Source organism: Anopheles moucheti, chromosome 2 (genome assembly GCF_943734755.1).
Source record: "Anopheles moucheti chromosome 2, idAnoMoucSN_F20_07, whole genome shotgun sequence".
NCBI lineage: Eukaryota > Metazoa > Arthropoda > Insecta > Diptera > Culicidae > Anopheles > Anopheles moucheti.
This window is the reverse complement of record NC_069140.1, coordinates 16,775,534-16,896,595: the sequence shown is the minus strand read 5'-3', so window position 1 is coordinate 16,896,595 and position 121,062 is coordinate 16,775,534. Positions and strand designations below refer to the sequence as shown.

The following is a 121,062-nucleotide window of genomic DNA, read 5'->3' as shown; positions in this document are numbered from 1 at the left end:
ATTCGAGGAGCATTGGAGTACGTTTGTGGATTAAATTTTCATGCAAACCAGTACGTTTCCTTTCGACGGTGAAAGCAGCAACGAGTCCAGCAAGATAAAGGATATCGTGCGTGTATCAGGCAGCAGCAGGTGTATCAAATGTATGGTTTTTAATGTGATGATGGAATTCTTCTCACAGATTGATTTTGTTGCTATAAATTGCAGAAATTCGTTATAATAAAGAGAAGGTGAGTGAAATGGAAATGTTAATAGTGCCAGTATAAATCCAACTTGTTAACCAAAACCTTGTTAATAATCACTTATACAGTTTTGTCTACTGCGACCTGTGCGTTGATATTGATTTTGCACCTCACGTATAGATGGCGCTCCGCAGTGTCACAAGCTGCGAAGGGTGTCCGACGTCGATTTGCTTCATGAATAAAACGCTGTAGAAAATACCACAGTAGACCGATTCTTTTCAAACTTGCGGTAAACGAAATACTTCCTATCGGTAAGCTTTTGGCGTATTTAATTCGTTCATATTCAATACCATAACCGTATCGTGTTCTGTACAGTTTGCTACTTCTTCATGTCCTTCAACTACTCGAAGATCCTAGCCAAAAAATCACAACGTCCCCGTGTTTCTTAGACAGCGGCAACAAACGTTTCTGTTAACACTCCATTAGAAAGATCTTTCCGTTTACAGCAGTGGCGGTGGATCAAGCGGTAGGCGGAGTAGGCGGTCGCCTAGGGCCTCGCCGTGTTGGGGGCCCCAAGAAATGTGTGTAGTAGTTGTATACATAGGCCCAGTTTCCTTATGCTAGAGGGGGCCCCGAAGGGTACCACAAGAGGCCCCTGGCGAAATTTGAAGTTGGGACAAAATAATAGTTACGGTTCACTTGCTTAAAGCAAAATGCATACAGCAATCGCAAGCGCGAGCCAAGCACTGCAATAATCGATCAGTATCCCTAAAAGAAAACCAACTGGTGATCGTCAAAGAAGACAACATGCATCCTACCTTGTGGCCAATGGGGCTCGTATTATTTCGGTTCATCCTGGCAAGGACGAAATAGTTCGCGTAGTGACGCTGCGCACTGCATCCGGTAAACACGTCGTACCGATTGGCAATGTTACCCAATCCAAATTTGGATTTTGCTCAGCAATTTGGATAGGAAGATTGGCGCTGGCACTGAATAGCATGCAGCAACAAACCATGTTTTCATTTATTTACTTTTATAGTTGTAAGTGATAACAAGGCAAAGCACATACCCATAAATTCAATTTTTTTCGTGACCGGAATGTGAGAATTAAGGTTTATAAAAGAACATTCCTCTCACATTCGTATCAAACGCATTAGAGTGAAGGGGGAAAAGGCAAAACGGATCCTGCATCTCTTTCGTATTTTGCGCCGATCCGTCCGTCAAAAACGCTCAGAAACGATGGAATTTTTGGTTTCCGACACCAAGAGAGCATGATCAACGAAGCGGTAGCACAAATTTCCGTACCACGTGGTATCATTTCATTTAGCTGTACCCTTCCCTCCAGTGATCATAGCGCTTGATCCGTCGACTGATCTTCCATCTCTTTCCGTTCGTCCAAACAGTACAGTGCGTACCATAACTGTACCCAAGTTTACTTTTTATGCAAATAACAATGTGGAATATTTATGGAACATATTTATGAATGGAATCCTTCTAAACCCCCGGACATGCCATGACGACAAGAATTATTGCGAAAAAACCGAACAATAAACAATGAATAATGTCTTCGGAAATAGTGGGACTGCACATTTCCTACTGCTAATAATTAAAAAACTGAACTGCTGTTCAGTTTTGACACGCACTGTAGGCACCGGATGGGTGAAACGAGACGGAGGATTCTCCCCACAGTACCTGAGCTATTTACTCTATGGATCGCTCTCCCTTGTTTGATAGTATGTGTAACTAATAGCCAATCGTAGAAGATCTCTCATTCTGATACCATCAAAGCGAATGATAACGTGAGTATGCGATATCAATATGTTATGTACAAACATGGTGGAGCCTTGAGCGGATCGGATTGATGTTATCTCCTTTCGTGGATGCTCTCTTGGTGTCAGAAATCACAAAACCGGTCGCTTTTTGGTGGCTCCGATCGCGCATGCGCGGAGAGACTTCGACGAAAGGAAAAGCGCTTCAAAATAATATGCAATGACGACTGAGATGATCGTGTGCTCCTCTAGCTTTTGTGAGGTGAACATTAAATACTTACGGTGATTAAATACATTACAATAGGTATTTTATTAAATACTTAAATACACGTAATTCTTTCCATTTTGCTCTCTGTTGTCCCCTAACAAATATTGTCATCAAGAAGAAGAATAACCATGTGGGAATGTGGGAGGCAAACAGTACCGCGAGTCAATCTGCTGATATATGTGATATGTTGTGATATGTGATATTAACATCTATTGTACTGCTCTTTATCCATATCGTCGTATGCTGAGCGGTGTCCACATCCTTCGGGCACCGGTACAGCTCAGCTCGTCGGTATATTCATGCAAACTATTTACTCAGTATAAAACCGCATGCAATCAGCATCTGCTGGTGGCGATGCTTTCTTCTAAACGCTTTTACGTACATACGTGTTTATATGAAGTATTTTGTGGACATTGTTTTTGTGTGTTTATTTAAAGTTTATTTAATAGTTTGATTTTCGGATTCTTGGTTGAGTTGAGAAAAGGGATCAACGGCGGATTAAACGGTAGACGGAGTAGGGTGATCGTCTAGGGCCTCACCGTGTTGAAGGGGTCCTAAATAATGTGTGTAGTAGTAAATGGTGTATACATAGGTCCCCTCTCCTTATGCTAGAGGGGCTCCTTATGCCCCGAAGCTTTCAACACTTGTGGTCCTGATCGCTAATAAAACATCTATTCTGAACGCATTTTTCCTCTACCGTTCGATGCTGCAAGTTTCGTAGTCATATTTCATGCCATTTTCCGAAATCCCGATGTAAGCAAAGGTGCTGAAATCATATGCAATTCCTGGAACGTTTGCAAACTGCATTCGATGCTGCTCAAAGCTTATTCAACTGACAACACTCTGTCACTCTTATGCTTAGCTGAGATGAGAATATTATGACGTGTGCAGTTTAATCGTATTCCTGCTTCACAAAGCACAGTTGGGTTGGGGCTCGTGGCTGCGGTGTGGAATAAAAATGGAAAATGTGTGTACACAGCACGGATTGCAGGAAAATGCTAGACGACAATCGAAGTTGGCAATGGAATTTTTTTTTTCGTTCAAGGTTATAAGGTTCCGTTTTTGACGAAAACATCCTGCAAATCAGACTCGAAATAGAAATTCGTTTATTGGTTTTGATTGTTTGTTCGGTATTTCTATGTGCTTCCTAAACATAGTACTACGCAATTCTTTGCGCTTGTTCTGGCACCGTGAAGCGTTGGTGAATTTTTCTCTTTATGTGTTGTATATGAGAGTGTATTTTACCGATGCCGATGTCTGGTCTGGCACCTGTGTTTACCCGGACACGTTATTTGACGATTAACTGTCTGTTAAATTCAAGGACAATCAGCTAAGCCAGACAGACCGATAGAATCATATATAAACGGAACCGAAAATAATCAATCTTCACTTTAGTCAGAAGGCTTCAAACAAAACAATCAAAATGAATCTATCTTACATCATCTTCTTCTTTGTAGGAATCTTCGTCCTGCTGGTAAGCAAACGATTTTCTGCGGCGCTTTGGGTTACGCTTGAGATTAAATTGATTTTTCCCCTTTCTAGAATGTTGCCGAGGCAGCCCGTGGTTCCGGAAAGGGAAATGGAAAGGCACACCCAAAACATCCATTGGGAAAGACCCGTCGCCCGAAAACCACCGCTGCCCCAACTGTTGCCCCCTAGGCAAGTGCGGTTAAATTGCAGCTTTAGTAGCCTCGCAATAACACCCGTTATTGCGACTACCTGAAATGTTAAAATGAAATGTTAACACAATAAAATAGTTGACGTTCAATCAAATAACTTTCGGAAGGGGTTTTTTTTTATCAAAACTTAACGGGAAAAATCTTGAGAACATCCTTTAACTTTGTCTGTTGAATACTGTGCGGTAAGATTGTATGCGCACCTGACGTATAGATGGCGCTTTACAGTGTCACAAACTGTTTGCGAATTGTAATACTGTTCTACCGAAAGCGAAACAGGCGGCGAGCCGTTGATCCTTTCTCGTATCTTAAGCTTCTCTACTGACTTACGCAATCTAAACTTAAAACATAAATATTGGCTCTTGTTTTCAACGACCTTGGCAAGCGATTGTTCCTTCGTATTGGTCTGAAAATCATTGGATAAAATCCTTCGACTATGGTTTGATCATCATGGAAGCTCTCTCCGCCGTCTTATTATTTAGTGTCCTTAGCTACCCTAACCGGTGCAGACTAGTGAGAATTGAGAGAGCATCATGCTGGTTCCAACCAAGTTCCAATAACTAAGAAAACCTCAAAAGTATCGCTAAACTGGTCCTTATTGATGATTGATGTTCAGATGCGACTGGCCGCAGCAAATGATATTTTCGTATGACATCCTTCATCCATCCAGGGTCGATATCTCCGACGGAGCCTCTTTTAACTCGATCTTCATCGTCAGACTCTGCAGCACCTTCCCGAACGATCACGGGATCCCGTACCCGATAGACCACTTGGATGACTCCTCGAATAAAATGTTAAAATAATAAATCGTTTAAATAAATCAGTGTTTAATGCGTATGTTATACACGAATCAAAACCATGTTTCAACACTCTTCCATCAATGAATGGCCGGACATTAAAAGTGCATTACGGACACGACGAACATTTCTCGCATAACTTGACTCAACGGTCCAGCAGTTTGCAATGAAACGGTCAAGAGGACACAACACGGTGGCTAGTGTGGCCATCATCATTATACTGCTGATCGAGTCATCATGGACGTCGCTGCTGTACACCAACCTGCACTACTCATCACGGTGGGTGATGCAGCATCAGCAGTACCGCTGGAATGTTCTAGCACGCTGGTACCCGTGGATGGTCGGGAAGGACTTATTCGCACCGAGCACTAGCTGCACCGGCAACGAAACGTTCGCACAGTACGGTCGACCATGCGGCAAATCCTGTGGCACATACGGCCAAATATGTCCGTTCGTGCGGCTAAACAGTTGCGTTTGTGCGCGTGGCCATGTGCGGAACGAAAACGGGCAGTGTGTGCACTACACGGACTGTAGAAAAACGCTCGATGACGTGGAGTTTTTACATTAAGCGCGACTTAGCCGAAAACGACTCCACCCATCCACAGTTCATGCCATTAACGTTAGTGAATGTTGTGTAGTGTAAGCTTTTTTAGTTTGATTCCTAAATATAGCACAACGCGGTTTTGGCAATTCTAATACTGTGCGGCGTAGTAAAATGTTTAGTGCTTCGTGTGGGTGTGTTTCCATCTTGCCCATGCAGGTTCTGCATGGCAGCGGTCCGTTTTTTTTTTCTGCCAGGCGATAACGATACCGATGTCTGTTCTTGCACTTGTGTCTACCCGTACATCTTGTTTACCGATCGGCGACTTCAGCCAAGGACAGTTGAATGAAATTGTGCACGGTCATTTCGACGAGACGGCAGCTTCACAGAACCATATATAAACTGAACCCGAAGAGCCCGTATCTTCAGTTTGGTCGGAAGGTTTCTAAACAAAACAGGCAACATGAATCTATCTTACATCTTCTTCTTCTTCGTAGGAATTGTTCTTATGCTGGTAAGATAGCGTTGCGATCGGATTTCGACGGCGCCCAGGCAGGTGACTGACTCAAATGTTTTGCTCCCTCCCTTTTCCAGAACGTTGCTGACGCAGCCACTGGTGACGGCAAAGGTGCCCCAGCCAGCCCACGACCAACCAGGGGACGCCCAACCCGTGCATGGAACAAGAAGACCCGCCGCCCGAAACCCACAGCTGCTCCGACTGCTGCTCCCACAAGCGGTTAAATTGCAGGTTAATAACCCCGCAATCACATCCTTGCAAAATGGCAAATGAAATGAATCGATAATCCAATAAAGCAGTTGACGGTGCAAAAACCATTCCTGGTATTCGTTCAAATTCTTCCAGAAGAGTTCTCTCAATTCTACAACGATATATACGAGATATAGAAGCTACGACATCTTCCTAAGAGATTTAAGATTATTGTATAAACCTTGATTTTGAAGATCCACAAAAGCCTGAAAGCGTGCAAGTAGTACCTTACGGGTGCTAAATGATCAATTGGATCGATCCGATCATTGATCAGCTCTTTCGAAATTTGGCCGTTCCTGTATTATTTTTTGGATCGTTTTACTGCTCCAGCTCCAACCAGACGCCGGTGGTCTTGGTCGACAGGATTGGTCCATCCCATAGCCCCGGTGTGTTGGCCTTGGCGGTGCAAAATGTTTGCCTGTCTCAGATGATGTGTTTGCACAAATGTTTTCAAGGTGATACAGGGTTTCCATTGCACCATGTAATGGAAGTGGAATTTTCCTTGCTTCCTGTACTGTGGGAATATTTCCATAAAGTCCGCAAGCATGAGGAGCTTGATGGTGACGCTATTTTCTTCCATTGTAAGGACCTTATTAAGCGCAGGCAAGTTAAAAAGTGGAAATTAAAAAACAATTTATGTAACCGGAGGTGGAAGAGCTACAAATACCGGCCGGAAATATGAACCTCCTACACCTTAAAGCACCACAACATCTAGAAGAACTGCCACGCGTCGTCCTTTTAGTTCCGCACCCAGCCATACAGGCAATACGTTTGAAAACCCAGTTACGGCTTCTCCTTCTATGATCACAGCCACATCTTCTACAAAGACACTCCCAGGAGGTTTACTGAAATGAAAAACCTGATAATTCCAAACCGTACTTGAAGTCTGCTGCTACCAAATCGACGGGAGAAACTTACTCGCGAGCCTTGTTCTTGTAGCACTCAGCGGTCATGCCTTCCAACAGAGATTATCGCAAGTCTTCCCGAGAGGTAGCTCATCGCTTCTTGTTTGCTGGTATATTTCGAAATCACGTAATATAAAACCAGTGAAAAAAATTTCTTAATCCACACGACTTTGAATGATGCGTTCTAACGCCACGTCAATGATTCCGTGATTTTCGTCGAGCAGAGGACGGCACACCTTTCACAAATAGAGCCAAATAGTAACAACAATTCTGAAGCTGCGGGCCAAACACACCAATCGAAGCAACCATAGCTTAGCAAGCAACCACAGCAACATACGACAACAAAAAAATCGTCAGGAAAAGACGACTAAATAAAATTAGTTGGAAATGGTGGACAAATGTGACACAGTTGATGTGTCGATGATGTTCGACAGCTATGATTTGTTAGTATCATGGCGGTGGCATCTTGCAATGTTTGTCTTTTAAATTAGTCTATCGGAGCAAGTAAAATGTTTTGGAGGGCCGTGTTTTGCCGGCCCCTGAGATGGAGCAGTAAATCAGAAGCGTTGAACGTGATGCAATAAGCATTCATATCGCAAAAATATTAGCAAACCTCAAAAACATTTGCACAAATGTTCTGAAGGTGGTACGGTTTGGGCTATATAATACACCTAGAACTCATGTCATGAGCAGTACGATTCTGTGCGAATAATAATCAAGAGCGTAACCATGAAGAGCTTCCTGCTAATTCTCAGTGTAATTTTAACGATTTGTCTACCCATGGTAAGCATCGAAAGGGAAGCAGCAAGTTAGGAAAGCACGATATAACATTCTAAACTTGTTTCATTTGGCAGATATTGGCACAAACAACCGGTAGTGGGAAACCCATTACGGAAGCAACTAAAGCAACTACGAAGCAACCTACAAAAGAACCTGTTACGGAAAGTACTAAGGAACCTACGAAGCCGCCGCTAACAACTACAACTCCGAAACCTACAAAAGAGGCTGTTACGGAAAGTACTAAGGAACCTACGAAGCCGCCTCTAACAAATACAACTCCCACACCTACAAAGCAGACTGTTACAGAAAGCACTAAACCAACCACGAAGCAACCTACAAAGGAGCCCATTACGAATAGTACTAAGGAAGCTACGAAGCCGCCTCTAACAAATACAACTCCCACACCTACAAAAATGACTGTTACCGAGGAAACTAAACCAACTACGAAGCAACCCACAAAGGAGCCCATTACGGAAAGTACTAAGGAACCTACGAAACCAGTCACGAAGCAACCTCCAACACCTACCCCGACCAGGCCTTCGCCAGTGACTAGAGCACCATAAATTTCTAGTACCGTAGCCATGCCACCTTCGAAGTAACCTCCAACAGGTAGAGGAACTTTCGAGACCTCTGCAAACAGATCATACCTGAAAACGAGTTCACGCTTGTGGAATTGCTCTTAGATTCATTGTGAGGTCTCTGTACCTTACAGCAGCACAGCATTTTGTATTGCAAATAACCAACAGTTCATAAAATGTTAGTTCGATCCGTCAAGCGAGTTTTTTGCATCTTTTAGCTTCGTCTAACAAGAGAACAGAAGCTTTAGTACAACGATCAGAATTGTTGAAATAAATTCAAACAGACAGTTCATTAAAACCTCCGTTTATTTGTCTCTTTATTTCTGAGAATGAAGAGTTTATCGTTTCGATATTCATCTTTATACTGTCGTCAAGCCATCCATTAAATCAGAAGAGTTGAATGTGATGCAAGAAGTATTCATATTGCAAAAAAAATTAGCAAACTTCGAAAACATTTGTACAAATGTTCCGAAGATGGTAAGATTTGGGCTATATAACACCAGTAGGATTCATGAAACGGACAGTACAGTTTTGTGCGGCAAGTGCGTAAAAATTTATTTATTTATTTATTTATGTCTAACCATGGTAAGTATCTTTAGAAATGTTGCAAGTTAGGAAGCACGATATAACATTTATTTTGAGTTTGTTACAATTGGTAGATAATGGCACAAACAACCGACAGTGGAAGACCATTAGTTACTAGAACACTTGTAACAACAACTCCGAAACCTACAAAAGAGCCTCTTACAGAAAGTACTACTACACCTACAAAGGATCCCATTACCTTAGTTACTAGAACACTTGTAACAACTACAACTCCGAAACTTACAAAAGAGCCTCTTACAGAAAGTACTACACCCAGTACTACTACACCTACAAAGGATCCCATTACCTTAGTTACTAGAACACTTCTAACAACTACAACTCCGAAACTTACAAAAGAGCCTCTTACAGAAAGTACTACAAACAGTACTACGACAACTACAAAGGATCCCATTACCTTAGTTACTAGAACACTTGTAACAACTACAACTCCGAAACTTACAAAAGAGCCTCTTACAGAAAGTACTACAAACAGTACTACGACAACTACAAAGGATCCCATTACCTTAGTTACTAGAACACTTCTAACAACTACAACTCCGAAACTTACAAAAGAGCCTCTTACAGAAAGTACTACAAACAGTACTACTACACCTACAAAGGATCCCATTACCTTAGTTACTAGAACACTTCAAACAACTACAACTCCGAAACTTACAAAAGAGCCTCTTACAGAAAGTACTACACCCAGTACTACTACACCTACAAAGGATCCCATTACATTGATTACTAGAACACTTGTAACAACTACAACTCCGAAACTTACAAAAGAGCCTCTTACAGAAAGTACTACAAACAGTACTACTACACCTACAAAGGATCCCATTACCGTAGTTACTAGAACACTTGTAACAACTACAACTCCGAAACTTACAAAAGAGCCTCTTACAGAAAGTACTACAAACAGTACTACGACAACTACAAAGGATCCCATTACCTTAGTTACTAGAACACTTCTAACAACTACAACTCCGAAACTTACAAAAGAGCCTCTTACAGAAAGTACTACAAACAGTACTACTACACCTACAAAGGATCCCATTACCTTAGTTACTAGAACACTTGTAACAACTACAACTCCGAAACTTACAAAAGAGCCTCTTACAGAAAGTACTACACCCAGTACTACTACACCTACAAAGGATCCCATTACCTTAGTTACTAGAACACTTCAAACAACTACAACTCCGAAACTTACAAAAGAGCCTCTTACAGAAAGTACTACACCCAGTACTACAACACCTACAAAGGATCCCATTACATTGATTACTAGAACACTTCTAACAACCACAACTCCGAAACTTACAAAAGAGCCTCTTACAGAAAGTACTACACCCAGTACTACAACACCTACAAAGGATCCCATTACATTGATTACTAGAACACTTCTAACAACCACAACTCCGAAACTTACAAAAGAGCCTCTTACAGAAAGTACTACACCCAGTACTACTACACCTACAAAGGATCCCATTACCTTAGTTACTAGAACACTTGTAACAACTACAACTCCGAAACTTACAAAAGAGCCTCTTACAGAAACTACTACACCCAGTACTACTACAACTACAACGGAACCCATTACGGAAATTATTGAGATACCTACGAAACCTCCTCTAACGCGTATCGCGACTAGGCCTTTACCATTGACTATCTCCTCAATCTTCTAGTACCGCAGCCATGTTATCACGATTGTCGATTTTTCGGTTCTTTTATTTTAGTACACATAGACCCAGTGTAGCACTCACAAGGTACAGAGACCCTTCTAGCAGCACCAACAAAAGTTTATTCTTTTTAATTGTAAATAACCAGCATTTCATAAAAGTTTAGAACGATCCGTCAAGCGAATTTTTTGAATCTTTTAGCTTCGTCTAACAAGAGACCAGAAGTTTTAGTACAACGATCAGAATTGTTCAAATAAATTCAGACAGACAATTCACTAAAAGCTTCGTAAATTTGTTATTTCATAACTGAGAATAATTGTTATTGTTATATACGGCAATTGGGGGCTTTCCTGGACCCAAAGCAGTAAGTATTGCCCCTAGAGGATACGTGTCTGGATGGTCAGGTGTGTTCCGCTAGCTCTATTCAGTGAAGTTCTCCGTTAAGTTATTTTTTATCGTTTCGTAAAATAATATTAGCTATGAAACAAATGTAAAAAAACTTAACAGTAATACACAGCTTCCAAATTCATACATTGGCAGAAGAAGTTTTGTTGGATACTGCAAAACATCCACATTGCAAAAATGTTTCCCAATCTTGAAAAAACCAAGAATGATTCGACTCGCAGTGTTCGTAACCTTCGAGAGTTTTTGTTATAGGAGCGGAGAATGTCGAGTTCATCGACTGTATATTAAATATTCTATCATAGCACATGGCTTGGACGAGGTTAAACAGCTCCATGATGGCGTATACATGTGCTATTAGAAACAATTGCAACCCTCGAAAACGTTTGCACAAATGTTCTCTTGGGAATACAGGTTTGGGCTATATAATGCAAGCAGAAAGATGATGCGTAACATAGACAGTTCGGTTCTGTGCGTACATCAAACAAATTCGTAAAGATGAGGTTTTTCTTTGTACTCACTATGCTAGTGACGATATTTCTAGCCGTGGTAAGAACATTTAAATATTGTAGCAAGTTAAGAAACACGTACTAATATAGCATTTTAACATCCTTCTTTAGGTATTGGCACAAACAAATCCAACCGCGGGTGGAAGACCTACAAAAGAGGTCGTTACAGATGGAACTAAAGCAGCTACAAAGAAACCTGTAACGACTTCCGCAACGCGTAAGCCAACAAGTCGCACGACTAGAAAACCTGTTACGGCTCGTCCCACTGTTACCAAAGCCACACCTTCCGCAAAGCCGCCTGTAAGAACATATAAACCTTCGCCAGCAACCGGCGCGCCTAGCAAAGCTTGAACGTGCAGTGCTGCCAACACCTAAACCATTCCACCAACAGACAAAATAGGATTCCAAACTCAAGAACTTCCACCAGTAGGCCATGCATTGCACCTACACATAAATGTTTATACCATTTGATTAGAAAACCTTGAGAGTTTAATAAAAAAGTGATATACTTCATGCGAACCTTTAGTCTTCAGACTTCCCAACCTCAGTTTTAGTGCTTTGTTTATCTCGAATACAGAGGGTTTAGTAAAGTCACGAATACTTCCAAAACCACATGACTTGCACGTTTTACTGGCAGTTGTTCAAATTAACCAAACGCTTGTACCAAACGCTACTCAACTGAGTTCTATCATGAGCCAATATTACCGTGCGAAGAGTTGGAGGGTGTAGGGCATTGCGATGGTAAAATGCAGACGTGTTCGTGACGCACTAGCCCTATATTGCAATAGCATCGCCACGGGCAGCCCATTTTCATGGGACAGATTGGTTTTATGTTGCCACAGGTTCCTTCGCATCCATTGCCGCAGCACACGAACGTCTCATTCTTGTAACAGGGTGAAACTAAAACGGAGTAGAAAGAACATTAATTGGATGTAGAACGTGAATCGAGTGTTGGAAGAGTATAATACATACATATCGTATTGCCGCTTATTTTGCATTTGGTGTTTAGCAACTCCGGGTGATGGATGTACTGCAGCACTGCTCCTAAAACTATGGGAATTGAGTCGAAACAAGCAACCGTTAGGATAACAAGAACAGCTAATCGAGTTGAAGGCATCGTTGCATGCGCATGGCGATTGCTGCATTCTTTTATAGTGTCGTTGAAGGTGATTATTATGCCATTAGCAGGATCCAATTGTGCCAAATGTGATCCACTGCGCTTCCCATTTTGCTGGACCACAATAGTTCCGTTTGGTGTTCTTTTGTTTTTGTATTCAAAATACGCTTTATTGCTCTATCACAAATGATGCTTACATTCTGTTGAATTGTGTTCACAACATTTTCTCGGTTAGAAGCTCGTCCGGTTAGAAGCCCGGCATGATGGATGAAATGAGCGATGGAGTGGAAAAGTATACGAACGAGTACGAACGGACAGAGGAAAGAACAAATCATCAGCTTACAAGCTACCATGTACTTACACCCTAAAACACTTGTCACATCCTACGGTTAATTAGTAAGTTCGATTGCGCAATGCATGCATGGGTGGCAATGTTGAAGATTCGCAATGGATACACGATCTCTAGTGATCAACCAGCGGTCCCCAGAACATGCGCGACACGTGTGCTTCCTTCTCGCTGACGAAGAAGTCTTTGCCGAGCTTGACGAATTCGTCCAGCGTAATTTGGCCGTCGCCATTTTTGTCGATCACTGCAAACGAAACGGCTGCATTCTCCTCCGTCAGACCCAGGCAGCGGAAGAACAGTTTAAACTCGTTCAGCGAGATGGATCCCGACCGATCCTTGTCAACGGCCTGTAAAAAGCATTGGAAAGGGAAACGATATAGAACAGTACAGAAGGAAACACGGAACGTCTTGCCAGCTTTGAGAGGTTAATCGTTCGCTTCCGTCTAGCACTTACCTTGTACAGGTAGGGCAGAAAGCGGTGCACCTTCTTCTTGAGATCCTTATCATTGACGACATGATGCATCTCGGTGAGGTATTGCTCCACGGTGACTAGATTATAGGGCGTAATTTCTCCCCACTGCGATTCCCAGGTAGTCTGCAAAGCAAAGCGAAAACGGTTAACGAATGTCCTCATGAATGTGCACCGTAGCACTTACTCTCATGATGTCACGGAATTCGTTCTTTGCCTTCATATCGAGATGGCCGAGCGAGGCAAACTTTTCCGCCAGCAACATAAAGTCATCGTACGAAATGACCCCATCCTTGTTGACATCCAGCACACCGTGCAGGGTGCGCATCTTACGCCGCCAGAACTCGGAATTGCCCTAAAAAGTAAAGCAGAGTGCGTATGCGTGTGGTGAGAAAATCGAAGTTCAAGGCCAGACATGTATCTATGTTAGTATACCGCGTTCCTTCTTTCCGGTGCGTGAAAGACCTGTCCAAAAGGGGAAGCATTGGAAATTCGTTACTAATTCGTATTTAATGTGTCGCTGTTTAGCCGCGATCATGGGGTGTCATTATATCAAACGACTCATTGTCGCCAGATTTTCCATTTGGGAGATATGGAACAAGCAAACTGCTACGTGTCTGTCGCACGACAGATTGCAACGCGCCTTTTGCTAGACGGTCAACGATCGGTAAAACATTTTATTTTCTGGTTTTGCAAGTGCTCGTGTTCCTGCTGCTGTTTTAACAAGTGTGTTAGTGAGTGAAGCGAAAGGCGAAACACAGGTAACATAAAAACTTGCCACTGTTCTGCGTCTATCGCGGTTTTTGTTTTCATATTGGCAACATCTGTACATACACACAACCCACCGGTTCAGCGATCTACCGCTGAATTTGTGGATGGAATGATCGTAAAAAAAAAACGCGTGCTTATCCGTGGAACGATCGCCGCGCTTTTAAGCGTGTGTTGGTGTGATGTTACGCTGTCGCTTATTTCTACTTAAGCATGATAACACGATGGGACCCATAAACGCTACAAACCAGCTGAAAATCTGGCTACCATTGTCTCATGAGGAGCTCCAAAGACGATCATAGATCGGGGTGTGCGCTGTGATTCGAGTTATTCCGCCCACAGATTATCCCCTCCATCAAAATTAAAGCTGGACGACGATACCCGCCGGAAGGCGACGATCTTCTGCTGAATATGCAATGAGGGTTGAGGTTTTGGAGTGGCGATCGTTCCCAATATTTCAAACCCGTTTGGTCAGGGCTTTAATTTAAATTCTATTCTCTCTTCACCGACGGCTATGCGACTGCCATTGTCTGTGACGCAGAGCGCTAGAAGAATTAGGTAACAACAAGCCTCATATTTGGGTCTCTGTTGTGCACCTCAAAAGATGACCTTGCAGCCTCCTCTCCGTGTGCCTCCGTGCGTCTGTGTGCAGGTTTGTACCAAACAGGTACCTTCGAATCTGCTGTGTAACTGTTCTCTGTTCAGAAGTAACGCGGTCCGTGGCTGATCGACCCCTGAGGGGCACGATCAGCTCCCGTGAAGTTGAAGAAGACCTTGAGATCAGCCGTGCCACGATCGCGACATCGATCGGTTGGTAGTACACGCGCTCGTTGTTGCTATACTTACACGCTCCTTACGCTGACGCTGCCGTGGAGTAGTTTCGCGCTCGTCATCCGAGTCCGAATCCGAATCGCTGTTGTACGCACGTTCCGGGGCGGCCGTCTTCTTCGAGTACTTGCGCACGGATGTAGAGACGAAGCTCTTGCCGGGTTGGCAATGTTGCAGGTAGGCCTTTTTCTCGGTCGTCTGCAAAGATTGATGAGCATTAGCAGTTGGAAGGTTGGAAGATTCAAGGGACTGGGGTGCAGAACAGGTAATGGAAATTGTGTTCCATCGTGTTCAATGTGTGAACAGTCACAATGATTTACCACGTGAAGCAGTCATCCCAGCAGAGAACAGTGGCAACGTGAGCGAGAACATGCTTGCCCCTGCTGCACGATGCTCTTGTACAAATAAATCATTATCAGCCTGTCAACATGCGCTACGTGTCGTCTGGAGCATAAGGCGCATAATAAGTAGGACACAGGGGTCAAAATTAGAGCACTCTGAACCGCTCGGCTGGATAAGAAGCTGACCAACTGGAGGCCTATATCTTGCCGTGCTTATCACACACAAATGAAACGCGGGCAAAGATTTCGATGCATGATTAAAAGGGAAACCTATCCCTTCGGTCAAACACACCAACACGTTGGACTGGGTTCGCGTCATGTGACGTGATATGCCATCGCAGACCTTTCTACTTATTACCGAATAATAATCCAACGAAAGAGAAACTGGAGAAAGAGAGACATGCGCTACCCAGCAACATAATCATATGGGCACCAAGGGTACGGGTTCGTCTGGGAGGGATTTTTTTGTTGTTGGTCGGGAGACCGGGTATAATAAATAAAGTGCTTGTTAGCCGTGGTGCAACATAGCACACACATGCACTAGCCCAAAATCGGTCATGACATAACAGAGCATAACCAATCACACAAAGCGCGATTGAAGCTTCTGGCGTGCGCCTCGAAGTGGTGTCGTTTTGTTTTCCAAATATTTGTCCCTGGTGGTGTCCTCTGGCGTTCCGGCGTCAACATTCGTGCGGGATGCAATGATGCGTTGCAAATGCGCCGAAGAGCAGAGTTTAGCTGAAGAAGTGCTTATTGCGCATGGCTGTGTTCTGGGGGGTTTGCTTTGTTGTGGAACAATTTCCATCAAACAAGTGTTGGGATCATGCTTACTGAAAATGGGTTACAATTATCACATGCGTTCTAAATGAGAGACTTTCATGCTTTCCACGTTGTGGAACCAATAAGAGGAGGATTTTTTTTGCTCTTCAAAGGTTTCTTCGCTGGGGGCTCGTCTAGACGTAGCTGCCCGTCCCATACAAGAGATCCTATTTACGTAGTTACATCTGTATCGCATTTTACAAACAAGAAGAGCTTACCTTTCCTGCAGTTTTAGCCGAAGAATCGGCAATTGCCAGGGTGGAACAGAGAACCCGGGCCTGTCGCTCGATCGCAGCCAGCGCTGGTCGGCTATTGCTTCGCAACAGTGCAAAAGACATGTTGATGATGCGTTTCTTCTTCACTTAACTCCGTCACAACGCGAAATGAGAAATCCACAGGCTTGACCTTTCACTGAACCACTTTTTTTGTCTATCACCACAAGCGACCGATTAGTTTTGGAAACGAGTGCCTTTGGATTCGAGTGTTTCAATTGTGCTGTATTCCGACTTTTGCAACACCAACACCGAAGGGAGGGTTTTGCCGAATTCACGACGCACTTCCTCTACACGCCGATCGCTAGCAGTCAGCAACTGGAAATGACGACGAATTTGAATTTTTTCCGTATCTCCGCACACCGTACATTCGAGTTGCAGCCCTCTCTATCGCTCCAACGGTACCGAACAAAAAAAAGCTGCGCGCTGCTGCTGCTGCCGTTGAAGTTGGAAGGTAACCCCCTATCGTCGTCTTGTCGGTGCGTGGCAGGCATCCCGCTCTGGTGCATGGATGTTTTGGTATTTTTGGTCCATCGGCGACCGGAGTTGTGGTGCCTGGTGCCTTTTTTTTTGGCCACAACACTCACACCAACACTTTGAACCCGGCTTCTTGGCAGTGGTATGTGTGTGACCGCGATGTTGGGTTTGTGTGCCCGTACGCACGCACTTCTTTGCCGACACGATGGTCTTGTTGTTCTGGAAGGGTGAATTATGTGTAAAACGGAAAACAACAGTTGCTACCACTACCGGGATGAATGTTATTAGTAAAGTAGAAAGGGTTCGTAAAATATCACAACAAACTAGAGATTTACAGGCCGTTTTGCGAAGAAACTTAATTGAAAACAAACAAATGTTGTTTTTGGATGAGGTTGGCAACTATAATCCAGAATTTATCTTAAAGATATTAGCATAATCGAAAGAAGAGCAGCTGTGAGCAGTTTAATTTTGCTTTTTGAATTATAAAAGTACTGTTCATTGCAAACATTATTTAGTCTCGCAAATACATTCTTTAGCGTTTATTTTTAAAGTGCCTGTTTTGAGGCGTAATGTTATTTCCAATTATTCGACAAATTCACAAAACTCCAGCAAAATCCTTGGGATAATTCTTTGTCAACTGCCACCTGACATTGAATTCACTTTTGACGAATAGATGTTGCTCGATGCGATTCGGACGTGTAAATGCGGCTTATTATGAAATGTTTCACTGGCCTACAGATGGCGCTGCAAAGCAGTGAAACGTTTCTCCTACAGCAAAATAGCATTGAAATTTTAAATTTACGAGTCGTGCCCGATTTGCACGCGCTCACGCGTTTATTATCGTTTAATTTGTCCTGGAACTCTTACTGGAGAAAGGGAAAGAAAATGGATAATTCAAAGATAAAACAAATGTAGCTGTTAAGGTAAATATCATAAAAAAACAGCGAGTCCTTCAGGTGAGGTTCAGAATGCCGCTCATCTTCTTCACGTCCTTCACGTTTGAATCGATTTGTGTGTACCTGTGTAAACGCAAGGAAATTAATATCATATGGAAGTTCTGACGAACTGATACAATACCGCTAATATGTTGCACAATACTTACATTTCTCCAATGATCTGCTTTATGATGTCTTCCTGCTTGACCGGCAACGTGAACGTCTTCTCCTTTGCCGTTTTCTTGTTCGTTTCCAGCTCTATCTGCTGCGTGGTAATCTTTTGTTTGGCCTGATCGACATTTTTCTGCAACAACTTAACCGACTGGTGTATCTTTTCGATCCTCTCGGTAAACTGTTTCTCGGAGAAGGATCCCTTTGGCAGTCGTAATGTCGAAAGCCGCACCACTTCCTGAGCCCTGCAATTGTTGGGGGAAGGAAAGAAACACGAGTGTGAGTGTGATGAGCAATGAGCGATAGAGGAAGGTGGGATGTATAGAGCGCGATAGCATTTAAAAAAAATGGCCGCCTTCATTCAAAGTACATAATAAACGCCGTTAGAATTCACTTTCCCGCCCGACTGTAGAAAAACAGGAGGGCGTAAAAAAGTTTATTGCTTCCTCAAATTAAAATACTAAACAGTTTGTCAAGCAGTCGAGTCAACGGGTCGGGTCAACGGTTCTCTTGTCAGACTAGAACAGATCCTTAGGCCTTTTCTTCCGAGGCTTGCGTCGCTCCCGATGCTACCGACTGTCCATCGTCAGCTGGTGCATCCTGGCACGATAGCGACGGGAACTTCTGGTACAGAGCAGCGCGGTACTTCGGATGGCTGATGCCGTACACAATCGGGTTGTAGACGGCGTTGGCCTTGGCGAACAGCGAGCCCCAGATGGTGGCCAGCGGGCTGATCGGAGCTGCCTTGAAGATTCCGGTGAAGTTGATGACCAGATACGGAGTCCAGGCCATGAACCACAGCGAGATCGTGACCAGGGCGACCTTGGCCAGCTTCATCTCGGTGCTGGTGTTCTGGGCTTCCTGCGTACGCAGCGAGGCGACGTTCATCTTCTTCGCCTGCTCGCGCATGTTCTTCTCGTGGGCGGACACAGCCTTCAGGATGAAGGTGTACGAGTAGATGATGGTCAGCAGAGGCAACCAGTACACGAAGATGGCGTAGATGATGATGTACGAGCGGCTCAGCCACGTCTGGGTCAGGTAGTCAGTTCCGCAAGCGGTCATGTTACCCTCCGGCACGTATCGGTTCCATCCGAAGAGCGGGGCCAGAGTCCAGAACAGGGCGAACGCCCACACGCCCAGGATGCGCAGCAGGGCTCCGTTGTTGGTCATCGGTTTACCCGAGAGACCCTTCACGATGACGTTGTATCGGTCAAACGCAATCATAGTCATGGTCCAGATCGAGGCACAGCCGAACAGCGATCCAAGCATGGCGTAGAGCTCGCAGGCGAACGGTCCGAACGTCCAGGTCTCGTGCCAGCAGTTGATCACCATCGGCGGTCCCATGGTAAACATCATGAAGAAATCGGAGAAGGCCAAATTGACCACCAGCAAGTTGGAGGGGGTTCGGAGTGACTTGGTATTCGTGAAGATGTACATCACACAACCGTTACCGGTCATCGAGATCATTCCGAGCACGAAGATGGCAAAGCCCAGAATCGAGTGCCACAGCGGGTTCATTGGCGGGAACTGGTTCCAGTGGGGATGCACCATGTGGAGCATCTCCGGTGGAACCTTGTCCACCACGCTCATGTTGCCGGATCCCTGCGTCCAGGCATCGAAATGCGGTTCAACAAAGGCTGCCATTGTTACAACTGTGCAACAGAATGCGAAAGACAAAACGAAAAAGGGTCAAGAACATCTATCCCGCATCAAAAGTCCCTCGGGACGACGTTTGGCGTTTGCATCTTACCACGATCGGAAGAGATCCCTTGCACTTGCTGTTGTTATTGCCGGTTAAGGTAATTGTTGCGAAACACACACACTTTTCACTTTTCACTGATGTTCCAATAAGCTGAAGAAAATCGATGTTACTCGAACTACTTCAGACTTATGGTTTAGGCTAACGTTGCAACGGCTGCAAAGAACCAAGAACGACTCAATTTGCACTGACCGCTGGGTGCACCTTTTATAGGGCGCCTTCTGCACCGATGCACCGTAATTGAGTTAAAAATTCCTCCCCGGTATCTTAAGCCTTTCCCTTTACTTGTGCGCTAAGGGGTTACTCAAGACAACGTTACAAGCGCGTTCCAGCAGAAGAAAATCGTCCACGCCCAGTAGAAGTTCAGCCGATCTATTTAACTTTATGGCTTCGTACCGTCTTCAAGTGCCGTCGTTTGGTGCATGTGCATTCTTAATATGCATTTTGCTTTACATTCCCAAAATTACAGCATTGACAAACATAAAACACATTGCTGAAGCGGGATTTCGGAACTAATTCAATGCATACATCTTTACAGATTCTTACAGCAAAAAACACGAAATCAATCCAAAAGAGTTCAGAATTATGGCGATAATTGAGTTATGCAAAAGAAAAGTGTAGAAATGGTTGAAAGGCATTTTAGGGCGTCTTGTCACCGCCGGCGCCTCGCGTCCGATTCCATTCGTAAACCCCGCACGTGTTCATGCACGTAAATGCAACTGCCTTTAAAACGATTATGACGACGACGTTCGACTTACCGCTTGTACAGGGAGTTTTGCTTGTCGCATAGATCCTCATACAGTTCCGCGAGCCGTTCAGCCGTGGCGCGAATCTTTTGCTTTTCCGCCTGCAATTCCTCAACATCGCTCTGTTGCTGCTGCTTCAGTAGCTTCAGGACGTGTTCGCGTTTTTCTATCTCTTGGCGTGCCTTGTCGTGCCGCACGAAGTAGTTCTCCCGCAGCATTCGCGTGGCCTGTGTCAGCAGCTCGAACGCTTCCTGCGGCGTTGGTTCGGTGGTTTGGTCCAGCTTCAGGATGGGTTGTGTGAGCCCCGATTTAAGAATCGATTGTATGCGTTTCTGGAATGAGTCTTTCAACATCTGCAAATAAAGAGAAGAATGCTCAAAAATTGTAACACACCGCGGAGTGTTTCTTGTCGGCGCTCACAACACGTCGACAGGCTTACATTTTTGATGGGTGATTCGCCATTGTTGGTGTTTTTGTTCGCTCCCGCTAGTGGCCACTTGCGAATCAAGCTGTGATCGGTAATCAGATCCAGCGAAACGACCTGACCGGAGGCAAGGAACAGCACCAACCCGGACGGTGACTGGAGCAGTGTGAAACCGAGCACAGCGTTCGTGTTGGCGTTCTGGAGTGCCTTCGTGCAAACGACGTATTCGGCCCGGCTGTGTGAGCTGAACAGGGGATACTTCTCCACCAGATCCTCGTCGCTCGTTTCCTGCTGGACGAACGCATGCAGCGGACGAGTGAAATCCAGCGTGACAGCGTGCAAACCAGCGTTGTGGTAGGCAAAGTAGCGGGCTTCGTTCAGCGGGTCGCGCTTGAGATGCAGCGGACACGAGTAGGACTTGGCCTCCTTCGTTTCCTCGACGCTCGGTAGCCCCAGCTCGAGTTCGACCGTTTCCAATACGTGCAGGTACCACTCGCACGGGTGCATGGTAAGATTGCTGTCCGACAGCTCGGATGCGTGGGACCGTTCGAGCGGGCAGGACTCCTCGAGGAAGAGCGCATGGTGTGTTTTGCCCGTGCTTTCGGCAATGATGACCGTCGGTGGCAGCGTCGGAATGACGATGAGCGAACAGGAATCGAGTCCATAGTTATCGTCGACCTGCGGCTGAATCGAAATCGGGCCCTGCAGCTTGGGCCGATTGGTGTCGATGCCGGCACAAAGTACATACACACTACCGTCGCCTCGCAGAATCACAATCGGCCATTCAACCTTCGTACCCGGTGCACCGGACGCCGGGGCCTTTTTATTCTTCTGCGCGATCAAAGAATCCTGCGTTTGGGGATGAGTGGACACACAGGAGCAAAATGAAAGGAAAAAAAAGGATGAATATTCAGAGAACCGAAAAGGAAGAAGCACACATGCGATATTGGCACAAGAGAGGTTGTGCAAACACCAAGATGGGACATAAATGGCATGGGCGGCACCACACCCATTCGACTGAGTGACGCGGTGAGCGGGAGACAATGCATCCGTAAATGAGTGCGCCCGAAACGAGAATGATTTCTGCTGTGGTGCATCCTGTCACGTGCTCGAACGTGGACGAACTCGTGGTGGGAGCGAATGAGCAAACAAACGGGTGCAAGAGCATCGCCCAGGTGGTGGTGGTGGTACCTACATTCATGAGGGTGCCTTCCTTCGGAGTAATGGCGGCCGGTTTCGCTGTGGTGACCGTTGACGACGTCGTTGACAGGGTCGTCGTCGGTGAGAACGTGGTATCGCCGATGGGGCCACTTCCACCGGTGGCGGAAGAAACCACACGTGGCGGTGCGATGTCAAAATCAACAGCCGTATCGCCCAGACTGTTAAGATAGGCGAGCTTCGAAGTGATACCGGCCACGTTGGACACGTTGGGCCCGGGCGATCCGGCGATTCCGGCAGTGATGACGGGTTGCGGTGTTGGTGTCGGTCCAATGCGCCACACATGACGCAGCGAGTCCACATCGTACACTCTGCAAAACACATACAGGAAGAGAGAGAGAGAGGGTGGGAATTACTTTTTTTTGTGTGTGTGTGCCGTTGTTTTCGGTTCAAGCGCAGTCGGCCCAAAACCCAATGCTTCCGAAATCGGAATCGGACCGGGGGAGCCCCCAGACGCCGCAGCCGGTTTTACTCCCGTTGGCGTAATCATGCCGGATCAACGATGATCCGGTGGCTGCACCGGAGAAATGCACCGACAGGGGCGTTTTGTGACCAAGTGTGATGACATAAATGGTGTTCGGTTTTTGAGGTTTTGGCCGAACGCATTTACGGTGTCCCGTACCTTGGGCGTAGGCGCATCTAAGTGTTTGCGGGACCGGGTTCTTTCTCGGCAAAACGGCGTTTGCTTACCTTATCGAATTGTCCGACAGCAGTGCGAGCAAGTGTGAATCGGTCGGGGATGCCGGATGCCAACGGATCTGTAGCAGCTCGAGCATTGCATTTTCGTTAAATAGATGTTCGTCCAGATTGTAGGCACTGCGTGTGAAAGATGAGAAAGAAACGGATGAGAAACATATTCTACAACAATAATTAGACTCACGGAGCGAGATGGATTTAAGCGTAAAACCGTTTTTCCGATAAATTCCGACCGTAATCCTTGACGCGTATCCTTTTGCGAAACATGCTAATTAAAAGTTTCGCCATAAGTACTGCTCATTTCGATTAATCGCAGGGAGAAAGGGAGCGAAAGATTGGTTGAAAAATGGCTTTATTTAAACATACACACACACACACCAATTGGCTGGCTGGTTGCCGGTGGGAGTCATTGAATCATAATACCTACCGCCCCCCACCCCCGAAAGGTAAAAGCGAAACTTTCGGCCCCCGTGACAAACGAACCGAACCGCGTGTAAACACATAAATATACCCGACTTATATTAATCCGCACAAACCGCGGCGCGCCGGAACAGCGTTCCTTGTAGCCTTCGTACGATGCGTTTTTGGCCAACCGACCTGACACAGAGAGAGAGAAACAGAGAGAAAGTGTAGTGTGGGTAAATCTCAGCCCAACACACACACAGCATCCCATGGGTCTACACCGCACAAAATGGGTGGTAAGTGGTGCAACGGCGTACTTCCATTTGATATCAAAGGGAAAATTATGAACCCGAAGTACCGACGACGTCGACACACAACACAAACCACACCCCAATGTCGCACTCTGTCGTAAGCCGCGCGAACAAAACGCGCGCGCCCAGGGCTTTCGGGTTTGGGGGCCAGTTTGGAACAAAGATGGCACAATACTTTCGCTCACTGGGAGAGGTGGCAGAGTGGGAGGATGGACCCTTCGCGCCCTTTAGCCCCCCTCTTCTGGGGGGTGGGTTTGGCAAACGCAAATAAATCGAAAAGTTTTCCTCCCGCATATACATACACACACACAACACCGGCCACTACTCCCGGACATGTATTTTGCATTTTCTTCGAATTAATTTATAAATTTAAATGTAAATAAAAATCTATAAACACTGTGTGTTTGCGGCATGGCACACTGTGTTTAATCCTCTTTTTTTTTTGGCCGTGAGACCGAAAGCTTTCGGCGGCATTCCGCGGTGTGGGACCACCGTGTTCGTTAAAGCTCGCTGCTCTGGTTTGGGTGCCACGTGGTACACTGGGTCGCAAACCCGCGATGGGTGTGCTAAGTGGTTCGGGAACGGAACTGCACCGTTGTCAGATGGTGGGGGGTGGGGGAGTTCCGAAAAGGGATTGTTTTGGGGCATATTTTCCGGCGGCACCCAGAGTGCACCATCAAACACGAGGTAAACATCATTTGTACATTTGCGTCCGTTCGTTTGACACTTGTGCGTTTGGAGGCCGGCGAAAGAGGTTTTTTTTTCGTTCCTTCTCCAATGTTGCTCACTGGCGCTCCGCTTTACTGCCACAGAATCATTTTAACAACAAAACCTTCTAATTGATAAAATTGTCACCGAGAAAGAAGCGATCAATGGGACATTAATTCGGCACTCAGAACTCTAAAAGTAGAATCGCTAATTAGCCACAGAAATAAAGAGGTCAGAGCGATCTAAAAAATTCGCACTGTATCCGGCCACTTTGCGATTAGCTCGTGTTAAATCCTCATTTGCATCTGGTCTAAATAGGATATATTGCTCTTTGGGAGTCCCTCCCTCCAGAAAAAAAAAACCCAAAAATGAAACTCGTCCATTCAGGACGCTTTTTTTTGTCGCTGTTTAAATCTTTACATTGTAGAATCAAATTGAACCAAAAAAAATCGCTTCCGTTATTCTGCATCGTCAGCATTGTAATTCACATATGAATAGTGGACGCCAGGATGCGGTTCTCCCATTCCGACACAGTAACAAGGAAAAAAAAAGGCGATTCAAACTCTTTCCTAGCGCGGAAGCGAAACCCGGAGTGCCGAAGGTATATTATAATTTAGTAAAATTAAAAAGTACTACCATTTCCCACAAGGCCGGCGTGCGGGAGAAAAACGATAACGGCCCGAACCTGATGAGACCCCGCGCGCTTTCGTCCTCGCCCCCCCCACACACACACACACGTGGCGCGATCCGCGCGTCCTTTCGTCGAGTTGATCTACAACCTTACATGCGCAAGGGCCAACGGCTAATCAGGGTATGGAGTCGTCAGTGCCACACCACCACCACCAGGGCACCACCAGCCCGCTTTTTGGACACGTTAATATTCATTTGTATCCCTAATTCCCCAAACTTGAGAAGTACAAGTATCACTGCCCAGTTTGTCCTCCTGGTCGCTGGTTCTGCCGTCTGGTCGGAATCGGACGAAAAGTCATCCAGTGAAAAGGGGGTTAGGAGTAACACATGAAGAAGAGAGCGACACGGATAGAAGGTGGAAAACAGGAACGGACTGCAGATTCGAGTGCTCCCCACCAGAATTGGGATGACAATAAAGCAATCTGGTTGCAGCATAACCCCTCTGCCTTTGCCATTGTGAGACCGTTTCCTAGTCTTCACTTTCCACATATAAATCGCTCGTGTTTTATGCTGATTCCTTCCAATCCTTTAGAGAGAGAAAAAAAAAGATCGGTACAGTATTGTAGCAAGTAGCAAAAAACCGTATTAGTGTAACATGTTTAAATTAATACAAAGCCTCTTACAGACCCTTGGCGTCTTCTTTTTTTTTTTCGTTTGCACTTCTCCATACACGGTCAATTTTTTTTCCGACATAACTCCAACACGATTGAAGCCAACATTGGAATCGTTTGTACACGTCTTCAATTGTCTGACCACTTGATCCATGGTATTCAGACTATCGAAGCCGTTTTGTTCAATGTTCTGCAATTGTTCCTCTGAATAGAGTACATTTAGTATCAACACATTTTCCGATTCTGCTAGTTATTTATGGTGTTTTTACTTGAATATTTAATTTTGATTTACTTTTATATTTTATATTTTTTCATTTTTATTTACTTGTATATTTTATATTTTTTTAATTTTTATTTATTTTTATTTACTTTTATATTTTATATTTGTTTTATTTTTATTTACTTTTATATTTTATATTTTTTTTATTTACTTTTATATTTTATATTTTTTTATTTACTTTTATATTTTATATTTCTTTTTATTTACTTTTTTATTTTATTTTTTTTATTTTTATTTACTTTTATATTTTATATTTTTTTATTTTTATTTACTTTTATATTTTATATTGATTTTATTTTTGTTTATTTTATACCTTGACGTGATTTTTCGTGATTAGTAAATAGTTGAGCGCTGTGTCGCGTATAGAAGACAATAAGAGTTGTCTCCCCGCAATCAATATCTCCGCTGTCCAATTTTCCCTTTTAAGACCTTTTTTTAAGGCCACATACTCGAACGGAACTCGGGGGGTTTGGGATTCTATTTTTTGAAAATGTGTCCACATTACTCATATTACCGTCTCGTATGGGTGGTGTATTTTCCCGGACAGTTGGGGGCATAAGGTAACTGGCCGATCTTTTTAACACAATCATGTGTGCCGTCGTTGGTTCGAGACTGCGAAACAGTAAAACACTGGGCGGTACGGTTCGCGGCCTGTCAATGGTGGAACCATCGGATGTCGACCCTTTCGAGCCTTAAGAACTCGGGGACATACTCCGAAGGGAGAGTGGTGTGCGATAATTCCCATTCCTTCTTTCCAGCCTCCAAACACACGCGCGGTTTGGTGGTCGGTCGCTGATTTTTCCATCCCCAAAACAAAGAAATAATTTTTCAGTTCTGGATTTTTTTTACTTCTTCCTGTGAGCAGTGCGTTCCTTGTACTTAGATTTAGGGGATTGTTTTTTTTTTGTTTTCCGTTTGTTCTGGTTTTGGTTTTGGTTCTTTGGATATAAAATAAGAAAAACCACGATCCGGGGGGACATATTTTAAAAGCGGATCACAGCGGTGAAATGAGAGAGAGACACACAGATAAATATTTTAATCTCATGATGGGAACTCAAGCCCCCGAAAATAAATAAAAACCTGCGCCCGGACAAAACGTGGCAACAAGCGCGCGCGCGACCAAACCGGTGGCTTGGTAGATAAATAATGGGAAAAAAGAGTTTCCCAACTACCCACACACTTATCCTCAATATGGGATCCCCCCGTTCTCTCTCTCTCTCTATGTCTCTCTCCTCCATGCCATCCTAATTCGGAGGTGGGTCAGTTGGTTAGCATCCTTTTCCCCGCAAAAGGACGGGGACGGGACGGACGCGGCAAAAGGGTCACCCCAAAAAAACCGGGCGGCTTTGGCACCGGAATGACTGAAACAACGTTGACGGTCATGCGATTAAGAGCATTTGTACGAAATCGTATCCGCTTAAAATATACACACATTAAAATATAGGAATTATTGTTTGAGAGGTTGCAACGACTAAAAAGTTGACTCTAACTGAAAAGCCAAACGCCGGAGACGGGGAGGAAGCGGTCAGTCAGATTGAACACGGCCGGGACACGGCCGAAACATACGGCGGCACCCCGGTAATACGGCGAAGGAAATTATGCTACGGTTTTCCTCTGCCTGCCGTGTGCGTGTGTGGCAACAACGGACAGTAACATTGCGAAACGAAGGAAGGCAAAAAAAAAAGCCCAACAGCAGGACATAATGGAAGAATATAAACCTCGAAAGGGGCGACAGCGAAGAATGGTATAATTTTTCTTGTTAACTCGATGGTATTTTTTTGTTTTCCACAAGCTGGAAAGGGTTTATCCGGCTTGTTCCAGGCTTGCCGCCCTTTTTTTTTTTTTTGCTTCCATCGCTTGATCTGGTTACGTCGCCGTACTTAGGTTTCCCCGTTTCTGCACAAATAACTATCTTGGATTGCCGGTCGGTTGGTTAATGCCGATGCCCTCTCCTCGGCACTCGCGTATGCGCCAACACCTACATCAATGGGACCCCCCCCGCCGAACGAGGACGGACTTTTCCTTATCATCCGAATAAAAACAGCTGGATATTGCCCGGTTTAGGTAAGATGTGAACTATAAAAGTATTATAGGCGTTTAGGTAACGGTGGCCGACTCGGTGGTGCTACCGCAAGCGAATCGCAGTCGAGGCACGGGGTTTTCACTTCATGTCCTTTTCCAAAAAAAAAAAAGGGATCGAGATTTTCAACTTTACTTAGCGGACGAGTTGAGAGACAAGAAATAAACAACAGACCCCAACCGAACACGGGTCCGCGTGCGTCGTTCCTCCTTCTTCTGTGGTTGGATTTAATTTATGTGGATACGCTTCTTTTCTTCGTAATAAGAAAAGCTGCTGCACCACAACTTCCCGCCTCTGGCATCGAAAGGGAAATATTCTACAAATAATAGTAATCCTTTACACGCGCGCTAGTGAGCATCTGGTAGTTGTGGTTTTGGTGTCGTTAAAACATTTCCCAAACGTAACTATCTTCTCGACAATACTACTTTATATGCTACACCAACTGTAACAATGCCGTATCGAAAAACTCACCCCCAACCCCTCCAAAAAAAGGGGGAACAATAAATCAACCCACCGAAGTCGAGAGCAACGCCGTCTTTCGCGATTTTCCACCGGCATTTTACACTCATTAGTGGAAAATGCGAATCATTAAGAAGCGGCCTGGACCGATGTTCCTGATGTCCCCTGATGCCAGGTAGCGACCATAACAATAATCGTAAAAAATTAATCAAACTCCTTTTTCGAACACCAATTCGAACACCCGGCCACCGCTTTTCAACGTTAGCACCGTCGGGAAATGGCGTTATTGCGAGTGCAATAATCGTGACCATTTTTCAGCAAAAACACCACTGTCGAACGATTATTATCTTGTGTTCGTCATTCATTCCGTGCCGCGTTCCGCTTCCGCGTGCGAAGGATAGAGGGATGGTAAAGAAGTGTCTAAGGTATACAGCAGCAGCGGGCTCGTGGGGGGGTAAATATCCGAGCGATTTTAATTCCGACGTAACACTTTCGGCATCAGAAACACACAGCCGCCAGCCAGCACTCGCTACAAGCGTGTCAGGTTCGTCGATAGTGTTCGACCATTAAAAAGTCACCTTCCGCGGGCGGTCTCCCTCCCACCACCACCACCACCCCCCCTGACGGGGGTTGTTGTTGTGGTCGATAATGGCTAACAACGACTGTTAGCTGGCGAGTGCTGCTGCGCTGGTGAAGATAAGCCAACCACCACCATCAACCAAGCCAAGCCAAAGTAATGAAACCAAATCGGTGACAATAAAAATTTAAAATTATCCCACCATCATCACCGTCAACCGAAGAGCAAACAGCAGGGGTGTGTGTGTGGGCAGGGTTTGTATTGTTACTCGAAAGGACGCGTAATGTCCTTTCCGCTTTTTCCCGCACTACCACACACCCCTTTCCTCCTCCTTTTCTCTTTCGATCCGACCGTGAAGCCTGCTGCCGATGGCTGATAATCCGCGTTTGCCCGACGATGATTATTACCGGTGCGCTTGGAGAATCCACTGTTGCAGTTTTAACACAGTTCGTGTTTGAATATCCTTTCGTATCCCCCTCCCCCCCCTCCCTCTTTTTCTTGGAGGAAAGCACGAAGCATTTTGCGAGTTCCAGTTAATTGGTCGTGCATTTTTGATTACGGCGCTACCATTCAATGGGAGGGAGATTAGAAATGGACGGAATTCTTTCCAAAAAGGGAAACTCTATTTCTCCAACGCACCTCATCAAAAGTCATCGAAGTAAGCCGGCCGCATTTGAATGACACACTTAAAGGTAAGAGATGCTGAATTAGTCTAACCCCTTTTTACACACCCAGTCTCGGGATAGAGTGGGAAGAGACGGGACGTGCGCATACTTGGGAAAAAAAACGGGAAAATTATACAAAACTGCACAATCAGCACAAACCAAGATTTCTAAGGACCTTGAAGAGGACGCTCGTAGCGCCCCCTACCGGCAAGGACAAGAGGCAAGAAGAAGTCTTAAAAACACAAGACACCAACCAACTCTTGCGATATTGATTGTCCAACACGATTCCTTGCAACGGGAACGGGAAGGTGGTGAAGAAGTGCGCCACCTATCAGCAAATCCCCTGTGGAGAGGCCACGGCCCTCCGGAGGCGCGAGCGAGAAGCTGTTAATTTCTAAAGTTTATAAAAAGTATTAAAATTCATTTCGTATCAAGATTTGCATGCGTCAGATATAAAACTTTCCAGAGATTCGCTGCTGTCGAATGCTTCGACTGCTGAAGAAGGAACGTATCATTGGAAATGGGCCCATCTTTAGGCAGCAAACACCTCGGATGCGTGTGCTTATGTTTCACACGCACACACCTTTTGCAGGCGTACGCAAACACGCAATTGAAGCGTGATTGTGAGTAAAAATAAGCCCTTAAGCGAACGAGATCTTCTCCTCGAGAGCCGGCAAGGTGGTGCACACTAACGCCCTAATGAGTGTGAAAGCCATTGGCAACTCGTTCGGTTGGTTTAAGGAGGGAGGAAGCCGCCTCTTCCCAGGGATATGCCACGCGCTTGAACACTCGCGATGTCAGCGCGAATCCGAGATTTTTATTAAAATATGTAAATTTTAATTTTTACTGTTACGATTGGATTATTTCGGGGGCCAAAACTAATTACTTTTACAGATCAAATAATCTGATGTCTTCAATTAAAAGCGAGCGGACGGATGAAGCTTTTTGATGATGCAACGCAGCGGGCGATGCAAGGCGACACCTGGAGAACTTGTAATATAACATTGACGTTTAAGCATCGAAAAGCAACACACATAATACTATAACTAGTAGATTTATATTTTAAAGATAGTCCCAATATATGTTAAATAGGGAATGCTATTCTAGTTCCTCCCCCATTGAAGCACTTCAGCATAACCATGTGGCAAAGCAATTCCTTTGTGCGGGCAGGATGTTACTGGGAGCGAGATAAACCTTATAACTACTCCCAGTTTGATCGTTTCCCGTTTGCTGGTTTGGCAGCTTTCCCCGTCGACAGGAAGAGTTTTTATCAAATATTACCTCATTTTTCTTTCCCAACGCGTTACAACAGTGTACGCGACCGACCGACCCCACCCGGTCGATGGATAGGAAATTCACCCGGAGAAGGGGTTGACTTTTTATCGCGTCAAGATCCTTCAGGGTTTTTATTTCCAAACGGGGCCGGGATGTATTCAATGGCAGTGGCAAACGCGTTGGGAAGACAGCCAGGAGGTCCTTTAGGAAAAACCACCAGAAAAAGAGTACATTCCTTCGGCCGAAACCAGACTACCATCAATCGTATGAGCCTTGGTAACCTGTGTTCCAAGGGGAAGAAAACAGACCGTGGCGGCGGACGGAACTGCTTTTCCTATCCGCATGAATATTAGCATAATTTTCCGCTTCACCATTTGTGATCGAGCCTATCGAGGTGGTAGTTAACGCGAACGGGAACGTACGCACGGTGGGGCGTGGATATCCTCGTTCGGTTTGGGTGTGGGAACTAATTCCTGATAGTGAGGGGCAGTATAATTGATGCGGCGGTTTCCAGACCGCCACCGAATTGCCGTGGAGATAAACGGAAGGTAGGTCTCGTTTATCGAAGTTCCTTCCGATTGAGCCGGAAAACTCACTGATCCTTGGGATTGTTCGACAGTGTTTCTGTTTTGCCGAGTGTCTGGCGTGTGACCTCACCGAGACCGGTCGATTTGCCAGAAAGTTTCCTTCTTTTCTTGGACGTTGCGTTGGAGAGGCGTTGGGGAGAAGGTGTGTTTTCTTCAGTACTCGCGGTACAAATTTAAGATCCTTTTTGCCGAATGGAATAATCCTTTCACTGCTAATTATAATATTCCTCTTCTCCTACAATTAACGATTGCTGGGTTCCTCTGCAAGGGCTGATATTGTGAACTGATTATTTTTATTGGTTTGCGTAAAATTATTGCATCGTAGATAACACATTTGAATGGTTCTTCCTCCAAAGACACATGACTACTACGGTGTCCTCGCCAACGTTGTACCAAAATTCCACCCTGTCGCGGTGGAGAGTTGGTGGCAAAATATCTTAGTTTTTCCAGTAAAGTGAACCGTCTCATCCTGCCTCCTGCAACGATGTAATCCTTTGATGCTTGAGTAACCTCGATGGTGCGATCGCATTGCTTTCATCAGTGGAAGAAGATGCTTTGATAAAAATGACGAATAAAGTGACGCGGACTGACTGGTTTTTGCCGTTTCGGTACGTTCGGTAGCGGAGGATTAAATGACTTGTAGAGCGAGTACTCCCCCGATGAATCGTGCAGAGAAGGGACAAGACAATGAAATCACCGCATCAAGAATCTGTTGTACTTGAGCAGCAACCAAACACTCTACACCCAGCAGCAGGAAAAATGTAGACGAAAAAAAGGAGTGATTAAAAGAATAACATAGCTGAAGTAGAGGCAGCCGGGTGAGGGATGTCCTCTGTCGATGGTGGTGTAGGGTGTATGTTTGCCTTGCCATGTGTAACGTGTAACAGGAGCATCCAAAAACATTCTCAGTGTACGTTGTTGCTCTTTGCAACGATATGCAGAAGAACAAGAGCTGAAAAAACCAACGATGCTGCCCGACGTGGATGTAATGGGAAGATATGCAATGAACGCAACATTAAGACAATCTCAATTGTTTGAAAAATTCGTCTTGTGTTATGTTAGGCATTTCATCAGCGCAAGAGCGAACGGAACAGCCAGCTGAGCAGAGAACGGAGGCAGCAGCTCTTTGGTTTTGGGTTGCAGCACTCCCCCCTTCATGGGGTTGGAAAAAGTTAACATGATACGCGCCGGTACACAAGAGAAAATGTTTGACTTTTGATAATGGGAAAAATTAGGTCCTGATCCGATACAGCAGCATAAAAACAAACATTAAACGCTTGCGGTGGTAAAAGTGCAACAAAAAAAAGGAATACCAGAGATTGAAAATCGTTGAATTAATCACTCAAATAGGCGAGAAAAAAATTGGACTAGTAAAGAAAGATGATTTAACAGGTTGGCTGATTATTGTTTGGCCTAAGACATATATCCCGCTAAAAGATTTATATCCATATCATATTACGTTTGTACCAACCTTCAAACGCGTCCTGTCAAAATTTGACAGCATTCGAACAATAAACTAGTAGGCTAGAGCAATTTGTGTGACGCAACTTTTGTGCTTTGAGTATTCATGGAAAAGAAAGAATTTCGCGTGATGATAAAGTATTGGTTTTTCGAAGGGGAAGTAGCTCAATCTTGCAAAAAACCCATTTCTCATCGGAGACAATTTAGCGCCTACTGAGGCTGTCAAATAATTACATCGACAAGCCGTTTTTTATATATGAACTTATCATCGCATTTCATCGAATAGCATTGCGAAATTTCGCACTGAGAAAAATCGCTGCATGTTTATTTGCACGGTTATAGTTGTCTAGAAGGAATATGTTGGACATATCGTTCGCGAGTATTTGCATATGAGAAAGCTCTGTGCAAAATGGCTGCCGCGTGAGCTCACATTTGACCAAAAACAACAACGATTTGATAATTCGGAGCAGTGTTTGGAGGTGTTTGAGCGAAATAAATCCGAGTTTTTGGGTCAATATGTTACGATGGATGAATCTTGGCTCCTCCTCTTCACTCCAAAGTCCTACAGACAGTCATCCGAGAGGACTGAACGCGATGAACCTGCTCCAAAACGGGGGAAAACACAACAATCAGCTGGCAAGGTTATGGCGTCAGTTTTTTGGGATTCGCAAGGAATAATCTTCATCGATTATCTTGAGAAAGAAAAGACCATTAACACTTTTTCCTTTTCTCAGCTCTCAAAAGGATGCACTCTGGGAAGAAATTGTCCTCGGATGAAGAGGTGATCGCCGAACCTGGGGCCTTTCTTGAGGAAAATGACAAACGCAACTACAAAAATGGTAACGAAAAATTAAAGGATGTATGTTGAATTAAAAAAAAAAAATTTTGCAAAACAAGTGGGTTTACTGTCTGTCAAACAATTATCAGCCCATCTGTTAGAGTTTAAGTTATTCAGCAATTAAATTGTTTTCCTACATGGTTTGGTGCAAATATCTTAAACTGCAATTATGCAATGATTGTTTTAGCTTGTGATCCTGCTTCAAGTGCCGATTCCTTCCCCAACACACTTGGAAGCTTCATACATTATTCAGTGTCTGTCGGTGTTGTGCATGTTATGATGGTGTTGTTCATACGCAATTCGTTTGATAATGATCGAATAGCAAATTACCAACAGACAGACATACAAACACAACCTGAATGCTAACGACGAGCACACATAATGCCTACATTTTTAATTGACGCACAATTGGATCCCGAATCAATCGCGCTGGTGCTCTTCTGGACGACTCCAAGGATACCTTCCAGATGTGTCCTACACCCTGCCCCTGTTTAAGGTTATCGCTAGCATGACTATGAATATTAATGGCGCTATGATGGAGCATCTGGAGTTGTCACCCATTACCTGGGGCTCTTCTGTGCAAACTCTTCATTGCATTGGGCTCTTCATTGCAGTAGAGAGAGAAAACTGCCCGACGACCAGCCACAGGAAGGCACATCAACAATTCACTGCCTTCTCCAACCAGTCCGAAGCGGAGGTTGTTGCTTGGTAATTCGAAATCGAATAATCACTGTTATCACCAGATCTATCAGCAGTTCATTACCATTACTTTGTTTCTGGGTGGATGCCATGGAAGCAAAGTCGTTTCGGTATGCAGCAGACTAACAGTAATGATTTCTTCACCAGCTTTGGTTTTTGTGTTTTCACATTTCCATCTTCACGGCGTTTCGATTTTCTTTCCCAGTTTTCTCCTGTCCTTTCGGAAGGACCCGCAGAATGGGAAACTTTGGTGGTACTGTTGGGCGCAGCAGAACCGCAGCGCTGTCGTGATGATTGATTTTTAAATTAATTTTTAATTTATGCAGGAAACCACCATCGTACCCGTGGGGGTTTGCGTTACACAACATTCACGGCCTTACCTTAACTGTGTTTTGTTTTGCGAAATAGAAGAAGAAAAAAAACATCCTACACGACCTATCAATTTCTGTTTATTACGCCATTATAAAGAGAACAAAGGACAGAAAAACAGAAAAACCACGGTTGTGTGCGAATGTTGATGATGGTGAAAGAAAATCACTTCATTTCTACCCATTTTCCATTTCGCAGCACACTCTGTGGGCGGTTGGGAAATTTGTATTCAATTTTAATTGAGTTGTGATTTAATGTATTCACAATTTCAACCCCCACATAAACAATCGCCTGTGGAGGACGTGGAGATTCCAATGGAAAAACTTTCCATGAACGAATGGAAGTGGATCAACACGGGGATGGGCCCGGGGAAGTTCACTTTCCACTTGGTCACTTCCTACTTCTTCGGTTTGTCAATGCTTCGGAATTTTTTTTTTGCATCGAATTTCAATTTGTGGTCGACTTTAATAACATTTTACTGCTCGTCGGCAAAGTCACAATATATTTTCAGTCTATTGCGCAAAATTGAATTAACTGAGTCTTGTGTTGGTGGAAGAGAAATTTGTTATCAGCTAGAAATCATTGTCTCTATCAAGAATTCTTCTCAGGTGACCTATGTTCGGCCACCAATCGCAGTAGATGAATGTTTTTGTTTTAATTTTTCGCTCCAATGAAGCTTTCTTTCTGCAGACGCAACCCAAATTCGAGGGGCCACCACCAAGGTGTTATGGGTGGACGAGGGAAAGGCATTGGCAATTGAAAATTTTCCTCCAAATTAAAAGCATTTCTGTTCCAACTGTGCCATATACCCCTTATGGTATGTGTGTGTGTGTGTGGTGTGGTAAGAGAGGATGGTTTGTTATGCTGGTTTTGATTTATTAATCACTGAGCGTCGTGCTGTTGTTACTGTTGCCGCCGTGCTAATGCTGTAACTGATGGTGGTGTCGTTGTGGGTGGGGGGTACAGGATACAAATTATGAACAGAAAAATTCAAAATTTCTGTTTCCACCTCGCACCTCTTCTAAGCAGCAGCAAACCGTAACGAGGAGCGAACTCCTCCCTACAACCGAATGGAACCCGTTCCCTTAAATTGGCCAAAGGTACGTACGCAGCAGCAGCAGAGGGTAACCAACAGCGGTGATGATTTCTTCTAATGACAAATATGTGTTGAGAATTAATCTAATTATTCGAAGGTGTTACAAATTTTCCGAAAATATTCCCCATTATCGTTGCGTTAATGGCGTTTGTGTTAGCGCCGCGAGATACTGGCGCGGCTGGGGGTTGCCTCTGGCTCAATGATGGGCCCTCGGGGGCTTCTCCACCATTCGGCGGCTGGTGGTGGTTGAAGGAAATTGAAACACGCGAGCAGAAGGGGTTGTTGAGAGCGAAGGGCCCACCACTTTCTGGTGTCTAATATTTATTTGTTGACGAGTTTTAAGGAGTCGTTCGGCGCTTTTCGCTGCGTCTAAACCAAGTGAAACAGGAAAAAAAAACGCTGGAACCGTCCATTTCCCATAAAGGAAGAAATCGGCCTCCTTGCTCTTGCGAACGAATGACTCCTGGGGATGGACGAGGTGAGTGCGAATCGGTGCGATCCCGGGTAGAGGAAGGAAGTTAATGCGATCTTAACACCTCCCAAGCGAGAACTGCTGGGGGGGCTTGCGAGTAAACGTCAACCGAAAGTCGTTGGATGCGTAAGCATTTCCTCATCGTATACGGGGTCGTACCGTTCCTATTGGGAGATTAGTTGAAGATTGCGCCCCCGGTTTGCGGTACGTGAGACAATTTCGAGTGCTTGCTTTTAGCACTAATGGCCTGCGAAAGGGTGTAACAGTAACAGCGGTGGCGAGGTGCGGCCCATCATTGCCATTGAAGGATATTTACGTGTTGCTGGCTGCTTGCAAACAATAATGATTATAAGTGCGTGAGTGCAAATGAGGGGTATTATTATTTCGATAAATTGACATTTTTCACCCGGCGGAGAAGAATTTAATGCTCGAGGAAGCTCATCAGCAAACGACAGCGGGTAAGCTTTTCCAGCCGAAAAAGGACATTTTAATGCAATGCTTTGAATATAATAAAACCTACTATGGCAACTCTATAAAACACGATGGCCGAAGTACCCGATTTTCCAAGTCCAAGGTGTTACAAATCATCGTAAGACGAAACCCGGGTTCGAGAGCACTGAAAGTTTGAGCACAAAAGCTTTTGCTAGACACGAAATTGGCTGCTCGAAGAACAATTAACTAAACTTGCCACCGGAACAGCTTTTGCGTTAAATACCGCATGTTTTGTAACAGGCACCGGGGCTGGCTATAAAGAATGGAAACTTGTTATCAAACTTTTATCCGGTTACTTTTTGTGTTTTTGGGGCGTTTTCGGCTTTTTTTTTTCTTCTCGCCTTCCCTGGCCGTTCGGTAGAAATACATCTTAGCGTCCCTTTTTGCACGAGAATGCAATCTTTTACCCTACAGTACCGATGTGGGGGATGTGGAAAGTCGGCACCTCGTTAGGTTGTTCTGTTTTGGGGGATGATTTGCTGTGAAAGCGGAGCAGGTACCGTACACGTCTGGCGGTCATTTCTTCAGCAATGAAACTCAAAAGACTTCCTCCCCTCCTTCGACATTGAGAACAGAATGCATCCCAACAACAATTGACTAGAGCGGCAGTCAAATAGAAACTCGGATTGTAGTTAGCTCGAGTCGAAGATAACCGAGCAGAAGATTTCCAAATTTTGACATTTTTTATAAACCCCTTACCCCCCCCTCATGGTTCGTCCCTTCAGCCGTTATCCTTGCAGCCCGTTTCTAAAGATTCATTGCTACAAAGCGAAACGGAGGAAAAAAGGGCCGAAACGAGAAGGCTACTGGATGGTGAAGTCCACCAGAGACAGGTGGAGTCACACTACCGTGTAAGACACTGTGTGCATGAACCATGCTGGGTGGTACTGTACTGCCGTAGTGCAGTGAAGGTAGTGAAGAGATTGCCTGCTTGCCGAAGGAGGAGGAATTTATTGAAGGTAAAAAGTTTGGCTAATAATTTGCATTTTATATTTTCCGTCTCTTCCCGTGCGGAGTTAGAAACCCGATAGAACCCAATGGAAGATCCGCCCGTACGCAGAGGACGGCAATATCCAATGGATCTTGTGTGTGTTTTGTTCGGAAAATGAGACAAATTCTTGGAAGCTGGAATGGAACTGGCTGCTCGGTGGCGATAAAAATAAGAATCAAATTGGTACGACCAAAAGCCAGGGGGAGCCGGAGAGAGCAAGCAGGGTCGGTGGGTATGACAATTGCTAAAAGCTTCCTTGTTCTTTGTCGAAGCTGTTGGCCGGCAACGAAAGGGCAACAGCGTAGGGCCCTGGTAAATTATGCTCTTCTAAACAAGATTACAGAGTCCTGTGATGGCATGGTCTGGAATGGTTTATTGGTAAAAAGTCGTACAGAACCGGACACGCAAATCAACAGCTATTTCGATGATCTTGTACAGTCTTTCCAGAGATTTCCATTTTCTTTGCCTGCTTTGATTGGAACAATCAGCTCTTTTTATGGTAAATAAAAAGCTAACCACGCTGAAGAGTATATTTACCCGTACATGTACAGCAGAGGTCCTGCGGGAGCCAATTTGGGAACAAATATATTCAGATTGCACACCGCCGAAACGACGACGACGAAGGGGGGCCGGTGGCATTTTGGAGCTGCATTCATTTGCACCAGTCCAATGTCTGATGCGCTTCTGCTGACCAAGGACCTGTGCTGGGTGGGGCGATAAAGCAACAGACTTTTCGCCAAACTTCACTACTTCCCTCCACCACCCCCTCCCGGGGGGCAATCTGAGGGCAGATACCTGCATTTCCGCAATTATAATTTCAACGGGTTTGTTTCCGGTCCGTGTGGGAAAGAAGCCATCACAGTCATCATCAGTGCCACCCGCCCCACCTTTTCTACCTTCTACGGGACACAACTTCATCGCCACCATCGAAAATTGTCGAAAAGGAATATAATACGAGCAATAATAATAATATGATATTTCATTCTCATTTGCTTCAGTTGCGACCCAAATGAAGGGACCTTCATTCATTTTGCCGCTTTGTGCGCCATGCAAAAACCCCTGCTTCAACACACACACACAACAGTGTCAGTGCGATGATGCAGGATGTTTCGAAAATGAGGGCCATCACAACAGGAACAGCAAAGAGGGGGGTGAAAAAAAGAAGGAGGAAGTGGTTGTACGGCATAATAAATACATCGTTTCGGTTGGCAGCAAGGACGTTCGGGTTCGGTTAGAATGTTTGCTACTATCATCATCCTGTGTCCAACAAACTGGGGCCCGGGGTGAGACCACGCGGACGGTTGTGAACTCGCGAAAAACTGCTTTCTTCACCAAACGCTTTACTACGCCCCCCCCTACCACCCCACCAACCACACCCCCATCGTTTTGGGGAAGTTCGCTCATTTTGGGGAGCAGATCATCCATTTGGACCGAAAAACGCAGGTCAGAATATGCTGGCTGGAGCAATGCACGGGGCAGGGACACAACGTGGGAGGTTCCAGTCAGAAAGTCCTCCGCATTATACCTGAAGATCGAAATGAAACAAACGAAACAGCAGCAGCAGTAGCAGCAACCAACCAACCAAGCAGCATCCGGTCACATCCGGCATAAGCGCAAAAGTCGGGAGCAAATTTTCTAGTTAAATTAATTGTAAATTTTGCAATTATTATTTTGCGGTGAGGTAAATTAAATATCATATAATTTCATAGCTTCTGGTCCGGTTTCGGTCGTCGCGAACCAACTGGAAAACCCAGCATCACTAGGCGAGAACGCGCGTCCACGAATGTGATTCCGGACCGGGTCGGGGGAAAATGTGCTTCGCACAAACGGTGCTGGACCACACCGTTGTGCTAGTTTCGCCCACGGGTTACATACAGTGTTTTGGGAGGCTGTGCCTGATGCCTGGTAAACGATTCCAACATCTGGTAGTATTCGAGTTTTGAGCCGACGGGAGAAGAATTGTTCGGAAGTTCCGTACGACGAGGAACGTTTTGTTGATTAGACCTTAACTATTAGCATAAAGGTGTAAGACAATGTAGCCTTATTTATGTAAGAAAATAGTGAAATATCTTGGAACTCTTCAATATCCACCAGTAGAACTTTTTTCGTACCCTTAAGAATCAGGAAACTAAATAAGATATAGAGCACATCAAACATTATAAACTCTCAACCAAATGCCTTGCACTTTTCATCAATCATTCCACCCCCATATGAGATCCCGAACGGGCGAAGGCATCTGAGAAACAAATGACAAAGTGCACTATCATTGTCGCCAAGAATAGCCGGAAATTTCCGGACTTCGTTCTCCGAAAGAAAGCGAAAGAAATCTAACGCCGATTTAGGCGACAGTAACCCCTCCAGCCGCACGCTTGCACACGAGCCCGAAAACCGTTACACTCGGAAAGAAATCTTTGTACTGCGCTTCGGAGATGAGTTCCGCCAGAAAGGATGGCCATCTTTTGTTTCGACCACGAATAAATTTGTCTTATCTTGCATCCGGGTTTGCTTCGAAGAGCTACCACCGGAACCGCTTCCAAATCCCCCTTTTTGCTTCTGATGATGCTCCGTCAAGTAACGGGGTTTTCAGGTGGCAGTTTGTAGGAGTTGAAGCTAGAGAGAAGGGTTTCCCACTCGGCACCACGAACACTACTGGTGGCTCAGTATTGCAGTGGGTTTTATTAACTCTTTTAATTTTATGACCATTTACTTCCGTTTCCTAAGTACGATTCTCCATCCACGACCGGAGAGAAGTTTATCCTAGGGCCGTGGCATTCGCATTTCAAACGCAACACCGCCAGCTGCGGAAATGGGCACAAACGGGATGCCAAAGAAACCGCATGAAGTAGTGCTTCGCAGGGGTTGACTTGGGCACAGTGTGTTTCAAGAGCAGCAAGTTGCTGACGGTGGTGGTGGCCTACGAATATTATCGTATCATTCCTAATTCTTTCACCTGAGTGCCTGCAAGAGAGAGAGAGTGAGAGGGATTTTTGAAAAATAATTCAAGATTTTTATTGAATCTCTTCGTCGGTGTAAAGCGTTACCTGCTTTGCAAAAACCACCGCGCGATGTGGGGTTGTGCACTTTGTGTTGGTTCCTATTATTTGCACTGATGCGAAATTAAAACCATACCCACAAAACCGTGTGCGTAACTGCGTTTGCTCCGATAGGTGGGTTGGAAAGCATATTTTAATTAATATCCCGCAAGGCCCCAAAATCCAAGCGATGTCTCCACCGAAAGGCGGGGATGGGGGGCCGCGGATAGACGTTTTGCAATTGTAATGGAGTGGGCAAAAATACGAACGCGAAAAAGGCCGACCATCAAAACCATATTTGCCAACAAGCAGCCAAAAACCACGATCACACACATGATGATGATCAAAGACACATGATGGGGCGAGGAAGTCCCCCGGTTCTTTGGCGGTTACTTACGGTAGAACTTAACTTAAACACCTGGCTAGGAAGTCGTGTGCAACGGGGAAAAATATTAAAGTACCAAAATGTCGCAACCTAACTATCTTTTGCCGGTTCAATGATTAAAATTTGACGACAAACTTTCACGGGTAAACTATTCGGCACATGTTTAAGATCTGTGTGCGATTTGTGCACACGGCGTAACATATTGATGGCTAAATTAATTTTAACATTTGACAACGATAGTTCAAGATAGTTTGGAAAGTTTCATCTGCCCGCAAGGAAGCATCTTACAACGAAAAGCTAATTAACCAACCAAGATAACCTCCACATCCAGACTAGATTCTTCAATTACATTGTTTTTTTTTGCGAGCCCTCGTTGCAGGCTTTCCCGGGCCCGTACGAAAGATAATCTTCTTCGTCGATCGTAAAAACTCATCACGAGGAAATGGAGTGCACAAAAGTAGCAAGGTGCACACCACCAGCAAGCAAAGGGGCTTGTTATTTGCCAGGGCCAACGAAAAAAAACAAAACCGGGGGCCCACTTGAGCTCCATCAATCAGCGCTGCGCGCTAAGTCCGCTGAAATATGATTGCACGATAGGGACGGACGACAGGATACGGTCATCCCCCGGCCATGAACCGCCCATTCCTTGGGCGTAAAATAGCGAAAAAGTACAAAGCTGCATTCTGGAATAATCTAAATTCCCGAAATAGCGGCAAAGGAAACACACACACGCACACACGCTAGGTCCGCCCTTCAATTCCGTCGCCATTCCTTCCGCTGCTGTAAAGGATTAACAAAAATTCACATATTTATGGTCTTGTTCAAAGTCATTCTCGGGCCCGCGTTCCCGCTCTTCCGCTTTCTCGTTGCGGTTGAGGTCCACCCGAACGCGGTGCCGCCGCATCGCTTCGAACAAGAAAGAGCAAACCGAAGGCAGAACCCGGTGGCCGTAAGGTGGTTCCCGCTTCACACAACTCCTCACAATGTTGCATTTTTTATTCATGCCCTCTATCCCAACATTACCACCGAATCTCCGTTGCCACACAGCCGGACCGATTTAATGTTGGGCAGGCGGATGAGCTGCACTTGCTGTGGGTGGGTGAGTGTGTGTAGATGATTTTTTCTCCTCCGGGACTTTTGGGCCCTGCCGTTAGAGGGGCAGAGAATTCTTTTTCGGTGCGAATGCAGCACACGCTAAAACGAAAAGATTCATGGCGTCGATTACACGAATTTGCTTATGCATAGGCACGACCTGTCGAGAGGAGAGAACGAACGACGAAAAGAAAAAAAAAACACACCCCGGAACGGAACCCTTCCCCGTTTCTCTGATTTTAGAGCCTTTCCTTGTAATGGCCACACTGGCTTTAACGAAAAAAAAAGGGTTGTCAACCTGTGATAACCATGCGCCGCACCGTGGGGACAAGGTTGTGTGTGTGTGTGTTTTTGTGGCCAGAGTGATTAGCTAACAGCCGAAGCAAAAGGAGACACGACAGAAAAAATTGATTCCAATTTTGTGATTGGGCTCGTCGTTGTTTTACGAGACGAGGGCCAGCCAGCGCGTACAGATTTTACGCCCTTTATGAACAATAATAAATTAAATAGAATAAGAAAAGCCTTGTTGCGCTCAAACAGGGGGCCCGTATTGTACCGCGCCGAATGTCCAATATTTTTAAGGGGCCTCATCCAAAAAAACCAAAAACCCTTTTGTTGACGGAACGTGTCGGTCAAATAGTGCGCGCACAGAAGAACTTGTGTACATCTTTCATCGGGCCCGGGTTTTTGTATTATTTATTTATTCAGGTCACCTCCCCCCACCCCCTCCCACATCAAATTTCCAGTTCAGCCTTCATTGGGTCAACATTTCGGTAGGTGCCCCCCCACCTACAGAGGATTTTTGGACTGATTTGAGATCATCACCATAAATCACGGAATCCTGTGCGTTCCATGATGTCGATGCCCAACGAGAGTGGGTTTCCGGTGCAAGGGAACCACCACAAGCGGGCCTTAAAATTTCTACGAAGAAGATTAAACATTGAAAAAAAAACTAGTGCATTAGGAGCAAGAGAGAGAGGGAGAGGGAGAGGACGAGGGAGCAAAACCGAGATCGTCAAGGGTCACCACCGTGACGGAGGAGTCAGTTTCCTCCAAAAAAGCACCCAGATTCCGGATGCGATTTCATCACTCCAAATTTCGTTACTTTCACTCATTGCACTTAAGCAAAGCAACAAGAAGGAAAGCGGCGGCCTCGTGGCCTCGTGGTAGTTGGAGTAATTCGAAAGGGTGGCCGGCGCGCAGATGAAGAATTTTATACGGTCAGTTTTTATGAGCGCGTAAAATACAGTATTCACGAACCTCTACGGGGCGGCTACGTGGTAATTTTTGCCACTCACCATTAGCTTTCCCGGCCATGATTAACCGACGGTTTACTCCTTTTCCCCTTTTTTTTTTTGGTTCGTGGAAACTTTGCACCCCGGATGGCCCGGAATGCCAAAAATCGACCGGGGATTATCAATGTTCAAACGCCCATGCATATGGACAGAATGCTGTATATTACGGAAAATGCATCACACGCATCGCGGAGGATGTTGTCCTCCGAGGGGTGAGCGTTTTGTAAATATTAGATTAAAAAGAAATGTAGTATCAACGGAAAAAACGATCACAAAAAACTGCAAAAAGAAAAGGGGCATATTCTCGCGAAAAACTAAAAACTTCCCATAATCAACCGGGGGCCTTTTTTTTGTGGCCCGGTGGAATTTTGAACGCAGGGGGAATCGCCCTGACCCTGTGTGTCGGAAACCAAGGGTGACATTTTGAAGGTGAACAACAGCAACAGCACCAGCAGCAGCTTCGCGTTTTGCTTTATGGGCGCCTCTATTTTTCCGTTTTTCCCACTACACTGTGTGCTGAGGGCCATTTTCCGGATTGTGTTCTCCGAGCGTTACGCACAGGGGATGAATCCTCCGCGCCGTGCGTTTTATGTGTGTAAATTGCATGCAATTTTTCCTTGTCGTGTTTCTTGGAGATAATTTTCCTTTTTCGGTTCTGCACCTTTTTCATCTTTCCGCCTCAACAACGCGCGTTGGTGTCTCGATACGGCTACGGATCGCAATGCCGCCGCCACCGGTGTCAATTTTTTGTCCGTTCGAAACCGCTTTTTTTGGGAAGAAAATGGTGATTTTTTTTATGTTTTTCAATTTTAAACGCGGCTTGTTGTTGTTTGTACCCCTTTTTCTCGGGGATGATTTTTTTTGCGCTTTTTTGCGACGAGAAACGAATAGGTAGGTAGGTACAGAGATTGTAATTAATTAGCCTCGGACGTCGGAGACATGAGGGTGACGCGACTTGGTTAGATAAAAATGGCTAAAAAGGAACGCAATCCTTTCAATCGTCCGGAAATCGTTAGAGACGCCATATCGCGCTGCGTGTATGTGAGGCGTAAAATCAAAGAAAACACAAACAAGGCATGCTGGCAATAATGCAATAATGCTACGACTGGGGGAAGGACAATATTTCCGTGTTGCGCAAATATATCCGTCGGCCAATTCTATCGCTTTACACCTTCAAAGATGAAAAATTGTGCCGAGCATCAGGGTTCGCGCGTGGAAACAACATTTTGGGCAGCAGCTTCTGTTAGGAAAGGACAGGAAGAAAGGCACGCCACTACCGGGAGAAACATATTGCCGACCGTTAATCTTAGAATCTCGGAATCCGCCATGACCAAACGGTCGAGGTGCGGGTGTGGAAGGCAGATTGGCAAAAAAGGTTTTAATTTATGCGTACCACTGTATGTGGACGAATCGTCATCTATTGTCGTCAGTCAATGCGCTCTCTCTCTCTCTCTGTACCCACCGGCGCATTCCCGAAGGACTCGAAACTTTTGGGGTGGCCACCTCACCAAAAAGGGAAACCAACGCCAAAGAAAGTCACCCAAGAAAACGCATCGGAAAAACGGCTGCTGCGTGTGGGAAAGCGACCGAAGGTTGACTAAATCCTCTGGACGATTATAATGACCATCGGACGGATGTTTGTGTGCGGTGTACAGGGGTTTGCGGTCCATCGTACATCGTTACATCCACTGTCCGTTATTTGTTATAATTAAATGAAAATATTATTTTTAATTAGCGCCAACAGCGGAAAGAAGAAAAGGATCCGAGAGACCCGTGTTTTGTAGCGCTCGGTCCGGTTTCATTTATCTTTAAATTTTAAGGCCCACCCCAACGCCACTGCGGCCGGGCTTTCATCGTGCGCGGAAACGGAAAAAGCGGATTTGGCGTAGGTGGTGGAGGTAAAAACGATGAAATAACTCAAAGAAAACCCACTCAGTTTTTCTTATATGTCCCTTACAGCAGCCCAACCTTCAGGGATCGCGGTACGAAAGCACGAGGTCCCCCCTGTGGGATGGTTGGGAAATTCACGCTGGTGACAAGGACACACACGCAGCACACACGCACATGTATGAAGAAAAGTCAGGAAAAAGTTTGACTGATGGATAAAAATTTGAATATGATTTCCATCTTCCCATCGCCCACGAACCACGGCATTTGATCCCACATTAGAAGGGTTTTCGGCCACCTATAGCCACCCCGGTGGGGGAAGAATTGCGCTGTTTCGCCGTAGATGAGATGGTGAAAAAGCTTGCGTTATTCGCGCCTCAACGGCGCACACAGTCGGTCGTCGGTCGGAAAGAAATGAGTTCGCAGATCCGTGACATTATTTTTAATTTAAAGTTTTGTCGTTTGGTAATCAGAGATTAGAGATTTTTGCTTCCGTCTTCAGCGTCGGTTTTCGCTGAAGTTTTCTACCTTTTGCGTTCCCCCATTCAAACGGCGGGCCCACGACTTCCGCGGCGGTTCTCCGGAGATGGGAAGCCCCGAATGAAGGAAGGCCCCGAAGAATCGTTTCTTTTGATCTTTTACCAGTCAAACGGTGACCCGGTCGATGGCAAACACAACACACCGGGGTGTACCCACAAAATCACATTTTCCACGCATATGACACGACACATCACGCATCATCTTCTCCCATCCCCACGCTCCACCCAGGGCGAGAACAATTTCATGTTTACAAATGACTTCTTTTCGCGTCCCCCCATCCCCTGCGTGAAGAAGATTTTTAATTGAATCCTATTTTTCTCCCGCGTGTCCTTGTGTGTTTGTCTATGGTGCCACCATATATATACGCGAAGCAAACACACAATGAGGCCGCACGGCCGAGCAGATCGACAATGGGACTGGAAGGAATATCGCACATATCGTCTTTGATAAAATGCCCACCCAACGTGGTGGTTTCACGTGTCCTGAACTGATCATTTTTCTGACAACATTCCACCAGCATGAACGTTTCGCCTCGGATGGAAAACAAAAAGGGTAAGACGCGGTCACAACAACGTTCACGGTGGCGTTTTAACGCCGTGGGGGTTTTTATCCCGCGAAGATAAGATTTGCCCGCAGAGAAAGGGCAAAGACTGTGTGCGCTTTTTGCGGAATGTTAAAAATGGCGCAAAAGCTTTGACAGCAGCAGCAAATGCTTTCCCTCTTCATCCGTGTGTTTCAGTGTTATGCGAGCAACGACGCGCAAGGGGTGTAGTTATCACTTATCAAAAGCGAAAACAAGCGTAGCGTGGCGTTTTGAAGGTGATTATCGCTCGGTTGATGGTTCTGATCTGTCAAACGCGACTCGCTAAAAAGATATGCCCACTCCCCCGGCCCCCAGGTTTGGCCCTTTGGTGAAGCCTTTAAAAATTTATTAAAAACTCCCGGAGCGAAAAAAAAAAACCGGGTGACATGTACACTACGGATTTCACCTGGTTCGGGGGGTGGTAGTGCCTCGATGCCTATAATATCGCGAGCATAAAGGGGTAAAACGTCGTTGCTGTGCCATCAGCGCGGTGTTTGTGATGGTCGCCACCCAGCCGCCTCCCCCCTTAATGCTGCCGATGGCATCGATGTTTGGTGGTGGTGGCTTCCTTTCGGTGCCAAACGACGATACACATGTAGCACGTTCATTTGGCTTTCATGCCTTCATACGCGTGAGTGGAGAGTGATGTCGAACGAAGAGTGAAACGATGTTTTCACCGAGGAAGTCGCGGCTGATAACGAAAGATGTGGACGATTACTACCGTACGCCTGGTACGTATTCGATGAACAGGAACGTATCCTCCGTGTGTCATATCCGTAAGGTCGCTCCGTTTTCATTACATTAGCATAATATTAATATGTTGGCCTTTTTTGTGTGTATCGACCTACTACTAAACCGCCCGTACTGAGGGTTTCTGATTTGTCACTGGAGCACTGTTTGGTGTTTTTCTTCTTCTCAAGGTTTTTCTCCATTTTACTCAGGTTTGGTCGCAGATTATGGTGGTATGGCGAGCTCTTAAAGTAAGGATAGCAAGAAACGGCTGCAGAAATAATCGCAAACTGGTGCGCGACCATCGCGAGACCCCGTGTGCGCGCGGTTGTGTGGCGAACAATTTCGGAATATAAATTTCAAACTGAACACATTAGTTAGGGAAGTTTTAAGTCAGGTAAAGACATTATTATAATTCATGTCACTTTGTGTGTGGAACAACCATCCGCAACCGTAACAGCGGGGAGGATAGAACGTCCGAGACACGAAGAGGAGAAGAGGACATTTTTTTCCATGTACTATAACTGCTTTATAAAGGATATTCCTCGGGATCGGTTCGCAAAAGGGCCACCCGGTAAAGAAAAATAGCAAGCAGCGAGGGCAGGGGGCCTCAAGGAAATCAGTGTTCATATGGCACCAACCTGACCAAAAGCCAGCGAGCGAAGTAAGAGCACGTTGCACGACAGAAATAAAAACCCAGCAACAACACCACGAACCGGAAGAAGAACAAAATATCTGCGCAACCGGGAATAAAGGGCGGCCAGAAGCTAGTTATAAAAATATGCGACACCGTTTGTGTTTAATTGCGCACCGTGACGCACCATCGGGAATCGCCGCGAACGCCGGGGAAAACCGCCCCATCATACGGTTCCCAGGACCGAAAAATTCCAATCCAAGTCCGAAGGCTCTCCTAATGGAAAAAAAAGCGCGCACACGGTTGTGGAGCGAAACCTTCCTGTTTAATATGATTCCGTGTTACTCTGCCGCGCGGCAAAAGGAAATAAATATTTATACTAGGCACACGCGGGTTCGGCGCGCCCCAGGACCGAAGCAAACCCGAGATGATGGCTTTTAATCGCTTTTTAATGGCGCAGCATCAGCGAGTGTGGTGTTTTTTGATTTATTTGAACGCAACCGACCGGTGACTTCATCTCCCGGAAGGGGGATAGGAAAAAAGAAGCGAGACCACTCTCTTCCGGAGGAACTGGTACGAAATTGGTGCGTTGCTTAAACACATGTATACAGCCAACCGGTGGCGGCAGGACGACTACCTGCCACGAATGCGAAAGAGATTTCATTCGGGAATCAAAGAAAAACTTCCATTACGTTTGATCATCATGATCCTTTCATTTTCGTGGATTTCTGGTGCGGATCCCTCTTGCGCGTGAAGGTGGGCTATCTCGTTTGAAATAGGAACCCCTTCCCAACGGCCGGGCGCGGGACCACACGTCCCGGCCAATGACTATCTAATGTGCAAAAAGGCCCCGGCGCCATCCGACCGCGCGCCAATGCAAACCAAAAGGTTACTTACGATTTTTACGGACTTGCGATAAATGGACATAAATTATCCTCCTGCCGGCCAAAACAAAACCAAAACAAAAAAGGAAAAACCCGGGCAAAGTACACCAGAACGGGTTCGGGTAAAAGGGGTTTTGGCGAAACATAAAATGGAAGAAAACAAAACTCATGCATGGCGCGTACACACACCTAACTAAGCCGTACAACATTATGGGCGGACAAATAAAATGTAATAAAATATTAAAAGGATTCTTTCGCTTCGGATTCCCCTCACCAGGCGGCGCCACCCAGTTCCCCCCCGGGTGTCAGGTTGTTGGCGAACGATTTTCGCCTTCGAGAGAGACTTTTTTCTTCCTCCTCGGGTTGGTGGTGGTGGATGTGGTGGTGCACGCGCTCGAGAACACCACACCGGACGATCCGGCCAGTGGATCCTTTTCCGCTGGACCGAAAGGACCACCATTCAAGCAAGAAGGGATTCACGCACGGTGGCGCCGTTTTGCAAACATGTCCGATGGTCCAGTCGTCTTTGCCCGGTGCCGTACGTACCCGTATCTTTCCACCCAATATATTTGCTTTGATTAAATAATTAAGCGAACGTAACTTTGGGTTTCGCTTCTTTTTGATGGGCACCGCCGAGGAGATGGGCCAGGAGAGGGATCTCGGTAACCCGAGAAAACCTCGCGCTTGAACACGCGCGTCGCTTGGCCTTGTACTGCCGGTACCGAAAACCTTACGCGAAAATTATAATAATCACTTTCAGATTCCTAATGGATTCATTTGCAGACCCCCCGACGCCGCCGCCGCCATGTGTTTCTTCTTTGAGCGCAAATTTCCAAGCCCAGCGTTTCTGCGCTGGACAACACCATCATGCATGTGGTCGCATGCTCTCTTATCGCTCGTTGGGGGTTGGGGATTTGGATGGTTGCAACATTTTCTAACCTCGGTCGTTCTCCTGAAGGACGGAGTCCGTTTGCCGGGCGATGAGCATACCCCCCGCGAGCAATATCAGATACAGTACACGCTGGGCAGGGCGCAAAACGTGCAGTTTTTGGGACTGTCGTCCAAAATTCCTATCCATTCGTGAGGGAAGAAGTTATGTTTTCCATTCGTTTTATCTGGAAGAAATAAAAGATTATCCTTCTGCAACAACATAAATGCGTTATGAATATGCGAGTGTTCGCTGTCATTTGAAAAGACGGGTTAAGCTCGTATAGGAATTGTTACACAGATCTTCAAGCATTTTCTGCTTGTGCGTTGTAAAACAATATTAATTTCAAAGATAAATTCCATTACAAAAAATTTAAGCGAAACATTATTGAATTGATGTGTGATGGCTTTTTGTTTTTAAAATAATATACTCATTGAATTATAGGGATCACAGGCACAGGAGGAGCACACCATTGCTGCGCCAGAGCTTAACGATTCCTCTCGACAACAAATGCAAAAGCTCTCGATCCCGTTGAGAGCTCCCCCCAACTGGTTTTAGAGATTGTTGTGGAAAATTTTATAATCTTTTAATAATAGCTATGCAGTAGTCTGTTGCAGGTTTGATATGCGGGAGAATAAATTTTACACGGCGAGGTCGTTGCGAGGTGGTACACACTACCCACTTCCCAGCACCGAGAAATCGAGAAACAGATATTTCGCCTAAACGAACCATTCGAAAGCGTCGACGTCTAGCGGCGACTTCTAAACCCGAAACAACCCCCCCGTCCTGGACGCGACACACGTGAGATTTGTGGCCGGTGCAATGCATCGTCTTTATGCCTCCATCGGTTGAACAATTCAACGGAAGCCAACGGGAGCGTCGAACGAGTGTGCATGCTTTTGCAGTGTATGGATTAAAACCTCCTCTCTTCCGTGGTTCTTCGCAGGTGGAGGTACAACGGGAATGCGAACTGCGTTGTATTTACCTTGGTAAAAGAACAAGAACATGAATTTTCGGGTTAGTCGATGCGGGGTGGCTAGTGAGCCACTTCGGGTAGGATTTTGCGTGTTGGGGTTCGGTTCGGTTGCGAAAAATCCAAGCGAATGACTTAAGCGTCAAAAGGGATTGAGGGTAACGTTGGCTTCATTGACTCTCGCTATTCCGTATCCGTAACAATTTGACCAGACTATTAGACGAAATGGACCAGTAGTGGTGTGTGTGCAAATTGCATCACCGGGTCATGCCGATCTCAACACATATCCAATCATCCATTGCCACAGCATCAACATCCGTACGAGCAGGGCCTGGCGGTTAATGTTTTATTCAAATTCGTATATATGTTCGGGGAAGTTTTAATTCCAATAGCAGCAGCCAGTGCTATGCAATTATTTACCACCGACCGATGCTACTCAGCCCAAAGGCGGAAACGCTTCCGAAGGGTGCGAGTTTTTCACGGAGGCACGCGGGGAGGCCAAAAAGTCAAATAGGTAAGAAGGTTCTTTTTTCGCTTGTTTTATTAGCTGCAATGCGAGCTTATCCGATGGCGAATGGGGAGAGAGAGGAAGGATGTTTTTTCCCTTTTGGATGTGTTACCACGTTTTATGAACTCGATGAAAAGCTTCTCCGAAAGCTAATCGTTCTTCTTCGAGTCGATTATGACACAAATGAGTTCCCCGAGTATTAGTTTAGCAAAGTTGTGCCTTCGTTTCTCTTCACCCGCCGCCGCCTCCGGCGTGTGTCGACCAGCCATCGGAAAAACGACTTCAATTTTCACTTGGCAGGCGGATCGGGTACACGTACGGAATGTTTTCGCAAAAGCCGGCGCTCGACGCTGAACTTAATGTTCCACACACTCCCTCGCTCCCATATATCGGAAGTGCCTTTGTGATACACATCAGACGGGCACTCCATGTGCAAACGTACGCGGCGCGCGCGTGTGTGTAGCTTTTGCTAGTTAAACATAGAAATCTAATTAAAATTAAATCAAATGAAATTTAGATGAACATTTTGATGGTGAGACGGGCACAAAAACGCTTTGCAACTGAAACCGTCAAACGTTGGGCACCCCGCCGCCGCCGCCGCCGACCGCTCCGATCTGGGGCCCCTTTCTGTGCGAAAGGCCTGGGCATAGGATTTGACTTTCGTTGTTTTTCTTTTGTCGAAAATGTGTTTTACTTCCGAAGCGATGTACGGACGGGGAGCAGGGGGAAACACGTTGCTGGTGCTGAATGTGAAACCAAACAAAAAGACGTAACTCAGCGTATCGGGAACCACCGGCTGTACGAGTGCGGGAATTCCGGCAGATCCGGCGCGGAAATCCTTTCGTTTCAAATTGTCTGGAACAAGATTTGCGCTAATCCTTCGCTCCTTGCGGTGCGTTTTTGGAGGCGACTGTCACCTTCGGTTTGGTGGGAGATGGGAGGACGTGGGTGTTTGGAAAACTCTCTCGGCAATAAATAAAAATAAACAACTGAAAATTAAGTCCACTTGATTCTTATTAGGTATTAATTTTTGCCGGTTTCCGGAATGGTTTGTTCTGGTGTGCCGTAAAAGACGAGCCGGAGCAACTTTGCCGAACCTCGGGAAGCAAAAGGGTTGGCCGGGAAGACACTGGCCGCCGCACACTGGTAAGCAGTTGTAGCATCAGCGCGAAAGGAATTAATGTTATGGGTTTTCTATGCTAATTCTTCCGGTGGTCACCCTTAGTGGGGGCCACAGCATTGCATCTCACCCCTCGGGCACTATCCAACACCAATGAATGGTGCTATTTCGGATCCAATTTTTTGGAATGGAACAAAGACCACCGACGTAGAAGACGCTTACTTACCGACAGATGATGCACTCCTTGCCGTTCTGGTACTGACCGTTGGGGCCCCAGCGCCGGGGCAATTCGATAATGGAGAAACCCTTCGGACCGGCCAGCGCGAGAAACGTTCCGTCCGTGGAGGGCAGTATCTTTTCCACCGTGAAGTTTTGCGGTGCCGATGGAATCAGCGTCTACAAAGAGAGAGTAAGGTAAAGGGAAAGTCAGTTAAAGCGTGGCATTTGCGGTGCAGAAAAATAAAAACGGACGGGACAACCCCACTAACAACGTTCGGAAAACAAATACGGATGCTTGTAAGCATGGGTTTAAGGTTCGGTAATTAAACTACGATTCAAGTTCGCTTGCAATCTTTATGCTCCCTTTTTCCTCTCACTTTTTTAAACTTTCCGCCAGCCCCCGCGCATCACAACGGAGAGGGAGCAATAAAAATTTTGAATTATAACGACAACCTCAACCACCCCATCAACAAAACCCATCGACCACCACCACCGGGTTGGTCGTAATTCATTAATGAAGATCCTTTTTTCCACACAACAGTACACTGCTCTGCGGGGGGAATGTTGTTAGCCGGGCGAGTCGATGTTAGCCCTCAGCTCCCTCAGGGCACTTTTGGTTCGTCGACGGCAGCTCTGGAAACATCGTCACAGTACGGACGCGGGGAGACGACCGTTCCGAATCTGAGCCGTTCGATAGGGATGGTATTTTTTTTTGTTAATGTTGGCCCATAAATATGAATAATAGATATAGACTGCTAATAAACTGTGTGTTCGAAAGTGGAGAAATTGTATCGATGCGTTCCAGCCGACGCTCTAAAATGAAGTGCCAAAACAAAAAATGGGAAAACGAGCACATTGTTGGAAGAAAATGGCGTCTAATTAAAGAATATTCCGAACGATTCAATTATGGGAAGAACGACATTGTCCGAAGGGAGTGCCGGATTTTGGCCATTGGGAGATAGTAGGAGATGAAGTATTCCGGTGTTACACCATTAAAGATTGAAATATTGAAACACATCTGTCAGGGCACTGAGCAACAACAATAAAAAATGCTCCCTTTTTGCGGAACTGTTCGTAAAAGTGAACCCAAAATTTACAATGAATAATGTTCGGCTGTTCGTTCAACTTTCGTTCAACACTTCGTACACCATTAACTAAAGGTTTAACACACCGAATACAATCAATACAAACAGCCACTATACGATGTGGAGAGATCGTAGAGCATCATCATGTCCATTAACTGATTATTTATCCCAATTCCTCCGTGGCGAAGTGGCGTTGTTTTGCTCGTCTTCCAACGTTGCTGTAGCTAAAATATTTTGATTGCCGATCCACCAAACGATACAATCAAGACGATGGAAAGATGTCTTTCCGGGAGAGGTCTATCGTGGCCTTATCTTTTTTTCCGCCCCTCCCCCCGTATCTTTAGCCACGTCTATCCGTTCATTTGCATGATGATTTTCGTGTTTCATTCCATCATTGTCCCGTGTCCGAACGGTGTACTTAATGCCGTGGATGATTTTTTGCCCCCATCTTAACCGAGGCTCTGTTGCTGCTGTTGCTGCTCCTTCAGTCACGGATATATTTTTCCGCTATATTAACATCTCCATTACCTTGTCGTTTTTTTTTTCGGGTGAAAGTAAAGCAAAAAAACACGACCACCGCTCGGGAACGGTACAGCGCAATTGTCCCTTGTACTGATCCGACCTTACATTACCACCCTCGCCGCACACCGAGGCGACCATCGATTTATCTTGCGCGAACTTCCGAAGCTCCGATATTGCCTCGTTTCAATTTGATGGAACCGAACCACCGCGGGGTGAAATTACATTACCTTTCAGGAATGGAACAATGTTGAAGATGAAGGCACACGAAAAAAAAAACATCTCCGCTCTTAGGGGCCTTCGCGCGCTCTTGCTTGCTGTCCTGCCCGGCTAATGTCCCACAATGGCACCTTGCCTTCCATCATCACGCGGAACTGTTCCCCAGGCAAAACAGCAAAAAATTGATTTTAAATCCTCCCAGTTTTTACTGGTTTACTGGAGGGAATAAGAGCAACGCGGAGCGAGCAACACACAAAAAAAAGTCTATCAGCAATACAAGTAACTAAAACACATGCAAGCAAAAAAAAAAGCAGCGAAAAGAAACGATATAAATAATGTATATACATTAGTCAATCTATTTGTGCATCCCTGTGGCAGCCTCCTTCCGCATTTGCTATCGTACGCTGCCATTAGGTTGAGCTTGCTTCACCTTGCGCTGGACGACGACAAAGACGTAAAAATTAAGTGTCTATTTTTTAATTTTCCATTCACGCCAACGGTGGAAGAAATATGAAAACCTTAGCCACACAGAAAACGCAAGCCCTGGGGCCATTGGGGCATTGCGACGCGAGATAACGGAATCGAATTTGACCAGATGCGGGGCGGCTAAGGATAAGCGTGGAGGGACACGGGCCTCACGAGACTTCAGGAGAGGCATTGCGCCAAAAAATGACAAACTTTCACCAATAATTTATGCATGGAGGTCAAAACCGAGCCGATGGACACCGGCCCGCTGTGTCCCGACTGTTTCGGCTTCGGTCCCCCCAGAGAGCGGAGCCACGGTGCCCCGCCGGAAGGAAGGGAACGAAACATTTCATTCCAGTTTTTGGCATTTTCGTTTCATTTCCTTCTTACGGTGGACGACGAAACAAAAAAAAAAAACAAAGCGCAAACGATCATGAATGTCATTCTAATTGTCGAAGGAAATACACAGGATTCACGCAAACAGCAGCAAAGCATGATTCATAATGAAATACCGTTTTCATTTCGAAGTCCTGCGAATAGCCGCAATTCCCCGAACGAGACATCGGGGGGGCGGCAAAGCAAGCCGGCCAAATGGATTACTAAATCTGCCCAGGGCTTCTCAATGGAGATTTCCCCAACAAACTGCTTGATTGCTTGAATTTATAATCTGTGCACCTAGCTCAGCCGCATTCATGCCGGCATCGAAGTCACTATACCTTTTCAAAGTACTTTTTGAGCTCTCCCTTTACTGGGGGCTGGGGAGCATTTAGAGAGCTCGTTTGCGATTGCGCTTGAAAAATTGAAAACCAATCGATCATTGATTTATTTTGCCCAAGCACGTTTGGGGAAACTCCACCGTCCCCAAAAGGGAGTTCCCGTAGGCTTTCTCTCTTTGTATCCACACTACCACATCCAATCATGGGCCAGCATCCGTGCGGACGGAGCAAGCCAACACTTATCAGCGATTGGTTCAGACGTCGATTTCGTGTCGTTTGACGCAAGGCAGGCGGAGACGATATCGATCGATAATGGTGGCGAGGATGTGGCGCTCGTTCAGGATGAAAGCGAGGGATGAAAGAACGAGCAAAAAGTATATTGCACACAAGGGACGAAAGGCTTTTCCCAGCCACATTATGGATCTTGCGCTCTTGGGACTAAATTTTTCCTCGATCGGCAGCGCAGCAAACTGGAAGGCGACAAAAAAGGGTAAAAGCTGACGCTTTCTTTGGTTGGAATTTGCTGCTGGGTGGTTTAAAAATGTTGACCCGAAATGTATTCCACGTATTAAAATATTCCCACCACAAAATACTGGATCAGAGCATCGAAAGCAGCGCAATTTTATCACATTCCTCTCGAACGATAATCTTGCATTACAACAATCCTCTAACTAGTTCACTCTTACACACACACACAAAAAGAAAAGCGAAAATCTCTTCGAAGACAAAAATAAACTCGGCGTATGGTACACGCTCGGGTATGCTGCTTATCGCCGGTTCCACAATTTCTCGGCGGTTCTGCTGCTCGCGGCGAACATTGCACTAGAATTCATCTAACGAAACATCAGCTCCCATTAGCCGAGAAACAAGTTCACCTATCAGATTTTTTGTCAGAAGCATAATAGAACCCCCGGTACCGATTCCGGTACCAACTGCGCGAAACGTTTTCCCACTCGTTTCCCACCCGGAATGCCCGGGACCAAATCCATTTCGGGTGGTTACGGACGAAGGCTACCCCACTTGGGCAGGTGAGTGTGGCTGGTTTTTTTTTGTTTGTTCGTTCGTTATCATTAACAACCTATCAGGGGTGGCGCAAAGGGCGAACCAGAGAATTGTTGGGGAAATCGGTCGCGGTTCCAACCAGGGGGGGGGGGGGAGAGTGAGAGCCTTCGGCTCTTGGGGTCTATATGATTGGCCTGCATAAACATATACGATCCATTGTGCAACGGCACAGATTGGAGGGTCGTGGCTTGTACTTCGAAACCCGAGAACCGAAGATACGGGAACCGGGCGCGCTGTGGCTGTGTTTTTCGCTCGCCACGTTCCGTTCATTGCATGTTCGGTGTGTTCCCCTGTATTAACCTGGAATTAAAAGTCTGCTTTCTTCGCCTTAAGGATAAGACATACCATATTTTTATAATTCATCGCGATGGAAGATGCACGACGGTGGGTGCAGCAGCACCCCACTGTTTAAGCAGCCAAAGCCAAATAGTCCGCTGGGGGTTTTCAAACAGCGGGATGCTGAGAAGACAACAAAACACAGCCGGAGCAACATCCTCGGAAGAATGTTGCCTCCTGTTTGCTCGCCATGCCATGCTTTTTAGTCTTACGCTGGTACTAGTTTTTTTTTTTTTTTGTATAATCGTTTTCGTGTCAGATAACGCTACGCCACCACTGCCTACGGTTGGGCAATCCATCGGCAATGGTTTCAACAAACGTCACGGCGACGGATGGAAGCACCGTGTGCAGCAACGGAAAACGAACTCATCAGTGCAGCCCGCGCAAAGGAAATGCACTATTCCCGGACGAAACCCGTCCGTGCGTCCAATGGAAAGCGCCACCGGGCGCCTCCATCTGCCGGAGCGTTTGTGTTTGTGTGTGTGTGTGTGTGTGTGTGTGACGAACGATTGTAGATCCCGCAGGTGCCGCTACTTTTCATCTTTATTCGCCTCTGTGGAGGCGAACTCAAGCAAACACAAATGTTGCCCGCAACCCCGCGGCCTCTTTTCTGGCACCCCTAGAATGCGAATCTCGAAAATTATTTATTATAATACATATGCCCGCCTAATAAGGACTCGGTCGTTTGCTGATAAGCCGAAACGGTTCGGGGCACTCCAACTCCCTCCCAATATGTGCGGTATCCATCCCTGATGGTTTCCCTGAGGCGGGACGACGACGGATGCATTTGGGTATGACACGAAAGAAAACCCTCATCAAGCGGCGATGCAGCAGAAGGATGGTCGCAGATTTCGGTACACAGGCGTGGGCGCACTCGTGTGTGTGTGTGATGGGGGTTGGGGGGGGGGGGGGGGGGGGGGGGGAATAGAAAACGCATACTAAAAAAGAAACGAACAAGCAACAGGAAAGTAAGCGGAAAATTTGTTCACTTCATCCTTTTCCTTACCTTCTACCTCCAAACGCCACCACCGGCCGCCACAGCAACATAAAACAACCAGCATCAACATAATCATCAGAAGCATATCATGCCTTCGTTCGTCGTTCGTCTTTTCCAGCGACAAAATTAACCTTCTTCAGCGTGCAGCAGCAACAATGTGTGCCCCGTACGAAATGGATCCTGTTGTGGATTCCCGCAGGATGTGCCCGGGAACAGTAGTCGGAGAGCCGGGTTCCACCCACCTCGCACATGCACCAGTGTGGGGGAGTTCGTGATTATCCACGCTGAACATTCCCAATTAAAAATTTGTTTTTCTTTCCCAAAACAGAAACACCAACCGGATGGCGAACACAAGCGAACACCGAAAGGAACTGCTGCTTCTGCTGCTGTTGTTGCAAACCCTCACCGGGTTGAGACATTTCGCCCCAAACTCGTCACATCATATCGAAGAATGAACCCGGCGATGTTTCGCGAATCGTATATTAGATGGTATCGGGATTAGTACAGCACTTAGCCAGCGCTGAACGCGAACTTTCGGCGAGTTGTTTGTGCCATATATCCTCCATCCACCGCCGTGGAGTGACATGTTTGTACTGAATCACGCAAAAATAATAAGGAGCAAAACAGAAAATTGCATTCTAATTTCGGCAGCAATAACACACAAACCGCCTCATTTCCCAAAAGTGCCCGGAATGGAGCAAGAATCGAGCAACCTTTTTTTGAAGGTATTGTGTAGAACTGTCCCTTCAAAGAAAAAAAAACTGCACATTTGAATCAACGATCTATTAAGTGAAGAATTTCATTACGTGGACATCATGCGGGTTTTGTTTTTGGGGGCAAAACGTTTGTCTCTCCCAGCGTCGGTCAATGTTAGTCCATAAGTCATAAATTTTACAGCCTTCCGTCAGCGTAACTACTACCACCGGAGTTCACTAACGTCGTCTAGTGCCGTAAAATTTGATGTCCACCGTATCCCCCCCGGATGGCGAGAAGAAGAACTTAAAGGGGCATCAATTTTTACATCCAGACGAGATGAAGTAAACAGCTACATAACAATCTTATAAACGATTGAATTGCAACATACAGAATTAGCTGAATGTGATCCAAATTCGGGGGAGATCCAGCGCTGCACAGCATTGCGCTCCATAAAACTTTATTATGCATTTCGCTGCTATTGTCATCCATTCGTATTCTTAGCTCTGCCATGACGGCTCCGACGACAAGGAACTGTGGCTAGAACTAGAAGTCAGCACTGGGTGTTTGCTTAGTTCAACTCCTTTTTTCCCTTTTGTCGGATTGGTCTAATCGGAATTCCTTTCGTATCTTTCTATCTTTCTTCTTCATGGCTAAAAAGAAAGGACAACAATAGATATTGTTTCAATTACAAAGTAAATATATTATTTTCAACACTCCCAAAACGAAAATGCCATTCTTGAATTTCCCTTGCACACCATCCGGCAGCCATGAAGACATGGAAAGCAAATGTCCGATAAAGTGAATCGTTTATATCGAAGAAAGCGGGACACGCGAACCAGCACCCGCAAAAAAAAGGGGGGTGAAACAAAAAAAAATCCTCCAGCATCACTTAACAAAATAATAAATAGCTAACAATTTCGTTTGAATGCCAATTTATGCACCCCTTTCCGGACATTCCGTGCCGAGCGTACGTGTTGACGCGAATCGAAGCGAATCCTTCTTTGGAGGGCAACTCTTTCGCTGCCGAAGACACTCTCTCTTTCCCAGTAAAAGGAGCAAAGGAGGGAGAAAAAAAAGCCCTAAGAAAACAAAATCATCAACAAATCGTCCACCAACGACGGGGCAGAATATTTTCACGAAATTTGCATTTTTTTTCTCTTCTTGTCCGCTCTGAAGGACATCCGCTCTCGAGCGCCGTTCGACGAGTCATTGAAGAAGCCAATAATCGTGCTGCTGGCCATTCTTCCGCACCGTCCGATACACCTTTTTAGAACCCCTTTCTCGGGGGTTCGTGTGGGTTCTACTTTTCTCTGCTCATTGGCTCTGTGGCGCGGCGTTCTGCCCCGCTTCAAACATTGCTGCCGGGGCGAGAGATCACCGAATCGTGACGGTGTTGATGAATCCTTTCTAATTTAGTTTGAATTTCACACCTCGTTATGAGATTTTTTTCCTCCACCACATTCGCTTTCTCCACCGTACAGCAGCAATTGTGCGAGGCGGACCCGGGGCGCCAGTGAAGATTGAATGTAATGGAAAATGGGGGTTTTCCTTTTTTTTTTAATTATTGTTCACCAACAGAAAAGTTCATGATAAAATGCAGGTAAATAAATAAACAACGAAACTAACAACGACAACGAAAAAAAAAACCGGGGGGGTGTTGCGAACCCGGCAACACCGGAGGAACTAAATTAATTAATCTGAACTTTTAAGGGCGCGTCTGAAGTGTAAGCGTGAATTTCACGCCATCATAAATAAGTTTTCACCTTCAACAATTGACTCCTGCTGCTGTGGAAGTGGACGATTGGTATTTTGAAATTAAATAAAAAAAAGCTGCTCAGGAAGATAATTGTTTCTCACTGATTGAGTACTGTGTCCTTGTGAGAAAATTAAATAAATAAATCCATTCGACGGTTTGTAGCAGTTCTTTGCTGCAAGAAAATCCCTTTTGGTTGCAAATATGATTTCTAAAAATAATTTGGCATCACAATGCAAGAGACTTAAACCTGTACCAAAAAGTCATAGTAGCGAATACCTATTTAACATCTAAATTATGGTTTATTGGATCAGTTCTGTCAATTAACAACAAACTTTTAGCGAATATTGCATCTAAGCTAGGTTCATTTATATGGTCTAAAAGTGGACCAAGAATAGCTCTGCACCAATTAGCTCTGCCTAAAGAACAAGGAGGGTTAAACCTTATGATCCCCGAAGTAAAGCTCAAAGCCTTACTAGTGAATAGACAACTAAAAGAAATGGAAAACACTCCATACAGTAGCAAATTATGAAATCACATTCAAAATCCACCATACATAGCAGATATTCCACAACAGAATCCGTGTATAAAAATTATTAAATTTGAGATGGCTTATCTATCTGATGAATTAATTAAAAACTCAAGCACAAAAGCAGTCCAAAAATCTATCAGTAGTACAATTACAATACCACAAATAATACAAAAACATCCCACATTGCAATGGCACAAGATATGGAAAAAACATCAATGCAAATAAGCTTAGTTCTAGCGAAAGAAGTGTTCTGTATAAGTTGGTTAATGAAAGAATATACACTCAGGAGTTAAAATTTAAATATAAAATGGTACAGCATCCTAACTGCGAAAACTGCAAATGTGTGGAAACTATCGAACACAAACTAAAGGATTGCAAAATTAGAAACAAAACTTGGATTTTTTTTTTGCCAAATCATTAAAGATAACGAAATTAAAATGCCAACATTTAGCCAGCTAATGAAACCGGAACTAAAACTGATGAGTGCAAAAAAATCGAATAACTATATTGTCAATTTTTAGCAAATACGTCCAGTGTGTTTTCAATGATGAAATAAATCAGGACGTTTCAAAGGATGAACTAAAACAAGCTGATAGGGTAACAACGGCATGGTGCATTAGTAGGAAATCCATAATGTTAGCTTATGTAGACGAATAAGGTAATAAACTTGAAGTATTGTTTTATATAAAAAAAAAATCGGACGCATCGAATTTGTATCACATCGCGCTACACAGAAAATTCTTCCAGAACGGAATCGAAACTAAACAGCGAATTGAGCAGCAATTTTACTCTCATTCACAGCTTCAACACAACCATTGACGGTGCAACAACAACAGCAAAAAAAAAGGCTAAAGACCGCCATACGTCTGTTCGAAACTTATAAACAGCAACAAGCAGGCAAAAGCGAGCAGAAATAAACGGAAAATATAATTATACCTGTGCTGACTGCACTTTCAAGTGGCGCGATAAAACGGTTTTTCTTTGCCGGTTTGCTACGCGCTACGCAGCTCTTCACTGCTACGGCACTCGCCACTGGCCGCGTTGGTTGGCGGTGAAAAATCACATCAAACAAACCGGGCCGCTACCAACCGGCGGCGGGAATCAAAAAGGTGGCAGAAAACGCGCCCAACATCATCCGGGAAAACCACCGGAACGATTCCATTGCCTTCGCCTTCCCTCCGGAGGTTCGCCACAGGACGAAAGATACGACGATACTCGAGACACACAGGATTTGGCTCGGGGTTGGACTCGATGGGTCGACGCGGCATTACGGCTCCCGTTTACACTTGTGTTCTAGCGTTTGGTAGCGCGATGCAAGCAATCAGCGGTGGACAGAATGAATGAAACCCGGATGTGTGTTGGTATAGATGAAATTGGTTCCCCGGGGGCTCCCCGTTCTGCCTGGCCAGGAATCGCGCGAGAAGGAGCTGTAAAAGTTGAAAAAAAAATCCCACAGACGGAAAGTGTGAGTGAAAACGAACGCCAACCCGCACACGAGTGTGTACTTGTGCATGCATGAAGGCCTCTTGCGCGAGATGCTTTGACTTCCGCAGGTGGAATTTTGCTTTCGCCATCAAACCGTACCACACCGTCGTGTGTGGGCAACCCCGTTTGCGGTTGCTTTGCGATCAGCGCACTGCTAACCGGCCGGAATCCGAAACCTGCCCCCACAGAACAGGAAACCGGAACCGGACGGAAAGATCTCGGTCGGTAATAATTATAATCATAAATCGGTTGGAGATTTGTAGCACGACAAGTGCGACAAGACCTGGCCTTTCCATCGCGGCACAACCAACCACCACGGTACAAGAGCCGTGCGTGGGAACGTGCGGCGGGGAAAAATAAAATGCAAAAACCAAAAAATCACCAAAGCAAAACCTATTCCTGCACTTCAAGAAGCCAGCCTCCATCTAAACGGTGACCTCATTGAAAACGTTCGCCGCACAAACATGGAAGAAATAAATAAAATTACAAAGCATCAAAACGCCATGCCCCCGGAAGTGTGCAAAGCCCGCGCGCACACTCAAGAAGTTTCCGTCTGTTTGGCGCTAAAACTCAACACGGGTCGGGAAAATTATCTCGCCAAAAAGGGATGAAAGAACTTGGGAAACAGGACTTGAATTTTCCACTTCATCGAAGTTCACAGTGGTCGTCGTGGTGGTTGGGCTAGTGCGCGCAGTATGCGCCATTCAATGGAAAAAGTCCAGGCCCACCACCACTTGTGCGCCCTATAGTGGTGTTGTTTGAGAAAGGATACTTTGGCGGCAATTAAATCACACGCATTGTTGAGCGACATATTCGTAATTACTGTTAGTGAGGAGACGAAAGCTCTCCAAGGATTTCTGTATGAAGAATTCAACTTTATAAGCAGCATATTCCCCAACAAAGCCTTATTTCTCCATCGACAAACACAGAAAAGATATAATAAAATACATCTCTGGTGGATTACAGGAAAAAACACACCCAAATTGCGCCGGAACACGCTTGGCACCTTCACCGGTGAAAGAAGCCGGGCACGTTTTGATGCTCTAATATTAATGCCCGGTGCCATCACTTCCTTTTCACGATGGGCGCGATAAATACAAACACACCGATTGATGGAGGGATGATGACGGGAAATCAAATCAACGTTTCCAGCCAGGAACTTGCCAGGTTTTTTTTTTGCCTTCCCCATTTGGCGCCAGCGAACGTTTCCCTGGAGACTCGACACGGACCAAAGTGCCTGTCCATCCCATCCCACCTAGCCCATTATCCGATCCGGCCGGAAGCCGTCCGGATGCAGTAACAGATGTTTGCCCATCAGCCTTGACAAATGGCCTGTGAATTAAATTGGTTAATAGATGATGGATACGTATCAGAAAACATCCCGGCGATGGCGCATGTTTTGATGATCGAAGAGATGATAGCAGGAACCATACTCCCGTCCCAACGCCAACAGTGCCGGGCTTATGGTTTATGGTCCAGAGTTCCACAGCCTCACGGAGTGGCGGAAGGTACTCTCGAAGGTGACGCTGACCATAATCATAATAATAGATCATTATATCGTTAGGGGACTACCGGGTGGGAGCAAGAGAGACACACACACACAGCAACAAAAATGTGTTACAACGTCGATGAAGATGATGATGATGATGAGGAACGCACGAACGACGACGACGACGACGACGAAAGGACACGCGTCACGGGTCAAAGGCCAATGGGTTGCCACCAAGAAAGGTCGGATGGCTTTGCAAACTGGCCATCGAAACACTACCCAAAAGGACTTTCCAAGCCGGGAGAGTAAATTGGATCATGTCCGGTGGATTCACTTTCGAAGGTGTGTGAGCCCTACGCCCGGGCTCAATAGGCGACCTTCGTTTCTGTGGTCGATGATGCATACAGAGATTGAGAACATTTGGGCAACGTGGTTGCGTGAAGGAAAAGGCAACGCTGGTGTTGATTATGTCCCTATATTTGTTTTTTTTACATAGTCCCCCCCTTACATAGTCCTCGACGGTGTAGACTCTCCTCACAGCAAGAATAACTCTATTTACGATTATTGTTTTTTCCCTCTGTCAGGGGGAAGTTACCGCAAAGCGGAAAAGGAATGTGCTAAGAAAGCCGAAAATATTCCATTTCCCGCTATTGCACGCTTTTTCAGCTGCATTTTTCGTTACCGGAACACTCTTTACGGAGCTTTCCATGCAAATTGGACTCATGGTTACCGGTAATCGTTTCATGCTGTTGTTTCTGTCTAACGAGCGTAAGTGATAATTTTTAAGCATCTTCTCACGAAACGATGCACAATTTTCATGAAATTGAAGACAAAAAAAACAACAACGCAGTACCGCCGAACGTAACACATTAAATGTAATTTTGTGCAATGTGTTTAATACAAATTGAATATGGAACGTAATCAAAAACTATAGCGGTAGAAAAAAAACGCCGTGGCTGTGGCCTCTAATGAAGTTTTGATGGAGCTATTTAGACTTTATTGTATAGTTCCCATGTTCGTTTTTTTTAAAGAGATGGAGCTTACAAGGAAACACGGCCAGCCAAAGATGAACTTTCCGCTCGCACACACCACAATCTCAGCAAACACTTCATAATCTTGCCACAGAAGAATTTGACGATTGCTATTTATCGACACCATCGTAAAGGCCGCACACGAGCGCCAAGCCAGCATGAGAGATTCATTTATGAACTGCCGATTCCATTGTTACCGCAACAGCAATCCGCTTTAGGTCGTGGTTTCATCACGTTCCTTGCGGTAACCTCGTCCTTACACCAGTGTGGCTCTTCTTTGGGAGGTTTTATTTGTTCATCGCAGAATCGCAGAAGTCCGAGGGAAAGTATTTCGTCGTTTACTTATTAATCTCATATCCACTCTCCGTAGCCGTAATTCAACACCGCAAACAACAAAAGGGAATCCATTGACAATGTGCTCCACGCACACACGCGCGCGACAACGCGTGCCCGTCCCGGGGCCACAATCATATTTTGATCCACGTCCGGATTCCACCACACTACACACACAAGGGTAGTTCAAAATGTTCCATCAAACAACTCCGAATTGTGTGCGAAAATAATGTGTTCCGTCTCCCCAGTGAGGGGCGGCTTTGTTTCCTGTGTTTGATGATAGGTTGTAGTATCATTTTTATCTATTCCATTCTTCATATGCCACCGGGAAGCTAATAATCAACATTCGCGATGTCTTCAACTTTTCAACTTCCGTACTGGCTGGCTTTATCGCACCGCATCTTGTTTCGTCGTTGGTGGCCACGCCGGAAGAAATTCTTTCGCAAACTTTCTTCGCATACTTGCTTGTTGATATTGGGATAACCAGCGATCCTAGGGTTTTTTGTTTAATTGATGAAACTAAAAAAAGGCGCAAAAGATAGAATTTAACAATGAGCCGAATGAGAATGTTTGAGATGAGTTTGGTTGGGGATATATGTTCGTCCGTCTCGTGTGTGACATATTTGTTCAGCAGGACATATTGTACCGCAATGTTGGACACATCTTCACAGACTCGACGATGAACGGTGACGATCAGGACACACGAAAAATCACATAAACCAGATTGGAAACCTTTACACCCTCTCTTGCTTGCCAACTCTAAAACCTCACAATCCGCCCCATCCATCCCGCACAAGAGAGCTTTTTCATCCGGATTTTATCCGTTCAGTTCATCGAATGCCTACGACGTGCCACAAAAGATCGACGATGAGGAGGTTGCGACGCGGGTGGATGCCAAAACTCACGCAACGACAATCGGGAAGGCAAATAAAAGGACGCCCCAAGACAAACTATTTTCTTATTCAACACTGTACTGTACTATTTTTACTTTCTTCTGCTGTGTCGAAGAGACCCGGACCGGAGGGTTCGACGTATGTCTTTCATTCATATCTCTACATCTTCCGTTGCTGTCTTCGCGAAGCGCGGTAGGATTTTAGTATTCTCAGGATAAAAATGTGCTTTAGACATCAAGTGGTCTAAAGGACAGGGACAAGTGGATTTGTTCGAGAACGGCACAACTCAGAGGGAGGACGAAATCAAGCAATACGCATTTAAGTCATCGCCGTCATGAAGTGAATTTCTTGTAAGAATTCCTTGTGTTTGGTTCCAAGAAGAAAGAAAAAAGAAATATTGAGTATTAGTTCTACAAAGGATTATTAAATTGTTTAATGAAATTGTATTGATTACAATTATTGACAACCTGACCCACCCCTCCACTAATAAGGAGGTAATAAGGAGGAAGGAGTCACGATAAAATGCACATTGACCAGAAAACATTTTCGTCTCCGAGTCGTGACAGAGAATCATAGTGGAGGCCTCCACTTGTATTAGCTACTAAAACACACTTTGTCTATTCATTAGACGACAAGGAATCAAGACATCGCGCGGGCTTTTAATGACGTATTCATATAAACGATCAGAGTTTCTAGTGTGGCAATAAATATTGAAAACAACAACCCGGAAAAAGCATACCGGCGTGAAGTTTCGAGCGCACTTTGAATGTCCCACTGTCCTCCCATGGCTGCTTCCTATATCGTGCCAGCCAAGGAAGCCAAAAAGATGACAGTAAATATATCAAAGATGTTGAAATGGCAAACCATGACAAAGCGCAGTGCCACTGCCACACCCTTCCACGCAGGTTGGCCCTCCGCGATTGCGGCGTGCAGTGTTAAAGCCCGAACGGCGCGGGTTTGTACGGATGGAAAATACGGATGAAACAAGACCGGATTGAGGCGTAAAACTTCGGCAAAGAACGAACATAAAAGTAGAGTGATAATTTTTAAAATATTATATAAAGAATGAACTACCGGCAACAGCAGGCAGGCAGTAGCAGTTTTTGGGCTAGCGCTTTTTTGCGTGTGGAACTCTGTACGTGCAACCTGTACAGATCCTGACGCTGGGTGCAGCTGCTTTTCGGCGTAACGGACAACGGATAAGGGCGCCCAGGGTTCACAGTTCGGCCCCGGGAGGTGGAGTAAGAAATGGGAAAAGTTCCATTTTTGCCCGTACCGATGCACAACGCAACGACCTAGCGGGCTGGCGAGTCGGTGTGTCCGCTTTCGGTGATCAAGAAATACGTGCACAACTATCTGCCGGGGAATCGGAAGCACCAAAACAAGCACCCCTCGGTGAGCTGCGGCGAAGGAAGGAATTATTTTATTATTACGATGAGTGTGGGTACAATTTATACTTTTGAGATACTATTATTAGTGCAGTTGCGAAATTTCTTAATACTTCCGTAATTAAGGCCGTTCTGCTGGTGTCGCTGCCGGTAGATGGATACGGTTTTGTTTTACTGCTTCCACGATTTTACGGCCGACTCATCGACTCTGCGCTCTGCGAGTCGGTCTTCCCATGTGCGCCGGCCTCGATGTGCTCGTGCGTTTTAATGCCGCATTAAATCCGATGATCGACGTGACATAATCATTATCACATCCCGAAGCATATTGATGGACGCAGCACCAAAAAGTGCTCGGTGGTCGCAAGGTCGCATCAAAATCTCTACCAAAAGGACCGGCGGTGGTGAAGAGGATGTGAAGTATGCGGATACATCACATTACCGCGTACGACGGTTCACGGTTTTCCCGGCATTCCTTCTTCATCCTTACGCCACGCGGCGGCGACAGAGCGGAATCACCTTGGGGAGTTATAATTTTATAAATGGGTTGGGGATGAAAATTTATGAGCCCGCTGCTATTCGCTCGTCCAGAGCATAAATTTGTGAATGATAAACCAGCCACCGCACGGACACTGCGAACAAAAAACAGCAGGTAGATGCAACGGTGGGCCTGCACACATACAAGGAAAATAGTGTACAACACAAACGTTGAAGCCGTGGCAAAAGGAAAAGTTTTTTAAAATTTCATTTGGGATGAATTGGATTTTCCCTCATGTCGTTGTCACCTTCCGGTGAGTTGTTGGCTTCATCCGAGGACGCAGCTCATTTACAATGTAACAAACGTATCGTTTGACCACCAAAAAAAAAAAAATCATGTCTTTGATCTGCTATTGGCTTGGGTTTTAATGCGGCAATGTTTAAGTATGTTAATAATATACATTTTGTCATTCTGAATCCAAGAACTTCCGCGATGATGGAATGTCCTACCGGCAGCAAGGTGTACAAAAATACATCATTAAAAACAGTAATATTTGTCTCTTATTTGCGATAAACCGAAACAAATCATCTTTAAACTGATTTATGTCAGTTCCTAAGCACTTTCGGCTCTATTAGCCGTGGTAGGTGAAGTAAAAAAAAGCGTTTCATTATTTATCACACCAGTCCCATCACCTGTTCTCCGCCGGCCGTCCCTTCCCATCGGTACTTCAGTCAAGCGCATTCGATATAATGATCCAGCCGTGTGCGGGCTTCGACTTTCGAGACGGCAGCCATCGCAGGCAAATGATACAATTTTTATGGATTGGCAGGACAAAAATGACAAAAAAATAGCCAATGTGATCACCCTCGGGCGCACCAATGTTAATCATTGCCGTGCTTGGTAATTTGGCCGTGAGGTTCCAGAACGCTATGAAGACCTAAAAAAACACGGGAAAGGAAAGTAATCGACCCCCGGTAACGGACCGGTCGCGGTGAGCGTTGTATGTGTCGGATTTGATGAAGTAGGAGGGTGTTTGAGAAAATCCATTATTTTCAAACTTTCCTTCCATGATCGCTGCTCATGCTGCTGCTGCTGCTCGCAAAGTAATAAAATTTCCTTCCTATAATTTAAATCGTTCTCGCCGAATGAATGCCTACGAAGGAGGACGGACAATCTACCGAGGGGAGGGGTTTTGAAATGAAATTTCGTTTTCGTGCTCGTTTCGCTCGGACCACGAGATAACACGCGCATACGCCACAGGACGATCGAAGCGGAGTGTAGGGTCAGCAGCGCGAGAAAGAAATAAAATTGTGGAAAGGTAAAAAGGTAAGAAAATAAAGGAAAAAAAAACAGCAATGCGATAGGCAAAGTGGACGAATAATGAAATCAACCACAGATATTCGTTTCCGTATGAGCCATGGCGCACACAAGGACCTTCCGCTCGCGATTGCATATAATTTAAGATTATGGCCATAAAAGCTAATTAGACCGATAAATAATCCATTATTGTTTGATAAATTGCCGCCATCGAAAAGTAGAGGCTGACTTTGAACGCGATGCTGATTTATTTAGCGTTCACAGGATTGGCTTGACGATTTTACGCCAGTTCAGCAGAAATCGTAACGCAGTTAACGCCGACAACCCCTGCATTCTAGCCGTTGACAGAACACCGTCACTTTATGAGGTTATGTGTATATGCCGCTAGCAAATCAATTTACGAGCTCATTTCCCAACTTACCTGATGTTTTAGAATCTCTTTCTTGCGGGAAGCTGCGGCACGCCAGTTCAACACCAGAATACAACAGTTCTTCGCATTCCACACGAACAGCATATCATCTTTCGATTCCACCAAATTCTGCGTATGTTTATGCTCGTCCGGCGAACAGTCGCGGGCCACTTGAAACAATTTCGTTTCATTGAACCCGAAGCTGTCCGTTTTTGTAGCCATATTCACGCACCGGTCCTGATCACTGCACTGCACGGAATTAACACTTGGAATTGTTCAACTTACTGGAATAATCACGATTTAGCGGGCTTTGGCGTCACATCAATCCACCGAACAAAATGTAAACAAACAAGCAACTGCGCAAATTTCCATCTGACAGCTGTTTTCCAGCACATGGTAACTGCTCGAACTGCTCGATACAGTGCTCGCCGCTCGAAACGTCAGCAAATTAACGGACGTTCAAATTGAGTTTGTAACAAACGGTTGATGAAACAACGTGACCGGAATGCATTGATTTATTGTGCATTTTGCGGATAATTTACGGAGATTTATTTTACTTGCTCTTCTGAAAACTACATCCTTTTGCATATTAATAAATATGTAATGGAAAAGGGCCGAAGAATGGGTGCAATGTATGAACGAATAAAATCCTATTACATGACGATTTTGATGATGCCCACCCCTAATTCTAAAATTGAATCGAGATGGCCTAACGTTCTAGGGTTTTTCAATGTGGGCGAATGATATCATGTGGGCAAATGATTGTTAAACGAATGATATACAAACCATGGCGAGAACCTAATAGATTAAGAGAATTCAATAAAGATAAGGCGGACAAGGATGATTATCAAATGCAGTTGATTCTTTCGAGCCTTACTATAAAACGAAACTAATAAACATTCGGATGTAAACATTACTTAAGAATACTAATAACCTGCCGCTTACTCTCTCCAACTCTAAACAACTGGGATGCGTAGGTCCTCCAAAAAGGCAGGAAGTTTAGAAAGAGGCCTTGTACGTCACCCCCAAAACAAAACAACGAAAGGACACCCAGAAGCATCGCGTTGGATCAACTAGATACGGCTGTCGCTAACCTACCAGAAAGGTGCACGTCAGTAACTCATTCGTTACGAGGCGTAGCGGAGCACAGCGTGCTCGTTGCCTGCATCAAGTGCTGCTAATCCTACAGGAGATTGTATTCAACCAAGACTGGAGGATGACAGGCCTGGATCTAGTGTGCTCAACTCTGCAACAATTTTTATTCAAAAATGAACAGAAACCATCGACCAAATGATCAAGAAAATCGTGAATCTCCTTGCATTTGTAACAATGTTGAACATCATTTAGCAAAGTAAATAGTTTAACAACATGTTGGGTTTAATGGATACGTATCGCTCCATTCTTATCACTTTTTATGCGCAATGTAATTGCACACTATCAATACCCACATCACACATTGGACAAGGTAGCATTTAACGTGAGCTATGTATGATTGCTGAACAATTACGTAGTTCGCAAACTGGTTTGCGAATCAACCAAACCAGTTCATAACCTTTGTTAATGTTAATGATAGGGGGAATACCAATGCAATCTTCAGTTTCTTCCCTGTTGATTAACTTCCTTATATTAATGTTTTGAAGGTTCTCTCAAGCTAACAAACTCAATTATTTTATACTAAATGTAAAAGTAATGTAAAACTGAAGCGTATTGTGTGCTGGGATAGAATGATACTAAACGGAACTGTGTGTATAATATTCTCATTTACGAATCATTTGTCAACGTCGAATGTGAATAATCCCCGACAGCCCATACGGGTTCGATTCCTGGGTAGAGAAATATTATGATTGAATTTCGGTCGAATCGTTTGGAGGATTTGCCGAGAAGACCGTTAAGCTTTCTCTGCTGCTATCAATCGCAACGGAACAAAAATGCAAAGACCATCGAGAGATTTCGGCATCATAAATGTATAATGGTGAATCGCTCGTTGTGATGCGTGCACTTATTCCAGCCGCATCGTGTATCAATTTTTCTTCCTTCCGCGTAGCACATTTGTCAGCGCACGATGAAAACGAAAGCGCTCTCAAGCGGGGTCAGGATGTCACTTTAGCGTTGGCATTCATAAAACATATCTATTTCTCCCTGACGGCATTTTTCGGCATTTCTGAGTCATTGACGTATCTTCCCTTTTTCGCCAGTCGTCGTTTGAGGGGTTCGCCACCTGGGATGGGGAACCCTCCGCCTGCTCTCTATCATCAATTCATCCATTGTAAAGTATGCGCTTCCGATGGGTATTTCCGCTTTGAGATGGAGTTGCCATAAAAACCGAAATAAATAAAAGCCGTCGTCTTGAAGTGGCAGTGTTAGCAGGTAGCAGGTCGGAATTCCCGTACTTATGCTGTTGATCTATGATTGTACACGTTCGTCAGTACAAGTGACAGTTATGACTTAGTAATGTGACCGAATTTCGTACGATTTGTGACGGGCGTAGCATATTTCGTGTATCAGGATTGATGGATAAAACGCGCTCGCATATAATACTGTGCAAATGGAAGCTGACTGACGGAGTGCAACATTGATGGAAACTGCAGTGCAATTTCATGTACTTGATATGCCTTCCGTAATGTGCATTGCTCCATAAATCATTGCGTAATATGGCCCACAAAAGCGAATTTCTACTTTAAAAAAGCCCGTTTTTGTGTTGGTAAAAGTGGATACGAAGGTGTGCAACAAAAAAACCAATCCGGGTTCACGTTCAGTGATGATCTTTTGTGATCGAACGACGTCATTACATTCACTTGGACTTGCTGCATTTTAAACACCCGGTACAGCGGTTCCACCCTCATCCACACGTCTCTTTGCAATTGATGGCTTTTAGAGCAAATGGCACCAACACTAACGACGCTTACGCGACGCCAGACGGATTGCGATCGACGCGGGTTGTTGCATCCGCTGCATTTAGTTAACGCCGGACCGCCGACAGAGAAACTTACCGGTTACCTAGTGTCAGGTGCGGCTAGATACACGCATACAGTGCAGGTGGACATAGTTCGTTTACTTTACAGTCTTTTATAGTGTTTACTTAACCGAAAGAGGCTTTTGAATAGTTCCGAAGGTTTTTATTTCAACTCTTCAGCTCACAATGCGTTATTTTGCTAAAGTCACTATGGCGTTGGTGGGACTGTTGTTTATGGCAAAAACTGGTTAGTAACCCATTTCGGGCAACGAACGCAACTACGAGTGATTTTGCATCGAGGTCCCGGCACTTGATATGTTTTTTTTACTACTTTTTGAAGGACATGGCCTCAATTGTGACTTCTGCTATGGCGAGGAAGATTGCTCCCTGGGAACGGACGTACCGATGGTGCGGTGCGATGAGGAATCGGTTCAAATGACCAACAGCAGCCTGGACAGCTTCATACGACCGCTCAGAACCGCGCTGCCAACAATACACCAGCGGTACGAGTGCATCCATATGCGAGCCAAATCAGTGAGCGGCCACGTGTTCCTGTTTGTCCGAGGATGCGTTCACCAGCTGGAAGGTGGAAGACACTTTTGCACGCTACCACACGCAACCTTCCAGGGATCGCTCGAGTGCATCGCTTGTCACGGAGATCGCTGCAACAACGTGCCCGTCCCGCAGGATGACGAGAATGGAGCGACTGACATGGCGCGGAGTTCGTTGATCTCGCTTACAGTCTGCTCGTTACTTGCGGTTTCACTGGCCACCTTTACAACGCCGTACAGTTGATGGATAATGAGAATAAAAACGCTTCAACCCACCTCAGCTAAGTACAATTACGGTGGTTCGTGTCTGATTGGTGTATGATCGCGCAATAGCCGGTTGGTGTGTGCTGATGATGTGGTGGCGATCCGTTGCATATTGGCGCACTAATAACTCTCACTCACGCTGGAAAGGGCCCCGTTCGAAGCGCTAAGGGTCAATCGCGATTGAGCAATATGCCCTCGCGCCGGAACGGTTAGGGCGGAGCGCGGATTGTGCTCAATTATGTCGTGCCGTACACTTGAACTTTGCCAATTAGCTTATGTTTTGCGTAAGACTTAACGCGATATTAACTGCCGAGGCACAAAAGCCCGGTTAGGCGAAGTCAAACCTGCCCTTTCGGCACCGGGCCCACCAGAGCTTTCGCTGACGGCCTGTCGCTGACGGCAGTGGACCGATCGTCGCCTTATTCTTGTGACGCACTCACCGCACCTACTAGTCCTGCTCAATCAATAAACATATAATTAAATTCAATCATAACAATGCGGCTTAAAACAGCGCTCCCAAGCCAAGAGTGGGGAGATAAACGTCAACCGTTTTGAACCGGTTCTTGTGTCTGGGCGAGGGAATGAATGTTTGCCCGCCCGGAATCCGGTTTGCATGCTGGCGAAACGCGCGTGTGTGTGGGACGCATGAGGACCTTCAAAAGTTCGAGACTCCTCCCGTCCGGAGACGCCGGCAACAACTATGATGCCTGTTGTTGATGATGATGGTGTTGAAATCTGCGTTATTGCGGCATCGACGACACCGGAAGAAACACTCACTGAAAGTACGCAGGCGGTGTTGCCCGATACCGAATACCCTCGGTAGTTTCTGGTATATTGTTCTTGCCAAAAGTGTACGAGCGTACCGGAAGATGACGTGGGGATGGATTGACGTTTGCGAGTTTGCGTTTGGTTTTTGGGTGTAGGTTTGTTTGTATTTATTAAACAAATATCGCATTCATAAATCAAATCTCGCACATCCAGGCGTGGTCCTTTTTCTTCGAACGACTATTTTCAACCCGTTCCGTTGCAACGCCTCCAGCCTCTTCAGCCCACTGACAGCGTGGAGTGGATGGTAGCATAAGTTTAAGTTTGTCGGTGCTCATCGTTCAGCCGCTTCCTTTGTGGACGTTTCGATCCTTTCTAAACACGGGCGCACCATATTCCGTACGCTTATTACCTTTCGCTGGGCGCGTCGTCCTTGGGCGCCTGGCAAAGTTCATCAGCACTCGACGTCTTTCACGTTTTGATAAAGAAGTAATTTAAATATTCTATAAATTCTCCCAATTCATTTTGGCGACACGTACACGCTTCCTGGGGACGCACACGCGAGGCCGCGCCATAATCATCACACGTCATCAGCAGTATCGTCGTCTAATTCACGGTTCCTCCCTTTCCTTTCCGGAAACTTCTTTGGCGTGGGGGAGTTTGCCACCTAATAACGGTGCGGTGTATGGATGGAATTTGGAATGATTCGTCTCCGCTACGTTTGGGAATAATTTCCTATTAAACTTGTACTAACATCATGCCGGAGGAAGTGATGAGTCCACGGTACAATATGATGTAATTATAGCGAGCTTTACTGGTGGTCTATTGGAATATCAAAATGACGAAGAATTTTTACACATTTCTGGTGCATATCTTCCCAAACTTTCCATAGTGAGAAGTTTCGTTTGCTAACTCGAGGTAATTTATTCCCAACTCTTGACCAAGTTCTTCTCCGTTGTCGCCAAATATCGCTGTCCGTGAAGCATCTTGAGCACGATTTATTAACACTCAGTAGCAGCAAGAGTGGCAGGAGGTCCTTATGTTACCAGGGCAACACATCATACGCACCCTGCATCGATAACTATCTTCTTGTCGATACTCGACTCAAGAAGTGTTGTCTCTGACGCTTGCCGTGGGATCGCTGAGCTGGGTGGCTAGTTCGCTCGTCGTGCTAGCCAGGCTTTGGACCGCCTCTCCAAAGGATGGTCCTAATCGGATGATGACACTTGCGAATCCGATCAAACGCAACGCCCCTTACAAGAGAATTTCCGGGGCATTCGTATCCGGGGTTCGGAGCGGGCGAAAGAATGAATGCCCACTCATCACGGGACACAAACCACACCCGCTCCTGAAGACGATCGTACGGATCCCATTCCGGACATCCTGAATTCATCCTTCGCAATTTTCAGGGATATTCATCTTCCAGAAATAACGAAAGCTGTCCATACGACGACGGCTACTCCCGGTACGGGAAGCGGTTTCATTCTGATTTATGACTTCGGGGTTTCGAAGAATAACTTCATCAACCGTTACGCTGTGCACCCGGTACCGGTGTCGGTATCTGATTCCTACCAAGCTTGACTTCCCACACACACACACACACAACACAGCACACGCCGTGTGTGCGAAAACCGTGGTGCCGTTCAGAGCCGTGTGAAGCTGCCAGCAGCAAACGGATGCTCGGAAGTATCTCCGAAATCGCCAGACATTGGCTGTTCCGTGCCGTTCCGCTGCCGCGCTCGGTTGTGTTGATTCGTAATAATAATAAGTAATTATTTATGCCTCAATAGAAAATCACGAATCACACCGAAATACAAGCTTTCGCGCAAAAGGAAGGATAACATCTATTCTACCGCTTGTGCTGCCCCGAGATGAAACGTGGCATCACATCAATGCTGCGGCGTATGGGAGCAGAGTGTAACGACCCAATCCTTCTTCAAAATGGAAAGGTTTTGTTGTTATAGAATGCCATCGGGAAATTGGCACAAACAAAGACCGGCTCGCAGCTTCCCGCTTTTCCCGGGCTGCGAAATATCATCCCGCCCGTTTCCGAAGCACTTCGGTGCTCCCGGTGGAGAAATCAAGCGTTCCCTGTTCCGTGGTGCCACGGTGCACCTGAGCAGGTTTCAGCTGTCAAAAGTAAAGCACCACGTGTTGGGCAAGAGTTCTCACAGTGGTGGGTGTGTATCTCCGTTGTGCGTCCAACATGTTTTCGAACGTTGATGATAATTAATTCCGACGCCGTTTGTACCGAATCGTGTGCGTTTAATTTTGACAAGCGCGCGCGTTTGTGGGGCGGCCGGCGAATAAACAAATGAATTGAGCCATTCGGAGGGGGTGAGAAGAATCAAGAGTCGGTTTGGAAAACGGGCCAGCAATGACTATTCCAATGATTGATGAAAACGCAGTGCCTTCAGTGCTAATTCTTAGGGAAATAGTCAAGATTTTGTAGTGAAATTCGAACAAATCCAGGAAAATGTTGGACCAAATTCACCAAACCATTCACGCTAGTTAATAGCATCGGTGAACGGGAATGGCGACATGAATCAAATCAATTGTTTGCGCAGGCCGAAAGTGTTTCAAAACCACGATTGCCTCGAAATTACTTTCCCACCAGCCCGGACTAATGTTATCCACTCGCACGGTACGGTGAAAATCCCATCGGGGGATTTTCGGTTGGCCGAATGCCGGAAACGATTTATATCTTAAAAGACGCCCGTGTGTGGGCTAGCACTAGCCGCACCGAAAAGGGTTCGGTGGGGCGGGGGGGGGGGGGGGGGGGGGGACCGTTTGTCTGCATCGAGTCGAAGTGATTTGTACATGCTCAATGCCCCGAATGGTCGTCGGTTTTTGAATCTCGGGTCGGGGAAGGGGTGGGAATGTCTTGGGAAATCTTTTACGCCTTTCAGTGTCTTACCCAAGCCCAAGCCAATGCCAAGACGAATTGGTGTAAAATCTTGAATGTATGTCTTGTGCGAAGAATAAACAACCTAGCGCCCGGTGGTTGGGCTGATATGTGAAAAGTTAGAAGGCAGGCGTATAAATTTCCCTCCGACCGGTCGTTTGTAGCTGCAGCGAAAGGATGCGGCGTTGAACGGCGTTCCCAGGTTGTCCTTCCGGTCCTCAATGTATGCGCGTGTGTGTGCGTGTGTGCTGGTACAGGACAAGGACGTTCCGCCCCCGTAAGTACACCGACGGTTGTATGCCGTATGGATCTGGTACGATCGATGCGGATGGAGCTGAGATGAGAAAGAAGTTACCGGCTGGGGGAACTTGGTTGGCGAACACGGGAACGCGAGTCTTCCAGCACCTTCCAACCCACCCAGGTGCAAGATGCCTAAGACGGAAACCACATTATATTATTAAAGTTGTTTATGTTTCTTATAATATCAAATTAAGAGTTGGAGATTAGTTAAGATAAAGCGCATATAAATTACGATAGACTTAAATTGATTTTTGCTCCGGCCGAGCGGATGGTATTTCGCGTTGCTCTAAACCGGACCGGATCACGCGCGGGGGTGATGTTAGCGCATCACCTCCCCGATGGTTGCCGTAGTTGCCGGCAAATCAAACGGTGGCGTACCGCTGGCAGCAGGCAACAGGAGACGGTCTGTTTGAGTTGAGTTCGCTGCCGGTGTGTGCCCAGCTCGAGTACGTTGGTGTAGCGAACGAGGCCGCGGAAAGTTTTGTCTATGCGGCGTGTCTAATGTTACACCCGTGGTGAGTTATGGTGGGTTACGGTGGTGCCAACTTGTGCCATTTCCTGCCACGGTGGTCGGGACGGGACGTAACGTTCGATTGGCAGGATCGAGTTTCCTTATCCCTTTTGGCCGGGACAACCGGTCAGGCCGGAGCTGGGATGTGCGGCTGCACCGACTAGGCAGGGTGTTTGCCTTTGTTTGGCTAATTAATTATTTTAATTATTAATATGAATTCGACGCCACCGTGCTTACATACCTTGACGAACCTGCGCGTCTTGCGGTAGCGTTGCGTACCTTGACTTTGTTTGTCTATCAGCGACTGGCAGGGTGGGGGTGCGGTAAGACGGCAAAGTGTCGGAGAGTCATTTAGGAAGCGCACAAGATCACGGTAAGATATTTCCAATTTTCCTTCCTGCCAAATACCAACGTGTTGATTGACTCGGTAGCCGCAGCTACCGGGCTAGGGTTGGTTTTTGTATGGCACAATGATAAGTTAGTTCATTGAATTGGGTAAGTAATTTAAATTGATAATTTACTAAAGTTTTCCCCCATGGTGGAAGCATAGGTGGAAGAAATTGTGGTTGTAGTTCTCCATTGTAATGTGCCACTTGCGTCAGATGCTTCTATTATGTCTGTCTGATGTCTGATGGTATACCATCCAGTGTTATTCTCTCGTACGCTAGAAGTACTTATCAACAAATCGCTCATCCAAGATTATTTTCCTAAACTGTGGACGGCAGCATTTCTTATACCAATATTTAAAAAAAGGCAATCCATCTGACATATCTAACCACAGAGGAATTTCTATCCAAAGTGCATGTGCTGAAGTATTCGAGTCTTTTGTCTACTCCTCAATAAAACCTTGTGTTTCGTCAATTATATTGCTTGGTGCTGGTAGGCAAGTTGACACAATTTATATAGATTTTCGAGCAGCTTTCGATAGCATACCACATAAACTGTTAACGTCAAAACTAATCAAACTCGGGTTTAAAGATCCTTTGCTAAGGTGGATCTCATCCTTTCTATCTGATCGTAAGTATAGTGTCCGCGTTGGTAGCCCTCTGTTCTGTGAAATTACTGGTCTGTCTGGTGTACTCCAAGAAAGCGTCCTTAGTCCTCTTTTATTTATCCTATTTATAAATGACTGTATTAATGTATTACCTTATAACGGACACTTGCTGTATGCCGACGATATTAAAATATTTCTTCCTGTGTCTTCGACAAATGATGTATGTCTGCTTCAATCCTACCTCGACTCTTTCTGTTCATGGTGTATGGCTAATGGGCTTGAACTTTACGCGCAAAAATGCTATTCTATATCCTTTGGACGTCACAATGCTAGGAAAACAATCACAAACTATTCACTTCTCAATTCTACCATAAAACAAATGTCTCTTGTAAAAGACCTTGGCGTATGACTTGATGAATCATTGTCCTTTAAGGTACATATAGACATTGTAGTGGCTAAAGCTTGCAAAGTTCTGGGACTTTTATGTCGTGACCCTCTCTGTCTGAAGGCGCTGTATTGCTGCTGGATTAGATCTACTATTGCATATGCCTGTGAGATCTGGGCACCGGCCGGTGTCACCGCTCTTCAACGAGTAGTTAACATAGAAAAAAAGTTTACTAGGATTGCAATCGGATCATTGGTTCGAAATTCCAATGTTCTGATGCCTCCCTACTCCATTCGTTGCAGAATGCTGGGAATTGTAGATCTAAAATCACTCCTCTCACATACGCTAGCTATTTTCATTGCTAAGATCATCCTCATGAATATTGATGCCCCATCCTTACTATCTATGCTTAACCTATACGTTCCTTGTCGTCGTCTTCGTTCCCGTCCTCCTTTATTCATTCCGGCGCGCCTTACCTCTCACGGCCAAAATGATCCTTTTCTGCGAGCTATGAAATCATTTAAATGCTATTTTATTATTTCGATTATAACATCTCAATATCTGCTTTTCGGGGCCCGACTAATTAATAACTCCTTATAATCCTCTATGTTTAGTTTGTTTAATCTCCTCTGTCGCGTTATTAGATTTAGGATCAGACTATAAGATTCCTTTTGTTAAGCCTTATGGGCGGACAAATTGTTTTCCGTATAATAGTATAATATAATATAATAATATAATTTGGATGGGAATGCCTGAAAACCATCACCATCAGGAAGGATGCATTGGATTAATTCCAAAAAAAGCTTTTGAAGGTTAGCTGAGACTCACATTGATTGGTGTGTGAATATTTTATTTCCAGCAGCTACCTACATGACCCGGCCAGTGCAGGCGTGAAAGTCAATAACGGCAAGTGTTTGAAACAGTCAGCACTGCAAAGCATCGCTCAGGATGAGTTCTTTGGCTTTAATCCTCTGTTTGCTGTTGTTACTGAATGCGGTTTACAGTGGTATGCATTTTTACGTGAAAACGCTTCATAGTTGCGGTTTCTGCATGGATTTGGTTTCGCCCTAGGTTATGCCGACCAGTGTATGCACTGCATTGCCCAGGGCGAAGAACGCACCTGCGACGATGGGGCGGAGTTCCTGGAGTGCACCGAGGAGTTGGCGGAGAAGTATCTTTCCCTGTTCATGCGTGTGAATGAAGACTTGGACGTGAAGAAAGCGGATAAAACACGCTTCAAGTGTTTCAAGTTTATGGTTCTGGGCGAAGAGCTGTTCCATCTGAAGGGCTGCACGTACGAGGACCTTCCGATCTGTGACAACCTGCATGACAACATGCATTGCGAGTCGTGCAAAGGCAAAGATTGCAACAGCCTGTTCGTCACCAGCTACGACGACGAAGATGACCGGGCGGGCACGCATGTGTCATCGATCGGATTAATGGCCACTTGTGTGTTGATTATCGGTTTATTTCGCTTCACCCTAGCGCGTTAATTAAGCCAACCGGCGGTATTGAATGAAATCATCGCACCGTTTTAGCTAGACATCATCAGCGTGCCAATTAGGATGACTACACTCAGCAGCGCACCGGTGAAAGGACTTTGGGCGAGGTTATGCAACTTATGGCCACCGTTTTTGTAGGAACAGCTAAGGTTCCCATTGAATTCGTATGTCGGCTGTAGGCAGACGTTTTTATTGCCCGTCGTGCATCCCTGTACGGCAAAGGTGTAATTCACGGCGCCTGGTAGTAGTATAAGAAAACGTTTTTATTAAGAGAGCACCCGAAAAAAGTTCGTAAACGCAGTCGACGCTGGCTCACCTGACGGCTTAAAGTTCGCCTTAACGCAACTGTACTTCGAGGCGGTGGCCGCAAATTCGCTAACATTTTTGAAGTACGCCGACAACTGGATCACGGTTTGATTCACAACAGCAGCTGTGCAAGTAACTTTGGGGACGGTTTGATTGCTGTGGCATGCCTGCACGCCAACGCATGTAGGACACTGTGTGGCAAGCACTGAAAGAATGGCAATGGTTGTTATTTTCCCTCACACAGAACCGTACCCTCACTAACCGTAGCTCACGCAGACGCCCAGTGCACAAATAAATGCCAATGCACGGTACATTTCGATCACCTCCGTGCGACTTGTTTCGCTATAGTACTGCGGGGCCGAGCGGTGGGATACGTTTTTATCAAAAAATCGACGTTAGTGTGAATCACTTGAAAATGCAACACAAAACGGCACGCTGGCCGCGTTTGTTTGCGTTGACTTTAGATAAGTCTTAACAGGCGATAGTGCGACATTGTAGATCGCTGACACATCCACTATTACAGACTTGCCTTGTTTGCGAACTTTGGGCGATGAAACGATGGACCGAATCGAACAGCGTTAACTGCAATTGCATTATACGCACCACAATGCGCTTGCTTGTTCCGTTGGGCATTTGCATTCCAATATATTAAGCTCACTTGAATTTTGCGGTAATAAACTCAAACATACACAGCGTGCATCCCGTGTGGTACGTCCGAAAAATCGAACTCACCACCGTACGTGATTCGAAAAATTAGACACACCAGATGCATTCAATTTCGGCTAACAAATCAAATTTGCCACATCGGAGAGAGAGTTGAAGTGGCAAATTGGAACAGGTCCGTGCTGTGGGGAATTCAGCATGCCAGTTACCGCCAGTTCGTGTGCACGTGTACCATTTCGTAGGCGTTGCGGCAAATCACTAAACGAACCGTAGGTGTCCGGATTGGTTTTCCATCGTTTGCCAGGATCCAGGGATCCAGGTTTTCCGGGTGTTTTGCTCTCCATGGTCTCCAACTCGTCCATTTTCGCCATGACATCGGTGCATGGATATGAGTGTATCAATAATAACTGCGGTTTGATCAAGAGCCACTTTCATCCCTTTGGCTGTCTCGTTCTGTCGGGTGCCGGATCCGTGCCGGAAAATGCTCTCCGGTTGTACGGTAGTACACGGTCGGCTTTTGGCGGTGTCGAACCGTCCGTACTTGTGCAAAAACCCACACACTTTCCGAACGCACCACCACCACCACCACCACCAACCAGTTGGGTAAAGGTAAAAGAGCAAATAATTGCATATTTGAATCCAATCCGTGTCCGGCCTGGGCCAAACCGTGTTGGTGGAGCGGGGCGCTCTGCGCGATGAAAACGTTGTCATCGTTGGGTTCCGGTGTGGAGGATCGGTTTGAGTGTCAATTTCCTCGTTGCACTTCCAGCGGGACCACCCGCCTGTACAGCACACCCATACCAGCGTGGTCAGTGGTCAGTGGCTGTCTGTGTTGCTTTTTAGCATAGGCTGGGTTTTGCGGCCGGTGCCGGGTGCCGGATGAGCCGATGGTGTCGAGTGTTTGGTTTTGCCATCGGCCATCAAATATGTAACATCCACAGCAGAGCGCCCAATAGAGACCGTTCGACATTGCACAACCATTACCGGAGCACACGGGCACGGGACAGATTGGGATCGGGGTTATTGTATTCGATGGTTATATGCATATTTTACGATCCATTCTCACTTGGAGGCCGGCCTCGAGAGCCCTTGGCCGAGGGTGAATGCTGACCGATGACATCGGTCCATTCAATGGAACCAGGAGGAAGTGGTTTTTATGCCGATGTTGACCGTGTTTTTTTCTTCTTTCCGTTGTTTTGCCGGGTGTGTTTCATGCTGCAGATTTGCATAGATGACGGACCCGTCGCTGATTGCGGTGAGTGTGCAGCAGTAGTATTAAAAAAAGGCTGTTCAATCTGTTGCTGTATTTTTTGTTTTGCTTTAAACAGGCAATTGAATACGACGCTTCGATGGAGAGGGATGGTGAGCGAATTGTGTCGAAAATTGGTGTGAACAAGAACAGGATTGGATTTGATTGAACTGATCCTGATGGTGGGATAAATATTTCATCGCCCTGGAGTTGATTATGAGCAGTTCGGTTTGATTTATGATGCATGATTTAAAATTAAATCACTTAATTGGTTTTTGCATATTCGATCGAGCGGGAGTGCGTGCATGCTGATGCGACTGTCCATTGCAAGTTCACTCGACCGTATGGCAATGGTTGCGTGGGTGGGTTGAGTAGCGAAGCGGGGTGCTGCCTTTAATTGAACATCACACACGTTTATTTTCATAACGTGAGTAATTTGTCAACCCCGGGTTACCCAAAAACCGTGGTCAATTTCGTGTTTACAATAGCCATCATCATCATCATCATCATCAAAGGCGATAAATTGGATACATTTTGGTCGTAAAATGAAGCAACGGAAACGCAACGCACTGGAAACGATACAACTGACTCGCAAATAAACGATAAGCGAAATAATTTGATGATTGTTGGAGGCAGAGCAGCGAAGAAAAAACATGCGATGAAAGTTTATAAAAGATTACAATGTTGACGTGAACTGATTGTACAGCTGCGAAGGTCATAAACGAAACGGTGCTGCAACATGTTTGAAGTCACTGCGAGGCTGGTCGTCATGGCAATGGTTTTGGTAAGTACAATATCAATCTTCGAAAGTGACTAAAAGTGACTTGAAAAGTGTCTAGGAGTTAACTAAATTAGAGCTTTTTTCTTTGGTGTAAATTCATGCAGAACTTTAGTTTTGCACATCGAGGACGCGATCATGGCGATAGAGGCGATGACAACGATAGCGATGGTGATCAGGGTTGGGATAGGGGCTCGCCCTACTGGAACGGTTACCCTTCTGCGACAACTGTGAGGTACACGGTGATAGGACTTCCCGGTTTTACAACTACAACTATTCGAAATATAGCTGTAACCGTTCCTCCATTTCCTGTGAATACGGGCTTCGATGTTCGAACGGGGTAGAATGTAAGAAGGGGAACAAAGATGTATCATACGACATCGGTAAATGGGCGCGTATTTCGACAAACAAGAAGAAAATTTAACTGAAATTGATCAATGTATAAACCAAATAAAATTGACTTCTCGAAAGGCTGTACTTTTATTTAATTAAAAAGAACAGTTTGTTAAGGCTCGATGCTGCGGACTGTTCAATATGCTTTAAAATAATTCATAATTCTTTTAATAGCTGTAGATCTACACTTTATACACCTTGGGCATTAATATTTAGTCCAATTTCCTTCACGGTAAGTTCAATTCCCTCTGCATCATTTGTTATTAAAAGGAGTAACACGAGGCTGAACCGCAAACTACTGAGCAACTACGTTATCATTGCATTGGGAAGCAGAACGGGCCATAACTCGAAGGCTCGGAAGGTGTACGATTGGGTTGGGCGAAGTAAAAAAGGGCATAAATTAATTTACTTCTCTCATCGCCTCGGACACGGATTCGAGCGGCAAACCGTCCGCCGAGACTACGAAACCCGGAAAACGGACGGGAACCAACCAATTCAACCGCGGAACAGCGGAAAAGCGGTGAGTTAGGCGGTGCTATCTGACTTTATGAACTGCAAGTCAACGGGGTCGCATTGGGTAAGGTAAGGTGGCGAATTAAGTCCTATTTTAATTTTTGTAACTCTTTGGGTGGGTGAAGAATTTCTTAAATCTTTCCGAAATGGGATGCGGTGAAGCTGTGGTGTGCAATTTCGCGTACTGCTGCGAACACTGTGGTTTCGTGGGCATCGTGTGGCACGATTCGATGGCAGGGCGGAAGTTGTATGCGACGTCGCCCGCCAAAAACTGAGCGCAATACATTACCATATAATTCACAATTATCATTTGGTGGAAGAGCTAATTGTGGTTTATGTGTGTAAAGTGACGTTGCGATGACGGTGAACGCTGGCTGGAAGCCGGAAGTGGTTTCGCTAAAAGACCTTCCATAAACATTGTCCAAGCCATATCCGTAGGCTTCTTTCGGTGGCTGCTGGTGAAGATGCTGCGACGTGTCTGGATTGGGCGGAGCTGGCGGCATGGAGGCAATCACATTTTTATTCGCGGCATGCTCTACTCCATTGCATCCCATTGCGTTGGAAAGCTCCTGTGGAAGTGGTGTTACGGAAGCGAACGGGAAGTAGTACCCGGGGAAGTTTGAGAAACGTGGCAAAGAGTTGTACCTGTTATGATATTATTGTGGATTTAGGTGAATAAATTATAGCGAAAGTGGAAAGTTAATCAGAATGGTAGGTAGAGCGACCCACTAGCACTGTAGGATGTTCGCCATTTCTCTTCTGCGTTCCGTTGGGCAAAATGGAAAATTTTGCTCTAGTGAGAGGGAGAGAGAGAGTGTATATCGAGGGTAAGAAATGAAAAGTGGCATCGGCGGGCGAGTAGCGTATAAAAATTAGCAACACCTCAAAACTAAACCAACACAATGCGGTGGAGTGCAGTTCGCGATAAGGGCAAAGGTGACAATAGCCATATAATGAATTGCACTAGCAAAACAAAAAATGGCAGAACAAGTTCCACCTGCCATCGGTAAAGTGGTGCAAATGAAGCCAGAGCAGCTACGAATACGGTAGAACAACTATGGTAGAAACAATGTTTAAATAAGATAATGAATATATACGACGATTCTTAATGTAGCAAAAAGACTACTGTTTGTATATTTGCAACCGAAGCAACACATAAAACCCATTGTGCATTAATCGCTATGGAAACAATTACCCGTCCTAGTCCTATGGAAACGCTATGTAAAACCCGTCCTAGCCAATCGAGTAGTCGTTGATTTTTTTTATAACGCAGTGCGAGTCAGCGAATTGACAGATTAATACAACAAAAAAAGGTCGCCTTGAACTTGTCTTGTTCAAGTTCAGTGAACGCACTTTAAGCGAAGTCATTTAAAAACTGGTTAAGACAATGTGTCATGTACGATTGGCGTACCAGAACAATTAGCACACCAGAAGCAGTATTGTTTCCCATCACCATTACCAGTGCAAGAAACAAACAAAGTTTGTCGTACTGCAAATCAGTTAATCAAACACAGTCAAAACGGTGTATCCAGAGCAAACAAAGAATAAGAGCCGAAAGGGAACAATTTTTCAGTGTGTTGCAGATGAGAGAAGACATCAGTTCGCGTGGGTCGTCTGTGCGTCGTGAAGGTTAATAGAAGTTATAAGTGTTACAAGGTGATACAGAGCTACAGAAGTTATCAGTTAAAGGCGTGAGTGTACTCGACTCTTTGGGGTTTTTTTTCGTTTTGCCAAATCTCAAGCTTATTTTGATTGATACATCATTTGCTGATTTGCCGTCCTTGCCGTCTCTTGCAAATCAATCAAATATAGTTAACCCAATTTCTTTGGTTCAGCTTTGCATAAAATTCCTCCAAATGACTGATGTACTGTTGCGTGGCCGTTGTAAGGCAGCAAAAAAAGGCGAACATCATCCACCCACTTAGGAATATTATTTATGACTTGGCAAAACGTTCAGCATATCCTTTGGCAGCAAATGATAGCCGGTGCCGGATTGAGTGGTAGTTTGCGTTGAAGAACCGGGTGAAGATAGAACAGCAACTTCACGAAGCGTATCGTCCTAGAAAGGAAACACGAACGAAAGGAATCAAATTCACCGTACGGTAAAATGACACACAGCAACACACACAAAAAAAACGATCTAATAGAATAGCCCATCAATAGAAGGCCAGAGCCAGAGTGGAGGGTGCATTTACAATGAGGCCATCGTGTAAAATCTGAATAGAAGATTAGGTACGGTCGTGTAACATCTTTGCCACAGTTCTCAAGAGGGGTCATGGGGTGGGATGGGCAGTGGCGCATTTGTTTGTGTTGCGGAAGAGTCGTTACCGATGCCGGCGAGAGTTCGAAGAGGTCGTCAGGACGGTCCGGTCCTGTTCGGGGGGTGCTCGGGACGGATGGACAGACGGTTGACTAGTGCGAGTCAAGCGGGAACGAAAAGTCAAGAAGGGCAGCATTATTTATGATTGCTCTGCGGTGGTCAGCGGGCGGGGCAGGGTCCACTGGAACCGATGTGGTGGTGTGGGAGGATTTAAGAAAAAAAGAAAAGTTCTCGTGAGAGAAAAGATCAAATCAATTCAATTTGTTACCATGTTCTGAAGATTGTTGATTCCTTCTTGATTGCGTAGCCACGGTAGAATGTTGAATGGAGGTTCGTTTGGGATGGTTCGGATTTGTTTGGCTTGTTCCATGGTTTTTTTTTTTTGGTTTTTCTTGTTCTACTCACGGACGAAAATCACGGGTCGAAACGGCTAGCACGAGGACGCTGTCGGACACGCTGACGACCGGGGACGAATAAAAATTTAACGAGGGGAAATTGATATTTGTCTAGCCCATAAATTGCTGCCATTTTTTCGGGAATAAATTTTATAGCTTATTACGTCCAATTTGTAGCATCGGAAATTGAAATGAGGCATGGTTTCGGTGTTTCGGTACGGGCTTTGGGTCATTGCAGATGAGTTCGGCAGTGCGTGTGCTTATGCTAATGGCTGCCTTAGCCGGGAGCCGGGGAACGGCCCGGGAAGAACCACGGCGAGTCATTCTGGATCTGGACGGCGGTGGAGATGATGCCTGGGCGCTGGTAATGCTGCTGGCTAACGAAAAGCAGTACAACATCTGTGTCCAGGCCGTAACCTGCTCGCACGGAAATGCCCGTGTTCCGGACGTACTGGTTAATGTGTTACGCATCCTCGCGAGTCTTGACCGGCTGGACGTTCCGGTGTATGCTGGTGCTAGCGAGCCATTGATTACGCCGGGATCGAGCAGGAACGCTTCCCACTATTTCTGGGGTAACGATGGCTTTGGAGATGTCCAGTTTGACTCTGCACCTTCGGTGGACTCGCTCCGTCCACAACACGCAGTCGAGGCTATGCGCGACCTGTTTGAAAAGGTAATCTTCGTCTGCGGACGGCAAGGCGTCGATTGTTCTACATCATTTTGTTCAATTTGACAGCATCCAAACAAGATCACCTTGGTAGCGGTGGGACCACTGACGAATCTGGCCCTACTGTACAAAATGTTCCCGGAGACGAAAGACAAAATAGGCGCCCTGTACCTTCTTGGCGGAAATCGGCACGGTGTCGGCAATACGGGTTTGGCATCGGAGTTTAACTTTTTTCGCGATCCCGAAGCAGCCCACATTGTGCTCAACAACTCCCCCCAGATCGTGCACGTGTTTCCATGGGAAACGGTACTGTTGCAAACGTTTACCACCAGGTGGCGCTTTGAGACGTTCGGCGAAACGACGAACCCTGCCGTACGGGTGTTGAATCGGGTGGAAAAAGAAGTGTATGCGGGTGAAGACATCTGGACGCCCTGCGATATGTACGTGGCGGCGATCTTCCTGAACGGCAGCATCCTCCGGTCGGTGCAAAGCTATCGTGCCGAAGTAGAGCTAACTGGAACGGTCACTAGAGGCATGATGGCCATTCTGCATCACGTGAAGGACGTCAATCAGCACAATGTGGCCGTTATAGATAGAATCGATTCACAGCAGGTGCAACGCATGCTCGTTGCATTAAACTATGCCAAGTGATGCGAAGAAATGTCACTTTGTGCGACATGTCTGCAAATGAACGTTACAATGTATCCGCGCTGCAAGCAGGTGGACGGAGCTGTCGTTAGAAAAAAGAGCTGCATCCACTCGTTTCATTTTTATGTATAATGAATAAATAGCACCAAACAGCACTAATTAAATGATTTACCATCCGGAACGTACGTACGGTTTGTATGCGCTGGCGGTTTCTTTTGAATGCATTGTGGCTTGACGTAGTTCCTCGTTTTGCGTTCTGCCGGGAAGCGCATTCGTTAGACTATCGCATTAAAAGCATGCTTGCCTCGTACCTTTTTTTGTGTTTTGTTTTGTGTGTTGCAACATTTGTGTCGCAATTTGTTTGATTTCACTTTTTTTTTGTGTACCGTTCTGCGCGGTGCTACGGTGTATCAGCGTCTAGCGGCAAACGTTTCACTAACGCACGCTTACGTGAGCAAACCCGAAGCGAACACGCGTTAACCACGTAAATCCTTTCATATCATCGAGGTGTGTGTTTGCTGGTTGGACGCGACAAAAAGCGAGGTTTTTTTTTGTTTTTATCCCCCCAGCAAAGCCCGTTGATTTACAGCCGCCAGACCGGGAAGTGCGACTGCACCGGGCGGGAGCGAGGACGGCTCCCCGGTGTTGTTTGTGTTTAATATGCTTATCTAAATATAAAAATGTCAGATATGTATTATGAAATTATAATATCCGAAAAGAATCATCATCCTCAACGCTTCCCCGCGCCGTGGTAGCAAATGAAAGGAACGCAGCAAAAAAAAACCAAGCAAAACAAAACGTGGCAACTGAATAAAATCTGTTTCGCCGCGAAGCTGCATAGCTGACAGGTTTTGTGGCTCAGTGTGTGGGGGAAAAAAAACAAAGAAAGCATGAACGGTGGTGCAAATAAAAACCGGAACTGGCCAGAAATGCAAAAGCCATCACGCATCCGAGAATTCGTAATATGAGTAATTCCGTATGTGATACCGGTGATGGTGCAAAAAGAGAGAGAGGGAGAGAGAAATGGACAAAAGAAAGGAGCTGTGAAAAATTTCTATCACCATAAGCGGCAAGAACGTAGAATGAGATGGTGGAAATAAAAAAAAAAAACCGCACACCAACCTCCAAAAAAAAAAAAACAGGAACCGAGCTGTGTGTGAAAAACTAAGCAGGCAAGTGGATGAATAGATTTGAGAAACGGTTGCTCCAGAAGGACATGCTTATCTTGAGAAGAGGATCGAGTTCTAGCGTTCTGGTTATGAATTAAATAAAAATACAAATTAAAAGCGAACTCGCGAAAGGTAACACAAACCGTGTGGTGGGGGGGACAGAAAAAAAGGGTGCAAGACAAGCATAATTATATAAAACATTATTATTATACTCCACACACGCAAAGGGGTCAGTTATGCCCGGTGAAGACGAAAAGCAAAATGGCGACGTGTGTGTGTGTGTGAGAGAGAGAAAAGAGACTTTTTGTTTTGCTCAACGTAAAAGATGATTCCGTTGACAATAATAACAAAACCAGAGATTAAACCAACGACAGCATTTGCATTGGCAAAAAGGAAAAGCCGGGCAACGGGGCGAAACTCTCCGGAGGCCTCTCCGAAAGCATCCTTTACACCACGCACACGCATTCATCGCTGCAAGTGTACGGGGGGCACGTTTATCTGTTTTGCATGTACAAAGAGGTTGTAATTTTTAAAATTCTTCTAATGTCCACCAGTGCAGTGGCAACCCCGGGGGGAGGGGGGTACGGGGGTGGCAAATAATAAGGGTAGCACGTAATATGGCTCCACCGGTAGTACCTTTCGGGGGTTTGGTAGGAAAGACCATTGGCCGTTGGGGGGTGCGGTGTGTGTGTGTGAGTGAGTGAGTGGGACGCATTTAAAAACCACCACGGCAAATCTCGGTGCTGGTTGGTAGTTTACAAGAATAATGAAATTAAAATAAGCGCAGAACCGCGGGATAAGCGCCCGGCCACGGGAATCGTAAGTGAAATTCTTCCGAGCGTTACAATTATTTAAAATTGCATATGAACAAAATATATTACAATTATTATTAAAAGATAACATTTACGGCCGAGGGCGCGCTGGGGCTGTTCGTTTTTTTCTTTTTCGTTCCTTCTTTTATTTCGGTAGGTTTTCGCTGAATTCCCCCGCATGGAGTAGGTTGAGAAGGACATGTACGGTACGTGATCGGGTGTCGGGTGCATTTTTCTTCCCGTTTTATTTATTTTTTTTTCGTTGCATATTGTACACCCCCTTTGAGCTATTCATGGCCACCCTTTTGGGGGGTGGTGGTAGATATTTGGGGAAACGGGTAAAGAGTAAGGTGGAGGGAGGTCGAGTGGGGGTGGTCGAGTTGGTGTGTAAAAATAAATTAAAATTCTTGTGGTCAAAACTCGTCGTTTGAGGCCGGGCATAACCGATTAAGGCAAGGCGGCAAGATCTTGTGCATATGCGAGAAGGTACGGGCCTTATCAACGGCGTTTTGGCTGATGGTTTGCCCGCTAGGATGCTGGTTGATGCAGCTGGGAGTAGTAGTTCCTTTTTATAAGCTGCCCTCAGGGAAGCGTACCGGGTTGAGGCGTCGTTTCCCCCGTTGAATGTAAATTATCTCCACAATGGGTGACACGGGCGCACGACAGCATCCGAAAGGATGGCCGTTTGGGGATAAAAAAAAAAGGGAACAGTCAGCGAGGCTGAGTTTTGGGACAAGAAGGCGCTCCAACTCTCGAAAGCTAAGGAAATCTGTCACTCGGCTGAAAGAAGGAAAAAAAAACCTACAAACACACACAGGAACGGTCACTAGAGGCACGTGAAAGTTGGAATGAAATTAATTTCTAAAAACATAAACATAAAAGACAACAACGTCACGGAAGCTGGCTGCTTATTGTGCTCACCGTATGCGAGGGTGGAGTGACTTCGGAGGACTTAGCCCTAGTCCTTTGATATGTTGTTTTGTGTACCGGCCAACTTAAGCACGGGAGGAGATGGGTGATGGGCAGAGCACAAAAACTCCCTGCTTTTGAGGGATGATTACGATGCATGCGAATGTTGAACGTGATAATTTGCATTCCTTTGTAAGCGTATGTTTTGTAAGTCATCCCCATTCCCACCATTGCGGCCATTTTGCTGGGAAGTAAATCTGCTAAATGTTTTTTCCCCCTTATCGATGCGATCGAAAGCAGGAAGTACATCGCCCTCGCATGCACGATATCACCAAGCCGCGTGTGAACGAAGATATTTGAGCGAATAGAAAAAAAGCCAAATCGTATCTGTTGCGTGCTTGTGGTGGCGATGTTTTTCCGCCCAGGTTTCACTGTTCGGAGTCAACGATGTGAACGAACCCGTTGCACACGGGCGCAACGTGATTTTGCAGCGAAAGTGGAGTCGCCTAGGCATGATTTTCTCGTTCCGGTTTTTCGATATGTATCATACCTTTGCCGATGTGGCAAGAGTATTTGGAGGAATATATTTTCACAATATAGTCGCCCCATGCAGCCAGTATCAATGTGATGATGAGAAATAAACGCTTCACAAGCGGGCGAACGAAGAGCGGGCCAACCGAAAACCGATATTGTAAATTTTAATATCGCGAATTTTATTACTTTTTAATATCACATTTCCGCCCTCGTTCAAAAGGCTTTGTGTTCCATTCCTCCATTTCTCCGTTTCGCGACGACTGCAAAGGGAACCCGTGTATCGTGCAATTTTTACTTTCATGTGATTTTTTACAATGAACGATGAAATGATGCTTTGAAGAGTAATTCGACAGACCGCGCTTTGTGCGCTCGTTTGGGCGGGCTTGGAGTGAGCAAGCAAAACCGCGAAAGATTATGTATCGGGGGGGGGGGGCGTAAAGTGAAGCATAAAGTGGTGCCAGGGATAGAGCACAGCGCAGCATCGGTGGAGTCTGGCCGCCACTCCACCACCGAACAGGAAGTAATTGATATTAGGGAATAAATATTGAATACATTATTTATCTATTATGTATGGTAATTTAGCATGCATAATTTATTTGTAGAGAAAAATTTCAATTTCACCCAACGCTCGCGGAAGGTCGTGACGTGATGCTTGCCTACTCCGTTTTTTTCTTTTTGACGATCTCTCAATGGTAAGTGATTTTTCCTCAGCCAAATGAACAGTCTATTAGGGATTGGGATGGGTGTTTGAAGCCGCTTCGACAGCCGTCCCTTTACGCGGTGTCTCGTAAGTTTGGCCGAGCGAGCGTGGATGCCAATTTTTTTCTTTTTCTTCTGTTACCATTCTACTGCGCATCGCACCGTGAAAGATGGGCGCCCTAAGAACCGAAAGGAAATCAAACGATACGAAACGGATTGGAACAGGCAAACGCGAAACGGCGAAAGAGAAAAAGAAATTATTGCTTAATAGAAAGAAAATGATTAAGACGATATTGACGACGACGGCGCGGATGGAGACGCGCGGCCTAGGGTTTTGCCTGGCAGCAAAGGGATGGTTGAATGATTTCAAAGATTTGCGATGGTTTTGTGAAGTTTAATGGCGTGCTGGCACCGCGAAGCAATTCTGTTTTCCCTTTTTTCTCTCTCTCTCTCTCACAGACACCCGAACTTCATCCGTGCTGGGGTTCCGTTTCGGCGCTGTGCATAAATTGCACATTAATTTTATGGTTTCACCATCAATATGGTGGAAATTAAGTGAAAGGAAAGAGATATTTCAAGGATAACGACTTTTTGATGTATGATATGCGCCTTGCTCGGGGGTCGAAAGAAGGGTGGAAAAGTCGCACGGGAAATGGAGAATAGCGCGCAATGCATTTCAGACGTCGCCGGGTTTAGCGATAAGAACGAACCATTAACTGCAAGCTACATCCACAAACGGCGGCCGATGGATGGGATTAAATTTTCCCCCCCCCCCCCCCCCCCCCCCGAGCCCCGTGGCCTGCTGGAAATGGCTCATTAAATATCGACTAGAAAATATTGATTTGCCAAGCGGTGCGTAAGATCGCGATGTGCGGTGGAAGGAAAACAAAACAAGGAGATAGATTGAGTCATTATAGATGAGGAGAAAAAACTTCAGCGGGGATGGAAGGCATTTTCTTCCTTCTTTTTTGTAAGATAATGGGGATTATTCATTTCTTTATCGAGCGGCCAAATTCAAGAAGCTATAAAGTGCTAAAAGTCCAGCCAAAAAGGACCAGCTCAACAAATCTCCCGGGAATTAAAGCAAGCCATGTGAGAAGCGCCAACCGAAGCCGAAGATTTTGTGCTCCAACACGCAACGATCTACGGTCGCCGGTTGTTATCTAGGGACGCTCTAAATGATTCCGATATGTGATGAATGTTTGCGGTAAGAATTTGTATGTTTATACACATGCAATTACGCTCCCCCTTTGCAGGAATCTCCGGTACGAAGGGTTCTCCTGCCAGAAGCCTGCTAAACGGGGGTGTGTAAAAAAAGGTAAAAAGAAAGTTCCGTGGTGTGGTTGGTGAAAAATGCAGACACAAAATAAACAATATATTCATTTCACTTGTTCTACACATCCCTTCCGTGCGAGGTTGATCGAAACAAAAGTCTTGCCGCACGCGACGATGCATCGCGCAGGGGATGGGTGAATGAATAAACAAATGCAAAATGCCAACCCCGAATCGAACACCACCGCTACCGACCAGAAAGCATTATTCCTATCGGTGTCCTATCTGTCACTTGAAATCTGCAAGAATCCACCCGAAAATGCCGCATTTTTTTTTCTTTTACTGGGGTTTTGTGTTGAAGGACGGGTTTACGGTTGTTGTTTGGATGCGGATCGGTTGAATACCCCCCGATTTTCGTCTTCGATTGTTTGGGAGAATATAAAAGGATTAGGGAATATACTCGGGAACTCTGCCTTGCGAGGGTTGAAAGAACACTGCATAGCCACCGGCCACAATGGGTTTCGAATGGGTAGCGGAAGAAACCAACGTCGAAAGGATGCGTCCGATACGGTTGAAGTATTCGACAGTTCTTCGTTTTTTTTTCAGCTGAGGTTGAATGGGCAATTGAGCAGCATCACATGTCTTACATATCTTCTACCCATGTCCACTTACAGGAGGTGGAAAACCGGCAAGACGCCTTGCTGAATGGAACGGCGTTGAACGGCGCAACCGAAACGTATGTGCCGGAACTGAAAGGATATTGGAAAATCGCTTTTTTATTGCGGCTGAACGATTGTCTCGGCATTTTCGGTCGGGAATTTCCTGTGGAGAGGGAAATTCGGGAGGGTGTTGTTTTTTTTTTTCTTCCTGCTTCCTCGTTGTCTTCATGTGGATGTTTTTTGCTGTCGACCTTCATTTGCAATGATATACACATGCACGCTGCGGGGTTAAGAGATTTGTAGCGTGATACGTGGAATATGGCAATGGCTACTGCTACTGCGTTTTTTTTTTGTGTGGCATTTCTTACCCGCCCTCGGTGCCGGAAGCGATTTGGGGCGGGCGAAGATAACTCTACCGATAAAGTGGAAAAGGGTCCAAAATTGAGTTATAGCGTTCGAATTTGCGGGCCACTTGGTAGACGGTTAGTGCTGCCCTTGCCGGAACATCGAACGCATCGATCGCATGGGGACGGGATGGGTTTTTATGGAGTTTTAATGTATTGATATCCATCATCAAATTTGTGCTGGCTGTGTATGATGACTTTGATTTATTGAACAGGGATAAATTGATGCCTCTTGTTTTTTTTTTGTTTGTTTTCGTCATGCTCAAGTGATTGTGTTTTGTTTGGGAAACAGCTCCAGATTGATATCGAGCACAATTTGCATACATGGAAGGTGATAGTTTGGGTTTTTTTGTACGCTTCATGAGTTTTATTTTGGCAACCCGAGTACGCTATTTTCTAAGCATTTATCGACGTGTGGCGAACTGAGGACGGGGAACACATATTCTCACCCAGCCAATGAACGGTTTATAAGCGCCTATCCATTTACGTGTTTGAAGTAATCCGATAAGCTGTTTCTTGCGTACGCCGTTCTCATCATAAATCAAGTGCGGAGAGTGTATGGTAGATAGTGCGAAAATCACATACGCATATCCTATAAATACGTGAAAAAGGCTCGGCAGCAATCCTCTTCACGTGCCCCATCGGTGGTCGGAATGGTATCGGTATCGTATTGCAGCAATCCATACATCATGCCGAGAAGCTGGCGAAACCGGGCATCTGCCAGGCACGGGACACAATCGAGTGCTAATGTGTAAAGAAGCGTCGAAGGAGTTTGGAAAAATGAAATTTGACAGCTTGCCGGTAGTGAAAGTGAAGTGGTTCCTCGCTGGAGCCACTCTACCCGACCTGACAGGTGAGTTTCGCGAGGTGGCCGACACTGTGTGCAGGGCGTGAAAGCAAACACGTAATGAAGTGTGTCATGGGCGGCGCTCTAGTTTGGCCCAGGCAAACGTCTTCCACACGCGGCCGGTGGTGAATTATGGTTTGCCACTTGGAGGATGAAATATCTATTATTTATTGCAATCGCTGACATCTTCGCATGAACTTGTCTCGTTTGTTTGGGGCCCCACGGGCACGGGCAAGAAATTCGCACCTCGCTATTCGGCGTACACACGCAATCGAGTCACGTTCGGCGAGAAAAGTCCTTTTGCGGCGTGAAAGCCGCTTCCAAATCCGGACGCTCCTGCTCCGCGAACACAAATCCAATCATTATAAAGTGCTGCCAATATATCATCGGGCCGGCGCAATCGTCAACATCGTGTTGAGCGGCTGCGTTTGAGATGAATTTATGTAAAACCAATCCAAATAAATGAACCTGTTAGGGGTAAAGCCATTTTTTTGCCACCACCACCACCACTTGCACTAGGAAATGGTTTGAAAGCATCCTTTCACCAGACGACCCACCCGTGGAAGATGATTTATTGGCAGTGATTTATCGACTTCCTTTGGCGCACTGCACGGGGGCGAACGTCTTGAGGTTTTTGGGTTGGCAGCGAAATAAAGAAAACGCAGGAAATCCTTTTTTCCGAATCGAAATCGTTAAAATCCGGCGTCGGATTGCCACCGGAATACGAGGGACCATTATCGCCGACCGTGCAGGCGTAAGATATTATTGAGTGCCGATTTGAATACGCAATTTAGTGAATTGAGTGGCGTTTTAAAGCTATTGCGGGGTTTATTTTTACGTTGGATCTGGCGGTGGAGATGTTGTCACTCCCCAGCGTCACTATAGCAGCAGCACGTAATGTTTCATGTGACTCCACTGTCCATTACGGTTGGACACGCGAGCATGTGTGTAATTAGTGCTCTTGTAATGATATCGATCGTAACACAGCAGAGTGATCACTGTTGTACGTGAAGTGACTGTGAAAGTACAGCATTAAAAAGATAGTATTGTCTAGTTTGAGTGTCAGTAACGTTGACGGAAGCCACTATGAACAAGACTCTGGCAATTTGGTGCACATGGGCTATCGTATGGTGTTCCTTTGCCCTGGTGGATGGAATTGTAAGTATTGGCCGATTAGACAGAGCGAACAATCAGAAGGTTTATAACATTCAAACGCTTGTCTGTATGACTTCCAAACCAAAGCTGTACGAAGTACTACTAAACAGCTTTGAAGCAATTCCTCAGGATTTAGACGACATGCTAGAGTACGGGACGATCCGGTTAACTCGCCACGGAAAGAATGAGCTCGGCGTTGAAGGGTCCTTTAGGGTGCTTCAAAATGCTGGCACAGAAACGCAGGTAAGCTGGATTCGGTTGCTGAGTGCCTACGATCAATAAACAATTTCTCACCGCGTTATATTCCCAGGTTCGCTGGACGGTCTATAAAATCGATTTCATGGGTAACAAGCGTATGTTCGTTAATGGCGCTGGCACGCTGTGTGACATTCTCGCGAAAGATGAAGTGATTTATCCTGCGCTGTTGGAGGTGTCCAACTTGCCGGCGCAAGATTCGTGTCCCTTTCCCAAGGGCAACTACACGATCAATAACTACGTTTTGGATGAACATCGGTTCCCACCAGCACTACCAGCGAGCGACTGGATAATAGAGACGATAATGACCCGCGACGGTAAAATTGGGGCCGGGTTTAGGGCGAGCTTCACAACCAAATGAAATGTTTGGCAACACTGTACTGTGCTTAAGCACAATTTTAGAAGCATGCATTAAACATCACTTTCAAACACGACCATTCTTTAATAGTTAGTAACAGGATATAATTAAAGGGATATCTCGTTGGTGTGCTTTGTGTTATACGTTTTAGATGACAACATTCAATTTGCAGTTCAATGTGAATTTGATGGGCCAAATAGCAAATAGTTGAAAGACAAGCAAATAATGGTAAGGCTAATTTATGTAGGTCTCTATTTATTATAGTCATTTTAAGAGATGAATTTTAGGTTGTATATATGTATTAACATCAGATAGCGTACTTCAACTTTTGAATGAATACGACTTATCTTGAAGTGAAGTTTTGATGAAGTGATATCGGAGTATAAGACCAGTAATAAGACAAGAAGTTACTATAAAATGGGCCTGAACACTCCGTCTCTTGACACTCTAGTGGTGCGCATTAAGCAGATATCTGTCACTACCTTCTGCTCGTTCCATATCTTCATTTCTTATTTATGGGCCTGTGTCAATATCCATCCATCAGGCGAGATCCATCCCGGCACACGTAACACGTACATTATCGAAATCATTGCCAGCTTCCATTGCTCACAGAAAATAGCCTCGTGTGGGTTGACAAAACAAAACAAAAAAAAATGAACATACACGAAATACGTGCGATTATCGTATAAACCAACGAATTATCGGCCAGTACCGTGCCGTACCGGTTCCGGGAAAGCCAGCCCCAAATATAGTCCCTCGTTCGGTTGGGCTTGGTTTTATTTGTTTTTAACTGCACTTCGTGACGCTAGTGGCAGCGACGAGCAGCGGCAATTTCGGCACGGCCGCAGGCAATCGGATCTCGCCGGCCCACTGGAAAGGGCAAGGAAGTTCTGGGTCCATATCAATAAAAGTGAGGAATTCTCACATGGGCAATTGTCACCGGGTTCTAAGCGGACTTGCGTTTATTCCGTAGTCACCGGTACCCTGCCAAACGGTCCGCCCAGAAGCCATCAAACAGTGGTAGCTCTTTCGGGACGTCGTAAACGGGTGCGACCGGGGACTCGGGGAACGCTGAAGGGTGGATGGGGCGCAATAATCTGACCTTAGCCGGTGGTCGGTGGCTTACGGGTTGCACATCCTTCGAGCAGAAGATGTTCCCGCAAAAGACAGATGACTTTCGCCTTTCGGTGACGGGGCGCACAGTGCAGTTCGGTTTGACGACACGACAGCGATGACGGATCCGGCTGGCTACTTTTTGCAGGGTTCGTCCAGTTTATGGGTTTTTAACAACTCGTTAGTTTTCACTTAAGACATTTTACGTTCTTCGAACGACGTTTTCTCGTGACGCGGCACCGTGGACCGTGGTACCGTGGATGGTCTGTTCGCATGAGCTGCAGCGTGGCCGCGTCGTCATTTCACCACGCTCGGCCATCGAGAGGCATTATTTCACCTACAGCCATTCCTAGTCCGGCCCCGATTACGGCCGTTTGGAATCCCTCGGACGTAATAAGCAAACCTAATCCCAGCTGATTTTCTTTTCACCGATTCGATGAACCGACTGCGTTGGTATTGCCCTACCTCGGGCGAGTTCGGCATAGCAAAAAAAAAAAACTGAGAAGGACTCCAGAAGATGATGACGGCTGCAGGCTTTGTGGCTTGCAATATTTTATAATTTGATTATAAATTAATTTTTGACCCCAGCAAACATCTTGGCCGGGAAAGGGGGGCAACGAGGGATTCGCGGCTGTCACGAGCGTGCCCAGGTAGATGAACCCTTTTTGCCCGCTGCATTGGCATTGCCGATGGTTTCCGGAATTCCGGCCAGGATCCTTCCCTTTGATCTGGTGGTACGGACGCCGTGTCCAAAGGTGGGTTGGAGGGTGGAAAAGCCAGGGCCGACGAAATCCCGTGCGACCGAGCGTTAAATTTAAGTCATTTGACTTTACGGCGTTCGCTACTTGTGCGTTTCTTTGCGAAACTAAGGGTGGGGGTTGGCCACTGTCACTTTGATTGGTCCATAAAAAAACACACCGAACGGTAGGAAGCCATAATGGGAAGGGAGCGGACGATGGAAGGTAATTTAGCTCTGCGCGGGATTTTTTTCTCCCTTGGTCGTTGCCCGTGGGTCTTTGGTTCACTTTCTTTTTGACCTCTCGCGAGATTCCTTTCGCGGGTACTGTCAACTTGGACAGACCGTCCCAAGACATGGTATCTTGGACGAGCAGCACACAAAAGCGCACAGGATGGGTCATTCACGTGACACGGTGAGAAAAAAAACGGCCGCGTTCACCAGCGAAACCATATTTGCAGTGAAAAAAAAACATGCAAAGCCTTCTGGTCGCTGTAGAATAAGAATTAAAAAAAAAGAAAATAGCAACTACCACTACGAACGCTTTCATGCCAAGTCCCTAAACCTCTGGACAAGCGTAAATTGTGGGAGTAATGACGACCGTCCCTCGGGGATGGACCGGCGCCGCTTCTGTTCGGTATGATTTATAGATATTATCTGTAATTTGAAGATATTTGATAATTTTTTATGTAAATTCATAATTAAAAAATTTATTAATGTCCGCTCCACAAAATGCTGCCCGATGGATGATGGCAAGCGGTCGCGTCTCGGTGCGGAAAGATGGGAAATCGTGAAATTTCCTCTCTTTCGCCTTGGGAAAAGGAATTAATATTTCTATCCACGTTGATATTCCGCTTTTTTTTGTTACTTTTGGGACAGGTTTTGGTAGCCCGTTATTGGAAGATTTTTTTTAAGATGTTCCTAATGTTTTTCTTTACCTTCCGGTGGGGTGTGGATACGGATCGTGGGATCCTTTTCCGATAAATTACATTACTTTCGTGAATTGAAGATATCAAAATTGAAGCCAGAAATGTGAAGGGTGAAATAGCAATAACTATTCTCACTGATTTGAAATTGTTAGGTTTAATTTTACGGTTTGTTTCGAATTATCCTAATAATTTCAAACTTCAACATCATATACGCCTGAAGGTAGGCAGTGCGCATAGCAACAAGCGTTACACAAGGCAAACGATCAGTAAAACGCTTTACGTGCATGAACAAATCATCGGTCACATAAAATACTTTTCTTAACGATTTTGAATCACTTTCTGCATGGATTTGAATGGCAAAAGCGATACAGCAGACAACACCACTAATAAGGTACCATCAGCAAGTTTGTCCATAATGAGAACACGATTCAAAATGTTGTGAAGAAACGCAGCGTAACTAAACTCGAACGTCCGTAATTGTTGTGAAACTGACAGCTAAATTTAGCATCACGGGCTGCAGTAACTGCGGCTGGTGGTTGTAAGACTGTGTTTTGCTTTTGTTTCGTCGTGCACCTTCTTGTTTGGAAGTTGGAACGAGCAGAACGTGAAGAAAAGTTTTGTGGCGTCCGCTTTCCCCACCGTGCATGTAATGTCAGAAATCGAACTGTCATAAATAATGCTACAAATTGCTGATCCCCAAACCTTCGTTCAGGGGTTATTTCGTGCCGGGGGCGGGTGGGGCTTACGTTGGCATGTGATGAAAACTGGAGTTTAGTAGGATAATTAAATTAAATCGAAGCAAGACGTTGCGGTGCGGTTCGGTTTTGCAGTGTGCTGTGTAATGACTCAAGGGGAATAAAAAAGGTTGGTAAAAAATAAAAATTGCACCACACTGCCGGTAGACAACAGCGCAGAACGGAAATTGCTTCCGAAAAATATTCAACCCCGGCCCCCAGATTGGGTTGGTATGTGGCGTCGGGGAAAAGGTTCTTCCGGTGTAGTTTTGTGGACATGCAAAGACGCAAAATGATTCGTCGAAATGCGGCAGTCTGGTAATTGGAAATGTGTTCCAGGTGGAAAAGTTATTGCATTCGCTGCTCAATCATTTCTTTCTGGCCTCCGTAACTCAATGCGATCAAGCCCTATTCGTGTACCGTATCGTCAAATTATGCGAAACAAGAATCCAATGTGTAAAATTAGATGCTTTCCATCAAGAAAAGCAATAGGCAAAGGAACAAGACCAACGCAAAGGAAAAAGAGGATTACACGACCTGACAGTGCCAATCCTTTTGAGGCGATCCGAAACCGAAATGCAGGTTTGCTATCAATCTGCGAAGAAGCGTTTAAGATTTTCCTTTCCCGCGTTGGTGTTTTTCGCGGGATCCCTAAACGGTTTGGATCGTCAGCGGATTGTTGGAAATATCCCCCCAAATATCATTTACTGCCAGTCGTTTACTCTCCCATTACGCCTACGGTGGATGGATGCGTTACGTCTCGTGCACGCCGGTGACAGATTTCGGCGTGTTTGGATGTTTACTTTTTTCCCGTATTTCAATCACATCAAAAGCATAATCGGGGAAAATTCTTTTCAATTTTCTTAGCATTCCCGCTGCCACCGTTCTTGTTGCCCCGCATCACCGCTGTAGCGTGAGCGTTGTGTTTCACGGTAACTCAATCTTTTATCTCAATCGCGCACGCAGTACTGTGAAGCCGGGAAAAGTAGGCTGTGTTTGATAGTAGTTGACATGATGCTCTCAACGTGCCAGTGATGCGTGTGGAAAGGTGAGAGTGAGATAGCAGTGAACGCACGAGAACCAGTGAACGTGAGTGGAAAATAAAGAAAAATCAATAGTGATAGCAGCGTTTTCTTTTGATCCTACATCACGAGGCATGGATTGGCGATTTCTTGGAAGGAAAGTATAATTAAATGACTTTAAGCTGTCGGCATTGTTGGCCAAACCAAAAAGACACCTATCTTTTCTGTCTTCCATCCAACTTGTGACTTGCATTGTGGCATGTGTGTTTGAGCACAGGTTGTCCACTAATGCCCACAATTGCTTTTTCAAGATGTAACAATCACCCTCCTTGGTTGGAATTGAATGAATTCTATTCTATCCCAGAATGTAGCTTCCAAGCTCTTTTTTGCGGTTCAATGTAGTAGAATTTGCGGTAATGTTTACCAGACCCTAGACATGCTCTGGACGTTCCGAAAGCATCCTCACGCCCGTCGTGTGATCGAGAAAACATCTTGTAAGTTCGGTGGGTTTATGGTTTTTATTGTCAAAGTTTTCTTGCGATTCGTTCGTCTCTCGCTAGTGATTTCTCCGTCCGAATCTTGTTGTGGGTTCCGATACAATAGGTTTGGGTATTGTGTTCCGAGATGGTGTCATGGGGACTTGTCTGCAGGATGCTGTACGGATGAAAAGGGTCTTATGGTATTGCGAATTGAAGACGGATATTGGGCAAATGGAGGAAAATATTCGCTTTTTCTCATCGATTTTCGAATTTGGAATGCATTGTGCTGTTATGGACATTTGAGCAGGATATATGGTAATGGTAAAAGACATTGCTGTACTTCTCACTTACAGACCAACACAGGAAACTGAATCTTGAACAGCGTAAACCAGGCATCCCCACACGGTTCATTGTTTTATGATTTGTTAATTGGAGGTCATTCGTTGAGGTTTGAGCTTAACACTATTTGAAGCAATTTCGAAAGATCTTAAGATTTTGCGCAAAAAAAAGAGAGGGATATTAGTTTCTCTTCTTAAACAAAAGGGGTTTTCGACTGTGCGATCGATATTTGTGTGCAGAAGAATAGAAAATAAAGTAACTGAAGTAAGAACATAAAATGCGTTCACTTTCGCTTTTTGTGACACTTCGGGGAAAAACGATTCTGTATCAGTTGAGATCTTGTACCGTGATTTATGCTTTCCGGTGGTCGCTTAAGCAACCGCAAAACGAAAAAGATTTTCCTCCAATTTCACCCCACCCCGAACGCGGGCGAAAAAAAGGCATGCAGCGAGGAGAGGTGAGAGGGAGGTGGGGCATACAGTCCAAAAAAAAAAAAAAAAACATCATCTAATGATAACCGAGATATCATTACCCACGGTGGTGCGCCTGGCCATAGGCGAAGGCGTAAAAGGGCATAAATTAATTAATGAAATTAACAATAAATCATAAAAATTTAATTTAATAAATCCACAAATTTTCCATTTTTCTTCCTTTATCGGACTTCTGGCTTATTTGAAGTTTGTTTTTCCACGTACCCCCGGTTACACCTCTCTGTCCTTTCCCCTTGCTTTCTGTCTCTGGCACTCTCTGGTGTTCGGTTTTAGCGTTTTGTATACTTAAAATGTTGTACCGTGACGAAGGTTCAGTCCAAGCTCAAGGATGGGTGGTGCGGATAAGGGACCGTGGCCCACACCCCATGCCGCAAGGGAGTGAAGTGAAAACAGTAACCCTTTTACTTGATCCCGCTCGCCCATCCGAGACCGAGACGGGGCGAAATTTTTCTAGTTGCTAGTTGCGTGGTGGGATTCCTTTTGAGTCATTTGAAGTTGTTGGGTGCGGGAGGCATTTTTTTTCTTTCGTTGTTGCTTCCCGTTACTAAAACCATCATTCCTCCCGTGGCAGAAACCAATTCCGATGGTAGGCGCTGATGGCGCAACAACATCCTCCCCTTCATCGGTAACGGCCATTCCGGGACCGTCCTTGCCCGATCCCCAACCAGACCTCGAAGGAGTTGAAGGAAGAAATATCAAATATTTACTTTTAATTCGGATCATTCTTTTTTTCCGCCGCACACGCCACACGCGAACCAGTGTTTTTTTGTTTTCGACCCAGGCGTTCCCTTTAGAACTCGTCAGATTTTCTTGATTTTCTGTTGCGTTTCTGTTGCAATGCGGTAAAGGGCGCGCGTTTTGTTGTTTTTTTTTCTTCTGCTTGTTCCGCTTGTACCTTTTGGCGTCAAAAGAAACGGGAGACAGAACCCAGTGGAAAAATGGGAAAAAGTCGAAGAAATGGGCGAAAAATAAGTAAAACCGAGTGTATGCAGAATTATACAGGAAGCAATTTTCCGCCGGTGGCATCGAGCAAAACGATTCAAGTACAGTCTGTGACGAGGTTGAGATTGTTTTTTTTTATTATTCTGCACTTCTGTTTCTTTACTTCAGCGTCCAACCCTTTCGGGGGGTTTTTTTTTTTTTGGTCAAACACGGCCCGGGGAGCCATGGTAGTAAATCTTTCAATAATTTAGCCCGCCACTTTTTTTTTGCTCTTACTTTTCCGGCGTTTTCTAAGGTTGTTGCTCGCTTCGGTTATTTCTGTCACTTTCTGCCAAACTTTTGGCCAACCGGGTGGCATGGGCCCCGGGACCGTCATCTGGTTAGCTGGGTAGCGGACGTCAACCGTGCTTGGCCAACAGTTGTTTGGCGAGTGGATAAGAAATGAGGCGGCACACAACCAAAAAAAAAAGAAGGGTTGATATCTCGGGGGTATCTGGATTCGGTGTGATTTTTTTCCCCGCATCGAGTCATAGCTTTTGCATTCTTTCATCCTTTTTTTTGCGGCGTTTAGCATGGCACAGGGGGTGTAGACTTTTTGTATTTTGAAAGTTCTTTAATTTCAATTTTAAGCTAGAGTGAAAAGATGAAAAATTCATCGCCATTTGTCGGGTGCCGCCATTTGGTATGGCAATGGAGAATCAATCATTGGATAATCTCTTTGATGCCACCGGTTGCCATTTCGAGCTGGGTGCGCGCTGCTATCCTGCGCCTGATCAGGATCCGCTGTATGAAGGGCGAGAAGAGGTTGGGATTCATCTCGTCCGGTTTGTTGGGACCGACGATGAACGATACGATGACGGCGATGACGATCGTGATCAGTGCTCCCATCGTCGTGTACCATAGGTAGGATATATGGTACAGTGCAAACTCTGGTTCACTGTGGTACGAAGGCTTTATCAGTTGAATGTCTTATAACATTAATATTGCGTTAGCACTTACACTGGAGTTGATTCGATCGGTGGAATTGTGGTATTAATCGCCAACATGTTCATAGGTTCTGTGGCTATAAAATGATAGCTGCAACCTCGAGTGTCGACTGGTTTAAGCTCGAATGCTAGCTCTCCGGTGGCTATGGCTAACTGAGCCTTAAGGCAGACCCAAATCATCACAGCTAGCCCTATAGATCCACCAACTATAGCTCCCTACGAAGTTTACATGAAAAATTTATATTTAAATAGATATGCTCAGTTTAAGGATATTCCACTGTACTTACTATTCCATTTGCCCATGGAATTAGAACGCCTAGTGTAAATATTCCTAAAAGAGGACCATTGCTGACACTGCCGAGGCTCATGGACAGTTGCAGAACGGAGCCGAGTTTCTCTACCACCAGCACCAAGGCAACACACATTGCACCGAAAACTGCAACTACAGCTCGCATGATAATGCTGCAAGAATTGAAGGCTGTGAGTTAGAGTTAGACAATTTAAGGATCTTGCAGACATGTTGCAACTTACGACGTTTGTTTCTCGGAAAGAGGTCGATTCGAGAATGGCTTGAAGAAATCTTCCAACACCACAGCGGACATGGAGTTCAACCCAGTGGATAGCGAGCTTAAGGCAGCGGAGAACACACCCGCGACGAACAGCCCCGGAAGTCCTGGAAAATCTCCTAACGTGTCCATCACCAGCAGGGGCAATAGCTGGTCCTTGGCATTGGCAAGCTTGGTTGTGAGGGGATCACAATCATAGTACTTGGCGTAGATAAGCAGCCCACTGTAACAGCACAGCGCCAGCAGTACCAGCGTTCCGAAGATAAATGTCCAGAGCGCCTTCTTGGCTGCGGCCATCGAAGGAAGGGAAAGATAGCGTTGTATCATGTTCTGACTAACGGCGTTCGTTTTAAGCCAGTACACAACACCGCCAATGACGCAGGAATAGATGTTGTGGCGCGTAGTCATGTCAAAGCGAAGATCTGGTCCCTCTATGCGGCCGCTTGCCTTCGCGCGATCCAGCACCACGGACAGGCCGCCGACGTCCAGTGTTCCTTTGACTATGATCAGAACCATGGCACCGAACATGAGCACCGTCTGGACGACATCGGTCCACACGACGGCTTTCAATCCTCCGACGCAGGTGTAAAAGATGCAGATGACACACACGATGGGCGTGATGAGATGTACGTTGATGCCCGTAACCTGGTTGAATGCGAGCGCTGGCACGTAGATGACTATTGGCAGCCACGCCATCTACCGGGAAACGGCAAAGCAAAACAAACCATCAAACATCGCGCTGATGTGCTGTCAAAAGACGCCATGCAATCTCAGTGGAACGATCTACGCGTTGTTTAGCGATACGATCCGTTTAAGTCATTCGTGCACGGTTCGTTATTGGCGTCCGCTGGTGAAGGAACGCTGACGGTTTGTCCAACCTCTCTGCTTCAATTGAGGTAAATTAAAAGATTGCCCTTTTCCGACCACAACACTCTTGCTGTTGTGCTATTGTTGTTTTGGTTGTGGTTTTATCCCGATTTACGACTGACCTTGCGAACGCGTTCTAGATGGGAGAGCAACAGCTGTGTGAAGCGTACTTACCGTGGCCAAGGTAAAAAGAATTGAACCAAAGAGACGCATTCGTCGATCGAATCGAGTTTGCAGATACTTAAAATAGAAGAAGGGTCAGGTCATTGGATGGACTTTGCAATGGTGATCTACGCCGCCACTTACTTGATACGTAGACGTTAGTTTGAGGTTGTGGAAAACGGGCAGATAGAAGTACATCATGATGAACCCCATGGAGATCACTCCACCAACAATGTACATGTACTGCACGCCGTAGAGATAAATCTCGGTAGGAGTGCCGAGCAGGGATATGCCGGAGATGAAGCTAGGATGTGCAGGAATATTACATCAATTATCTGGGCAACACCTCTGGCACCGTTCGACATACCTCGCTATCAAGGACAATGATATCGGAATGACTTTCATCTGTCGATTGCCCACTAGGTAGTCGGCCTCCGCTTCACCTTTCTTGGCCTTCTTCTTGAGAAACCCAAAGTAAATTCCGATCATGGCACAGCTCATTAGCATCAACACAAACACCACGTAATCGTACAGGCCAAACTTCTGGAGGGAAACCTTAACGTCGTCAACGTTAAGACCCGCCATTGCAACGGGTGTTTTGGTTGGTCTTTAGAAGGCACTACTTTATTCTATTCTCTGCTGCTACAAACCACTGTATGCTACCGTTGGTGGAGTGTACTATTCTACTTTACACACTGAAGATCACTCATGGTGTGCATCGGCTCGCACGTACCGCGAGGATCAGTGGAGCTGGAGCGAAGGTTTATTCGCAACTCCGGGCCTCCCTCTCCAAGATGCACACGATAGAGCTGATCAAAGACGATGTGGACGTTACGATCTTAACTGCGCGACTAACCAGCACAGATCAACGATATTCCCGAAAGAGTGCTTGGAAGATCTTGCCTGCTCGAGGCAATGGCCAAATTATGGCTCGTTAAGGGCTGTTTGTGGAATTTGCTCGTGAACACGGAGGAAAATATTGATCGTGAGTCAGTGCGAGCAACGTGTGCAATTTTTCAACCAATTCGCTCCACCGTTACCGGTTACGGTGGGTCGATTATTCAATTTCGACGATTAGAGTCGTTTAGCAAGATCGGATAACGGGGACGTAACGGTGGACCGATCGTGCAAGGGTTGCATGTGCAATTTATTTTTCTATCACCACAAGATCGTAACAATTAATCGACCTTATTGGTGTGAAGAATGTGTGGAGACAAGCTTGGCCGGTTAATGTAGCAAACTTTCTCCTTCGCAATTAGTGCTCTGCCAGCATCTTTCGAGGAGGCGTGGTTGAAAAATGGTTCCCCAGCGCACGTAGAACAGGACAGCTAGCGCGAGCTTTTGACGAGCAAACGACGATTTGGCGAACGGATTTTTACTCGGGAATGGGGAGCAAGACATTTTCCCCTTTTCGGTCGCAAGGATAAGGGTTGAAGCACGCCGAAGAAACGGGGAGGGTGATGAAGAGTACCCCTAGCGTGGTAAGTGTATGAGAGAGTGCTAATTTAATAAGATGCAAAAACCACCGTTTATTAACCGACGGAAGGTTTCGATGTTGGCGTGGAGTGAGCGGGCCACCATATCGTCAACGGGTTTGTGCGGCATCGCTTGCTCGGGACGGAACCGTGAGAAAAGCGCTGCCTCGCCAGCTGAGATGGATTGGATGAGATACGCTGGTGAGAGGAGGTGCTAAGGATGCTTTGCCACCGCTTTTAATTAGATGAGAGAATGAGCGGATGGAGAATGAGCGGAGCCTGCTTAAGATGAATAATGAGAAAATTCGCCTCTAAATGATACACCGACTCGACAGGTGGCCGTATAAGCGCCGGGGAGTTTTTCACTTTTTTTTGCAACTATTAGTCGATTATAGACAACTCTATGATGCGGTTTTTTCATATGCTTAATTTTTGAGAACTATTTTGACAAGATGCCTTTAGTTTTTTTTATTTTTGAGTCGTGGATATTGAAAGACAACACAATTCCATAGGGCAGAGTGAACCACCAGGCGCCCCCTTCATGACGGTAGAATGTTTATTTTAATAATGAACTGGGCGGAAAATGCGTCTATCGCTGATGACGTTCAAATATATCAATAGCTGCAAGTCATCCGTTGTCATAGTTGATACGTAGGGATTAAAATGACAAGTCATACGTCAGAGGAAAGGGTAGAATGAAAAGGAAAAACCAAAAGTAACAGTAAATATTCCTTTATTGAGCGATGTGAATCGATTGTTGAAGACTAAAGGGTTGAAAAGGGGTTAATAGTTGTATGTAGATGATATCAAACCATCGAAATTGTTTTGATATGAAACAGCCAACGTGACCACCACACCTTTCCATAATAATAGTATCCCCATTAACGGATAGCTTATTTTTATTATTCATTATCGTTGATTGATTTGTTAGCAAACCGTTAATGGATGTTTGGGAAATTTAGGAATGGGGCTATCATGACCAGAGATCAGATCTAACGTGTACGTGTAGCGTTGTAAGCGAAATGCATACGAGCACCACAACGCCATGGAAGCGAGCATCACATGCGCCACCCTCGGTTCGGACAAACATCGGAGATTACGTGTTTCCAACCTCCAGCAAGCCTCAGGCCCTATGTGACAGATAGCCAGGGACTGGACTCCTGGTCCATTCGGCTCATACCGGTTTTGAGGGCTATTAAAATCAATTACACCGTTGTCTCGCCACCTTGCTAGCTTCTCACACGACCAACTTTCCCGCTCATGGCAGGGCATCGGTCAGCATCGGTTGGTGAATAAAGCAAAAGGCTCAGCAATTGGGGCGCGTGTGGTACGGACCACAGCACATCGAAGAAAGCAAACGCTCGTATGAGGTTCCGTGCACGTGATCCAAACTAATCGTACACGAGCGACACGTCCATCTAACCAACAAACCAACCCAAGCAAACCCGTTACAAACCACCAAGTGGCCGGGCCAATCTATTATCAAACGCCAAACTGCCGGGGGGTTATTTGGGCCTGTTAATTGATTTGTATTTACATTAAATACACGCCGCAAGGTGCCAATCTATTATGGGGTCGTGTTCGGTACCCCGTTCGCGCCCCGACACGGTGTGTATGTGGTATGTCGTAGCAACCAGATTACCAGTTTTCGGGTGCATGCAGTTGTTACCGATGAGATGATGGTCTTGATGGTGTTTCCCGCAACCCAGTCGCCTAGGCGTTGTGTGATTTTGCAGCACTAATTGAACAATATTGGCCGAAATGAAACGAAAACATATCGTCTCGCTCTAGCGAAAAAAGCAGCTTGATTGATAACACTTAAAAATACACACGAAATAGTGTTAACAGTTATGCACGTTGGTTACGTTTTCGAAAAGCGATAACTTTTCCACTCGTCAGCAACTGCCCATTTGAAGTTGGAATCCGTCGTTACGTCGTTTTTCGTTGGAATTTGTACCAGTTTGTTCTGTTTTTTTTTTTTAGTAACCAACCATTTTACCCGTGCAAAGACGTAATGAAATTTACAGGAATCACCGACACTCTCACAATGGACTGGTGGTGGGGTTTGTTTTTTTGTTTAATGCTTTGTAAGACTTCTATTTGCAGAACGGCATAAAAAGGAACACAAGTGTTAAAAGTGGAATGAAACGCCTCGAACAAGATTGTCCCTGTGCTCGTTTCATTTTCCAGAGGGTGTAACGGAGCAATGAGTATCAGTTCAAACACCCGGGTCCAGCATTCCCAACCCGCGCCGTGTTGCTCCGTTGGAAGGAACAAAAAATTGAGAGGTGTTTGTCTTACAGCAAAACGATGACTTATAAGAAGCCGTTTTGTTTAGTGAACAACGTGAAAAGCGAAGCAACAACGGGGAGGAACAAAAAAAATCAAAGGAAAAATAAAACGCTCCGACCGTATGCGGAAAAAAGGCGTTCGAGAGCAATAAAAAGGAAAACTCCTTTTTTCTTACGCTCGTTGGGACGCGGTGGCCGCTTCCCGGGAAAGCGGTTCGTATTTCAATTAAAAAATAGAAGATATTTACTCATTTGCAATCGCAGCCGGCCTCCGGGAACCACGGGACCTGGCTCGTCAGTTTGGATGGATAGGTTTTCACTGCCGTACTTCAGAGACACTTTCGGAAGGGTAAGCATTTTTTTTTCGTACTCTTCTTCTGTAGCACCCCCTTATTCCCGAGCACCCACAAGCACAATTGGACTGATCCGTGTCTTATCACACAGCGGCGAATAACAGCAACAAAAAATAAGAAAGAAGGCACTGCCCGTAATGGCAGTGATGCAATCTGTCTAATTTTCTTTGAATTTATTTCCGTTACTTTGGCATTCCGGTTCGGTTTCGGTTTGGGGTTCGACCACGCCAGCAGACGGTGGGTGATTTTTTGTTTTCCTTCCTTCTGCTGCTGTTTTCCCAATGCTTTGAATTTTTACTTTTGGTCCGTTTGGTCGCGGATGGATACCTTCCATTCTTGTGGGCAGGCGTCTTGTTTTGTGCGACCGTTTTGTGACAAAATATTGGCTAAAGGGGTTGACTTAATTAACGATGGTTTTTGTTGATTTAGGTGCTCGCTGTTATTAAGATTTTTCTATCCCGCATTTCTTTGTCGTTTTATCGCCCGTGTTGATCCAGTGCGTCTTGATAGAGATCTTGGAGGAGCTTTGTTTTTCGTAGCTCTGTTTTTTTTTATTCAAGAGAATTATAAAAAAAAACGGTAGTATAAGCATTTTTTTCTCGAAAAATATTGTGTAAGTCTTAAGAGAATGTTCAAACGTCTGATCCTGTTCCCATCGCATTGCACCTAATCCACCTTTTGCGTTCAATCAATCACGAGACGAACCAAAGCGCTAAGCCAATATTACATTGCCACTGATGATTACGCCGTCCGCATGGTAGATGTCCAGCATCCGGCCCTTAATAAACGGTGATTCTTTATTCATAAATCCCGGCCACCGGCATAACCGGGGCCTCTCTCCGTGCGGAGTACACCCCCGTGAACGCAGCCTCGAAGCCCCCGGTGAAAGGAGATAAAATCACTCATTAAAGCGAATGAGATTCTAATGGACTCGATACGGAACGCTCGCGCGCGCTCGATGCGGTGAGCTTCGTTCCGGGAGTTTTTGGGGTTGTGATAAGCCTCGGCAAGACGCCGGACGCCGGGTGATGATGACCGCCACCGAAAAAGAAGCGTAAGTTTGTTTCATGTTTTTCCTCTTATTACTATCGTATTAATGAATAATATTTATGATCCACAATAAATCACAGCGGATTACCGTATGATGCTTTGATCTGTCCCGAAAAAAAGGAGACGAAGCGACGTTTGGTTTTCTTCTGTGGTGGGGAGGTTTTCTTTTACCATCTTCTGCCGCTGTTTGTTGACGGAAACGATAAGCGGCGGTGGCCACCACTGGACCCAAATGGACGAGAAACACCGGCCTGTATGCACGTTATTATCCTTGGTCGATTCTTTTTTTCTTTCTCTACGCCCCACGAATACCTCACCTTTGGGAGTGAAAGAAGATTGCGCCTGCCGGAAGACGTGGACAAACACAGATTTTCTTGGGCTTTATAAATCCTCTTCGAAAGGATCCGTTCGAATGCGCTGTGGCAGAATAGTAGCTTATTCGCTTTGATTTTGTGTCTGAGTGTCGTCTAAGACGTCGCAATGTCGTCATGCCCTTCCCTACTAGGTATTAGAAGACGCCACGCCAGCTGTGGCTGTACGGGCAAGGTTATTTTTTCATAAATATTTTGGGAATGTGAGGCACATTATTCAATTTTGGCACGAGCTAAAGCATGTTGGAAGTGTATTATTGATGGTTGAAGACAGTTTGGAATGTTTTGCTTCCCTATTAGACAGGATCGATGGTTTGTATTTCGTTGAGTAAATATCGTTTATATATCCCCTACGTTTGTATCATAACCAAGCAATATATCAGATTTTCCCTTGTAATGAGCAGAAACCGTAATAAACAGATTAGATTTTCCAATTGAAGCAAAGTGAGCATATCTCGAAATCACTCACATCATTAAACATTTAGGTATGTTCGATATGTATAATGATATTGCTGCTTTATCCATCACCATAAGTGGAATCAGTTACCAGCAAACGCCGCACAAACAATGCAAGAAAATGACCACTTTGTTATTCTCGGTTCGATACGAGCATCCTTTGTTGTTGCGGCGTATTGATATCAACCCTTCGTGCTTCGTGAAAAAGAAAGTAGTAGGGAAGGGTTCGGTCCTGTTCGGTACACTCAACGTGTCCGTTCGATTGTTCCGGTGGAGTGTTTCAACCAGTGCCAAAGGGATACGAGCTAGGTGGCAGGAGAAACGGCTATAGGTAACAACTACACATGTTCTATCACTTTCGATGGGTTTGGTCTAGTAGTCCCTGGTTTGTTGGTGGTTCTGTTTATAGTCACTTGATTGCTCAACGATGCCGTCCCTGGGCATATCAATTTCAAATCTCTTTTGTTCCCTCTCTCTCTCTCCCGCTCTCTTTTTCCCTCTGTGTGGCGCTGGTTCGAGGTAATGATGCGGAGGGACATATTGAACAGTCGGACCAAACGATAAACTTCGGAAGGGTTGTCCAATATCTCATGCTGCATGCTCATGCTCCTCATGCTGGAAGGAACGCAAAAGGACATCGTGGTCGAAGTACCTCAGGATTTGAACGATGAATCAGTCTCAATCGTTTCCTTCAATGAAGGAAATGAAATCAACCGTTTATGATTATGATGTTACCATTCGCCAGCGTGGGGAGTGTCAATTTCGAATTTCGCCCCCGGCTCCAGCTCGGAACAGGCTCGTCAATGAGCGTGCTGTTAAAGTGGGGGAAAAAGGTTTGAATGGTCATTACTCTGAGCCATTCCGGCCGTTAGCTGATGTAGTGTGGGAAGTGCAGCGTGCAGACAGATTCTGCACTGTACGATGCAACTTTATGTCACACAAAAGACTGCCAATTGGTTTCCGTTGCTTCGAAGCTCGGTGGAAATGTGTTCCGGTTGAGTGGAAGCAGCGCACCGGCGATGAGATTGCATTTCAATAACAAAAGGAATGCAACACTTCTTCAATGCCACTGCTATCGTTTAGCCTCTTGGGACAGATATTGGGCCGTCCAGGGAGGTGTTAGTATATCAATATCAAATGACGATATGCTCCGAAGTCTGTCTAATCCTGTCGAATGCACGGGCTGCAGGAGAGTTTGATGTTTGCAATCGGGTGTGATAAATCACTCATAAATTGAAGTTTGAATTGCAGCTGGGGTTGCAGCATAATCAGCAAATTGCAGAGCATTGTTGAATATTGATTGAAGTGATGCATAGTAAATCACCTGTAGATTAAGCGGGATACATTTGATTAAGCAGAAAGAGATCGTTCCATTGAGTAAGTTTGTTTCACCATCATGCAATAGATTATTCCATTAAACATCTACTTACTCTATGAAGACTAACGCACATATTTTATCTGCTACTTAGGTTTTAGTGGAAATCAATCCAATTCCTTGTCGAAAGAATATAGTTAGAGCCTGAAGGAAGTTCCACCGGAGCATGTTGGCTTGATTTATGGCACGTTTTAATTAACGCACCGCTAGAAAACTAGGTAATCACTAGCTCGTAATGAACGTTCGGTTGAATTCATCTAATTTATAGCTGACCAGTCGAAGTCGAATCTGGCTTCGCTCAAAGCTGCTGCGGGGCCGTAGTCGCAAACTGAGAGCTGAACGATAGCAGTGCGTCGTCCTTCGAAGGCACGGCGTGTACAAATTGGCCCGGAGACGACTGCCTCCGGGAAGTGCAAGAAAGTGCCCGCTCAGAATCGAAAGTAAGAGTAACAGGAAGCGCTGAGCCTAATTGCTAATCCACACTTTTACGTGTCCCGTCCGGTGGTCGATGATGTTGGTGCTAGTTTTGTGTCGTACACAACTTACCCCCCCGGGGAAAGCGTATGGGAAAAGGTTTTCCGCACATAAATCTACCCATCGGAAAACCATATCAGGTAGGGCGAAAGAATGTGGAGCCGAGTGATGTTGAGAAACCTTTCTTGCCAAAAGAAAATGCTTCAAACTTCAAGTGGCTTCGATCGGTGGAGAAAAGGTGCAAATGAGTGGAACACGTGGTGGAACACGGGAAGTCTCAAGGTTTTCTTGGGCGAAACTCTTGCACGTGGTTCACCCACATTCGGCCCCCCCCCCTAAGCGGAAACCGAACGAGGGGATAAGATAAACACACAATTAATTCTTATATTTGTTGTGACAAGTAGACAAATTGATTTGAATCCTTTGGGAAACGAGCTGCAGCCAATTTTCATTCGACCATCATCCGGGTCGATGTGAGAGCGTGGTCCGAGCAAGTGAAAATCCGTCCCAGCTTGTTTCGCTAGCCGGAACGGTGTTACGATGCAATAAATAAGTGTAGCTTGCTGCGAAGCTGACACGCACGAAGACAAAGCGATTTCGAGCAGTAGCAGATAAAAAGGATGTATTACGTACGCTGCTGAGCAAATAGTGTATCGGAAGCGCTCCACCGGTCGGACGATTCGGAGATTCCGTTGTCGGAGCAGCTGGACGGGATCCAGCGGGACCTGCCCGGGGATCCAGCGTATTAGAACCAGCAGCGCATTATTACCCCCTGGCAGACGTTGGATGGATGTGATAGAGCACTGCTGCTGCTGCTGCTGATGATATTGATTTGTTTTGCTGGCACAAATGTCCTCTCCCGCGTGTGTCTGTGTGTGGCTTCTTGATTTCCGCCTCAAGACTGGTCTAATTTATCAGACGGCGCAACGTTTGACAGTCGCATCTTTCACGAAGCCCTTCTAATAAATTTATCTTCTTCCCAGGCATCGAAAGCAAAACGGAGAAAGCGACCGGTGACCGGCATCGGCTTCGGCAAGCCACAAGAAGATTCGATAACCGCCCCGTACTGCAATGGCGAAGATGGCTAATCGAATGCCCAACTCAGCCGACAATGGCAGTGCGTTGAAACGTGAGGTGAATGTCCAACCGCACGGCGCCCTCGAGGGAATGCTGACCGTGGGGGAGAAACTGTGGTTTCCACCGTGTGTCCTCTGCGACAATTGTGCGAACTTCAATAGTTTTGACAGTTGACCGATGACGACTGATGGGGTGAAGCGTGGTGTGTGGTAGCCGAGATATGTCCTCGTTCCTCGTTGCCAGTTGGGTCTGTGTCGTGTCATCGGGGGGAATTCGACCGGATTGTGATCTGGTAATTGATTTGGTTTGCATAATTGAGCAGGGATTAGGGAAGTGTTTGTTTCGAATTCGGAAAGGGAAAGTACGCAGCTATTATTCGTACACGCAGCGTATTGAATGCTAAGTTTGGTGGGTAAGATCGCTTCACATGGGGACGAGAACGAACCACATACGGATGGGAGCGAAAAAAAAGGAAGGAATTGGGGAAGGCAGAGCGATTGAAATCTCGAAGTGTGGAAAGCAGTGAGTTATTTCTTGAGCAAAAGAAAAGCCAAGCATTGCATATGGACATAGCTTGGTGCTTACGCAAATTGTTGGAACAACATTTACAGCTCATTGGAATAATTTAATAAAAACACATCACTCAGCTTAAGCTACTGGAGCCACTTCTTCATGCGGACTCGCTCTTTTGGCCGATTGGAAGTGATTTAGAGTCAATTCCTTATTCCTGCACTGGTACGACCATCTGCAGCCGGATCGCATCGCAAAGTGAAACAATCGCAGCAGGCGGGCAGCACCACTTTGATTTATGTTGTCCATTTCGTTTCATCCCAAAAACCCGGACACCTCTCGTTTGTATGTTTTGCGATGGAAATTCTTGTACCACAGCCGTGCGGATGCAGTGAGCGTTTTGGATTTGCGAGCGGCATTTGTCCACACGGTGCGGCAAGAAACCCTTACCAACACGCATCAAAGCGTTACCGAAACGTTCCTCCAAGCTGCCGCTGAAGGTGTTTCCGACGCTGTCCATCAGCACCGAGCACCCCCAGGACTGCTGCCGGCGAACACATTCTTCACCGGCGCTTGACTCATGCATCAAACAAAGTATGAAATCAGTTAATATAAATATTTCATCCTGCTGATATAATTTCAATTTATTTTCTCACTCTTTCGCACTCGGAACACTCGGCAACACGACGAGCATCACGTTGGCCAACGGCATGCGACACGGTCTCCGGCAAACCGGCACCGAAGCGACCGAATATCTCCGAGAGATGAACCATCCTGTCCGTCACCCCGTACACCCCCGAGTAAATCGTCTGATATTAGATGCCTCTGATGACGATCTCCGTGACTGTGTTCTGGTAAGCTCCTGCTGGTGGGGTGGCGTACACGGCGTACATGCGAGTGTGTCTTTGGCTCATGTTTCGTTCTGGAAAATTATTTTAATGGAATTTTTCGTTCCCCGAAGCCCTACCCGGTCCCGGACCTTCCGTGTCCGGAGCATCATCGGATTTGGGGCTACCCGTTTGGCAAAGGCAACAATTACCGGCGACACCGGTGATGCTCGAGTAATCTTTGCCATTTCGTCCGCCCGAAGACAGCGGCGATGGGTAAGTGCATGGGTCTAATCCAGTTGAACATTACAACGTTGATTTGAACCGAGCGCATGCTACCTGAGACCAGAATTGGAGCAACCGTCATTGAAGGAATGCAGCGCACGCCTCACAAACTCCACCGGGCCATCCACCGGTTCCCTGTGTCGCCGGTTCCGGGTTCGGGTCGGGTGATTTCTCATCACTTCAATGAAGCTGCATTCTCATGGCAAAAGTTGTCCGCTGCCTAGTGGCTCATCCGAAGGCAGAGCCGGGCATGCGGGCATGCGAGCAGGCCGTCCTGCTGCTCCTGCCGCACACAGAGTCATCCGATTTCAGTGATCTGAATCGCATGTGAATCGGTTTTCCTTTTGTACTTCGTCGTTTTCTCGTCCGGTTGATTCCGAGATTCATCACCTATTTCCGTGCGAGAGAAATAAATCCTCGTAGGCGCATCTTGCCTCGGGCATTGCCGAGGACGGCCCGGTTGAACGGGAGTGAATCCAAACAGCACACACATACAACGGTGGACACGGGACACGGAGCAAGTGTACGCCGAACGTATCTGAAATCTAAATCTTGACTTAAACTGTCAGAGATTGTCTCTGACGGTGGTCTGATCCTCCCGATGGCATCCTCCCGGTTTTGCGGGTCCGGGCATCGTCGTCGTCGCCAGAGAATGACGGCAAGTTTGGAAGCACTTCCCGGCTAGGGCCGATAGATGCTACTTTGTCCTTGCAAGGATAATCGTAACCATTTCTAAAGGAAGGCATGGGTCACGACGCACCCAATCCTTTGCACCAGGCGCTTGGACGTTTGTATTTATCCATATTTCAGACGATTCTATCTGCTCGTCCCGGCCATTTGGAGGGGACCACTTACGGCACGCAGCGTTTGGGCAGCGAAACGAGGGCCAGCAAGATGATTGAACATGGAGCAAAGTGGTGGGTCGAGGTAAAGCGATTGGGTTGGTAATTTACAATCCGATACTTTTAGTGGTGGCCACCGGTGACTGCAATGAAGTGGATGGAGTCCCTTCTACCCGTTCTCCCAGGGAGGAGGGAAATGATGATTGTTTCGAAGCCATTCAGCAGAAGAAGTCAGCTGTGAAACCGTACGGGACGAATGTCTCAGATCTGCTCGATAGAGTGCTAGTAAATCGGACTGGAAGTTTGTGTGTCCATTGCACTGCAACACGCCTACGAACGGACGGTTTGGGAGCTACCGGAGTCGGGAGTGAAAAGTTAATTCCTGTTTGAGTGATAAATCATGATTGATTATTTATTGCTTCTCCGTCGCTGTTGGGCCGTCGTGGCTTGGACACGGCAAGTATCGCAAAACCCAAGCATCCCAGCCCGATCGGGAAACAACATCGGGCCCGTAGCTGGCACGTGGTAAAGGATTTGACGTTCGATTCAAGCAAAACCGACCAAGATTGGGAGGCGATTTCTCCTTCGTCATGGGTCGGTTGCGATGCAGCTGTGGATGCAGGCTGACGATGAGATGAGCTGATTTGGGGTATGCTGATGCCGAGAGACAACTGTCTCAGGATTACAATTTGTCAATCAGAATTTATTGTGCCTAATGTGGCACACGGCACAATTGTTGAGTCGGCTGAACTGCGTAATGCACTGCTTCGGGTGTGCACATTGCATACTTTAGGCGCATAACTTTTTACGCGCTGGAAGGTATGCAATCCGCATAACACACTCTTTTTCGGGAATATTTTAAACCAGTCCTTTCGCTCGTAATGTTTAAATTAGCGTATTGATCGTTTGTTAAAATAAGTTTTGTTATTTTCAAAACATGGATTGCATAATACACACACACCAGCAAACAATGTAAATTAGCAACGCAAGTCCGCATAAAGTCACTCTAATCGTAACTTCCTCTGCTGGCTGCGTTATTCATAATTACTCCGTTCGACCCATTAAATCAACAGCACGATTATAATTCGCGGTTGCAACATGGAAGACTTCACCCGCGCACACGAGGATGCGAGCTGCATTCCACAGACCTTTCGGTGCGTGCACGTGAATGGGGTTGCGCATCTGTTACCGGCGTGCCACCAGACACCAGATAGGAAGAGTGAATGTTTTCCAATGGCACGCGGATGACAGTATGCGGGGGAGGGCCGTTGTTTTTAATTGAAACAATTTGACGATAAATATTTACGCGCCCCTGTGTGTCTCCCTGTGGCTTCCTGTGCATTGAATGCTCGGTCATTGAATGCTGTGCCGAATCGAGTGACCACTTCACTGCCGTTCGGGTGAGGCCCGATCCAATGCCCCCAGGCGCTGGAATCTCTCGAAAGAGTGCAATCGAAATATATTTATAGGGTTAAATAACTCGCACACCGTTGAGCGGGAGTCATTTTCCCGATGGAACGTGGTATGGTTTTTCAGGAATTCGTGGCCCCAGCTTCGCCCCTTCTTGTCAGCTGTCAGGGCAACAAATGGACGTTGCCGTTCCGTTCCGTTCCGTGGTGGAGTGTGGTTGACTGGAAAATTGCAACAAATTATTTTGAAAAGCGATTGTGTTTGACAGTTTTCAATTGCGGATAGGTCATAAATTTGACCAGCACGGTTCAGGCACGGGTTTTGCCAGTATGGTTGCCGGTGTTTCGAACGTGGGAAGGCTCTATCGATGGTTGCGAGCGGGTCCTCCGAAGGGTTCAATCGTACCGCGTCAAAGGTCGTCGGGTGCTGCCGAAAACGATACGGTGCATCCGGTGCAGTTTTTGTTTGCATGCGAATAGTGCATGATGCACTCTCGCAATGGTGCATTCGCATTCGTCGATCCAACACAAGTCATCGGTTGGAGCAGCAACGGTATCGGTTGACTTTTCCGATTGAATGATGCACCGGTTATAGCTATATGGTGCCTTCCACGTAGCACGGAACTGGTGGAAAACAGATGCCCTATTGGAAAATGGCCCGTGCCCGTCCGAATCGAGAGATGGGTGTTGCTGGTTGAACGAAATGGTTGATTTATTTCACCAATCGCTATAAATAATTGTTGCATCTCGTCGAGCGATCTACTCAGACGGTCCGTTTTGGCCAAAAATAATATCGAGTATGCATCCTGGTGACTGGTGACATTGAATAACTCGGCACACCGAGGCACAGAAACACAGTTGGTACACATTT

The 121,062-nt window shown here is 45.8% G+C and overlaps 8 protein-coding genes across 11 annotated transcripts; 3 read left to right on the top strand and 5 right to left on the bottom strand.

Annotated features, from left to right (window-relative positions):
- Positions 1-12,726: 12,726 nt before the first annotated feature.
- LOC128297670 (sarcoplasmic calcium-binding protein) lies at positions 12,727-16,683 on the bottom strand. The gene is made up of 5 exons (XM_053033350.1): positions 16,344-16,683; positions 14,984-15,163; positions 13,557-13,724; positions 13,355-13,495; positions 12,727-13,247 (listed from the first exon to the last, which is right to left on the bottom strand). Exons 1-5 carry the CDS (start codon positions 16,461-16,463, stop codon positions 13,017-13,019), a joined length of 840 nt encoding a protein of 279 aa, XP_052889310.1. The 5' UTR covers positions 16,464-16,683; the 3' UTR covers positions 12,727-13,016.
- A 987-nt stretch (positions 16,684-17,670) lies between these two features.
- On the bottom strand, positions 17,671-70,220 carry LOC128299537 (nuclear pore complex protein Nup88). The gene is made up of 8 exons (XM_053035535.1): positions 69,908-70,220; positions 52,703-52,872; positions 22,818-22,943; positions 22,105-22,438; positions 20,925-21,758; positions 20,498-20,838; positions 17,977-18,225; positions 17,671-17,893 (listed from the first exon to the last, which is right to left on the bottom strand). Exons 1-8 carry the CDS (start codon positions 70,115-70,117, stop codon positions 17,827-17,829), a joined length of 2,331 nt encoding a protein of 776 aa, XP_052891495.1. The 5' UTR covers positions 70,118-70,220; the 3' UTR covers positions 17,671-17,826.
- Positions 18,370-19,918, bottom strand: LOC128299538 (opsin-1-like). The gene is made up of 2 exons (XM_053035536.1): positions 19,731-19,918; positions 18,370-19,632 (listed from the first exon to the last, which is right to left on the bottom strand). Exon 2 carries the CDS (start codon positions 19,622-19,624, stop codon positions 18,512-18,514), a length of 1,113 nt encoding a protein of 370 aa, XP_052891496.1. The 5' UTR covers positions 19,625-19,632; positions 19,731-19,918; the 3' UTR covers positions 18,370-18,511.
- Positions 70,221-72,860: 2,640 nt separating the features above from the next.
- On the top strand, positions 72,861-73,738 carry LOC128297809 (uncharacterized). 2 transcript variants are annotated; one of them, XM_053033509.1, is made up of 3 exons: positions 72,861-72,902; positions 73,008-73,095; positions 73,189-73,738. In XM_053033509.1, exons 2-3 carry the CDS (start codon positions 73,035-73,037, stop codon positions 73,641-73,643), a joined length of 516 nt encoding a protein of 171 aa, XP_052889469.1. In that variant the 5' UTR covers positions 72,861-72,902; positions 73,008-73,034; the 3' UTR covers positions 73,644-73,738. The 2 variants fall into 2 exon arrangements, with proteins under 2 accessions (XP_052889469.1, XP_052889470.1); XM_053033510.1 differs by lacking the exon at positions 72,861-72,902 and having other exon boundaries at positions 72,927-73,095.
- A 6,522-nt stretch (positions 73,739-80,260) lies between these two features.
- LOC128297645 (uncharacterized) lies at positions 80,261-81,680 on the bottom strand. Its single transcript, XM_053033326.1, has 3 exons — positions 81,594-81,680; positions 81,342-81,536; positions 80,261-81,263 (listed from the first exon to the last, which is right to left on the bottom strand). The coding sequence occupies exons 1-3, from the start codon at positions 81,643-81,645 to the stop codon at positions 81,058-81,060; spliced, it is 453 nt and encodes a 150-aa protein (XP_052889286.1). The 5' UTR covers positions 81,646-81,680; the 3' UTR covers positions 80,261-81,057.
- A 6,185-nt stretch (positions 81,681-87,865) lies between these two features.
- LOC128298364 (pyrimidine-specific ribonucleoside hydrolase RihA-like) lies at positions 87,866-88,960 on the top strand. Its single transcript, XM_053034114.1, has 2 exons — positions 87,866-88,315; positions 88,379-88,960. The coding sequence occupies exons 1-2, from the start codon at positions 87,881-87,883 to the stop codon at positions 88,958-88,960; spliced, it is 1,017 nt and encodes a 338-aa protein (XP_052890074.1). The 5' UTR covers positions 87,866-87,880.
- An 8,388-nt stretch (positions 88,961-97,348) lies between these two features.
- Positions 97,349-98,033, top strand: LOC128298610 (uncharacterized). Its single transcript, XM_053034378.1, has 3 exons — positions 97,349-97,420; positions 97,505-97,660; positions 97,728-98,033. The coding sequence occupies exons 1-3, from the start codon at positions 97,349-97,351 to the stop codon at positions 98,031-98,033; spliced, it is 534 nt and encodes a 177-aa protein (XP_052890338.1).
- Positions 98,034-105,410: 7,377 nt separating this feature from the next.
- Positions 105,411-108,206, bottom strand: LOC128309765 (sodium-coupled monocarboxylate transporter 1). 3 transcript variants are annotated; one of them, XM_053046230.1, is made up of 7 exons: positions 107,764-108,206; positions 107,541-107,700; positions 107,409-107,474; positions 106,333-107,063; positions 106,089-106,263; positions 105,815-106,017; positions 105,411-105,752 (listed from the first exon to the last, which is right to left on the bottom strand). In XM_053046230.1, the coding sequence occupies exons 1-7, from the start codon at positions 107,979-107,981 to the stop codon at positions 105,518-105,520; spliced, it is 1,788 nt and encodes a 595-aa protein (XP_052902190.1). In that variant the 5' UTR covers positions 107,982-108,206; the 3' UTR covers positions 105,411-105,517. The 3 variants fall into 3 exon arrangements, with proteins under 3 accessions (XP_052902190.1, XP_052902191.1, XP_052902192.1); XM_053046231.1 differs by having other exon boundaries at positions 105,411-105,742; positions 105,817-106,017; XM_053046232.1 differs by having other exon boundaries at positions 105,411-105,754; positions 105,841-106,017.
- Between the last annotated feature and the right edge of the window lie 12,856 nt (positions 108,207-121,062).

Excerpts from the sequence above, each read along its gene's own strand:
- LOC128297670 (XM_053033350.1), bottom strand. The coding sequence starts at position 16,463 with ATGTCTTTTGCACTGTTGCGAAGCAATAGCCGACCAGCGCTGGCTGCG. Across the intron at positions 13,496-13,556 it reads AATTCCGTGACATCATGAGA|ACTACCTGGGAATCGCAGTG; the intron begins GTAAGTGCTACG and ends TTTGCTTTGCAG. Across the intron at positions 13,248-13,354 it reads TTCTGCCCTACCTGTACAAG|GCCGTTGACAAGGATCGGTC; the intron begins GTAAGTGCTAGA and ends TGCTTTTTACAG.
- LOC128299538 (XM_053035536.1), bottom strand. The coding sequence starts at position 19,624 with ATGGCAGCCTTTGTTGAACCGCATTTCGATGCCTGGACGCAGGGATCC.
- LOC128299537 (XM_053035535.1), bottom strand. The coding sequence starts at position 70,117 with ATGGCTACAAAAACGGACAGCTTCGGGTTCAATGAAACGAAATTGTTT. Across the intron at positions 52,873-69,907 it reads AAGAGATTCTAAAACATCAG|ACGCTGATTCCATCGGCACC; the intron begins GTAAGTTGGGAA and ends CTCTCTTTGTAG. Across the intron at positions 17,894-17,976 it reads AAGCAGATCATTGGAGAAAT|GTACACACAAATCGATTCAA; the intron begins GTAAGTATTGTG and ends GCGTTTACACAG.
- LOC128297809 (XM_053033509.1), top strand. The coding sequence starts at position 73,035 with ATGCGTTATTTTGCTAAAGTCACTATGGCGTTGGTGGGACTGTTGTTT. Across the intron at positions 73,096-73,188 it reads GTTGTTTATGGCAAAAACTG|GACATGGCCTCAATTGTGAC; the intron begins GTTAGTAACCCA and ends TACTTTTTGAAG.
- LOC128297645 (XM_053033326.1), bottom strand. The coding sequence starts at position 81,645 with ATGTACCGTGCATTGGCATTTATTTGTGCACTGGGCGTCTGCGTGAGC. Across the intron at positions 81,537-81,593 it reads GGGCGTCTGCGTGAGCTACG|TGCTTGCCACACAGTGTCCT; the intron begins GTTAGTGAGGGT and ends CCATTCTTTCAG. Across the intron at positions 81,264-81,341 it reads GGCGAACTTTAAGCCGTCAG|GCGCCGTGAATTACACCTTT; the intron begins GTGAGCCAGCGT and ends TACTACTACCAG.
- LOC128298364 (XM_053034114.1), top strand. The coding sequence starts at position 87,881 with ATGAGTTCGGCAGTGCGTGTGCTTATGCTAATGGCTGCCTTAGCCGGG. Across the intron at positions 88,316-88,378 it reads TGCGCGACCTGTTTGAAAAG|CATCCAAACAAGATCACCTT; the intron begins GTAATCTTCGTC and ends TCAATTTGACAG.
- LOC128298610 (XM_053034378.1), top strand. The coding sequence starts at position 97,349 with ATGAACAAGACTCTGGCAATTTGGTGCACATGGGCTATCGTATGGTGT. Across the intron at positions 97,421-97,504 it reads TTGCCCTGGTGGATGGAATT|CTGTACGAAGTACTACTAAA; the intron begins GTAAGTATTGGC and ends TCCAAACCAAAG. Across the intron at positions 97,661-97,727 it reads ATGCTGGCACAGAAACGCAG|GTTCGCTGGACGGTCTATAA; the intron begins GTAAGCTGGATT and ends TTATATTCCCAG.
- LOC128309765 (XM_053046230.1), bottom strand. The coding sequence starts at position 107,981 with ATGGCGGGTCTTAACGTTGACGACGTTAAGGTTTCCCTCCAGAAGTTT. Across the intron at positions 107,701-107,763 it reads TCATTGTCCTTGATAGCGAG|CTTCATCTCCGGCATATCCC; the intron begins GTATGTCGAACG and ends TGCACATCCTAG. Across the intron at positions 106,264-106,332 it reads CTTTCCGAGAAACAAACGTC|CATTATCATGCGAGCTGTAG; the intron begins GTAAGTTGCAAC and ends CAATTCTTGCAG.